Source organism: Gossypium arboreum, chromosome 7 (genome assembly GCF_025698485.1).
Source record: "Gossypium arboreum isolate Shixiya-1 chromosome 7, ASM2569848v2, whole genome shotgun sequence".
NCBI classification, from domain to species: domain Eukaryota; kingdom Viridiplantae; phylum Streptophyta; class Magnoliopsida; order Malvales; family Malvaceae; genus Gossypium; species Gossypium arboreum.
This window is the reverse complement of record NC_069076.1, coordinates 100,410,166-100,554,344: the sequence shown is the minus strand read 5'-3', so window position 1 is coordinate 100,554,344 and position 144,179 is coordinate 100,410,166. Positions and strand designations below refer to the sequence as shown.

The 144,179-nt window shown below is 31.1% G+C and overlaps 13 protein-coding genes across 17 annotated transcripts; 6 read left to right on the top strand and 7 right to left on the bottom strand.

The window, feature by feature from the left end:
- Positions 1-12,266: 12,266 nt before the first annotated feature.
- Positions 12,267-16,121, top strand: LOC108476246 (F-box protein At5g07610-like). The gene is made up of 2 exons (XM_017778401.1): positions 12,267-13,207; positions 15,818-16,121. The coding sequence occupies exons 1-2, from the start codon at positions 12,267-12,269 to the stop codon at positions 16,119-16,121; spliced, it is 1,245 nt and encodes a 414-aa protein (XP_017633890.1).
- Positions 16,122-16,379: 258 nt separating this feature from the next.
- Positions 16,380-17,068, top strand: LOC108476255 (F-box protein At5g07610-like). The gene is made up of 2 exons (XM_017778413.1): positions 16,380-16,753; positions 16,873-17,068. The coding sequence occupies exons 1-2, from the start codon at positions 16,380-16,382 to the stop codon at positions 17,066-17,068; spliced, it is 570 nt and encodes a 189-aa protein (XP_017633902.1).
- Positions 17,069-17,149: 81 nt separating this feature from the next.
- LOC108470728 (uncharacterized) lies at positions 17,150-19,373 on the bottom strand. The gene is made up of 7 exons (XM_017772171.2): positions 19,074-19,373; positions 18,747-18,960; positions 18,485-18,651; positions 18,282-18,406; positions 17,854-17,914; positions 17,596-17,644; positions 17,150-17,472 (listed from the first exon to the last, which is right to left on the bottom strand). Exons 1-7 carry the CDS (start codon positions 19,233-19,235, stop codon positions 17,396-17,398), a joined length of 855 nt encoding a protein of 284 aa, XP_017627660.1. The 5' UTR covers positions 19,236-19,373; the 3' UTR covers positions 17,150-17,395.
- Positions 19,374-20,327: 954 nt separating this feature from the next.
- Positions 20,328-36,317, bottom strand: LOC108451083 (uncharacterized protein At3g06530). Of its 2 annotated transcripts, none has more exons than XM_017748831.2 (39): positions 35,938-36,317; positions 35,632-35,845; positions 35,380-35,475; positions 35,169-35,286; positions 34,915-35,088; positions 34,603-34,773; positions 33,964-34,019; positions 33,767-33,856; positions 33,537-33,685; positions 33,248-33,330; positions 33,025-33,153; positions 32,873-32,947; positions 32,189-32,357; positions 31,529-31,668; positions 31,339-31,431; positions 30,625-30,868; positions 30,221-30,315; positions 29,985-30,128; positions 29,725-29,905; positions 29,460-29,593; positions 29,265-29,346; positions 29,017-29,179; positions 28,576-28,651; positions 28,271-28,444; positions 28,076-28,138; positions 27,892-27,996; positions 27,185-27,274; positions 26,446-26,651; positions 26,101-26,311; positions 25,805-25,987; positions 25,463-25,558; positions 25,315-25,382; positions 24,888-25,236; positions 23,739-23,954; positions 22,846-23,502; positions 22,313-22,722; positions 21,647-21,896; positions 21,110-21,280; positions 20,328-20,950 (listed from the first exon to the last, which is right to left on the bottom strand). In XM_017748831.2, exons 1-39 carry the CDS (start codon positions 36,095-36,097, stop codon positions 20,720-20,722), a joined length of 6,516 nt encoding a protein of 2,171 aa, XP_017604320.1. In that variant the 5' UTR covers positions 36,098-36,317; the 3' UTR covers positions 20,328-20,719. The 2 variants fall into 2 exon arrangements, with proteins under 2 accessions (XP_017604320.1, XP_052886648.1); XM_053030688.1 differs by having other exon boundaries at positions 30,625-30,862.
- A 3,380-nt stretch (positions 36,318-39,697) lies between these two features.
- On the top strand, positions 39,698-46,479 carry LOC108466449 (ATP-dependent 6-phosphofructokinase 4, chloroplastic). The gene is made up of 14 exons (XM_017767140.2): positions 39,698-40,284; positions 40,989-41,035; positions 41,127-41,166; positions 41,290-41,352; positions 41,425-41,562; positions 42,354-42,512; positions 42,589-42,642; positions 42,765-42,833; positions 43,356-43,485; positions 43,606-43,646; positions 43,891-44,115; positions 44,729-44,777; positions 45,400-45,554; positions 45,830-46,479. Exons 1-14 carry the CDS (start codon positions 40,036-40,038, stop codon positions 45,995-45,997), a joined length of 1,587 nt encoding a protein of 528 aa, XP_017622629.1. The 5' UTR covers positions 39,698-40,035; the 3' UTR covers positions 45,998-46,479.
- Positions 46,480-56,182: 9,703 nt separating this feature from the next.
- On the bottom strand, positions 56,183-57,090 carry LOC108484462 (ethylene-responsive transcription factor ERF106-like). The gene has a single exon (XM_017788257.2). It carries the CDS (start codon positions 56,882-56,884, stop codon positions 56,297-56,299), a length of 588 nt encoding a protein of 195 aa, XP_017643746.1. The 5' UTR covers positions 56,885-57,090; the 3' UTR covers positions 56,183-56,296.
- A 2,674-nt stretch (positions 57,091-59,764) lies between these two features.
- Positions 59,765-60,859, bottom strand: LOC108469112 (ethylene-responsive transcription factor 5-like). The gene has a single exon (XM_017770002.2). It carries the CDS (start codon positions 60,687-60,689, stop codon positions 60,030-60,032), a length of 660 nt encoding a protein of 219 aa, XP_017625491.1. The 5' UTR covers positions 60,690-60,859; the 3' UTR covers positions 59,765-60,029.
- Positions 60,860-79,905: 19,046 nt separating this feature from the next.
- LOC108482122 (ethylene-responsive transcription factor 2-like) lies at positions 79,906-80,842 on the top strand. Its single transcript, XM_017785232.2, has one exon. The coding sequence runs from the start codon at positions 80,020-80,022 to the stop codon at positions 80,668-80,670; it is 651 nt and encodes a 216-aa protein (XP_017640721.1). The 5' UTR covers positions 79,906-80,019; the 3' UTR covers positions 80,671-80,842.
- Positions 80,843-84,591: 3,749 nt separating this feature from the next.
- LOC108469872 (oleosin Cor a 13) lies at positions 84,592-85,878 on the top strand. The gene is made up of 2 exons (XM_017770958.2): positions 84,592-84,940; positions 85,458-85,878. The coding sequence occupies exons 1-2, from the start codon at positions 84,669-84,671 to the stop codon at positions 85,579-85,581; spliced, it is 396 nt and encodes a 131-aa protein (XP_017626447.1). The 5' UTR covers positions 84,592-84,668; the 3' UTR covers positions 85,582-85,878.
- A 6,453-nt stretch (positions 85,879-92,331) lies between these two features.
- On the top strand, positions 92,332-100,727 carry LOC108457810 (polycomb group protein EMBRYONIC FLOWER 2). 2 transcript variants are annotated; one of them, XM_017756981.2, is made up of 21 exons: positions 92,332-92,468; positions 92,784-92,874; positions 93,225-93,372; positions 93,620-93,675; positions 94,006-94,120; positions 94,251-94,410; positions 94,522-94,658; positions 95,458-95,520; positions 95,637-95,743; positions 96,204-96,268; positions 96,551-96,603; positions 96,716-96,769; positions 96,854-96,913; positions 97,293-97,339; positions 97,433-97,545; positions 97,694-97,907; positions 98,455-98,503; positions 98,887-98,970; positions 99,481-99,560; positions 99,846-99,935; positions 100,369-100,727. In XM_017756981.2, exons 2-21 carry the CDS (start codon positions 92,837-92,839, stop codon positions 100,490-100,492), a joined length of 1,857 nt encoding a protein of 618 aa, XP_017612470.1. In that variant the 5' UTR covers positions 92,332-92,468; positions 92,784-92,836; the 3' UTR covers positions 100,493-100,727. The 2 variants fall into 2 exon arrangements, with proteins under 2 accessions (XP_017612470.1, XP_017612453.1); XM_017756964.2 differs by having other exon boundaries at positions 95,622-95,743.
- A 1,086-nt stretch (positions 100,728-101,813) lies between these two features.
- LOC108465029 (uncharacterized) lies at positions 101,814-110,059 on the bottom strand. Of its 2 annotated transcripts, XM_017765645.2 has the most exons (9): positions 109,876-110,059; positions 107,734-107,769; positions 107,336-107,561; positions 107,115-107,249; positions 106,147-106,369; positions 104,894-105,080; positions 104,145-104,329; positions 103,186-103,323; positions 101,814-102,178 (listed from the first exon to the last, which is right to left on the bottom strand). In XM_017765645.2, the coding sequence occupies exons 1-9, from the start codon at positions 110,003-110,005 to the stop codon at positions 102,050-102,052; spliced, it is 1,389 nt and encodes a 462-aa protein (XP_017621134.1). In that variant the 5' UTR covers positions 110,006-110,059; the 3' UTR covers positions 101,814-102,049. The 2 variants fall into 2 exon arrangements, with proteins under 2 accessions (XP_017621134.1, XP_017621736.1); XM_017766247.2 differs by lacking the exon at positions 107,734-107,769.
- A 6,551-nt stretch (positions 110,060-116,610) lies between these two features.
- Positions 116,611-119,101, bottom strand: LOC108488399 (flavanone 3-dioxygenase 3). Its single transcript, XM_053031290.1, has 3 exons — positions 118,390-119,101; positions 117,751-117,998; positions 116,611-117,392 (listed from the first exon to the last, which is right to left on the bottom strand). The coding sequence occupies exons 1-3, from the start codon at positions 118,621-118,623 to the stop codon at positions 116,822-116,824; spliced, it is 1,053 nt and encodes a 350-aa protein (XP_052887250.1). The 5' UTR covers positions 118,624-119,101; the 3' UTR covers positions 116,611-116,821.
- A 1,185-nt stretch (positions 119,102-120,286) lies between these two features.
- On the bottom strand, positions 120,287-124,711 carry LOC108466271 (protein ORANGE-GREEN, chloroplastic-like). 2 transcript variants are annotated; one of them, XM_017766615.2, is made up of 9 exons: positions 124,353-124,711; positions 123,103-123,217; positions 122,847-122,963; positions 122,632-122,718; positions 122,287-122,363; positions 121,856-121,983; positions 121,064-121,200; positions 120,819-120,898; positions 120,287-120,554 (listed from the first exon to the last, which is right to left on the bottom strand). In XM_017766615.2, the coding sequence occupies exons 1-8, from the start codon at positions 124,553-124,555 to the stop codon at positions 120,821-120,823; spliced, it is 942 nt and encodes a 313-aa protein (XP_017622104.1). In that variant the 5' UTR covers positions 124,556-124,711; the 3' UTR covers positions 120,287-120,554; positions 120,819-120,820. The 2 variants fall into 2 exon arrangements, with proteins under 2 accessions (XP_017622104.1, XP_017622099.1); XM_017766610.2 differs by having other exon boundaries at positions 120,287-120,504.
- Between the last annotated feature and the right edge of the window lie 19,468 nt (positions 124,712-144,179).

Sequence of the window (144,179 nt, the reverse complement as noted above, 5' to 3'; positions counted from 1 at the left end):
TTTATGACCTTTCAAATTTATTATTAGTTTTATAATATTTTAAATGTATATTTTAGATATTTTTAATTTTATATATAATTTTTAATTATTTTTAAAATATTCAAACCTTTTTTAAAATCTATTTAAAATTTAAAAATAATATTTTATTTAAAAAGTGAAAATTAAATTAATTAAAAAATAAAAACTTTATTTGTTAAAAAAAGATTTATTTGTTAAAAATATGACTAATCACATCGTGTCAGTGACATCAACAATGTGACCAATTATTAACCTAATTATTAATTGAAAAAAAAAAAGATGAATGTATTATATAAGGTGGGTTTGATCCCTTTCAAATATTTGTAGAAGGAAGAAAAGAGAAAAAAAAGTTATTTATAATTTTATTTTTATTTTATATTTTATAGTTATTGTAATATAATAATTAATTATATTGTATTTATGTTTTTTTATATTATGCAGATATCAAAATGTCTTCTGGAGCAAATACGGATCACACTTCATTGAAGATCAACGAAATAGTAAAATTAATTATAAATTAAATAAAAAAATCGTTTTAGTTTCTTGTTTTTTCTTGCTAAGCGCTACTTTGCTCCACGTGTTTTGATTATGAAACTGATCTCTATTTAGTTGTTATTATACCTTTTAACTCTTTTCTTATATGAAATTCATCTCTACATGTTAGTTATAATTTTTTTAATTTAGTACATATTCATAAATTTATATATTAATTTTTTAATATGATGACCTTTTGCTTAATTTTACTGTTTCTGTGACGTGGTTCTATTTGTTGGGTACAAAAATTATATTTATCTTTAACGAGTGTATATTTTTTTATAAAAGTTTTCGTATGTAAGATAAATTTTCGAGTTTGAATATGCTTAGTTTATATTATATGTAAAAATCTATGTATTATCATAAATATAAATTCAATAAAAATAAGTCTTTATTTTTATATTTACCCATACCACCTATAGTTTTTAGGACGTTATTGTTTTTTTTATGTACTTTTGTAGTTATATAGTTGCTTTTAGTTTTAATGCTTAACTATGATTAGGACATAATAACCACAATTGATTTCTACGTGTTATTATTAATATTTTATGACAAATCTTCATTCTATTATTAATATTTTATTACTTATTTAATTTAACTTGAATAAAAAATACTTAGAATGGATACGTCGGTATAGTATAAGTGTGATGTTGTTGTTTTCTCAACCTTTCAATTTTACTCTTCAATATATAATTTTATGTTTAAAATAAATAGATAATTGATTTATCATATTTTTATAAAAAATTTACCATACAGGATGGGTATTTGGTTTGGAGGTCGTGGTTTCATTTTCCCAAGTATGATCCAGACGAGCGAATCATGCCATACTTACAGTTGGTGGGATTTGGAGACGTCGCATTGATCTGAAGGTTTGACCTGAAGGCGAACTTAAAATCTTCCTTGGTTGAGCGATAGTGTACGGAGACCCACACTTTCATTATGTCATGCGGGGAGTGCACTATCACATTTGAAGATGTCGCTATGCAACTTAGGTTACAAGTAGACGGTGCTGTGGTCATGGGTCAAAGCAAAATGTTGGAACCTTCAATAGTATGACACAAATTACTTGGACGGTCCCCTAATGATGGGGAATAGAATTTCACATGCTTCACATTGGCATGGTTGAGAGCAAATTTTAAGGAGTTATCGAGCACTGCCACAAAGCACAAGGTGATGTGTGCTGTTCAAGCCTATATTAGGGTACTTATACCGGACAACAGGTCTAATGGGGTCCACTTAAAGTACTTGCTTCTATTCGAGGATTTTTCTCGTGCCAGTAGTTATAGCTGAGGATCGACAATGTTGGCCGTATTGCACTATGAGCTTGCCGAGCAACAAAACATAGAGTAACATGGCTGGTTGTCTACTTTTACTGCAATCTTTGGCTCTATACAGGATGCCATTTCTAGCGGCTGTTAGGCACCAACCATATTCGTGGCCACTTATAAATAGGTAAAAACAAAATTATACTTAACATTTAACGACTTATAAGTGTGGATAATATTTTTCAAAGTTTAACTGCTAACATGTTTGTTTTGGTTTAAGATGGGCCATTGTTTTGGTTTAAGATGGGCCACGTCTCGAAAATTGGCGCAAGCTAAACATTAATCATTTACCGCCAAATGATAGAGACGTACGCCAGAGAGAAAGTAATATATATTAATATGGTTTAAGTAGCGTTGAATTAACATATCCACTTGCAGTATGTGATGTGACTTGACTCATTATGCTATATTATGCAGTTGTTGTAGATGTTGTATTCTGTACCGAACATTGCAACCCTTATTCCTTAACGAGTTCATGCTGAAACCCATATGTGGTGCATTAACATTCTGGTGCTCAACTTCTCAACCGTTGAGTGGTACAACGATGATCGAGTTATGCGACAATTTGGGTGTAGACAATTTGTGTTGGTTGAGCCACAACAATTTGCTGATGTCCACGGTAAGACCATGAGGAGGAAACATACAACAGATTGGAACGTGGAACATCAATGTTATGTAGCACTATGGAATGCCTGGTAAGGCAGGTAGCCTAAGATACACTCCTGCATGTTTGACTGAATACATGTAGTGGTACATGACTCAATAACGCATTTATTTATATGGTGGACAACTTATAATAGTACCAGGTCACGGCTACAGATGTGAAAATCAACCTATGGGGGAGCTAGAGGATCAACATATGATAAAGCCCAACTCTGAGGACCAACATTTGAACACATCGGACCAATGGGTTGGCGCTTTTTGTGATGAGTCGTAGAGCAGTTCATATCACCCGGACATGGGCGGTTCAAGTTCATCACTCGAAAATGGGCGGCTTGAGTTCATATCACTTGGACATGGGCGGTTCGAGTTCATATCACCCGGACATAGGCGATTCAAGTTCATTTCACCGATATCAACCACATATATCATTTGATATGTTTGGTAATAACATGTACTCCACCCCGCCTCAAGCCATGTTCGATCTAGCTGTCAATCCTCCTAATGTGTACAGCACACCCCAACGTCCACCTCGTCAACAAAGGCCTGTAAACCACTATACCCTGAACAATGATACCACTCTCTGTTCTTTCCAATTTTTAGTTATGTAAATTTCAAGTGTTATGTAATATTTTTTGTATTGGTTTAGGGTTCCATAGCTTATATATTAGTCTTTTTTTGTATAATTTATAATATCTTTTAAAGTATTAAAAGTTGAAACTGTTAATTTTAAATAAAAGCTTAACACTAAATAATACAAACTTTATTTTTAAAAGATCATAAAATGCAAACATTAGGTACAACATTTAATTTCTTTCAGACTGTGAAGATTGACCAGTCTAGACGTTTCCATGGGGACATTTGCTCTGATTGTGGCCAACTGTTCAACATATGGCGCAATGCTTTGGATCAACCTGTTCTCTTATATCCATGTTGCTCTGAATCCTCATTGTTGTCAGTCGACCTTTGACTCTTCTACGTAGTGACCGATCTGACAACTTCCTGAACGCAGGCAGTTGTACTTCCTATGTCAATACATCTCTTAATACGGGGAACTCGTTACCCCAAATACGTAATGTACTTTCAAGTATGTACACATCGTCTATATTTTGTTCGACATTCAAACTGTAGGTAGCACACGCTGCAACCACATGCGTACATAGGTACTGTAGTGTTTGGAATATCCCGCATTCACACCGTCTATTTCAAATATCAACTCCGTAAGACCGTGGCGGGATCCCCGACCGATGACCAATGTACTCTGTCACTCGAAAAGTTTTCAAGTTTCGGGAATATACTTTTGCATTCATTGACCTAGCCCTTTGAGCGTTCTCTTTCATGGCATCCCTAATTTTTTTCGACGTGCATATGCCCTGCCTCTAAATGTTTTGCTTGTTTCAACCGTATTTTTGGCATTAAAGTTGCTAGCCTGTAAAATATGCTAAAAAAACCGCTGAAATTGGCAAGTGACGCGTACGCTTCAAGACAGAGTTAATAGCCTCAACGAGATTAGTTGTCATATGACCATATTGGTACCCCTCGTCAAAACATTGAACCCATTGCCACTGCTCCATGCTACCCAACCATTGTCTGAGAGACTGTTTGAACCCCGCCATATCAATCTCTAACCTCGCCAACTTATGTCTGAATCGGTATGCTTCCAGCTCGTATCTTACGTATGCATTCTGATAAAATGCATTACAATCTCAATTAGGAAATGAACTCAAAACATTTACAAATACGAATTTAAATACGATGTTTTTACCCATGTTCACAATTCGTTTGCGCCAGTTTTTGTTCTTGTACTTATTATGGAAGTTGGCAACGATGTGACGAATACAATAGGCAGACCTCCACGGAACATCGGATTGTCGAATTGTGGCAACAAAACGCTTCGATCTGTCACAGATAATGCAAATATTGTCTTGCCTAACAGCATGCCTCTGCAAGTTCCGAATGAGATATGCCTACGATTCGAAGTTTTCTAACTTCATGATGGCAAAAGTGATTAATAGTAAATTTTCGTTACCGTCTTGTGAAACCGCAATCAGAAGTATTTGCGTTTATTTTCTATAAAGCCATGTTCCATCAGCTTGCACTAGCGATTTATAGTGGGAGAAAGCCCTAACACATGGATCGAAAGTCCAGAGCAGTCGATGGAAAACTATTCTCCCAAGTTCTAGTTGTCCATTCGAGCCTCTATAAGGCAATATTTGCAAGTCCACAACAGTTCTTAGGATATATTCCACCATTGCTAAAATCTAACCCTGAAGTTCATTGTATGACTCATTCCAGTCGCCATACAATTGTTGTATGGCCATTTGTTTCGCCCACTATGTTTTTCTGTACGACACTTTGTCCTGAAATCGAGCTTGCATATCCGCAATCAATGTCGACATAAGAATAATTGAGCTATCTTTCACTAGTGGCATGATGTAGTTACAAATACTTTTGGCATCCAATTTCCGGTAGTCTTAAGACATATGTGTGACAGTGCATGTATGACGTCCTTCTAATTTTCGTATTTTCCACTATTAAGTCATCTGTATAAATGCAGCTCGAACTCGCTAACCACACCCACATCGGCTCTCTAACATTCCCAAATATATAATGTCAATGTAGATTTGGCAACCATGTAATCAATCGACAACATCATGTTGTATTGTTTGATGGAAAACACGCAGTCCGCCTTATTCTCGAACTATTTCCCAACGAACAACTCCTCGAACTGTGAATTTGACGTGAATCTATGAGCAGGTACTATGTCGGTGTACTCAGGGAACTCAGATGCATGCACTGTATCTGGATCTACGTTCAACATGTCGCCCCCAGGTTCATTTTGCAAAATAACGCCACGACTCAGGTTACTGAATTAAGGGCTATGAACATCTTCAACCTCCTCTGGGCCTTTATCATCGATATCGTCCAGAACCTCATCAACATCGAGATCACTAAAATCTTCAACATCTTGATCAGAATTGGAGGCACTGCCTGAGTGAAAGTTCTTCAGCACCGAATATGAAATTGAGAAATCTAAGTGAAGACCACTTTTCCGGTAAGATTTTCGGGGACGAAAATCCCTAAAGGGGGGGAGAGTTGTAACGGCCCAAATTTCAGTGATATCGGAACAGTGATTTGAAATCGCTAAATCTGACATGTGAGTTTAGATATTAGTAAGTAAATGTTAAGTGTGGTTTTAGAAATAATTTTGAATTAAATGAAATTATGTAGTATAGGAAGTTGTAGATAAAACAGAATAAAAACGAGGTATCGAGACCTCGAATTCATAAACCGAGCCATAAATATTTTTAAAAATATTTATGGAGTGTAAATAAGTTAGTATTAAGTTTTCGTTAGAAAATTTTAACGTTTGGATAGTCAATTAATTAAAAATGACTAAATTGAAAAAGGTACAAAACTTGATAAAATGATTAAATGGCTCAAGTGTTAAATGAGGGAGGACTTAAAAGGCAAATTAGCCTAAAGGGAATGGATGAGGCGGCATAAGCAAGAAAAAAATCTAGAATCAGGTGAACTAAGGGTAAAATGGTAAATTTAACAAAATTAAACAAATAAATTGAAATTGAAAGAGATTTCTAGGCCATTCTTCTCATAATTTCGGCCAGACAGCCATGGGAGAGAGCTTTTAAGCTGGTTTTGCACAATTTCACTGCATGTGAGTTTATTTCTTGCCCTTTTCTTATTTTTTTATATTTTAAGACTTTTGCAATTAGGTCCAATCATCTAATTCATTAGTTTTTGATTTGGTGGGTGAAATTGGAAGTTACCCTGGCTGAGTAAGGGCAGTATATGATGAATTATTATGAAATTAAAGTTCTAATTTCATATTAAGGTTGTTTTATTAAGTCATTTGATAGAAAATGGTATTTAGGACCTAATTGTGAAAAAGTTGTGAATTAAATGTTAGTGTTGAAATTCAGAATATCAAAGGTTGTGAAATAATTTATAATGATAAAAGAAAATGTTAATTGAGAAAAAAATTAGTTCAATTGATGGGTGAAATGAGCAGGGACTAAATTGTAAAAACTATAAATTTAAGGGTAAAAGTGCAATTTCAAAATTTGAACAGCTTAAATTGTGGAGTGAAATAGAAGTCAAATAAATGCTAATGAGTAGAAATACTTTATATTATAGATCAAGAATCCAAAGAAGAACGAGAAAAAGAAAAAGTTACGGAATAGTCCCTAAATTTCAATATCTTCTACAAATCAGCCAGGTAAGTTCATATGTAAATGTTGGTAACATAGTTATTATTTTAAATATTTTTATGTTATTTAAATGATATGATAATTATTATGAAATATTATACTCGTGATAATTGTTTGATAATATGTCAAATTATGTGATATACTTGGAAAATGTGAAATACTACCGAGTATCGTTATCAGCATTCCGTAGGAGATGGTTGAGACACATGATTGGGAAAAAGGTCCCGTTGAACCTTAGGAATGGATTAGGATACAAGTGATATGTCACTAGGATATTTGGGCATCCGAACTCGTTGAGTTGAGTCCAAGTTCACTTATGGATGCGAATGTCCGAACTCGTTGAGTTGAGTCCGAGTTCGCTTATGGGCGGGTTACATGGTAGCTTGGCTACATATGTGGCACTTATGTGCAAACTTTCCATGTATCCGAATTATATTCCGATGTGTTCAACGGGTAAAATTCTACTCAAATGGAGGAATACTAGAGATGAAAGGGACGTATTGGTAAGTGTCGTGAAATGAATATTTTGAACAGGTTTGTACTTAACCCTCAGGTTGAAAACTCGACATAACAACAATATGGTAAGATTGTAAATGAAAATGTGATATGAATATCTCGGTGATGATTATGAAAATGATGTTTTATGTTTGCTTATATAGTTGTGTTACTTGCTATTTGTATGTGAACTTACTAAGCATTTATGCTTACTCCCTCCTTTTCATTCCTTGTAGTTTTGACAAGCCAGCTCGGAAATCAGGAACGGTCGGAGGCTCGCTCACACTATCCGTGTATCATCTTGGTATAACGGTTTGTATATTTTGAGCATGGCATGTATAGCATTATAATCATTTTGTGTATATAGTCTTATGATATGGTTATTGAGTGCTATGGAAATGCTTGATAATGATTAGCTGTTGGAATGGCTAATCAAGGACATATTTGGTGTTATGTATGCCTAAATGCTAGTTATTCCATGGAAATCATGAAATAGGTAAAATTTACCATAAAATAGATTAAGACAGCAGCAGTGACGTGAGTTTAAAAAATTATTAAAAATAGTAGAGATATAATTAGATGATGAATAAAATATGGAATTAAAGAATTATGAGTCTATTTTCATATGAATGGAACAAATCAGGTATATGAGTTATATTTTATGAGATGTTTAAATTTTTGTGAAACAGGGCCAGAGCAATTTCTGGATCCCCTATTCTGACTTTGGAAATTCACCATAAATTTTACAAAGATAATTAGAAGTCATACTTTATATGTACAGATTCCTTATTGAGTCTAGTTTTATTATAAATAAACGGCATAGTCATTGAAACTCTGTACAGGGTGATATCTGATTCATAATACACAGAGGTCAGAGCAGTCAAACCCTGAAATAGGGGATACTTTAACTAATAAACTGTAGTAATTGGCTTGACCAAAAATTCTAAAAAAAAATTAGTAAATATATATATGAGTCTAGTTTAAGAAAAAATTTACGGAATTGGATTTTGAGTTTCAGAACTCGAGATATGAATTTTAAGCAACTGTGACGCAGTTGGATAGCTTGTCCGAATTTGTTTAAGTGCTCAAATAAGTTTAGTAATGCCTCGTGCTCGACTTCGGCGACGGTCTCGGGTAAGGGGGCGTTACAAGAATCATTACTATTATTGGTCATTTCTCTGGCATCTGCCTATGTACTTATTATCACCTTCAGATGTATTTGTAGACGGGGACCAAGAGTAGGGTTATTATACGAACTCCCACCATAATTAGGATTTGTAGGTATCTGCGATCTCCCTTCACATTCTAATTGGTCTGTCTATCCAACATTAAGATCAAAGTCAAATTCCCAATGTTGACTTATTGGACTAACATTCTGAACAGACTCTAAGTCTACTAACTCAGCAAATAACTCAACTGATTAAGGGTTCTTACTCCTAGTCGACTACCATATTTCCATCATAGTGCCCAAGTCATTATCATCTAACAGCTGCATCTCACAAAATTTGAACCAATCTGTAGAGATTGGAAACGTGTAAAATAATTTGGACATTGCCCTTCCACAACGGATAGCTATTTTCGCACTGATATTCCTTCTTATTTCTGTCAACTTCACATTTTTTTTTGAATTGCAAACCTACTCTTTGCCTATTTCAAAATATACAACCAATATCACCTTCTACAGTTTCACCATAAAAAAGAACATACACCGAAAACACCTCATTATTCATATTCAACAAAATTTTTGAAATCTTCTACTGAACACAACAATTTCACCATTCTATATATGCTAGAGAATCAAGAGGTGGAGCCATATATAAAGAATGGCTCCACCAAAATAAAATACTAAATATTAAATTTTTATATTAGAAAATATTAAAAGTTACACTTGTAATAAAGTGATGGAGCCATTCTAAATGGCTCCACTAAATAAAATATTAATTTTAAAATTTTAAATTTAATTTTAAAAATCGTTTGAATATCTTTAAAATTAATTGAAAAATTAATAATTTATAAAAATTATATTTAAAATTAAAAAATATTTAAAATATACATTTAAAATATTATAAAACAAATAAGAAATTTGAAATGTCATATCTTTAAAATAATATATTTTAGAAAAATTAAAATTATTATAAAATAAATTTTAAAATTAATATTTAAAATATTATAAAACTAATAATAAATTTAAAAGGTCATATCTTTAAAATATTTAAATGTTTTATATTATTAAAAATATATTTAAAATTTTAAAATAATATTTAAATTTTTAAAAAATATATTTGAAAGATAAATAAAAAACTTAAAAAAGTAAATAAATAAAAACTTAAAAAGAAACAAAATGAAAAGGACAAATCATAAAATGTGACGTGAAGGAAAAAAATAAAAAATTACCTTTACCTGTTTTAATAGGAAATATGTGACAGACAATTATTTCCTTAAAATCTGGTGATGCCAATTTATTGGGCTCTACTAAAAAAATGTAAAATTATTTAAACCCCTTCTGCTTTCAAAAATTATAATATTGCTCTAATATTTATACAAGTGGTGCTATTCGATATGACTTCACTAAAAATTAATATTTTAATGTAAATTACTGACATAACATGTTAGTGACGCCAAACACTTTGGTTCTACTAATTTTTACTGTAAATTTTAGGTTATTTTCATATTTTGTCAAAAAATACTTAAGTAATTAATTAATTTTTTAAGATTATTTTTATAAAAAAGCCCAGCTTCCACATGCCAGACTGTACATATTAAAAGGGGGTTTTTTTTACTAATATAGTTTAAAAAATAAAAAAATACTGAAATGGTATAGGGCAAAAAATATTGACGAAAATGGTATGGAAGGTGGTGCCGCCTATGGCAGTGGCATGACCACCCTGGGTTCCACCATTTTCTGTTAAAAAGAAAAAAAAAAACAAAAAGCTGAAAAAAAAGGGATTGTGTGGGTCCCAGAGGCGGCACCGCCCCACTATAAAATCTAGATCCGAAAATTTTAAAAATACAAACAAATAGACAAAATTAGGGTTATTTACTAAATTAATATAAAAACAAAATAAAATAATACTTTTGAAACATTATGTACTAAAATATTGTAAAAGAATAAAATAGGAAAATAGTATATTTTAAAAATAAGATCCGAAAATTTTAAAAATACAAACAAAGGGACAAAATTAAGGTTATTTACTAAATTAATATAAAAAACTAAAATATACATTTGAAACATTATGTACTAAAATAATATAAAAATAAAATAGGAAAATAATATATTTTAAAAATAAAATTCGAAAATTTTAAAAATTTTAAAATACGAAATTTTTTATTTTTCAATGAATTTAATTAATTACATATTATAATATATTTTAAAATAATATTGAACAACTTATCATGTGTTTTTAATTATTATTGCATCACTGAAATTATTATTAAATAAAAATTAAATTAAATTAAAATATATTGAACTACATGCCGGTGTATTAAATATATTATATTTTAAACCAAAATATTTTACTTATTAAATATTTTAAATTATAATAAAAATATTTGTATTTGAGTTGGATATATTTATTATTTTAATGTAGTATAGCAAAAAATATGTTGTCGAAAAAATTACTTGCTATTTTTTGTAATTAAAAGTAATATATAAAATTTATTTTGTTAATAACCGAAATTTATTTTGAAATTGCAGGCATCTCAATGGCTATTTTAGTGCTTCTTGCTTCCCGAGTTGCTGCTTCTTCTTGCTTCCCGAGTTGTTGCTTCTTCTTGCTTCCAAAATTAGATTTTATAATGGGACGGTGCCGCCTCTGCCAGAGGCACAACCAGTGCCGTCTTTGGGACCCACACAATCCCATTTTTTTTCAACTTTTTATTTTTTTTCGTTTTTAATTATTTTTCTTTAACAAAAAATAATGAGACTCAGGGTAGTCATACCACTGCCATAGGCGGCACCACCTTGATCCATACCATTTTCGTCAATATTTTTTGTCATATACCATTTCAGTATTTTTTTTTATTTTTTTAAAACTATAATTGTAAAAAAACCCTATTAAAAGGTCACTAGCTTCAACGCCATCCTGGATGTTACCAAGTCCCCTGTAAGAAATTAAGCCTCCCCTAAATCTGATTCCATCTATATCCAAGTATATTCATCGAAAATTCGTCGCACTTTACTTTTATCTTTTCCATTCACACAGCTCTAATACCTTCTTTATCTAGCTCTGATTTGACTGGGAAAAGATTTCTTTCTTTTGGTACAACAGCTTATTCAACAACCCACTGTCACGTCAATATCAGATCCTATTAGTAGTTGTAAAAGTTGTCTGCTTAAAGAACTAGTTAATTAGTACGAGTAACTTTGAGAAACGGCTCCAAACCCCCGTCACAAAGATTACTAGACGTTGAAGTCTTGCATCATAATTTCATCGCCAGAATAAAAAGTTATAACCAAGCATGTCAATAATTAAACACTGCTTATCTTCCTACTCAGGCATGGAATTAATAGACATGTTACAAAGGAATCAAATATCATATTTTATTAATGGATTTTCTAGAATTTTAAATCAACAATCGACCCCTTTCTAGTTTGTTTATATAAACCTTGCAAGTCAATGATTCCAGGCGTACACAGAAATCTTCAAACTAAGCTTCTTTTCTCCATTGCTTTGAGAGGAGTACTGAGAAAGCAGCTTTGTCATATTTCTATTTATATATATAGCTTCAAAGTGATGATACATGAGACAATTCATTCTTTTCTTTCTTTCTTCCATTCGAATACCCTCCAAAACATGCTTTCCAAGAAAAGACCTCGCATACGAATTGTCCGAAGATCCGATAAATATTCTCAAAATGCTGAGGCCATTGCCAACAACTATGATCTTTTGATACTGATTCTAGTTCGTTTACCTGTTAAATCTCTTCTTCGATTCAAATCTGTTTCGAAAACCTGGCACTCTTATCATCTCCGATCCCGAATTCTCTCGACATATCAGGTCTCATCATGTGCAAATTAAGTTATCAAGTCAACAAACCTGAATATGGCTTCATCCCTCTTGGAAACAAATCATCAACTGATGATGCTCCCTCTAAGTATCTGGATTTCATTAACCACCCATCAGGTTTGAAAGTTGTGCAATCATGCAATGGATTGCTATTATGTAGTAGCTCCCGTTATTACAACAATTTCAATTATGATTATTACATTTATAATCCTACAACCAAACAATTTGTTACTATTCCTTTACCAAGTAACCTGCAGAATGCTAGAATTGTATGTCGTTTGAGCTTAGCATTTGATCCAACCAAGTCACTTCACTATAGAGTTGTATGTGTTCGAAACCCCGACCCATGGCTCAACATTTCGGATGATCCGGAATCGGACTATGTGAGCCAACAAATCGAAATATACTCCTCCCAAACTCGTTCCTTGAGACTCTCCGGTAAATCTTTCCTTGCCCATGTCAACACTGGGTTTGGTGGTGAGCTGTTTTGCAATGGTGCCATTCATTGGCTTGGTGCATGTAACAATACTTCTTTCTATTTCAACGCCGAAGAAGAGGAACTTCGAGATTTGCCAATGCCATCAATTCCCGATGATTGGGAATGCCTTAGGCGGGTTCTGTATTTCGGGGAATCTCCAAACCATTTGCATCTTATCGAAATATATCCACCTCCAACAAGTCGATTCAGTGTGTATGAGGTTGAGAGTGATTACTCTGGGTGGTTTGTGAAGTATAACATTGACCTTGATCCACTAATGGTAAGGACTTATCGGGATCCTTCGGATTTGAACTATTACGCGTTTTCCATTTTTTATATTGTTAGGGAAGCAAATGATGAAGAATCATACATGGTATTGCATATACCTGAGAAGGCTGTTCGGTATAGTCTAAAAGATGGCAGCTTCAAGAAAATATGTGATTTGGCTGCAAATGAAGCTGAGTATAGGAGCAGCCCTGCTTTGATTTTATTGGCCTATTCTTGTGTTGGTGAATTCATTCAAACTCTCATCTCCTGTATCACAACAATCTTGAGAATAAAATTTATTATTACTTTCCATCCTACCAAATTATATATGAATTTTATTGCACTATTTATTTCTAAGCTTGAATTTTCAAAGTGGGGTGTGTTTAGCATTTTCGGACAAATAAAAAAAAACAGATTTGACGTGACAATGAGGAGGAGCACGATGACGCGATGGATGAGCATTTGTAATCCTATTTAGAGAGTTGACGGAATATCTTTTGCATAATATTTGATGAAGAGTTTTTGGAATACATTTTGAGGGAGTTTTGTATTTGGGTTTTGAGTTTTGCTTATTTAGATTATTTTCTCCATCTTGTACTCTTTGTCCATGATTTTTTTACTCTTAACTGAGTTTTTTTCACGTAAAATTGATGTGTTCTATCTTCTTTCTTTTTTTTTTTCATTGTTTATACAGATCAATTCTTAATAAGTGATAAAATAAAATTTTAGGTTTAATCAAATTGGTTAATAGAGACTTCCTAAAAATGTTACATTCAGCAAATTCAGCCATGCTTACAATTGTCTCAATGCTATCCAAGTAAAAAATGAATTGATACTTTTTTTTTTTCCAAGATTGAATGGAATGTGTTATGGGTAAATTACAATAATAATCCCTAAACTCTTCTTAAGCTCAATTTTCGAAAATTGAGCATGTGGTCATAAAAATTCTAGCTCCAGGTTTGTTGGCTTGTTAATTCTGTCTCCTTCCTTGGACAGCAAACAGCATTGTCATTGTGATAGTTGACTAATTGCATTTTATCATATCATAGCAAATCCTTAATTGTATATTCAACCATAAATCCATACATACACCCAATGTGTTTTATGAAAAGGCACCCATGTGCCTCATTATCAATGTTTTTCATTGGCTATGTAATATCTGACTAAACTTCTTCTCTCCATTGTGTTTATGAATTGCTTGAAACTGTTGATTCGTGAAGCAATTCTTTTTTCAATCCTATTGGGTAATCGGATACTCTATAGTGTGCTCTCCACGAAGTGGCCTCGGATAGAATTGACGAGATCCGACAAACATTCCCCTAATGCGGAGGCTATTGCTAATAACTATGATCTTCTGATGCATATTTTTGCTTGTTTACCTATTAAATCTCTGTCACCTCCGATCCCAAATTCTCTTGTTGCCTTTTTGTCCACATATCAAGGCTTATCATGGAGAAATCGAGTTCTCCAATCATCAAACCTGAATATGGCCTCATCCCTTTTGGAAACATGTCATCAACCGATGATGCTACCTCTCTATGTATCTTGATTTCATTAACCACCCTTCAGGTTAAAAATTTAATGTTTTAGTTAGTATTTTCTTTTTTAAAAAATAAGTAATTTGATTATTTTTGAAAGGTTAATGATCAAATTGAGCTTAAAAAAAGAACAAATACTAAATTGACAAAAAAATATAAACGTTGAAGGCTAAATTTATCATTATGAGTTAGACTTGATTAAAATATGCCATAAGTCCATATACTCTTCACAAATTTGGAATTTAGTGTTTGTACTTTTATTTTCAGGAATTTAGTATTTCTACTTTTCAGATTTTAAAATTCAAGTCCAATTGTTAGCATTGTTAATTTTTTTATTAAATTTATTGGTGTGACATTTTAAAATAAATAAAATGCTCACTTAGTAGCTATATAACTACAAAAATGACATTGTAATGAACTTGAATTTAGCAAAATAATTTTAATATCGTTAATAATTGGACCTGAATTTTGAAATATGAAAGTAAATGTATTAAATTCCTAAAAATAAAAGTACAAAGACAAATTTTAAATTTTCAAAGAATACAAAAACTTATGGCATATTTTAACCCTAACATTTAAAAAAAAAGTGATATGTTCACTTAACATTCTAACTTAAACGCGTAGTATTGCATGTAATTAGTGAATAGGGTATGAAATCAAATAATTCGTGTTAAGCTACAAATGAGTATGTCATGTCATACAAGGACCTTTTTGTAAATAGTATATTGACTGCAGATAGCATATTAATTAATATGTATATATTTTTGAGGGCTGGAATTAATTTTTATATTTTTACGATAATAAAAGTGAAATTTTACTATTTTAATGGCCTATATCTTTATAATTTTAAAGGTTTAAATCAATTTTTCTCATTTTGAGGAGTTAATGTGTAATTTTACTATATATTAATTTAAAATTTTAAAATTATAATAAAACTAAAGGTGAAATTTTTCATTTTAGGCGGACTCCACCCAAGTATATATATAGGAAATTAAAACTTCAATAAAAAAAAATCATATATTATAAATGGATTTTCCAGAATTTTTAAATCAACAACTGACCAATTCCTAATTTGTTTATAATCCTTGCAAGTCAATGATTCTAGGCGTACCCAGAAATCTTCAAACTACTCCATTGCTTGAAGAGGAGTATTGAGAAAGCAACTTTATCATATTTCTACATATATAGCTTTAATGTGTTGACACATGACACAATTCCTTTTCAATCTTATTCAGTATTCGAATACTCTTTAAAATATGCTCTCTAGGAAGAGACCTCGGATGCGAATTATCCGAAGATCCACTAAACATTCTCAAAATGCTGAGACCATTGCCAATAACTATGATCTTCTCATACAGATTTTAGTTCGTTTACCTGTTAAATCTCTTCTCCGATTTAAATCTGTTTCGAAAACCTGGCACTCTATCATCTCCAATCCCGAATTCTCTTGCCATCTTTTTCCTGACATATCGGGCCTCGTCATGCGGAATTTGGGTTCTCCAGCCGACAAACCTGAATATGGCTTCATCCCTCTTGGAAACAAATCATCAGCTGATGATGGTCCCTTTTAAGTATCTGGATTTCATTAACCACCCATCAGGTTTGAAAGTTGTGCAATCATGCAATGGATTGCTATTATGTAGTAGGTCCCGTTGTGACAACAAATCCAATTATGATTATTACATTTATAATCCTACAACCAAACAATTTGTTATGATTCCTCTACCAGCTAACCCGCAGGATGCTAGAATTGTATATAGTTTGACCTTAGCATTTGATCATACCAAGTCGCCTAACTATAAAGTTGTATGCGCCCGAGACCCTGACCCATGCTCAACATTTCGGATGATCCAGACTCGAACTTCATGAGCCTACAAATCGAAATATACTCGTCCCAAACTCGTTCCTGGAGACTCTCCGGTAAGTCTTTCCTTGCCCATGTCAACACTGAGTTTGGTGGTGGGGTGTTTTGCAATGGTGCCATTCATTGGCTTGGTGCATGGAACAATACTTCTTTCTATTTCAACGTCCAAGACGAAGAACTTCGAGATTTGCCAATGCCTCCAATTCCCGATGATTGGGAAGACCTTAGGCAGTGTCGGTATTTCGGTGAATCTCAAAACCATTTGCATCTTATCGAAATATACCGACCTCCAACAACTCGATTCACTGTGTACGAGATTGAGAGTGATTACTCTGGATGGTTTGTCAAGTATACATTAATCTTGATCTACTAACAGCTGCATATCCAGGAATGGTACGGACATATTCCGTTCCTTCGGATTTGACTTATTATGTCTTTTCGGTTCTTTGTATTGTTAGGGAAGCAGATGATGAAGAATCATACATGGTGCTGCATATACCCGAGAAGGCTATACACTACAATCTAAAGGATGGCAGCTTCAAGAAGATTTGTGATTTAGATGCAGATGAAAATGGTTATAAGGGCAGCCCTGTTTTGATTTCCTTGACATATTTTTGGGCTCATCATTTCATCCAAACTCTCTCTCGTGTATGAAGGATTACTTATTACATAGTATATATATTTATATATGCATGTATGCACCTATATATACATATATGCAAAACAAACAGAATCTTAGATATTAAAGGCATTACATATCAAACTTAATTGCATAATTTGCAATTAATGCTACAAGAATGCATCCATATCTTTTTCCATCAATTCTATTGCTGTATGAAATAAACAAATGCTAGCAAACAGTTTTACTTTTAACTGTGATATAATGAAGCCTTTACAAGCATATTAGATTAGCACGAGCCACCATTATTCCTTTCTTTCAAATATTTTCCCTCTTTCCCCACATCAGCTTCTTCCCATTTTCTACCTTCTGACTGAATGAGCTGAGCTACTCTCCAATGGGGTGAACATGAAATTCCCAGAAAACATGGCTTCTTTATCTGCAAATTAAATCCCAAATTTTAGGTTAAGTTTGAAGACATTGGATTCAACATCATAAACTCAAAGTTCCCAATAAATAATCACCGTCAATTAGTAAGTTGGACTGATAAAAAATAGCCTACCAGTTAACGAGAGGCAACTGACTTCACGACGAACATACCTTGCCATCGCCTGCAGACAAAAACATAAATCAACTCAAAATAAACTTATGTTGTTCATACTGTATTTCATGTTATGAGCACAGTCGTTCTTCTCCAAGAGGTTAAAATATGGATGCATTGGCATTTCAAAAAGGAACTAAAGAAAATACCTAACGAACCAACACCACATCCTACATAACTGTTAATTACAATGGCATAAAAGAAGAGATCGGAACATGCCTGGACTGTACGTAACGCGGCAGCATCTGGCTTGGATGTACCATCATCAGAAAAGATATTCCTGCAAAATTCCAAACCAATGTTTGAAGCTGAGTAAATTCATTGCCAAAAATGTACACCAAATGGTGATGCAAGTAAGATCAGGTTTGATAAGCCTCAGAAGGACTGAGAGTGGCTACAACTTCATTGCACCACCCAAACTGAAAAAGGGGCCAAGTCTAATTCTTACATCATAATTTCATGGCTATCCACCGGGAATCACCAAGTTTCAGTATAACAAATTACACATCTAGTTACTGTAGTTCTAAATGGCAGGCATATAAATTATTAAACAAAACTAAGCTTCCTTGCATAGGCACAGAATTAAAAGAGAAGTTGCAATGAGGACAACCATAAATGACCGGAACAAGTTCCAATAAAGATCTTACCTCCATATAACCTCTGTTAGCTCCTCGTGTGTAGCCTCCGGAAGCAAGGCAGCATCATAAGCAACAATATTTCCATAGAATATCTTCTCCAATTCTTTCATCCATTTCGTCAAAAGTAAGTTAACCTGCCATTTCAAAGATAATAAAACTTGCTTCACAACAACTATTCAAGTCTCAAGCGATATAACAGCAGATCAACATACCCCAGCTTTAGATACTCTGAGCTCAACATCATGATTATAAATCTCATAGACGTATTGTCCTAATTCAACACCATCTTTTCCTTCAGCTTTCAACCGGCGTAAGCAGAGCCACATATGAAGTACAAGCAGTGAAAACGTCATCCTGAATGTCTTCTCCAAGTTAAATACTGCAGATAAAAAAGACCAATGTTACTGCCAACAAAAGGAAAATCCAAAAATTTAATAGAAGTTTTCATATATAAAAATAAAAGAGGATAGAGACCTTCATAAATAGCAGGTTTATCAACTTGGGAAAGGACACGCCTATATATAACATTAGCCCCTCGAATTGACTTGCTTTGTTTACTATAGAAAAGCATCATCTTGAGAACAATACGCCTAATGCCTTCATACTTTGGGTCTTCCACTCTAAGGGGAGAATCTGGGGCCAAAGCCAATGAACAAGGCTTAGACCAAAACATTTTATCCAAATTTACCTATTCAAAAATAAAAATCGAGATCATAAACAACCCAATAAAAGATCTTGAAGAGATGTATTGGTATAAATTCATATTGGGTATATTTTTTGAGAGAAAATAAAAGATGTTACCAATGATTTGGTAGGTGGGAAGGAATCAGCAGGAGCAGGTGCAGGTGCCACAGCTGCATAGCTTTGGCGATGAATCAAACTGAAATCTTTGCCTAAGTCAATGGAATTGAATGATCGTAGCTTTGAGAGATGGGTTAAAGCTCTGCTCCATCGAGGTAGCATTTTTCTTTTTGAGAAATGAAATCTGATTTCCTTTTACAATCCAAAGGGGGTATTGCTTCAGCTTTCAAAGCCCTAAACCCTCGCTCACTGTAACTGAGCCACACTCGAAAACGATAAAGAGGAAAAGTCAGTAAATCGTGCGGTGCATATTAACTGATCAAACAACCTCGATACTAACACCAGATTTATCCACGTCACCCAAAAATATAATAATATAAACGTATAAAATATATAAAATGTAATAATTCATAAAAAAAATCAGAATAAGAATTTTTTAAGGATTTTTTCGTTAAATTTGACAATAAAAGTCTACTTTGTTACTTAAATTTTTTTTGTGTTTATTTTGGTATTTAAATTTGACAATTAAATCTATTTTTATCTTTAAACATGAATTTCGTCATTTGTATTTTGTTACATGTGCTTTTTGTTCACTTAGATACTTGAACTTAGTAACTAAATCCATTTGAGTCTTTAAACATGATTTTCTCAAATTCTGATTATATGACCATCATTCTTGAAACATAATAAAATTAATCAATTAGACTAATTAGATTAAGAATTAACCTATATCTTGCTCCAAACAAGGCTAAACCGATTAAAATAAAAAACTAGTCAAAACCAATAAAAATAAAAATGAGACAAAATTAATTGTTAAACAAGTTGAACCAATTTAATAGGTTTCTATTTTCTTATTTTTATGAATTTTAATTATTTATTTAATTATTATTACTCTAAACAATTAAACCAATCAAACCTATCAATTCAAGAATTAATAATTTAATTGATTTAATTAGAATATTGTATATAACATTCACGTCATCAATTGAAAAGCACCGATATCAAATTTTCACATCATAAAATTTTTATATTTTTAAATTTAAAGACAAAAAAATCTAATTAGCAGATTAAAATACCGAAAAACAGATACTAAAATAAATTTAGAGGCTAAAAGTTGATATTAAATCAATACTTAAATTTTACAATTTAGCAAATATAAAAATTAAATCATATGATATTATAAAATTTCGTTAAAAAAAATTCAGATGATTTTGACACAAATCTCTAAATGCTAATATTCAACTATTACTGGTATCTCCATCATAATTTGTACCCTTTTATTCTTCACTCCCACCAAAAGATAATTAAAGACTGCATCTGGATTATGATGAATTATGCATCATAATTACTCTTGTTCATACGAAGTACAAACAAACAGCTGCAAAAGCTTCATAACAAAATTAAAAAATTAATTATATTACATTAACAAAACTGTCAAAACTGGTATAAAATAAATGAAGGATTGGCCAAGGCGTACAAAATTTGGCAGGTACTATTTAACCTTTAACTTAAGCTTCCTATAATAACTAGTTTTAAACTGAAAGTTGAGACTTGCTGTCTTGCATCATTCAACCCTTTTCTCATACAATGGTTTTTCCCCGGATAAATGAAAAATGGGGTAATGGTTTACCATATCCTGACCGTCATCAGAGGTATTCGCGAAGGTTTTCACCACTCATAGTCTCCATCTCCTTGAGGATATCTTGTGCCAATGATTTGACCGGTAACTCCACATCTTCCAGCAATTCACCTAGGAAGGGGATGGTTTCTGGTAGCAGTACCAAATATTCTTCTTTTAATTTCTCCAGAAATTCCCTAACTATTCTCAACCCCAACACTCGAGCACGCATCTTCTCACTCCGTGTTTGCATCAATACCTGTCGTATTTGAAATAACAATACAAGTCAACGTGGAAATGCACAAAAGGTTTGAAATGATCAGCTGTTGAACATATTAGATGATATGAGGGCTGTGCAACAAGGTATCAAAAAGACTGCAATCCCGAGCTCAAAAGGGCAAAAAGGATAGAAAACCACCTCGTGGTTCAGGGGCTTCCACAGCAGGTCAGTTCCAGCAGTAATAGCCATCTGACCTATGCAAACAACCAGCAAGTCATCTACTTCCTTCAGAGACGGTACATCGGTTTGCTCTTCAACGGAAGTTGGAGGCTCAATGACAAGCTGAGAAACAATGGGCTTCAATAAAACCTGCATACGAAATTCAAAATGTTCCATCAGTTAAAACAATTAGAATCAGGATAAGCAACCCTAACCAATTGAATTATCAAAGCCATTCAATTACCCATAGTTTCTAAATAAGATGATACACAAAGAATGCTCAGTAAATAGATGAAGGGCAACATATACAAGATAAAGGAATTGTAGGCATCTGAAAAGTGAAATCCTTAAGATTTCACAAGTCAATTACCCAAGGGTCACCTAGATATGAGATTGAATACATACATATATGTGTGTGTATAGTTTTAAGGAATAATTTAACATATACCTACACTTTAATTAGAACCAACTCCATGAACTATAAAAACTACAATTAAGAAAATAAGATTTGCTAACCTGAAAGTTTGATGAATTGAGAAACTTCTGCCTTCCAGTGTCATGGAGAAAACATTTGTGTAGTGATGATAAGATCAATGCCCTAAGATGCCAACTTTTAAGTGATACGCCGCCATTTACAATATTCCCATCCTCCTGAACCTTGGGTTTCTTTTTCTTCCGTACTAAATCAGAAGCTTTATCTGCAGAATCACTAAGCAGCTGTACACAACTCTTGACCAAGTACTTGAAGTAGGGGACAAACAAAGACCTGCATTTAGGAAGAACAGCATATAACTCTAAACCAACTGATTAATAAATAATAAGCACATATATAAAAGCGAGTTGTTCTAAGCAACAGAGAACTATTGCAGAATTTCTACGATAAAAGGAGTTCCATGTCTGATATGACCAAGTCCTGAATAGAACAGCACGTTATCAAATTTGTGTATCTGATATTTTCATGCATCAATTTTCATAACCAAAATGTACTCATCTAGGACCACAAACCTTCAATATACAAATGACAGAAAAAGTAGAGAACAGAAACGAATTTCGAAAGGAAAATCGTTGAGATCTGGAACTGATGAAGATAAAGGTGAACCACACCACTAAGAAGACATATTCAGAAATTAACCATAACTCCGCATCAAATATGAATCAGAAACTTGAGAAAAATTTAATTACCTATGATTCTCCACAAGTTTATTAACCAGGCTATAGAATGATATAGCCCTGTCAATATTCATGGTTCCACTACCAGCAACATCTTGAAACTCCGTCTCGGCCCACTCAATACTCTTGGCAAAAAGAGGTTTAAACATATTCTCTGTTAGTTTCATTGTAAGAGAAATTATCGCATTGATAACGCTTTTTTCTACAGCATCAATAGTTTGAACTGTAACAGGATGTTGCCGACGCAAATCAAGAGCAACCATGCATTGGTCAAAAATCTTTCCATAGGAGCCACTAACTGATGTCCTATCCATTTTACTAACTAGATCTGCTAACATTTGGAAAGCAATCACCAAGCTTGAATCTCCAGATTTAACAGCACCCGAGTATATCTTTAGCAAAGGCTGAAAAGTAAGTCGAACCTGGAAACAAAATCAGAAGAAATAGTAACAAGGATTAGCAGGCAGAATAAGTGGGAGTTTCCAGACGGAGAGAAAGAGGGGAAAACAGAAACTGAAAAAAATAATAACTAAATGAAGACTTACAGGTATCTTATCAGTCAAGAGCTTTCGCACTAAATCAGCTCTGGTTTTCAGCTTTAGATCTGAAGCTGACACATATGCAGGATGAAGTACCATTAGTTCTATGATATCTCCAAGATATGGGTTTAAAAATCCCCCAAGCTTCTCAACAACTGCTTCCAAAGTTATAAGAATAGACAGCAAAATGGAAGTAGATTCATCACTTCTGCTTTCTAAATTGGAACTCTCAGATATTCCACGAGACTTCCGAATAACATTTTCCATCATACAAGGAAGCTCAGCCAGAGCCTTTGGTCCAAGGACATTAACCAATGTGCCAGTTGTTTTAAGGCAGCTGGAAGAGACAGCCATGTTGTCTGAACTGATGCCTTTCGTAACTGATGCAAGGCACATGCCAAAGACTGAATGATTAGAAGAAAACCTCTGTGCCAGGATATCCAGTGTTGAAAGTGCAGCCAGTTTCAATGACACATTTGATTCATCAATAGAATCATCAACTATCTGAACAATTTCTGTACACATCTTCTGAAAATATTCAAGAGCAGTATCATCCAAATGGAGCTCATAGCTATTTGAATTTGGATCCAGATCTCTTTTTTCCTTGCACTTTGACTTAACAGAGACATGGTCCTTAAGTGTTTCACATAATATCTCGAGAGCCTGTTTGCAAGTACAGCTTATTGGTTAAATAATAAGCTCATTGTTAAGAATTTAGAACAGTATAAAAGTGACCAAAAACAACCAACATTTTGGGATACACTGTTACAGATTTGAATTGTGCAAAATTTTAGGCATAAAACACAAACTTGCACCTCGTAATGGAAGATATCTCAGTCCCAAAAATCCAAATCCCCAAATTTAATAGAAACAGAAAATTACTGAAGTAGCCACATTACCTTCTTTCTCACAGTGTTATCCGCATTGCCAAGTAATTTGGTGATGTATTCAAAGCATGTGGAAGGCATCATACTCATTGTAATTGTCTTCAATATAGCATGCACACATGCCTTAAATTCTTTCCAACTTCCAACTGGAATTCCTATTTGCTTTCTTCTTGCATCAACAACTTGTGAGAGAAAGACAACCTGCTCTACAAGTTCTCCAAGTTTTCTCTGTAATAAGCAAAACAATATTCATATCCAGATAATGCTTCTGACTACCATAAGAATAAAATGAGAATCAGAAAACACATACAGTCAGCTAATTGGTCAGGCAAACGAGTTAGAAAGATAATAGATTTTAATTTTCCAAGTATAAGAATTAAGAAATTTTACAAAATAAAAATAATAATAAAAGATCATGAAAGTTACAACCAAATTAATGAAATGAAGCATTCTAAATTAAATCATCCACCTAAAATAGGCTACTATCATGTTACATGGATTCCAAGTTGTGAATCGGAAAATACATGCAAGATCTAACCCACCATAATTGTGTAAAAGGAGTAATGCTGACAAGACTTTATCCTTTCACTGAATAGTTCAAAAGTGGCTTACAAAAACTAAAAGAAATGATCTTCACTCATGGATATAAAAAGCAAAAACCAACCAACTTCAGAGTTATTGACCTCAATTGGGTTAATAATTGGCTCAACTTGTTCATAATTGAGTAAACCTCGAGGTTAAGTAGCTCAATTAACAAGTATTCTAATACTCAACTTTTGAATATTAGTGAGACGCATGTATATTCTTAATTGAGTTCATTCTTCATGATAATCAAACTAACTAGTGCCCAGCTCGAAGGCAAGGAAAAAGCTTGGTTGACCTTGAGCCTTACATTCTATCACTTCGACTCGATATACCCCTATTCAATCTATCCACAACTTCTATTCAATTAGATACACAGATTTTTTGAACGAATAGCACATAGTGTCAAGTAATTTGTCAAAAATGAAAAATGAAAATATTTTTCCATGGTAAAAAATGAACAGGGTTAGTCATTATATATGCACATGCATGAAAATCTGGTGAAACACCAAGTTCGGTCTGCAATATATTGGCTAACTATAAAGGACGAGAAATTCTAAAAAGCATATGGGCTTATACCTGGATGCTATCTGAGTTCTCCCTAGATTCAAGCTTCAATACAAATTCTGGGTCTTGCAATTTGTATAAAACAAAATGCATGGCAAAGAAGAATTGCATAAACACTTCTTGAGTGAGATCATTCGGTCTCATTACTTGAAGAACCTTTAATATAGAAGGAAGCCAAACCCGGCACGAGTACTGCCCACATATTTGTATGGCAAAGGCATACTCCCAGTCTTGGTGTGCAGAATACAAGAAACTATCTGAAGAGTATGTATCTGTAAGGCAAGATAGTCCTTTTCTTGAAACTAATGAACGGAAAAGGAGGACAAACAATGAAGACAAACTATCAATCTCCCCCAAAATCCTGCAGAAAACGAAGTTAATTCAAGCAAACACTGAAAATAACCAACTGAAATAATCAAGTTCTAAATTTAGATGATACCTCAATAAGAAAGCAACAATCGACAGCCTTCTATGGTCAGCAATTTCAGGCAATATGTTTACGAAAATCTGACCAAAGCCAAACTGGAGTGTTAGAAACAACAAATCCAGATATAGATAAACAATGAAAATATTTAAGATACAATTACCTGAAGCAAGTTTTCTGTATTGTTGGCCTTAGACAGCCAGCATGGAACAACAGCAGATATAAGATCTTCAAACACATGTTGAGAATGGCTATCAATCTGTAGATAGATGTTCAGAACAGAATAATTTTTAAATAAAAATTCATTTAAGAATGCAAATAAGGTTTCGAAAACTTTGAAATAATTCATATTCCAAACAAGGTGAGTTTTAAATTGATGGGATAACAACGATTTGCATTCAAGACGTTGTCCAGGATTTCTTTAAAAGTTAGTAAAGTATAATGAGAAAATTGACTAATTGGATACAGTTCAAGACATATAAAGCCAAAAGATAGTTTGATAAACCTGTGAGACTGCAGATTCTCCAATAACCATAAGTATATCCAGTATGTGCTCCAATATCCTATTAGGAACTAACTTTGCAATAGTGGATAACAGGGTAAAGACATGATTGCGGGTTACTCCATCCTTCGTCAAACGAGCACAATCAACCAGCAGTTTGATATCAATTTTATCCATTATGCCATCCTGCCAATGACATAGGTGTTATCTAAAATCAATAAAGAAAAAAGGAAATGAAACAAAGGGAACTAGATGCAGTGTAATGTTCTACACTTTCAACTGCAGAACAGTAGGCATACCTTCAGGGAACTACTTTCATCCATGAATGAAGCAAAAATATCATCCAGAATTAACAATAATATTTTCTGTACATCAACAATTACAGTAGACTTCGACTGAGGAACACCAGAAGTTTGTATCCAACTTCCATCTTGAGCGAGAACACCATGTACCCATTCATCGGAGAATGCTTTCCTGATAAGCTTAAATAAGGGACCGACAAGGAACTGCCTAAAACATTTAACAAAATACAATTATTTTGTGGAGGAATTAGACTTGATTGGAAATGGCAAGGCTTCAATTTTAAACAAATATCACAAAAACAAATCGATGGAAGTAGAGAAATATCATTTGTAGAAGCAGACCTGTTTGATATGTCTTTCTTCAGAAGCAACACATCAAGAAGGGAGCTAAGAAAATAGAGAGTCTGTTCTCCTTTAAAAACTAAATCATAACCAGGCTTTGGATTAGCGGCTGATTTCTTTTTCTTCTTTCCATCAGCTGAAACAATTGCGACTGGATCCTCCTTACATACAAGATCAAGCATCTCACCTACTGTAGACGAAGCAATCTATAACATCCAGAAGAATGCAGCTGATTATCACAGTTGCCTTTATACAACAAAAAGAACTCCAAGAGGAACCTATTGTCTAATGTAAAAGCTACAGCATGGGGATAAAATTTATCACACCCTGATCTTGGTGTCATGAAAAGTTTCAAATTACATGATATTTTAACCAAAACATCTTTAAACAACTAAAAACACATTCAGGTTCATTTTGGTCCTTCATTACTGTACTACTGATATAAATCATGGTTGCCGTGCAAAACCAAGAACTTATTGCACGTACATTGCATCAAGCATAGGACAAACTGTAGAAAACTTCTAAAATCTTTTCCAAACATAAATCTGACAGATATGCAAAATTTAGAACTAGATCATCCTATATTTTTAAACAACTTCAAGATTAATAAAATATGAACTAAGAGCTTAGAAGAGCAAATACACTGGCACTAACTATACATACTATTCAAGAAATATTTATATGATTAATCAAAAGAGAAAGGAAAGTGCAATTGTAAAGGAGGGAGAGAGGAACAAACAGTTAAACGTAGCAACGCATCTCTGGTTGCACTATGAATATCACTATTACTGTTGCGAAACAAAAGCACTAGCTGTCGAAATATTTGACCCTGACAAAACAAATAAAAGAAAATTAATGAAAAACCATTCACCCAAGATGAACTTTGCAATTTAGTATTGTATTGAAATGATCAATAATAGCCATCAGCCATTACACAAACAGATTGATAATAAACATCTACCTCATGTAAATTATATAGATAACCATCCACTCTATAGAAATATATCAAGTATCAACCACAACCATCCGCCCTAAGTAGACACAATCAACCCAAAGAACAAACGAAGGGCAAGTATCATTTTCACATCAGGGACAAAGACCCAAAACCGTACAGGATTAGCTACAACTAATTGCACAAAGAGATCGATAATGATTGTGTATGAAAAACTTTTCAAGGATAAGCAAACAATCCAAGCTTTATCCATCAGTGATCAGAATGTACACACACAGCATTTCCCAAGTTCAGTTTAACAATCTAAAATCTGCAGGAACACTTCCACTGGACATATAATACAATCCCTCAGGCTTGTCTGGTCATGGCACAAGAACATATATATTTGTCCTTTTTCCCCCTTTCAACATCCTATTTCAATTCATTAACTAGGTAAAACATTGAAATTTAAAGTAACGCATCCCAGAAAAGTAATAGAAGTTGATAATAATAACCTGTGCCTCATTTGTCAAGCCACTGTAGAATTGACTGTTTAGCTTTTGTAAAACAGTAATACAGGGTTCTTTAATGGCAGGGTCTTCTGGAGACTTAGAATCCAACTGAAACAAGAAATATAAAAGCTTTGGATTAAGTCCTGAAATCCTAGTTCATAGATACAAGTTGAGAGGAGGTTCATACTTGCAATGCCTTGAACACATGTTCAGAAAACTGTCCACCAAGAGATGAGGGCATAATACACATCTAGGACAAACAGAGGACAAAATCATCATTGAACAGCTATGATCATAAAATCATACTAAAATTTAATGATAAAAAATACAGAGATGCATGCCTATCTTAAAGCCATATAAGACAAACCAACTAAAACCTTACCTCCAAAAGCAAGCACAGGATCATAATTTCAGTTTCTGACAACTTGAGGGATGAGTTTTCCAGTTCAAAATAGCATTGACTTCGTTTTCTCAGAAGCAGAGATAATAATGCCTCAATCTCTTTAACATGCAGAATAGCATTGCCTAATCCTTTGAGCAAAGATAAAACCTTTAGCTGCCAACAATATCAAACCAATAAAAAAATTTCAAGTCATTATCACTCGTCACACATGAAAATAACAATAATCCCTGAAATAATATCACTTAAACAGGAAGGAAAAATAGGGAACAGCTAAGAGGGCAAACCTTTCCAGATTCAGAGAGATTTAGAGCAGAACTTAATATGAAAGCCAGAATTTTCTCCTTTGTAGATTTATTAAATCTGAAATAGAATATTTAAAGAGAAAAATATATTATTAAAAACAGCATAGCCTGATTATACAATTTAACGCATGGAAACAATTATATGTTATGAATAGCGCAGAACAATTTAGCTAAAGACAACATAAAACTCAATTTCGTGTATCATGACATTATTCTACCAGATCTATTGAACACAATAGATGCAAGTACATGTAGCAATCGAAGATTACATTTACAATGCAAACTGTTCACTCCAATAAACTAAAGGAATATCATTTTTAGTGAATAAGTGAAGCCATTTCAAGTGGTACAATGACTAGGCTCTAATTATTGTAAATGCCCAGCAATAAATTATTTTAGAGAAGAAACAAAGCATGCAAGTACCTTTGCTCAATGTTTGGAGAAACCAAAATGCTCTCACAAGACGAGCCAAGCAAACATGTCAAGAAAGAAGGGAGAAAATTCTTGTCAGATAATATAAGCCTCTTTTGCTGAACCATCAAGCCCAAAAGTTCATCAAGAAAATGGCTCCAAATTGCAGTATTTCCTGTTAATAATCCAATTCCAGTTATAGTTTAAATAAAAAGGTGAATAAACATAACCATATGAAACAAAAATATCATCCATCATACCATTTTTCTTGCTGGAGAAGTCCACTTGACACCACAATTTATATAGCTTTTCAATACAGTCCATGGCAGCAATCCTAGTAGCCTGAAAACAGGATCTCACATATTTATACACAATGAAGAACTCAAAAGAAAAGGGAGACCATCATGAGCTCCTAAGACAAGCCAGCATTTAAAAATTTTGAAAACTGGTGAAACCTGATTGTCACTGGTGAGTGGAAGAAGAAGTGAGGGAAATTCAGCCAAAAGTTCAAATGGTAGTCTATCATTTAGCTGAGAACAGAGAAATGAGAAACAATGAAGGCTCTCTACTTGAACTGCAGCAGGAACTTCTGCAAAATCAATAACAGACATAAGCTTAAGCAACAGTCTCTTCAAATTCATTTTACATTGTAACTTTGCAAGGATAAATGCATGTCACCCTTGAAAACTGAAAAAGAACAAGGGGAAACCAGAAAAACACCTTCTGCTGTATAAAACCTAGACAGAAATCGAACAGGTGAAACTTTGCACTTTGTAAGGAAGCCATGTAGATGCTTCTCAACAAGCTCTTGAAGGTGTTTCTTGAATGCATCCTTCAAACTAGAACCAGCTACGAAGATGAAGAAATCCTGAACTCGGGTAATACCATTCTCATTGTCGTCCTAAAGAGAAAAGAAAAGGTCAGGGTGACGCAACAGAACCAGCAAATCAGCAACAGAAAGCAAGAAAAGTATCACCAACCAGAAAGAATTCAGCATTGACTGCTGAATCAAGTAACGTCCAGAATAGGCATATAAGAATATTCTTATTTACTGTATCAACATCAGCAACAAAAAGCTGATCTAGAAACTTTTTGCAATCCCAATCAAGCATCTCTTCATTGAACTGACAAAACAAAAGAAGAAAATTTGAATAATTTGAACAAAAAAGTAAAGAGCAATTTAACACCAAATAATAACAGAAAAATTGACTTCAACCTCATGTAGAGAGTTGCCAAGTGTAGACCCAAAAGCTTCCCACTGAGACTTCAGAACCGGAAAGCAAGCATCAAAAAGTACCAAAAATTTTCCATCTAATAGATAAAAACATACAGAACAAACACTTAGTATAGGTGCAAAAAGCAACAGCAAGGCAAAAGAAAACTTCAGGTAAATTATCATGAGATATATGAAGCAAAGAGTTTAACAAAATTACAAAGTTTCTTCACTAACAAATCAATTTTACATTAAATCACCCACCAAAAGCAAACATATTTATTAGGCTAAAGAAGTATCAAAAAGTTGCACATTAAGTTATCGATAATATGGTAAAACTGAAATGTTAGCATAAAAGCAGAAATCCCAAGACTCATGCATTCCACCAAAACAGTAAAGAAACATACTGTTTATCAACATAGAAAATGACTGCATCAGAACCAAAAAGAGAAGGGTCTTTGATGATTTAAAGTTGTCGCAACTTCTGGTAAGCCAAGGCATATACTCAGTAGGTTGCATCAAGAACTCTTCCGATAGACTTCTAACAATTTCCATATTAACTGTAGATACAGTGCCACGCTTCTGCATTTTCTTCTCAAATCTGCCAACAGCCTCCGCATCAACTGAGGATCCTGACAGTAATTTCTGCAACTTTTACAATTTCAAAGTTATTCAGCACACATAGAACCTAATAGGTGAACAAATATAATTAGTAACTGAAATTTAAAGTGAAAAACAAGTAGACTACAACCTTAGACTTTCATCTAAATCAAATGTTACTGCTACCTCTAAAATTTTGACAGCTATTGATCCCCCAAGGCCAAAATACATAGCAATTTGATATAGTATGAGGCCTTTGCAGGCCATTAGAGGGAGATTGTTCCAGTTCCGAAAATCAATATTAAGTCAAGGTATGACCAAATAAAACACAAATCCGAAACTCAATACCAATTCATCAGCCAAATTATATTCTTGTGATCTTATCACCAATGGGTTTTAGGATGGATGCTTAACATACAATTAAAAGTTGCAGACACAAAAATGGCAGCCAATAACACTCTTACAGCCAAAAGGCCCACGTTTCTTTATAAAAGGAAGAAGAAAAGAAAGGGAAGACTCACCACTTCCTCCCCAGATGCAGCTGCAAGTGTCTGGAAAAATGGCCATTTTATTGTCTTGGCCAAATCCAAAACCTTCAAGCTCAACCTATGAGTCTGCACACAGGTAAATTTATTACATATCAATTAAGAACAGAAGTATGGGTTAATAGGTCCCAATAGGGCACCTTAAGAAATTAAGTAATAAAAGTACCTCTGGCAAAATTAGTAGTAGTGAGAATATCATGGAAGCAACTTCTTTCAAATAATCTATCTGATCATGGAAGCTGAGCATGGCAATCTTTAGGAATGAAACAGGAACATCACAAGACAAAGTAGAGTTAACTGACGAACCTGAAAATGAAGAGCATAAATCATGAGAAACAAAGCCATTGCAACTCTGGTGTGCTAAACCCTCACTATTTCATAAATTCAACTGAACAAATCCTAGGCAGTAGACAGAAACTATTACCACTGCTTTTTATCTAACATGACCTCATTTAATTCACGAGCAAGAAAGATAAACCTAGGAGGAACTTCACTCAAGAACTTCTGTTACAAGAGTGTCCAATTTTTAAATGCCTGATAATCTCCTTAGGTCAACCATAGAGCATCCATCATATACCAATATCAGTCAACAAACTCACTCTCTAATCAAATAAAACAAAATCATTACACAATGCTAATCAAGCCCACTGCAGCATCAGAAGGAAAGTAAGCATTTTCTCAACTTGTTTATTTTCTTTTGTTTGGCAACAGATGTAAATTGGAATAATACAGAAAAACCAATGAAGAACCTATACTTCTCTGTTTCTCCAGGAAGTTTAGAGGCAGTAGTGGAGACAGTTAAGATTTCAAAATTCAACTTACTGACCTAATGTCAGAAAACTTAGACATTTCTTAAGCACATCACGTAATGCTTCAAGAAGATCTGAAGGACTAACTACTTCAGTCAATCCATCCACAGACAGAGCAGCTTGAACAACTGTTAAATCATCATCATGAAGCTGGCGCAATACAGCATCTTTAATGGCTACAAGCCTCTGCCAACAGAATCATGGAACAAACATCAGTTGAGAAATGAGATAACCTAATGCACCTAATTTATATAGTAAACATACACAAAAAAATATCTTCTTCCAAAAAGAGCCAATTTACTTGCCAACCGATCTTAATAAGACTGCTACACCAATGTCATACTAAAAGATAGAACGGGTACAAGGGAGAAAAGTGGGACACTACCATTTACTTAAGAAAAAGCACAAAAAGGAGAAGAAAATGTCATCTTTGAAAATAGAAAGAAGAAGGAAACACAAATAATGCAAAGAATGAAAGTCGTTTGCTGCAAGAAGGTATTAAAAAACACCATATCCAAAGAAATTCAGGAGAGTAAAGCAACAACGAAGTAACTTAAAAACATTAGAAGTATCGTCCTGAAAAGAAAGAGTGAATTATTCAAGCACCAGAGACAACATTATCAGATCAAACTAAAGGCTTGAAGCAGCAAATAAGTAACAATTCAGAAACCAAAACTACATGTATAATGCAAAGGAATTACCTGTGCATCAAGAGAATTCATTTTAAGAATAGCAGATCGGTTAAGCCCTGAAAATGTAGCACGTCGAACCTCGGGCTACGTCACAGCACCACAGCATAAGAAGCCTTGAACGTACATTCAAAAAGTCCTAATAATGTGATGCTAAATAATACCTTAGGATGGTGTGATGCAAACCAGATTTTGGACTCTGAGAAGGCTATTGATAAATCTAAATTCCCGTCCAATATTTTACTCAAAAACTCACACACAGTGTCTTCTTTCTTGGATTGTACTTTGGCATCCTATTAGAATAAGTAAAGACCAAAAAAAAACATAAGACCAAAAGCATGAAAAAGATAAAAACAAGCAAAGATATGGAGTCATAGTCAAACTAACCTCTAGGAACTTGTGAACAGCTCCATGAAATTGTGATGGATAATTCTTATTAATAGTAGCTAAAACATTCTTGGCCCAGGTTACTGAAAAATATTTCACAGATGATCAAGAAATATGACATAATTGGCATCAGTGGAAAAAGAAAAAAAGTATGCCTACAATAGACATTTAGCCAACGAAGACCAAAAGTAATAAAAATACAGATATCAAAGTAAATAACGAGTACCCTGAGCACCTGTGAAACAAAATTTAAAGTGAAAGAAAAATGTTGATAAAGTATAAGACACACCTGATTCAGAAGATACCAATTTGCCTTCCCTCTCAGATAATTTCATGCAGGTTAGTAGAATCTTCGAGACAATAGGATCCACTAAATTCCTCAGAGGAACTGAATCTATTACTGATATTAAAGCAAGATGATATGAGTCATCATAAGAACTGCAATAAACAAAAATCAGTTTAGAAGCAGCAAGTATGCAAAAAAGCAGGACAAGTAGCAAAAACTAATCAGCTTCACACCTTTGATCAACCAGAGCTTCCAACAGTATGGCAAGGAATCTATCGATGTTAAATTCCTTGGATAGTTCCAGAAGAACAGCACCAATATCCCTTTCAAAGCATGCAAAAAACCTAGTAAATTACAATTTAACCTGGTGACAAAAGACTTGCAGTACTGCATTAAATTTCTAAACAATGTTTAAAAAACAAGGAGTTACTTGATATCCCTCAAACTTTCCAAAGCCTTCTTTGGGAATACATCAACAGACTGTGACTGCAAAATTTACACAAACTAAATTAAGAAAAATAGAAACTGGACTGATAAAAAAAAAACCTAACATTTATTGCAGGATGACTAGATTCTCAATTTGAGTGACTCCAACTAGAACCATTTTGTAAGAAAGGCACATTGAGCACCTATTCAAAACGCCCCTTTAATCGTATAAAAGGATCCATTAAAAGAAAAAAGTAAGTAATAAGCATCATCTCAAGTTAGTAATTTAACAGAGATAGAATGGCTAAAACACCGACCGAATGAAAATATGGATCAAGCTAATATATTTTTTACATGTGCATCATGAGAAAATCAACATGAACTGTTCAAGGTATGATACAACAGTTGAAACTTGAAACATATAAATGGTTGAAACTGACACAAAGCTCCCTTGTCAAACATGTAAACATGGTAAAAATATGGAAATCAAATTCACAAATGATATGCATGTGAACCTTAAACGAAAAATGCCAAAACCACACCAACAGAAAATGATTGAAACTATTAACTCATAAAGAACAGGATTTCAGGATGAAATTGTTTTTTGCAAATTACATATTTGGCAGGAGCAGGATGCTGTTACCTGAACAAGATTTATCAAAGCCATAAGGGCCAACCGAAACCATTGCAAATCAGTTGACTCTTTTACATCTTCCCTAGCAACCTCAGCAACTGTTCGAATCAAACTATTTACAAGTTTAGGAGCCAATGCCACTTTATTTGCTAGAAATCCAACAATCATCAAAGCACCAGCCTACATAAAAATTGTATATAATTCAATCTAACTACATCTTCAAATCAGCAAACTAAATCTCGTGGGACAAAAACCATAAAACAAAATAGAAGGAATAGTAAAAACAATTTCCAAATAATCACACTTATGCCTTTAAAATACCTTGTGATCAGAACCTCCTTTTGCACCAAATTGAAGACCAGAAGCTACAAACGGATGGATTCTCTTCACAATGTCACTGTCAATTGTTGCAACACAACCCAAAACTTCAACAATAACTGCAGTGCAAAAGCTAACCACTGGTCTTGATGCCTGAAATTTCTTTGTCAGAGATGCCTACAGCAGATAGTAATTCATATGAGAATCACCAGGCTATAGCAACCAAATTACTATATTTTATACAAACAGTAACTTACATAGTTGCACAAGGCCTCCAAAACTCCCATATCTCGAATACATTGTTGCACTATAACAGACCTAGGAGGCGGTGCACCAGAGGCTTTAACACCATCCAAAAATTTCCATTTACTATTCCTGTACCAATCAAGAAAAACAACCCACCATTTACAAACAACTATTCGTGATAACCAAGGGATGATAAAAAGAGAAACTCCACATTTTCCTTACCCTGTGTTGATTAACTGAACTATTCGAACAAATGCATGCGTGTCATGGTATGGAAGCACACATAAAACCAAATCCTCAACATTGTAAACATGAATCCTGTAAATGCCAACGCCAATCAATTAAACATTATGTACAACAGAAAAAATATTATAATAATAACTAAAAATCAACATTTAAAAAACAAAACATTATCACAAAAGGTGAAAAACTAAAAACAGAACATTATCACAGAAGGTGAAAACTAATACTTACTTGTATCGACGTATCAAGTACTCAAGTGTTTTAAGAGAGGCAGAAAGTTGAAGATGTCCTGATAGTAACCGCAAATACGAACTTATCGAGGCATTAATTTGATTATTTTCATCCACTCCCATCAATTCTCTATCCAATTCTTTACTCTTGAGATTGAACAAATCAATCTTGCAGTTTCTAAACCTTTCGTCCACGCCTACTAGAATCTCTAGCCCTAAACACAGCATGAACCAATTTTTTTTAACAAAACATATCATATCAACAACCTTCGTTGAAAGAAATAAGAATTACAAAGCGGGAACTAACCTGACAGTGCAATGTCCAGAATAGTATCAATATCAATATCAGCAGCTTCTTTGGGGTTAAACAAAATGGAAGGGCGAGTTAAAGGACGCTTTTGAGGTTCATTCTCAACTTGAATAAACGTTTTGATAGCCTGTAGCTGAGAAGCTATAGAACTCGCCATTCCTTTCTTGTTTTCCTTTCTTTAACAATCGAAACGAAAGAGAGAACGATTTGGGATTTTTAAGAATCAAAAAAGAAAGAAAAAAAAATGAACTTTCAAACCAAAGAGAAGAAGTAGACTCAAAAACCCTAAGCGCGGCGCCGTTTTCAGGTATGCTCTGGGGTTTAACCGCCTTCCTGAAATTCTCTTCTAAATTTGTGAAGGTTAAATTCGTCATTTCAGAGCTGAAGAGATGCTTTTGGTTTTTCTATTTAGATTTAATTGTGTCCATATCCCTATACTCTTCACATATTTGAGATTTAGTCTAATTAAAATTGCAATTTAAAAAGATTTTATAAAATTATGGTGACTGTGTATTATTATTAAAATAAAAATATTTAAATCCAACTTATAAGGAAACTTTTTTTAAATTTATATTGTTTATTATTGTTAAAATAAATATATGACAATTTAGAAGGATTTTGTAAAAGTAGGGTGATTGAGAGCGAAATTAGCCCTATCTACAATTTTTTCTAAATCGGCTGAGAAGCTAATTGGGCCCAATTGAAAGATTTGAAGGCCATTTACTGAAAAGTCCATTAAACGTGAAAGGCTATTCAGGCCTACCTACTATAGAAATAAAAGACGGGCAAACGTAAACCCACCCAGAAAACCTAGCTATTTTGACTTTAAAATACCTTTAAAACTATTATAAAATTTATATCAATAAAATATATAAAAGCATACGAGTTTAGAATAACTTTTAAATCATTAAAGAATTTACGAAAAATATTACAATTGTCATAATTGCACATTTAGATAGTTAATTTTATCTTATTTTAATTTAAATACAATTCTAAGCATAAAATACGATAAATTAATTAATAATGTTTAATTAATAAATGTTTACATAAAATTTAGATTTAAACTGAATAGAATTCATATTAATTTATAATTATTAATTATAAAAAGCTTTACCTAATTACACATTTAAATAATTTAATTATTAATCATTAATTACAATCATTTTTAAATTAAATTTTAAGCTAGATAGAATTCTAACCATTAAATTCACAATGTAATAATTTAACGGGTAAACTATAAAATGTCACTAAACTTCAGAGAATTTTTCACTGAATTATGAGAAGTTATATTTTGATTACTAAAGTTATCAGCTTATTACGTTTTCGTCACTCATCCGTTAATTATCATTACAGCTTTAACGAAAAAGTGAGATGACACATTAATTGAAGGCTTAATAATATGTTAAATTTTCATTAACCATTTTTATACATCTAAAAAAATATATTATGTTAAATTATCGTTTAAGTTTATTTGATTTTTACTTTTTTGATAATTAGGGAATGGGATGAGGTTATTTGGGATCGAATCTAAACTCTCATACCTATAACATATTGTTCTTATCACTCGTGAAAATTTATTAACAATATAAAGATTAAATTTATTGTTTTAATTTTTATATGAATGCAACAACTTTAATCAAATTCACCTTTTTTTTTTCATAAAAGAAACCTCCTTACTCATTTCCTTTTCCTTCCCATAAATTTTTAAAGAATATGAGTGGTTTCACCACTAGTATTACAGAAATATATTATGACCTTTACTCTTATTACTTTTATATTAATTTATTAGTTTATGGTCAACCTTGAAATTTTAATCTCTTATAATTAATATAAAACAATTAATTGCAGAAAAAAAAACTTTAATGCCTATGCTTTTCTTTTATATTACATGTTTGATTATATTACTTAATACAATTTTATCCCTATCATTTAAATATAAAAGTAATAATATATCTAAATTTGGAAATTTTTAAGAGATGATAAATTATTTGATGCAGGATTTTTCACTCTTGCACAAAAGCAATGGAAGTGGTTGATGCGGGTATCAAACTTGCTAACTTCCTAAAATTTTGTATATGTTTAAAAATTTAATTATGTTTACTGTATTTTTTAGTGGAAACAAGCAGAAAGGATTTTTCAGTTGTAAAATAAATTACTTACTATTTTCTCACTTGATTTTTAATAAGAAATTAGACATTTCTTCGTTATTCGACTAATAGTTTAGTTATGATTCTAGTTACATGGTAAAAGGTAATTTTATTATACTGCTAATCCTAATTTTTATTTTTTAAAAAAATTAAATCTTCTGCATTCATAATCTCTAAAACTGAACAACTTTTATTTAAATAATTTTGTTAATGAATGCGAGGAATCTCTTTGAGTACATTGTTGTTGACAGCTTTAAATTTAAGAAAAATAAGATAATACCTGTGTCACGTACCGAGACTTTAGCTCTAATCACATTCGACCTTAGATTCGTTTTTTCCGCCAACAAGCCTAATTTAGCCTTTGAGTTTCGCATGGGAAAGGCTTGACACATGTGGAAGTGTTTATATTACTCAAAGCTAGCTTGAACATACAAAAAAAGTGAGGAGAGTCTCTACTTATATAGGCAAGTCCTGAATTATCCAATGATTACAATTAGTCCTAATGGATGGTCAATATCACATTCTAGAACCTTCACACCTAACCTTATTAAATGTTATACAATGGTGAAGAGTTCTAGAGCTTCTGAAACATTCTACATGAATCCGATCCTTCTTTGGATTTTTAAAGTGCTTTTTTCATGTTTGTTGAATTCATACTTGATGAGGTGTTACTCACATGCAATACGTGACACTTGTACATTGTATTTGCTTTTAAAGCAACCTAAAACTTTCATGTATAAGTTATAATGTAAAACCCAAGTCTCAACAAAAATACTTTAATTTGATCACGAAAATTTCATAAGCTTAGCCCCTACCAGGAATTGGCTTGCAACAATGGTCTCGATTGTCTAATGCTAGTTTTCTTGTAAACAGAACCACGTGCTAGATGTTCAATTTAATGGCAAAATTGTCATGGGAATCAAAGCTGCAGTCATGAAGTAATTAGGAATTGCTAGTAAAACTAATTTAGCAAGAGTGACTACCAACTAAGGAAAGTTTCCTAATATCCCAATCATTGAGCTTTCTACGCACTTTCTCTAATACGAACTGTAAAGTGTTTATTGTAGCACGCTCATGGAATAAATAGCTGCCTACCTACACCCTCAAATCACCCACTTTCATGAAACTTAGTGTATCACTGATTCTAATAGCTAACTACTCTTCGAAAAATAAACTTGAGTCTTGCGGCACTGACCTTATATCGAGTACATGACTAACTGTTTTAAGTTCACCTTGTAAATTAAATTGTGAAATCATTAGACACATGTAAACTAACTTCACTGGAGTATAATTTTCGGACCAAACTTCTTGATCAATTAAGTGTCCCAGTCCCTCCATGCATAGCACAAATAACATAGGGGTAATGGGTTCCCCTAATGGATGCCATGAATTAGCCGAAATGATTTTATAGTCTCACCATTGTACAGTACCTGAAAAGGATGCTGTAAGAATACAACACACGACCAAAACACAGTGAAAAGCATACATCAACCAAGGTGTTTTCTAGAAAGTCCCATCCTACGTTTTTACCAAATCCATTTTATTAACCATGTATTGACGTCCTGCCAGCTATAAAACTGGGTTGATTTGGTTGCACTAATTTCGACATATGAGGCCGCAATCGGCAATGGATTAACGATAATCTTGGTTATCACCTTGGTTCTTGTTGATCCATTCTAACAGTTGAGGAATTTCCTAAATTGTTTACCAAGAAAAAATATTATTAAAATAGTTAAAAAATTTCTATATAAAGAATCCAGATGTTTGTTAACTGACTAATGATCATAAGCCTATTTTGACTTAACCGCTTTCTTACATCACAGAAATAAACAGTCAAAGTTAACGACTCCACGGCACTCTCATTTCTTACTTTTTATTGTCACTACAAAAAAGAAATTTCCGCAAAAATCACAAATCTTTGAAAGGCTTTTGGATTTTAAATTTTCCAATGGATTTATCGATTTCCAGTCCATTCCGCGGTGCTTTTCCTGCACCAACTTCAACCTTCATCCTCAATCCGAAATCTCGATGTTCCCATTCCTTGAATTTCTTTAAGCATCAAAACTCTTACAGCAAAAATCCGCTTTTTTCCCGCCAAAAAATACCGATCAGAGCTCAGGTTTCAGATCCGGCGGTGGATGATGGGTTTGTCATTGACGATGTCCCTCACTTGACTGATTTCCTCCCTGATTTGCCGGTATTCACTTCACTTTTCAGCCTTCATATTTTATTTTATTTTATTTTTTGCTTTCGTGACTGTTGTTGATTCTTTTTCCGAGTTTGGAATTGTTTTAGTTGGATTAGTGTAGAGAAAATCATTCTTGTAATGATTAGAAATTTTGGCTTCTGTTATTTGGTGTTGATAAGAATAAACTGGAAGAGAAAATATGGAAAAGAAAAAAACAGTCTAAATGAACTCTCCTTATAAAAAATAAAAAAGAATTGAGAAGTACTTGAGTTTAAGTGATTTGGAGTAAAATTAGATGAATGTTAGAGTTATAAAATAATTGAGCTGCTTTGGAAACCATCAATGTAAGAACTTGGAAATTATTTAAATAAGAAAAGTATCAAAATGAAGAGTCTTTGATTTCTAAAAATCTCTCACATTTGTAGGGACTTAAGAAGTGCATTGCAAGAGATGTTGTCACCTTAAATCTCACTTTGTGATTCTTCTGACTTCATTTATTCAATTAGTTATCTCTCAATGTCACTTCTCTTCACTTCCATATGAACTTACAATTTATACTGTTGCCCAATCTGTTGATATCCATGCTGTATTTCTTCATCTGATTTTTTAGGTTTTTGACCGCATTCAAGTTCTTCCAACTTCTTGGTTTTGTATTCCTTTTATACATAAATCATATCTTTTAGTTGTTTTTTTTTATTTACTTTTTCTTTCAGTCGTATCCAAATCCCTTGCAAAATAGCCAAGCATATGCTATCGTCAAGTAAGTGCACTTATTTTTGGTATAATTTTCGTAATAGTTGTGGTCAATTTCAGTTTCATGGTCACTAAACTTTAATCTTCTGTCTTGCCAGGCAAACTTTTGTTCGTCCAGAAGATGTGGTTGCTCAGAAGGTAGGTAACCAAGACAGAAGAAGAAGAAAATGAAGAAAAACACATCCCCAAAGTTGTCCTGATAAACTTATTCTATTTGATTCAATCCTACAATGTCTTATCTGTTTCCTTTGTCTTGTTTAGATTGTTGTTCAGAAGGATAGCTCCCGAGGAGTACATTTCCGGCGTGCAGGGCCCCGTGAAAAGGTATGTTTCTTAAGATGTCATCATGCTCTTGACATGGGTTCATTAGCCCATTTAATGCTTTTTTTATTGCAGGTATATTTCAAATCAGAGGAAGTGCGTGCTTGTATAGTAACTTGTGGTGGTTTGTGCCCAGGGATCAATACAGTCATTCGGGAGATTGTCTGTGGATTAAACTATATGTATGGTGTTGATGATATACTTGGCATTCAGGTTAGATCATTTGATATTACATTTTCTTCGATCATGTGTGGATTGTTTTTCATGAACTCGTGTGGTTTTTGCTTATTCATTGAATATATCTACTGTTCATCTTTCTTATATTCGTTTAAAATTTGTGCATGAACGTAGTTTTTAAAATCTGAAATTGTGTTAGCCATTTTTCTCTTTCAGCAAGAAAGACAAGATGGTTTTCTATGGGTATAGTATCTCCATTTGAGCTTAGTTTAATAGTTTTCAAGTTCATATTTTAACTATTAATTCCAGATTGTCTAGGTTCTTACCCAGTTATTTCATATTCAATTGATATTTTACAAATTCATGCTATAGTATGGCAATATGCAACATGGCAACTATCATTCTGAGTTGTTGTTTACTGCTACGAGAAACTATTCATGCTAGCAGGACTGCTGCATGTTTTATGTTATTAATTGATACAAGGCCCTAAATACTGGCTCCATGTCAACTGGAAAAATAATTGACTAGTGCATCTATTTTCAGCACATGATTTTTTTATTTCACTTGAAAAATATTTTATGGTGGCTCCTTTAAATGTTCACATGTTTAATAGGACTGTTGCTGTGAAAAGAGTTTAAAGAGCTTCTAGTTTTTCTAGATTCCACAGTACATTGCGCAGTTCACTTTGTGATCATTCGTCTGTTTTTTTTCTTCTTTATGTATGTTTCTCGGTTCTCTTAAACTTAATTCACATTCTTTTACATTGATTGTATCAAATTTTAGTTGGTTGCAACATTGTTTCATCGTTATACTGTTGAAAATTCTAGGGAGGATATAGAGGCTTTTACTCTAAAAATACCTCGACATTAACACCCAAAGTTGTGAATGATATCCACAAACGTGGTGGCACCTTTCTTCTCACTTCACGAGGAGGTCATGATACTCAAAAGATTGTTGATAACATCCAGGACAGGGGAATCAATCAGGTAAGCAGTTGCTTTCTTGTCGATAACAAAGTTCCCTCACTGGTAGGTAGATTGTCAAAATCTCTATGGATTTCAGGTTTACATTATTGGAGGAGATGGAACCCAGCGAGGGGCATCTCGGATTTATGAGGTAATAGGTCTTCCAACATAAGATCATTCCTTTTACTTGGGTGTATCCATCTTGATCTCTTTGGATTTTATTTTTTCTATTTCTTACTTTCTGTTGTTTCCTATGGGCACATTTTCTTCAAGGAAGTTGAGAAACGTGGTCTTAAGGTAGCAGTTGCTGGCATACCCAAGACAATTGATAATGATATTGCAGTAAGTTCAACCACAATATTATAATGTTTGAGAGAGTAAAATAAGGTAGTATTTTGCAGTGGTCATATGACTACCAAAGTTGTTAACTCTACAAAGAATATAAAGCATGCTTTACTTTTAGTATTTAGACTAGACCCATGCACCTATCATTTGGGTTTTAGATAGTCCTATATCAAGTGAATTTTATAGCTTATAAATACTCCCAACTAAGAGGGTACTGTTCCTGGGTAAAAGCAAATAAAGTGGCCTTCTTTGTATCTGCAGTTTTTAGAATGATTGGAGTGTAAAACATCTTAATAATTATTCAATTACGGGGCCTCTTTTTCCAACTGTTGACTGCTAATTTTTACATATTTCTTCTATTTCTCTTACCATATTCTCTTTATTCTTTAAAGGCCCTTTGCAAGGCCACGATGGATTATATTTTTCTAATGCTCTTATAGAAATATGATTTTCATATACAACTTTGAAGGTTGCAATCTTCTGTTTAAACTGACTGGTTATAATTGTGCCTGCCTTAAGGTGATTGACAAATCTTTTGGTTTTGATACTGCTGTTGAAGAAGCTCAGAGGGCCATTAATGCTGCACATGTGGAGGTAGAAAGTGTGGAAAATGGCATTGGAATTGTCAAACTCATGGGAAGATACAGCGGTTAGTGTTTTGAACTTTATAGAAACTACATGATAATTATGGAGATAATGCATATTATGTGTGTGTGTGTGTGGTGTGGTGTGGTGTGGTTGGCATCCTCTTTAACTAATACTCATGCAGGTTTCATTGCTATGTTTGCAACCCTGGCAAGTCGCGATGTGGTAAGGTCTTGGTCCCATTTTCTATGCAACTAGCTTCATATGATAAATACCTCTGAATTACACTGAATATTAGATGACTATACCCTTTCTTGTCTTTTTTGTTATCATTGTTTATTTCCCCATACTTCAATTTCCCAAGAATTCATTCAACTTGAGTAAAGAGTAAAGTGTAATATTTTTGTTCAAATTCTTCATCTTTGTGTGGTTGATGTCTAACAATATCATAATATTTGACATGCAACAGGATTGCTGCTTGATTCCAGAATCACCATTCTATTTGGAAGGCAAAGGTGGACTCTTTGAGTTTATTGAAGAGCGACTAAAAGAGAATGGACATATAGTTATTGTTGCTGCTGAAGGAGCTGGTCAGGAATATCTTGCTCAAAGTATGCAAGGAATTGATGAGAAAGATGCATCTGGAAACAGGCTTCTCCTTGATGTTGGTCTCTGGTTAACCCAAAACATCAAGGTGGGGTGCATAATCTCTCTTATCAGCTTCAGATTTTTAATTCAGTAAATCATGGTATCACAGTCTCAACAATACCTTAAGGAAGAAACTAAGGCTTTTATTTCTCCTTCCCTTAAGCAACCTTTCTCCAGAAGGTTTTTTATTGAAACGAGCATTGAAGTGGGTGCTAGTTGTAATTAATATTCCTTTGTTGGATTCTGTGTTTAATTTCATTTTATATAATCATATATCAATGCAGGTTTAGAAATAGAAGCATCTATAATCTAGGAAACCAGAAAAGGAAAAGATGGTGTTCTTTCATGCATTCTGAACTATATACCGACAGGAAAATCTTAGTGCACCACTAGAATATTATGTTGCATGAAACATTTTTGTTTGAGTTTAAACTTTACTATGAACTGGTTCTTGATTTCTGGTTGTAGTAATTTTCCTTGAGCTCCATAACAGAAGGGTTTTAGTGTATTAACACAACAGCTCGTGGTGTATAATTATAAATTTTGGAGGAAATTGTAACTCTATTATGTTACCAACGGTCTTTGGTAATCAACCCTCTTTTTGTTCTTCTCACCTGTGCTTTTATCATTTCCCCTTAATTATTTACTACTTCATGCAGGATCATTTTACTAAGGAGCCGAAGATGGCAATAAATATGAAATACATTGGTAAGTTCAACATCATATCTTTTTTATCCCCACTCTTGTCCTTGTGGCTAGTGCAATTTTATTTGATCTGTCATTTTTATAGTTAAGATAATCCTGGTTAAGAGATTTGGGTGTTTTGTCATGCTAATTTTACTAAAACCGCAAGAAAATTCTTGGATATGCATAATCCATATTTTGCAAATAGTTAGGTAAATGATGGTTGGTGCTGCAATTACTTGATTTGTTATGCATTTGATCATGTGCTACCCTCCTGAAATAAGATGTTTCTGTCTGTTTCATTATGCTTGGTACTTTAAAGAAATCTTGTTCAAATATCATGACCAAACATGAAATCATGAGCCGCAGTTTTACTGCAAACCTCTTGGAAACTTGTTTTTCTCTCTGTGTCATCTACCAAAATTTTACTGAATTAACTGTTATAATAAAAGCAGCTGGTTTGAAATTATCTACTTGCATGGACACCAAATTTCATATGAGGCATCTTTTCATTTTAAGAACCTTTTCTTGAGTTTTTGATGTGGAAGTTGGTGGACAAAATTTGAACTCTCCTCTAGATCGGAACTGCTTGTTCTTATTATTTCATGTGATAAAACTAAAATTATTTTTATCTTTCATCCTCCAGATCCTACATACATGATACGAGCTATTCCGAGTAATGCATCAGACAATATTTACTGCACCCTTCTTGCACAAAGTGCTGTGCATGGGGCCATGGCTGGATATACAGGGTTCACAGTTGGACCTGTAAACAGCAGACACGCCTATATTCCAATTTCTGTAAGCTTTGAAGTTTTCAATGGTTTTAACTTTATTTTGAAATCTAATAATTTTGCTTGACATCTAATTGCATTTATTCTTTTGAAGTTAAAATGTTTCTCCATGAACTAACTTGTTCGAAATTCAACTAGTTTTTTCCTTACCTTACAAGCATCCATCCCCCAAAACTGAAGATAATTGGTTGTTGCCACCTCTTTGCAAATTAACCTAGTTTTTGTACTGTATTGGAGTTGACGTCTAACTTGGAATGTCGCTGTATGGTATTTCTGTTTCAGAACGTTACTGAAACTCAAAACACCGTGAAGTTGACTGATAGGATGTGGGCTAGACTTCTTGCTTCGACAAACCAACCGAGTTTCCTGAACTGTGATGAATCAACAGGTGGGAAAGTCTGTAAAGATACTATCGACTTGATCAACAACATGAAGATTACATCTATTTAGATTCGATTGATATATGCTCCGATGTAAACACATCATCATGGCTTCATTTCTTACCTCTAATAATTTGCAAAACACTTCAACTTCGACGCTTTGAAGTCACCAAGAAGTCACCATCTGCATTTAGCTCATATTTGGGTTGCTACATATTTGTTCTCACTTTGGATTGTCTCAAGAATTTGATATCATCATGACACATTGCCAACCTATATGTATATTATATTGAACCGGAAAATTTTGCTTCAAAGTGTATCAGCATTGATATTTCAGTTACTTCGATTCCGATGTTTATCCATTTTCTTGAATCCTTATGTGTATCTTTCGTTGCTCCTTTTTTTACTTTGAAAACTAAGTAGGCACATTTGCATATGCCAAGAAGACGTTCTTAAAGTGTATATTGTCAAATATATGTTGGAACACCATATGTATTTACATAACATGACATTGATCGTTAATTTATTATATTGATATGCTTGCTCGAACAACATGCATTTGGACCCTGAAACTCTGATCCTCCCTTGTGATATATTCTCTAAATAGTAGTGCTTGTTAACTTGTTGCTTATGTTTATTGGAAAAAGTATGTGACGGGTCTTGGACTTGCGTAAGTCCCTTTTATTTAATAGACATGTCTTTAAGGATGGAAGTTGTGTTGTTGGCTCATGATAAATGATATCTAGGTATCGTTTATGGCAAAATAATGCTAACCGAGTTGCGATCCAATCTAATTTTATAGGAGTAGTTTTGTCGGGTGGGTTTAATATTTAAATTTTACAATAAAATTTAAAATTATATATGAATTTTGATTCAATTTATATTTTAATACATCAATTTGGTTTAGTACTATTATATGCATGTTTTTATTCAGTTGCATATTTAAAATTTTAATTTTAATTAATAGTATATGTTCAGAAAAGAACAAATCACTTTTATTTATGTTCACATTAATTAACTATAATTATTTGTAAGTACAATGAGTAAACATAAAAAGTGTCATATCAATAACAGTGCTTGTGTTTTGTAAAAACTAAATCAAAATCAAAACATGCTCTAAATGTAATATCAAATCATGTAAAACTTAAAAAGTCAATCCCATTCCAATCAATAAACAAAAAAGAAAAAAAAGGAAAAGAAGAGTATATTTATTAAAAAAATTTGTCATGATTTAGCCGTTAAATTGTACACCTTTTTTCACATTGAAATCTAAATTCTATGGTGTAAAAAATTGGTACTTATAATATCTTATAGAATTTGGTCCAAAATTCAAATTGCAGTAAAAATAAAAAGAAATGACCCAAGATATTGCAACAAACATTGAAGGAGCAACAGCAAGAAAAATGTATCTATGCTACTGTCATTTGCAGATGTATCTATGCTACTTGGGGAAAGCAAGATAATGACAGAAAAAAACATAAAAAATACAATAAGCACAGAATAGAAAAATGCCCTCAATCAGTATCCAAAAAAGAGATAGGAAGAACAAAGCACAAGTTGGAACACCATACCACTCAATATTATGTAATCAATACCTAAATATATGATTAGAAGTCAAACAAGTAGTAATCACAATAAAGATGAGGGAGAAACCAGTAGCAATATCAGCGGCTGGCTTCCCAAACCTGATAACAAATAAGGTTAGGTATGAAATTATTTTAACTTTTAAGGATAAAAAGGAAAAATCATAGATAAAATATGGTTATATTTGTCAAAGGAAAAGGCTTCACGGTTCACTGTAGGTACACTGAAGGCTTTGGCTCTAGTCAAAGCAAAATAGCATTTTTGGAGTTTGTAACGCATCGAGGCTGCGTTGAGACTTCAGTGAAAATCTAGCCTAAATGTGCCTTTGTGGAGGCAATCAGTGATCCAAAGGAAGTCAAACTTAGAAAAAAAGTCTTCCCATTAAAGTTTGCCATGATTCTCTCACAAAGTGAAAGGGATCATATATGAATTATAAATTTTTAAAGGAATTAATGTGTAATTTTATCATTATATTAATTTATAGTTTATCATTATATCTGAATTTGAATTTAGTCTTCAAATATCAACAAAAAGCTTCAACTACTCTAAAATAAATATTATCTGATCCAATTCAAACAATATTGTTGTTCCTTTCTTCCTACTCAATTTAGCATATTAATTAATACATAATTTACTATTACCAATGTTTTCTTAAACCCGATGTCTCATATCAAATTTAAATTATCTTAAATAGTAACTCCGCATAAATCACTAGACATATCTTTAAATTTTGATAATAGGTAAAATAATATATATATATATACATAGATAAATTGAATTATAAAAAGATGCACATGGTTTTGACTTTTGAGTCTAGTAGTCCCCATCAAGCTATTCTATTATTACAATATGAGAGCAAGCTGGGAAATCTAAAGAATTGAAAATGGATACGGCAGGTTGAAATTTATGATAATGAGATCGTATGAATAAAGGATAATGAGATCATATGAATAAAGGGTTGATGATAATAATATTATCCCTCTTCTCTTATATCTTTATAAGTCGGCTATTTATTAGTCTGGTTTTTTGGTATTCTCTCTCTCTGCAAGTTGCTGTAATGTGGGCGTTTGTTAGTACATCTCCATCACTCGCAACTTGTTACACTATTATCTATTAATTATGTGTTTATATTTACACATTTCCATCCAAGAGTAGTAAGCAATATCAATTTTGCGATTATCTACACACGATGTTATGATGTAGCACCTAAAGTGGTGAAGTAATGGCTAACTTTGCACTTAGGTCACCAATAACTCAGTATAATAGTAGCTAACACCACTTTACATATAATAATAATTATTCTCAACAACCTTTTAATCCAATGATAAGAACAAAGCATTCTATTGTAAGTACGAGCGTTTGATTTTGTTAGAATTAAGTGACCCAAATTCTTATTTAAATAAAATACGATGGAAAATAAAATAAAAGTAAAATCCATATAGAACTAGACTTCTTTTATTTTATTTTAGAATAAGGTTTTTAAACCTTATTAAACTCCATCTATTTTATATTGATTAGATAAGGTGTTTCAATCCTACTAGAATATGGCTTTGCAAGCCTATAAATAGACATAGTCTATTCCTCTTGTATTTGAGTAAAAATTTTTCGACATAGTGAATTTTCTTCTCCTCTGCCGTGGTTTTTTTCGAAAGGGTTTCACGTAAAATTTATGTGTTCTTTATTTTTATTTATTTTATTCTATTTTATTTTTTCACAAATTGGTATCGAGCTTCGGGTTATTCATCTCGATCACGGTAATGGCGTCTTTGAAGTATGAAATTCATTGTTGGATCGCAACACCATTTGCGTTGTGGCAAATTAAGATGCAAGCGTTCTTGCAGATGGATCTAGAGGATGCCTGCTAGGATAGATAAGATGCCTTCGACATTAACGAGATGAAGAGAAGAAGCGTAAGGATCGAAAGGCATTAACACAATTACATCGCACTTGTCCAACGAAATTTTGCGAGGATGTGATGAAAGAGAAAGCTGCCATTGCATTATGGAAGAGGCTAGAACAAATATGTATGTCGAAAACTCTAACAAGCAAGTTGCATATGAAGCGGCGTCTTTATGCTCATCGTTTGGAGGAAGGTGCGTCGTATACGAACACTTAACGGTGTTTAAAGAAATTCTCTCAAACTTGGAGGCCATGGAGGTTCAGTATGATAAGGAAGATCTAGGGTTGATTCTACTTTGTTCGTTGCCCCCGTCTTATTCAACCTTTAGAGACACGATTTTATATAGCCGCGAGTCTCTCACAATTGATGAGGTTTATGATTCTTTAACCTCGTATGATAAGATGAAGCATCTTGTGGTTAAACCCAACTCTCAGGGAGAGGGTCTCATTGTTAAGTGGGAGACAAGACCGGAATGTTGATGATGATCGTGGTAGAACACGAACGGAATCCTCGTGGTAAATCTAAGGGTAGATCGAAATCTTCAAGCAGAGGTAAAACTTGCAACTTCTGCAAGAAGAAAGGGCACATTAAATCTGAGTGCTATAAGCTACAAAATAAGATTAAAAGGGAGGCTGCGAATCAAAAGGGAAAACAGCCAGAAAATTCCGGTGAAGCTGATGTTGTAGAAGACTACAGCGATGGTGAACTTCTAGTTGCTTCATCAATGATTCTAAAGTAAGCGCGAGTGGATACTTGATTCATTTGCACCTTCCACATGAGTCCCAATCGGGATTGGTTTACAACTTATGAAACGATGTCTGAAGGTGTTGTTTTGATCGGAAATAATGCTTCATGTAAAATCGCAGGTGTTGGAACAATTAAAGTTAAGATGTTTGATGGAGTTGTTAGAACACTTAGTGACGTGCGGCATGTTCGAATTGAAAAGAAATTTAATTTCGTTGAGTACTCTTGATTCAAAAGTGCAGATACACGGTGAAAGTGGGGTTTTAAAGATTTCAAAGGGTCCTTGTTGTGATGAAAGGGCAAAGAAAGATTGCCAAGTTATATGTTTCTGAGGTTCTCTATTCTTGGTGATCATTGTCGCTTCCTCTTCCTTGTCGATGATGATATTACTAAACTTTGGCATATCGCCTAGGGCATATGAGTGAGAATGGCATGGCGAATTAAGCAAAGAGGACTTCTTAATGGGCAAGGAATTTGCAAACTGAATTTCGTGAGCACTTGTGTTTTGGGAAGCAAAGAGAGTTCGATTCACTAGAGGAATCCATAACACGAAGGAAGCGTTGGAGTATATCCATTCGATCGTGGGGCCGTCCGAGTGCCTTCGAGAGGTGGAGCTAATTATATGCTAACCTTTATTGATGATTTTTCCAGAAAAGTTTGGGCGTTCTTCACGAAGCGAAAAGCAATGTGTTTTCCACATTTAAGTCTTGGAAAATTATGATTGAAAAGCAGACGGAAAAGCAGATAAAATACCTCCGATGAGACAATGGCTTAGAGTTACATTACGATGAGTTTAATAGATTGTGCAAGTCGAAGGATCATGAGACACTTGACGATTCGTCATACTCCTGACAAAAGCGGCGTTGCGAGCGAATGAACGAAGCGATCATGGAGAAGGTTCGATGTATGTTGTCAAATGCCAACTTACGAAGTCATTTTGGGCGAAGCGACCTCTCTTGCATGTTTTTGATCAACCGATCTCCATCCGTTGCCATTGAGAAAAAGACTCCACAAGAGGTATGGTCGGTAATCCCGCTAATTATTACGATTTAAAGATTTTTGGGTGTCCTGCGTATGCTCATGTTGATAATGGAAAATTGGAACCGAGATCCATTAAATGCATTTTCTTGGTTATAAAGCTGGTGTAAAAGGCTATAAGTTATGGTGTCTGAAAATAGAAAAGTTGTGATTAGCGAGATGTTGTTTTGATGAAAGCGCTATGCTACCTAACTTATCTCTTAAAGACTCTTCCAATAAAGAAAACCAAAAGCGGTGGAGCATCAGTTAATACTGAATCAACTCCTCAAGCCGTACAAAAATTGAGAATAGAGTTGCTTCTTCAACGCAATACTCTATCGCCAAAAACAGGACAATAAGAGAAATTAAACCTCCAAAGAAGTATGCCGAGGTTGATCTAGTTGCTTATGCTTTAAATGTGGTGAAGATATATATGCGAATCAAGAGCCATTTAATTATTACGAGGCGATTAGTGTGAAGACTCGAAAAGTGGATGTTTGCTATGCAAGAGGAGATGGAATCACTCCACAAAAGCGAACATGGGATCTTGTAAAACTTCCTAAAGGTAAAAAGGCATTCGTTGTAAATGGGTGTTTAAAAGAAAGAAGGACTCAGGAGTTGAAGAACCGGATATAAAGCAAGGCTTGTTGCAAAGGGTTCTGATCAAATTCGAGTGGACTTGCAGATGTGTTCTCTCCGGTTGTTAAGCATAGTTCGATTCGAGCTTTGCTTGGTATTGTGGCCATGCATGATTTGGAGCTTGAGCAGTTAGATGTAAAAGCGCATTTTGCATGGAGAACTTGAGGAAGATATTTACATGCAACAACCGGAGGGTTTTATAGTCTCGAAAAAGAGGACTATGTTTGCTTTGAAAAAAGTCCCTTTACGGTTTGAAACAGATCACCAAGACAGTGGTACAAGAGGTTTGATTCCTTTATGACTTCTCATGATTTCAAAAGAAGTAGTTTTGACAGTTGTGTCTACTTTAAGAAAAAAAGTGATGGTTCTTTTGTGTATCTACTTCTTTATGTTGATGACATGTTGATAGCGAGAAAAGATAAAGAGAGATAAGAAAGGTTAAAGCCCAACTAAGTGAAGAATTTGAGATGAAAGATTTAGGACTAGCAAAGAAGATACTTGGTATGGAGATTCTCGAGATAGAAAAGCAAGTAAATTGTACCTAAGTCGGAAGGGGTACATTGAGAAAGTTCTTGCTGAGTTCAATATGCAGAGTGCTAAGCTGTTAGTACTCCTTTAGCGACCATTTCGGACTTTCATCGGCCTTATCTCCTCAATCGATAATGAGATTGAGTACATGTCACATGTTCCATACTCTAGTGCGAGAGGATCTCTCATGTATGCTATGGTTTGTTCACGTCCGATTTATCATATGCGGTCGGTCAGATTAGCGGATACATGGCGAATCTGGTAAAGAACAACTGGAAAGCGATTCGGTGGATTTTAAGATACTTACGAGGCACTACTAATGTTTGCTTACAGTTTGGAAGAACTAAAGATGGAGTTATAGGGTATGTTGATGTTGATTTTCTTGGAGACCTTGATAGAAGAAGATCTCTCTGAGTTACGTCTTTACAATCGGAGGTTGTGCAATTAGTTGGAAAGCCACTTTGCAAACTACGATCGCTTTGTCTACCACGGGTTGAGTACATGGCGATTCTTGAGGCTTGTAAAGAAGCTATTTGGTTGAAGGACTATTTAGTGAACTCAATGAAGACCTTCAAATCAGCACGATATTTTGTGACGGTCAGTGCCATCTTTCTTACAAAAGATCAAATGTTTCATGAGAGAACAAAACACATTGATATTCGGTATCATTTTGTTCGTGATATTATTGCTCGTGGTGATATTGTTGTGAGCAAAATTAGCACTCATGAAAATCCTGCAGATATGATGACTAAGTCACTTCCTATAACCAAGTTTGAGCATTGCTTAGACTTGGTTGGTGTTCATTGTTGAAGTTAAACCCTTAAGGGGTTTTTGGAAGAGGTGAAGAACTTGTTTATTGAAAGTTCGCGATGAAGAACTTGTTCATTGAGAATTTGTGTCAAGGTGGAGATTGTTAGAATTAAGTGACCCAAATTCTTATTTAAATAAAATACGATGGAAAATAAAATAAAAGTAAAATCCATATAGAACTAGACTTCTTTTATTTTATTTTAGAATAAGGTTTTAAACCTTATTAAACTCCATCTATTTTATATTGATTAGGATAAGGTGTTTCAATCCTACTAGAATATGGCTTTGCAAGCCTATAAATAGACATAGTCTATTCCTCTTGTATTTGAGTAAAAAATTTTTCGACATAGTGAATTTTCTTCTCCTCTGCCCGTGGTTTTTTTCCCGAAAGGGTTTCCACGTAAAATTTATGTGTTCTTTATTTTTATTTATTTTATTCTATTTTATTTTTCACAGATTTTGATCTTAAACAATTTCATTCTCCTCCCCAATTATAAAATATATATATATTATAAAATACCAAAAAAACGACTTACGAGCCTTAATAAGAACTTACTTTATAACTCAATAGACTATTTATTAAAGAACTTCGTTTATTTAAACCCTTCAACTTATACATTTTTTAGCAAAATGAGATTAAATCCCAACTTTGCAAACTACTAACAAATAGAATATTAACCATTAAGTATTCACCATTCAAATTTATTTTATTTTTATAAATAACGAAATGTCTGTTATTCGAAACTATTAGGAAAAAAAATAGAAGTAGATAATAGATTTGGATATTCAAATTCAAATAGAGAGCCTCTGTGCATTGCCAATGGCTTCACGCTATCGGGTTGGCTCTCCTGCTCCCACTTCTCATAGGCGGTGGCACTTTCTCAAGTCCTTTTGGACTCCTCTACAATGACTTCTTTTGTCCCTCTTTGAACTCCAACGATCTTAGGATTTTTAAAAAAAAATCAAAATTAACTTAATTCAATTTGAATCAACTTAAAATTAATTCAATTTATTGTTTATTTAGTTGACAGGTTTGTGCGCGTAAGTATTTCTTTTGATCAATTGATATTAATATTATTATAATATAAAAAATATAAATTTAAGCATGCTAAAGTACATATATTTTTTATTTAAAATTTAAAAAATATTATTGATAATTTTAAACGTTATATAAGAAAAACCCACCTCTTCTATGAGAAAATTCGTACATGTGCAAAATATAGTCGAAATAATATCTAGACTTTAGCTAATCCCTTTTCCATTCGTTGAAAATAACATAAACTTAGAAAATGATTTTGCACTAAAATTTCTACTTATTCAAACCACAATTTTTACTCATTCATAGCACGCACTAACCAAAGAAAAATCAAAAGAGATATTTTAAAATTTTAGAATTAATAAATTAAATAAATTATTTTTAGAATTATATTTGATATATTTACAATTTATACTTTTATCTACAATAAAAAAATTGAAGAATAATATTACATCATAAAAATAAAGTGATAAAGATACGTTACATTTCTAATAAAAGAACGTGAGTTAAAATATTATAAGCAATATTGTTTGAAGCAACAACTATGAACTCCATAAATCATAAAAGCAGACACGAAAATTATATTTTTTAATATTTTTAATTTATCATCTATTTTAACTTCCATAACATATTTTATAGTTTAATTATCATGTATAAATCTCCATATGCTTGTAATTATATTATAATTATAGAAAACTGATGTAGAAAGTATCATAAATATCTTTGGGAAGCATATATGAGCCTTATTGTATAAAGAAAACATAGTCCAAATAATATCTAGACTCTAAGCATTACTCTTTTCCATTGTTGAAAATGAATTTGCACTCAAATTCCTACATATATCATCACACCTTTTTCTTTTCATTGATAGCACTTAAAAAGAAAAAAAAAAAAATAAAAGGAGATATTTTAAAATTAATGAATTTTTTTGTATATTCTATCAAAAATTGAATAATTATATATATCTTAAAATAATGTAGTCATTTAAATCCATTTTAATCATTTAGTATTTTTACTTTTATTTATAGAAATTTAGTGCCTTTACTTTTCAGATTTCAAAATTCAAGTCCAATTGTTAAGGGTACTAAACTCCTGTACTTGTATTTAACAATTAAACCTAGATTTTGAAATATGAAAAATAGTGGGACTAAATTTCAAGTTTGTGAAGAGTATAGGGACTTATGGCATACTTTAACCTTTTTCCTAATTCAATAAAATTAATGTATTATTTTTAAAAATATCTAAAATAAAATCTATGTAATTAATTCTTAAATGGGATAAATATTAAAATATACACAAATTTTGATGCAATGTGTAATGTTTTACATGAATTCTAATTTTCTGCGATTTTATACATAAATTTTAATTTGATTAAATTTTCACAAATCACTAACAACATTATCGAATTAGCACCATTTTACGTTGATACATTGCATACACAAATAATTATATTAATTCAATATGAAAATAAATGTATGCATTTGTTTTTATAAATGTGAATAATTAAATTAAAATCAAAGTTTTGTATATACATATGAATCACAATTCAAGTTTTATGCGTATAATTACACTAAATCAAAGTTAATATATCGAATTCTATAATATTAAACTAAAGTTCATATATGAATTTGATATTTATAAAAAAAACACACACAGACCAACATTGTGCCATTTTCCACTCCACAAAAACTTCAATTGGAACTTTATATACAAGTCATTGTACAATAAGTTGTTGAATTCTTACATTTTCTTCTAAAAAAGAAACATAACTCAATAGGTAAATTTTTTTATTTTTTATTTATTTATCAGGTTATTTACTAAAGTGAGCTGAATAATTAATTCTTCGCATTCTATAGGTTTTTTGCATTCTGTAAGTCCATTAAAGAGTAAATGTTGACCATGAATTTTAAAGTTATTTCATTTTTAAGGCGAAAATTAAACTCTCAATCACTGATTAAAGTAAAAGAGGCCCTTACCATCTCACTTAACTCCCGTGATTTCTATTAACTCCCGTGATTTCTATTTGGTAATATTGATTACTTACGTACATATTATTATAAAATACATTTAAATATGATGTGGTTTGGGCATTTAGTACATTATCTAACATGTCACCATAAATGTTTTCTAGTTAAGAGAGAGAGTCCATTCCGATCATCATCATCAAGCTCACCCTCTTCTTCCTTCACCTCCCATGCCATTTCGCTACTTCCCGGCGATGTGACGTCACTTTCCGGCAACCAAACTCTCTTCTCTCTCCTCCTTTTCCTCCCGGTAGTAACCGCCGGTGGCTGGCTTCCCTCTCCGGCTTCAAGTGGAAAATTCAATATTGCTTTCTGACCCCTCATTTTAAACGCAGCACAATCATAAGCCTTAGCAGCATCGACATCACTATCGTAAGTCCCTAACCATACCCGAATCCCTTTCCGGTTCGGGTCACGGATCTCCGCCGCAAACTTTCCCCATGGCCTTCTTCGTACACCTCTATAATGCCTTTTCTCTTCACAGAGTGGCCCCTTTGTTATCGGCCCTGGTTCTACACCATGGGTGAAGATTTCAGGGAGTTGATGGCTTTGGGGTTGAAGGTGAGAAAGGTCAAAATCGAGGGTGTTTATGAAAGCATCGGGGGTGGCAACGTCACCGAGAAGGTGTTGTCGAATGAACTCGAGAGTTGTTGATTCTTCAAAGGTAGCCGCCATTGTTAAAGTTTACAAGGAATTTGTATATGATGAAATTGGATATGAAGTTGATATGGGGGAGTGAGTGAGGATCTATTTATACAGTGAAGATCAAAATCTCCCTTTTCCATCGCCATGGAAATTGACAGCTTTTTCAAGTGTGGGACTCACCTTGGGGTGAAAAATATCCTTTGGATCCATGTATGCATACTACGATATGAGAGCACCTACATCATATTTATAAATAAATAATTTCAATTTATCTAAGTTTATTCATAGATAAGTATACATACGTAAAATTAGAGGTTAATGCAAGGGTAAAATTATATTTTGATATTTTAAAATTTAAAATTTAATTATGATTTCTTTAAAAATAAATATTTATATTTTAATCCTTAATAAATTATAAAATTTTACATTAATATAATGATAAAATTATATTTTTCGTTCTCTTAAATATAAAATTCAAATTCCACGTCTCCAAAAACAAATTCTGGCTTCCCACTTGTCGAAATCGAAACGTTGAAATATTAATTAAACAAAGTCAAGGAGGAGTTGGAGTATATACATAAATAAAAATCCCAACCCTGGCATTGCCCGTTGCTTTATCTCTCAGTGTTTTGGTTTGCCCACAGTAGCTTGGAACTATTTCTGCACACGGTTTTAACACTAAGTACTATGTGCTGGAAATTAAGGGATGATCTTATCCTTTGGCAATTAAAGCAGCCCACAAATGGGGTCCTTTTAATAGGGAGTTCTTCAAGTTGACTCTGGAGGCAGCAACAGAAGCTAAAAAGATTGTCCATGTTATATATATATGTCCTGAGGTTGCTGGGACCTCCCAAGTTGCTCAAGCCATATCCATATATATGTTTGGCAAAGAAGGAGCTATGGTGTAAATTGAGGGAGTGGACATGCAACATTTTAAGAGACAAATCACTTTGCAACTGGAGTGGCTACTTGGAGGGATCCACACCCCAATTAACCCTCTTGTCATTTTATTTGACAGCTTCATTATGAATTGTGTGTGTGTAAGATGACCGGATTCGAAGCTAGCTATTACAAGTTGTTTCTAATTTGCTAACTTACATCCCTAGGGAGAAAAAGTACTTGTTCTACCACTTGCTAAGTAGACCCCTACCCCATAATCAAATCCATGCATGCATCTCTTTGCCATGTTACTAGAAAACACTTTGTAAAATGTGTTGCATATGATTTTTGGAGAAAAGTAATAAGTTCGGTAATTGATTTAACAGGTTTCAAGTTACCAATATAATTTTTTTGTTTTTGAGGTGGCTTGATCAGATCGCTATAGTCTTTTCATATCTGTCTTTTAACCATGGTTGTTGGTTTAAAAAAGACTCCACGAGATTTCACTATCATAAAATTGCACCTTAGACATTAACGAAAATTTGAGATAGTTTCATGCAAGTAAAGTTATACTTTATTCTTAATAACCAAATAAAGTAGCTTGAGAGAAAATTCAAGTTCGAACCTAGAAATAATATTGTTGGGAAGAGATATCACAAATCTTAAAAAATTTAATCTTTATGGACTTAAAATGGGCATGAAAGATACCCTAATTATACCTAAAAAAAAAATCCCTCTCAAGTTGTAAACTATGAGCTTCCAATTGCTCAAAAACAACAAGAAATAAATTTAAATCTAAAATAAATTGTACTCAAAATATTTAAATTTGAAAACTAAAATAAATAGTCTATTGAATCATGGGTGGAATAGCAAACCACTTATGTTTAAGTATTTAGTTGACATCATTGGACAACACTTAGTTCTTATAAAAAAATTATTCGGTTCTTCCAATTCTAAATTAATATTCAAATAATTATGGGATAAATATCAAAATTATATACTAATTTTGATGTATAATTAATATGGACTTTAATTTTGTATAATTATACACATCAAACTTTGATTTCAGTTCAAATGTGTACATTCGATTTTGATTTAATTATACACATTATAAATATGAATACATGCAACTTATCTTTATATTAGATAAGTATAATTATTTATGCATATAATATGTGAACACAAAATGGTATTATATCAACAGTAATATTAATAATTTATGAAAATTAAATCAAATAAGAAAATAACAATATCAAAATTTACACATAACATTATATATCAAACCAAAATTAGCGTATAATTTTAAAGATTTATGTCAATAATTATATTAAAACTTTATTTAAGATGGAGACTTTTCTTCTATCAAGAGTTGGAGGCAAGTCTTCTAGCATCGGAATGTAAATAGATTGTAACAAATTCAATTTTAATTATATTTTAGACTAAACATCTTTATCTTATATTAACAAAATTATTACTCATCACGGAACAAATATTAATAGTAATAATCTCACCTATTTTCTTAAATTTTATTAAATGCAATTGCGTGATGTATTCGATAAACTTTCATATCCCAACTTGTAATTATAAAATATTATTTAAAATCTTCATTTGGGTTTATTTTAATATGAAAACTAAATTGATTTTTTATAAAATCCCATTCTTACGTTATCATATATAGATTATATTATAGTTGCTTTCAAATATAAATATAATTATAATTTGATTAAATTTTCATAAAATATTAATAAATTATTGAATTACATTAGTATATTGAATACACAAATAATTATATTAATTCAATATGAAAATAAAGATATATATTTATTTTTTATATGTGTATAATTGGATTAAAATCAAATATAAAAACCAAAATTCAAGTTTCATATATATATAATTACACCAGATCAAAATTTATATATCAAATTAGTAACCATGCAAAATTTATATTTAATTAATATATTTGGTTCAAATAATTAAAAATTATTAACAAAAACCCTTCCATAAATCTTAATTAATTAATCATAACAAAGATTTTGATTTTGATTTTCTGTAAAAATAAAAAATAATTTCATTAAATAAACAAATCAAGAAACAAATACAATTTTAATTAAATAAAAACCTTAGGCTTTGGCATTCTTTAGTTTATATACACTAATAATACTCATACTAATCCAAAACACACACCTCTTCATTAATCCATTTCTTGACGGCCGTTAACTTTTTTCCGTTTATAGTAGATGATTCAAGCCGTCACGTCAACCAACCTTTCCTTATTTAGTAAACGACACCACCATCTTTACATAACGGCGAGTCCTGAAATAGAATAACCGAACGGAGATAAAGGTGATAATGGAGGAATACTAAATATTCCCTTCATATCTTCACTATCCCAAAACCCTTTCCAATTTGACGGCGTTAAACATACTCCCGCCGTCGTCGTTACGTTTTCCGTTATCTCTTCCTTTTTCACTACTTTCCTCTCTTGTTCTTCTTCTTCTCTTTTTCTTTTATTCGAGGGTTGGGATTCAGTTGAGTTCGAGTTTCCGATTTCGAGAGGGAAATTCAAAATTGCTTTACTTCCACGTAGCTTAAAAGCAGCTCTATCATAAGCTTTAGCGGCTTCGATAGCGGTTTCGAAAGTTCCGAGCCAAATTCTAGAACCTTTTCGATTAGGGTCTCTAATTTCGGCTGCGAACTTACCCCATGGTCGTCTTCTTACACCCCTGTAATGCCTTTTCTCGTCATGTTCCTCGATGGCTTTCGTGGCGGTGGAGGTTATTTCAACTTTCGATGGTGGAATTGTGACGTTAATAGAAGGACGACGTTGGCTTAGGGTGGATTGTTTATGAAACTGGGGTGTTGGAGGAGGTGAAAGAAAGGTTTCCATTGAAGCAAAATCATTAAGGTGTTGATTTATGAGTTCTAAAGCAGATGATGTTTCTCCGAAAGAAGCCATTCTTGGGAAGCTAAAATTAATAAAATGGAAGTGAAGTTGGAGGAGAAGGTGATGGATTTGAGTGGAAAAGAGAGTGTGTGGTGGGTTTGTATATAAAGGGGAAGAAGACACATGGAGATGGAAATTAAGAGATTTTCATAGGAGGTTTCCAGGATAGACACAGGAAGTATCCTATACTTTTAGCCATGGGTCCAAACTGGAGGTTCAATAACATCATCCAATTTGGCATTTTCCTCTACACTCACTATTTTAGTAATTTCCACCACCCCTCGCACGTCATTTTTAGATAGAGATTCAATTTTATTATTTTTAAAAATCTAAAAATTATTTATTTTGTTTTTAATTTAATAGATTAGCATGTTGAACTAATCGAATTAACGAAATTTTTAATACTTTAATAATTAATTAAATTAATTTTTTTAAAATTAATTAAATTAAAATATTTTAATTAATTCAATGAATTAACGAATTTATATATATTGTTAAAATAAGTATAAAATATATAAAAATAAATAAATTGATAATATTCATTTGATCAAATTAACGAATTAAAATTACATATAATTTGTATTATTAAATATTAAATTTGGTTATTTACTCAATTTTAAACCAAATTAATCAACCTCTGACTGAATTAGATCGATTCGGTCAGTTAATTCGATTTTAACCAAAATTTGTACACCCAACCAATAGTTGACAATTCTACTTTTTCTTTTTAAATTATCATTATGTAAATTAACAAAAACGAATTATTATAATTCTATTGACATCGATATTTTTATTAATCTTTATATTTAAGGATAAAAGAATTAAAATTTATTATAAATTTAAAAATAAAATTAAATTCATCAGGGTTTTACTTGGATTAGAATAAGATTAAACTAGAAAACAAGAAATAAGGATAAAATCTTGGTAATGATCGCAAAACTTTTACAAAACATAAAGAGTCTTTGGGAATAATCAAAAGTAAGTGTATAATGAAACCATATGTCATGTTTTACCGATAGTGACATACTGTTTTTATTTTATAAAATTTAAATTTATTTATTATTAGTAAAGTAATTTAATTATATTATCTGGCGGCTGACATCTGAGTTTAGAAATTTTAAAAATTAAAATAAGTATTGTATTCGTATTCATATATATATATATATATATATGAGTTAATTAAATATTAAAATTTACTAAATATATTAATTTAATAATTTTAAAAATATATAAAATATATTATATGCATAAAAGTAAAACGAAAATTGAGATGTTGTGAGCAAGAATGTTTTATCTTTAGCTATCAAGTAGAAACGTGAGGATTTCAAATACTTGGATTGAGTGTTACCACGTGCCGTGGACTTTCAAAAGCTGTCGGAATGGTTGCAAAATTATAACTTTGCCAAAGCAATGTTGAGAGTTTTGCCTACGCAAACTTTTTGACCATTCCAAAACCAAAGCTATTACCATTTTCAATGTTTGTAGAATTTTAATTACCACGTTTCTAAATGTAATAATAATAATTTATAAACCACTTGTAAGGGTTTAGAATGATGGATAAAAAACATTTATGAGACAAAGACAATCACTTCCTATGCATAGATGGACACTTGATACAAATCATCTTGTGTCCCCTACAATGTATCATGTGTAAAGGAGGGGAACCACAATGCAACTCTTGCTTGACTTTTAATGCATATTAATTTTTATAAAAGGTTCAGAATTCTTGTTGACTTAAGTATTGAAGAACATCTCGAAGTTTATACTCTAGTACTTCGTAACTTATCCTCTTCTAAAACTTCTTTTTAACATTAAGATTTTAAGAACTTTTTCCCTTAAGTAAAACTCTCTCAAGCATTCTCTCAACAACCAAGCCTTTCTTCCTTGTAAAATTACAGGCAAAGATCACCTTCATCACAACCTTTGTAGAGAAGATCAATGGAGAAAGTTGAACAAGCAACATCTTTTATTTCTCAAGAAGCAATTGAAATCCATTCTATTTAATAACATTATATATACCTAATTTTGGCTATTAACATTTTATCTCTTCTTAAAAATAAATAATCTTAATATTTTGATTAATAATTATTGTATTGTGTTTCAAGAGATGTTCCGGAAAAAATATTTCACATTATACCATTTCAAGAACAATCATAATGCCATTTGAAAGTACATAATTAAGACAATTTTAAGGAGCTTTACTCGATCATACTAGTGAAAGATTCAAAAGTCTTACACTGCCTAAAGACTTGTTTCATTGCTTTGGCAACCAGTTGAGAAAAGCACTATTTGCTCATTATAAGAACTTGTCAAGGGAAGATATTTTGTAAACAAATTATTTTTTTATTTAGTTTATAAATAAGATTTAAAGGGGAAAACCTAAGTGGAAGAGTGAATCTAATTGAATGTGTAAAAATAAGATTGTAACTTGATAAGTGAGCTGAACTTAATGACATCTTGTACTATTCATTCATAGTGGATTACTCTGTGAGTAAGGCTTGATAGACATATAAAGGGATTTCCAACCGTGTAACCAAATCCCATGGGCATTGTTGTTACTCTCTTTTCACAATTGTTTCTTTAATCTTGATTCACAACACAATTGACAAACAACTCAACACCATCAAATAACATATGACTCTAGATTTTCGTGGGTACACTACTAATGAAAGATTTGTTAGTTAATAAATTGTTAACCAAAACCGAAATTTAAAAAAATATATTTTTTATGTCATAGAATTTAACTTTTATGTTACGTTTAGTTAGAGTATTATTTTTTATGTATGTTTTAGTATCTGAGTTAGCACAAAACTAATTCAATTGATAATATTTAGCCACTCCCATGACTTTTTTTAGCGGAGAGAAAGAAAAAATTTCACTTATTTTAAAGATGTCTTATTTTTACAATACTTTTTACTCATATTTCTAATTTCATGTTTAAATTCACACCAACTATTTTTATTTTATTTTATGTCTAACTATTGTAATACACAAGTAATAAAAACTTTTCCTTCTATTATTATAATAATAATCAAACAAGTAATTACTCTCATACTTTTACATTAAAAGTCGTACTATAGTGAAATGTCTATTGTAATTAATTAATCATTATTTTCAGTACAAATTTAATATTCTTTTGACACAATGCTTAAAACTTATTATAGTCTCTCCCTGAATCGTAAATAAGAGAATAATGCGTATCAACGCACTTGAACATAATTAACTATACAAATTTAATTTAACTTTTGAAGATAAAACTTTTTTAACTCAGAATTATTATTGTTTTAAATTGTTTAATCATATTTGAAAAACTTTGGATGTAATCATTTTAAATATATTTTATAACATCTAATTAATTAATATATTTAACATAATAGAAACTTAAAGGCTTAAATTTAGTACTTAAATTGAATTTTTTAATTCAATATATGGATTTGACATTTTTTCTAATTTAATATTTAATATTTTTATCCGATTTGGTGCTTGAACTTATTTAATATCATACAAATTACTCCAAATTGCTAATCATGCTAATTTTTATATGAGGTAGCAAAAAAATCAATGCATGCTTGTCATGTGGCAAATGATATTGTGTTTCTTTTTATGCATTTTAAATGTTCAATTACATTTAATTTAATTAATATATTTTATTTTTATTTTGGGTTTTAAAATTTATTTTATTCAATATTAATTTCTTGAGTATGGCCCAAATGCATAACTTTTTAACAAGAATTTTCTTTAATACTAGATATATTTTTATAGTATAATAAAAAATTTTAACACCGTCAATTTTTGAAGTAATTTGTATATCATTTAATAAATTTGGGTATCAAATTAAAAAGAATATCAAATCTAAATACCAAATTAAAAAAATTAAATACTAAATTAGAAAAATATCAAATATCATTTAAGGAATCTTAAAATGTTTGGGGAAAAAACTCACAGTATATAAATGCGAAATTATGAAGGAGTCGCATTGAAGATTGTGGGTCAATTGACCCCAAAATAACTATAAAAAGAGGATTGTTATTTTGTTTGGAATAAATTTAAATTTCTATATAAGATTATTTTTTTTCATCAGATAATTTAAGAATATTGATTTTGATTAATATAAATTGTTAAATACATTATGATTGATTGTTTTATAATTTTAAATTTTAAATATTGAAAAATATATTTTTAATATTGACAAAGATAAAATAATTCAACAGGAAAATATTATGAATAATTGTAAAAGTTATAATTATTGAAATTCATTTAAAGGATATTTTATTTTAATTACTATTCTAATAGTTTGTAATAATTTTAAATTTAATCATTTTATACATTAACTTATCATATGTTAATATTATGTAGTAATTTGAATGATTTTCTAAAACGTTTGGGTTGAAGACTTGACTATTAAATGAACATTTTGTACCATGCATTGAATCCCCATATTATTAGTTAATAGTCTAGTCATCGTCAACTAGTCAACTCATTGACATTTACTTATAGCTCTCCATTGAAGCAACATCCCATTAATTCTTTTATAATTGATTAAATTTTACTATTATGCATAAATTATATTAATTTATTTAAAAAAATAAAATTTTAAAAAATTCAAGAAAGGAAAGGAATTTTATTGAAAAGGGTAACTATAAAATTCAAAAGATCACGGCGTTGGCCTACCCCTCCCTACGCCCCAACAACTAGTTAGGAATATTCTTTTTACAAGGGATTAATTTTATGTTAAATTGTAAAATATCTGAATTAAAAATATTATGTCATCGTTTATAACTAGAAGTATTCATACGTTAGGTCGGTCCAAATATGAATCTAAGGATGTTGATAAGAGTTTGGTCTCTTAAAATAGAAAATTATTATTTAGGCCATTAGATTTTTTAAAAAATTTACATTAGTAAAAATAAAATTACACTTTAATTTCCTTAAAATTATAAAAAATTAATTTAATTATTTAAAACTTATAAAAATATAGACTATAAAAATTAAAATTTCAATCACCCCTCAAAAATTGTTCTGGCTTCGCCTTTAGGTGGGTTGATTCAAGTCAGATTTATATATGGTATTGACATAATTTTTGTTTGCCCAAAACCTTACTAGACTTGAAATATGAGTCTCGAATTTTGGCCAAATTTCATTTTTATAAATAATTAACTTAAACTCGTTTTAAGCTCACCTATATTATTTTTTTAAATTATATTTTTAATTAAATATTCAATAACTTTATATGTTTATTATATTAATGTTTACCTAGTATTACATATTATTACAAATTTAATTTTCAAGTGATATAAATTACCTAATATATTAGAATAAAAAAATATGTTACAATATGAAAAAGGATTAGAATATTCGAGATTAAATCTATATTTTAATTCAATTTATTTTTCGTATATAAGATTTTTATTTAAATCTTCTCGAATAACTAAACTTTAAATAATTAGATTCTTGGATAACTTAATGTATAATAATTTAATAGAAAACAAAAACCATACCATAAATAGTACCATTATTAGCATACTCTTTTTTTAATATTACAATAATATATGATAATTTCCAAAAGAAAAAAGAAATTAAAATTGCGGTGTGGGAACTGACATAAGGAAAGCCACGCGGGGGATCGTCGAAGGTACGTAAGGCACGCAAAGGCATGGTCATTGGGCACTACCGCACGCCACTTTTAACCAACAAACAATTGACCACTATGTATTCACTATTTTCAACGCTTGAATTCTGACCTATAATAATTAAGCTTCTAAAAGAAATAATACTTTTTTGGGGAATTTCCTAAAAAAAATCATTTTATATTATTATTTATTGAAATAGTCGATTTTTTTATTATTTACTAAAAATAATCATTTTTCCCGAAAGTGCGTCCACGTCAGCACGAAGTCAGGGGACGTGTCAGCAAAACACTCCTCCAGAGAAGCGTTTTGCCCCCAACGGTCACATGACCGTTTGAACTCCAACCGCAAAAAAAAAAACTATAAAATGCCTATCCCCCCTTTCATTTTTTCACACAATAGTCCTCTCACAATTCTCTCTAAATTCTCTCAAATTTCTCTCAATTTTTGTCAAAGCTCTATCTAATTTTTGCAAAAAACCTCTGTTTAATTTTTTTTGAATTAGTTTTATTTTTATATTACAAAAATATTCGATCCTGTTAGAAATGGCCAGAGAATTAGTTCGTCTCGATACGAAACATATCTCCGTCGATCAAATGACAATGGTAAGTGATAAGTTTAATTAATTTTTGAATAGTTTTAAATTTTTTTTCATTTATGCAATTTTAATTAATATTTATTTTATAAATTTTTATAACAATCTGTAGATCGGGTGTTACAATACTAAATTCGTAATATGTCTGGTCCTCCATCGCCGTTGATAGAGAATTACCTACGGGAAGTGGGTTTTTGGCACGTGGCCACGATAGGTCGGGGGTGCAAGTTGGACCCGAAACTAATTGATAGAGAAGTGGAGACCCGAGACGCACACTTTCCATCTTCCATGCGGAGAGTGCATTGATAAAAGTTGTTTTAATATTTTAATTATACTTTACTTTTTTTTAATTTTATTAAAATAAATGTTCTTTTAAATTAGGCAATATTTTTATTTTTTATATTTGATAAAATAAAAGTTCTTTTAATATTTTAATTGTATTTTACTTTTTAAATTTTATTAAAATAAATATTCTTTTAAATTAGCCAATATTTTTATTATTTTTATATTTATTTTATATAGTTTTAATTAATAAAATAAAATTGTTTTTAATATTTTAATTGTACTTTATTTTTTAAATTTTAATACAATGAATGTTCTTTTAAATTAGTCAATAATTTTATTAAAATAAATGTTATTTTGAATACGACTATATTTTAAATATTTTTATATTTTTAATAAAATATAAATAATGTAACATAATTTTATTACAACAACTATCAGCTATATTGATTTGGACATGATTGAGTTATATGGCCTAGGTTCCTACACTATCCGCACAACCTCTGTTGGTTTGTTGTTTTTCGGATATCCATATTGTTACGTATTCTGGTCGAGTAAGGTTGACCCTTTGGTTTACGACGCAATTCTCTATCCGGTAACAGCTTAAACGGAGCAAGCGATACAGACAGACACTTACGTTCATCTGGGATCAGTGGGAATACGTGTCTCCACACGTTGTACATGTATTCTATTTTTTACATTTGGTCGACATATGTCATGGGATCCAGACGGAGATTCTAACAAGCTGCAATTACATGAGCGCATGGATAACGTAGTGCGTCAAACACCCCACAGTCGCATGTCCTATTTCTCAAGTGTACATGATATTGCCCACCAATAATATATTGGTTCGGTCTGTCAAACTCCATCACACAAAACCATAGGTTGTTGCGATAGTGACACACTTTGTGCATGGTGTTGGTTCGTGCCTTCGCCTTGTTAATCTCTTGCAATACCTTCGCGCACCATACATGGCCTCCCTGCATTTGACCTTTATAACTCACTGCTTGCTTTGGAAATAGTGCCGCTAAACGAAAATATGTCTCTCGTAAAACGGCTGTTATCGGTAAATGACGCTTTCCTTTTAGAACAGAATTTATGCATTCAGCCAGGTTTGAGGTCATATGACCATATCGTAGGCCGCCGTCGTATGCTTGTGTCCACTGTTTGAAAGGTATGTTACAAAGGTAGTCTGCGTCTTCTTTGTTAACTGAACGCAAAATCACTAACATCTCATGAAAACGGTTCTTACTTATCTTATACTCTGCCAATATAAGTTGATAATGAAAATTACATACCACTCTTCCATTTAGAATAAACTGAATATTACAAACGAAATTATATTAATAGAGATTAAATACTCATGTTGGTCACTTGCTGTCGTTCAGTTGTAGATTGTGAATTGAATTGAGACATGAGATTTGAAGCATGAACTTAAGGTTCATAAATTTGTTAAAATATCGAAATAAGAGGTGAAAATAGAATGAATTGGAAATAATGAAATAGTGTATGAGTTAATTGAATATAATCATATGAATTAATTATAATTATTTTTATTGAAAAATGTTGGTTTAAATAATTATTGAAAGACTAACGTTGTAAGGTTTTAGATATGAAATAGAATAAGTTATTGAATTGAGATATAGAAATGAAATATCTGAAATAATGATTTTATGAAATGGTTATTGATGAAATGCATGAAATGAATATTGATACAGAAGAAGATATATAAATTAAAATGAAGAAAAGCTATTTAAGATACATATTACTAAGAAAATTTAAAGTTTTAAATGCATGAATGATTTATTGAAAGTAAAATAGTGGTAAGATTAATTGTGCATATTTATTGTTTTTACTTTAAGTATTTGAATTATAGTAATATCATTGGGTGTATACTCAATGTACGGTTTGTTTCTAAAACATAAAAATTAAGTAAAAAGGGCTAAATTAACTTACCTATTTAAGCTTCAAGCATCAAACCCCCGATTTTCCTTTTTTTTTTTTTTTTCCTTCTTTCCTTCTCTTATTTCTTCCGTGCTCTCTATTCTTTTCCTTTCTTTTCTTTTTGTTTCTTTTTTCGTTTACTTTACTATATATATTATAATAATATAATATAATAATAATTCTTATATTATAAGTAACTATATAATTGTATTACACATGTATGTATTTAGTTCATTATACATGTATATTTTATTACCGTACATTTGTCAACTTGTAATTTATTTCATAATAAATATCAATTTAATAAAAATAACATTAATAAATATTAAATGTAAAAACCATAATAAATAATAATAATAATAATTTAATATAAATATTTATGCATAAAAATCAAAGATTTTTATGCATTTGTCAGATCACTTAGGACAAATGGCATAATTTCCATTTTGGTCCTCTTTATTTTCTTTTAATCTACAATTAAACTTTCCCACTTTATTCAATTTGGTCTTTTATTTAATTACTCTTAATTAAATTAAATTCACTTAATTAAACTCTAATTAACCACTTATTTTACTTCGTAAATATTTTTAATAAATATTTATGAATCCGTTTTTTAGAAACGGAGACTCGAAAATACACTTTTCCGGTAATAGTAAAATTTGGGTCGTTACAATGTTCCTACTAGTAGTAAGGACTAAATTATAAATTATTTAAATTTATTATTTTTCCGTTTTTATGTTCTAATATATTACTGATTAGCCAAGAATTACTTTGGCACCAAATGTAATATTCTATATTAGGTTCCTTGAGTCGAACATGGTATAGGGGTGTTACAGGCGACCATGACCCACTTGGATTGTGTATTTACAATAGTCCAACCAAACAAATTACTATGAGATTACTACAAGAAAGAGTTGGTGAACTTTGTAAGGATTATTATGGCTAATTGTATTTAGCTTCTTCTTCCTACAAAAAAAAAATGTGTAAAAGTAATAATACATACGCATGTTATGTGTCTTTTAATTTTGTTGATTTAATTCCCACATTCTTTCATTTTTGAACATAATTCTCATTTTCTTTATTTGATGGAAATTCACGATATGAATTCTATGATCAGTTTACAACAATTATCTCTCTATAACAGGCAAAATTTGGGTAGACAAACGTGGTTGTTATTGAGAGGGTTGATTGTATTTATATTCATTCTTTGACTTTTTTTTTTTGTCATCTGGTAATTTATTTTGAATCTCAATTAAATTCAAAATTGAGTTGAGCCAAATCTTTAAAAGGGAGAGTAGCTCTTTCAATGCTATTTTTTTTTCCAATTCTACTTAAATATTGTTGTTTAAATTGGATCAAGATCGAAGTTGAATCACGAATCATGAATCGGGTGAACTAATTTATTTATGTTTTTAGCCCAAATTAATGACTCAAATCGAAAAAAAAAAAACACCAACTCATCCAACTTGAATAATTAAACCAACCAACAAAATCCACCTAAATACTTAAAAAGATGAAAATAAAAACTAACTTAAGTCAGAGTAAATAATTTATGTTTACATCATTATTAATATTTATTTATACTTGTAATTTTTAAAAAATTCTAATTTTATTTTACTTACTTTTTAAAATTTTAAATTTATAAATTCATTCAACCAATTGAAACTAATTTCAAAACCATTGACTTAGTAACATCAAACTTTAAACAATTGTAGTTTTTCTTTTAACAATTTTATTATAAGTTTTAATTATATTTATTTTTTATACAAAATTATTTATAGCTCCTCCTCAATCAATAAATAAGAGGATAGTGTATTTTAACGCACTCGAATCCGCATCCTCTTACATTAACAATAATTATAAAATTACAAATATAATATAAAAGTCTTACCTCCTAAATCAATTTTTGTTGTTTTATGAAGTTATCAACAATTCGTCCAAATTTCCTATAAAAAAGAAAATCAAATTCGACGAAATTAATTAACGTAACGTGAATCACGCACTTTATATTAGTTAATAGAAGAAAAAATAATAACAATTGTTGTGAAAAGGAACTACAATTAATTTTATAAAAAATATATTAATATTTAACATTATTTAGTGTAGAATTTGTTTAGTATTAATATACCATTAAAATTTATTTACTTTTTAAAAATTTAACTATACATATTTGTCTTTAAAACTTTTAATAGAATAACAACAAATAATTTATTGTTAGTAAATAAATTTACACATAAATATCATATTAAATACAAATTAAAAAAAATTATAGAACTAATGAGGCCTTGACACGATTAATAAAAATGGAGCTACGAGTCTTTGAGTATTTATATTTGAGATCTGTCATATACAATTGTCATGTGCGATTAGTCCCATCATATATTGTTATTGTGTTTAAATTTTAATCCTGTAGGTTAGTTTTAATTCTAATTATTCCGATTTTTAGTCCATTGATATTGATGTTAGTTTAACTTTATTTTGTAATTTACGAAACATACATTTCTCTAAAAAAACGAAGGTTAAAAAAGTAATTGGTATTTGTACTATTAACATATTTGGAATTTAATTTTATATATTTTTATTTTAAGAAATTAAAAGAAAACAATTAATATATAGATTAAAAATAGGGGAAAAAAAAACAAACAAATAAGACAGAGTTCGGTCGGCAAATAATATGAAGTAATGGAAGGAAGAGTGAAGACAATGGGGGCATGCCCTATCATAATCGTAAAATTAATTAATTAAATTAAATTAAAGCCGCTACACCTTTTTATTTAAATTTCCTTTTGACAAATTGCATTTTATAACGTACAAGGAAGAAAAGCGTGAAAATCACTTCCATCTATTTAAATTTTAAAGGGCCTACACCTATGTCACAAATTCAATACACACAAATAATATATTTGTAGTAATTTATTTTTCTTTCATATTTCAATTATATTTTTTATTCTCTATTTAGTTATATACATCAAGTAAGTTTATTGAAATTCTATAAAATATAAATCTTTTACTAGAATCTCGATAATGATCATCTCTTAATGTTTAAATAAACAAAACCTATAAGTTTAATCTATCTTCAAAAAGAAGGCAAGTAACTTAAGAATTAGCGGAACTCTTCCAAACTATTTTCGCAACTCTTTAAACACTCTCAAACCCCAATTACTGATTCTTGACTCTCCGTGTGAACTATTTCTAGTTTCCTAACACTAAACCTTGTATCAACAACCGGCATTGTTCGTGGGAAACAAAGCAAAAACCATGTCTCTACCATATGAAAACAACCCCAACTTGTCATACCAAAGCATTCCAACCGACTTTCAACAACAATAGACTTCCTGCTAGGGGTGTAAATGAGTCGAGCGGAAATAGATAGCGGCAAGCTGAAGCTCGATTGGGAATTCAAGGCTTGATACAAGGCTCGAGCTTGATGAACATCAATATCTAAGCTTGAACTCAACTTGAGACATAATTGAGCTACTCAAGCTTAAGCTTCATTAGACTCGTTTTTTCAATTTTTGAACTCAAGCTCAACTAAGCTCATTCATACTTAAGCTTTTTTCTATATAATAAGGATAATGATATAATTTCATAATATAAAAATACATTAAAAAGAATAGCTCGATTAGGCTTGTGAGTTGTTAGAATTGAGTATTATCATGTTCAAATTCAACTTAAACAATAGCTTGAGCTACTTGAGCTCGATAATTACTAAATCAAATTTGAATTTTGTAAATTAAACTCAAATATCATATGAGCATCGATGTCTCATTTACACTACAACTCCCTCTTATATTTCTTTCAACTTTGCCTCAAAGGCTTCCACTACCTTCATCAGGTGAGCAACCTTCCTTTGCAATGTCATAGATATAGAGAGAGAAACCTAAGCTACCTGAAAAAAAAAAAAAAAAACCACCCTTCGTTTGTTTTCAAATAAGCGCTGTCATCCTTTTGCTTGGTCATAATCTTATTCTTTGAGCTAAACTAATCGTAATTGTTATGTCATGGTGATGTCATACTGATATTAATTAATGAAGTTACATGCTCCTTGTTTAGGAAGCAGTCCCCCTATAAATAATAAGACAACTAAAAAAAAAAATCAACAATAATAAATTAAACACCTATTTTAACCCTTTAACAATACTAAGGCTAATCTCAAACCTCATGTGATGGCTTGATAGCCAAAGGTGTTCACCACCTTAAGTATAGTCTAGGTTTGAGTCACAATAGTCATGTTTATTGTTCAAACTTTACCCTGTTATTGTAATTCACCAAATACTAAGGTAAATCTCTATGTATTATTTTTTCTTATCAATATGCATGGTATAATGAGTTTCAATATTCAAAATTTTTTTGGTATAATCACAGGAGTACTCTTTTGTCTTACAGTCTAATAGTGTTATACTTCTCCACCACTCGGACACATGTCAATACTAGAAGTATTGTTGACTTCAGTGTTGACTTCATGAAATTTTGTACACATGAAATTTTGATTATGATTCAAATAGATATATGAAAATTTAATAAGACAACTAAAATAATAATAATTCAACAATAATAAATTAAACACCTAATTTAACCCATTACCAATACTAAGGCTAATTTCGAACCCCATGTGATGGCTTGATGGTCAAAGGTGTTCACCACCCAAGGTATGGCCTGGATTTGAGTCACACTAGTCGTATTTATTATTCGGCTTTCCCTATTATTGTGATTCATCAAAAAAAATACTAAGGCTAATCTCTATGTATTATTTTTTGTTATCCACATACATGGTATAATGAGTTTCAATGTTCAAATTTTTTTTGGTATAATCATAGGTGTACTCATCTGTTTTATGGTCTAAGAGTGTTACACTTCTCCGCCACTCGAACACGTGCCAACACTAGAAGTATTGTTGACTTCCTCGTTGACTCCATCTGAAACTATGCATTACCTGACCATCTTTTCGCAACACTCTTTGGTGAGACCATCCGTCCCTTCCTCAAAGGAGCTAGCCACCCACTTTTTAAGTATGAATGCTCTTCAGGTGTGAACACTCTTTTAAGGCTATAAGGGATCCAGTTGAGTGTAACAATCTTATAAATTGAATGAATAATGAAATGGGCTCCACAATACACGTCTTTCACGCAAGAATAATTTTATTCATGGCAATTTGTCACATCACACTAATGGAAAAGGGAGCTTCTATAAATACCCTAATCAACGATGAAGAAGAGATTAATTTTCAGCACCCTAAAATTACTTTGAGCAATTGCCCTCTTAGTCTGTCATTTTGTCCTTAATCTGGCTCTTGGCCTTCTTAGGTGAAATAGCCTTCACGGCCCCGGCTTGACCCTCCTCCCTTGTTGTACACTGTATCAACAAAGAGTAATCATATTCAGGTTAGGATGGTATTAAGGTAAAGTCCTTCCAATAATGACAAGTCCAAAATTAGAACTTGGTTGAAATACCTAAAGAAATCTACTACTATTTTTTTCTAGTCACTTATTGATAAGATTGAACCTAATTAATCCATCAATGAAAGCTTGCACAAATTCTTAAATTGGTATCTATCTCCTTAGCTTTGGATCTTATGATTGAATCACTTAAAAACTTTTAAGTCTTGAGTGCATCTACTCCATTTCCATAAGCTTAGTTGGGTTCTTGAATATCTTGCTTGCCTTCCATACTATTATTAGATAATCAAACTAAAAATATTGTAACAATATCTAGCACTAAATTAATATGAAAATATTTTTCAAATATTACAACCCAATTAATTAGTTTTCGAAAAATACATATTAAACAAATGAAGTAATTGTGGATAGCAGCTTCTAGCCAAACTTTGTCTCTATATAATCAAGCTGACGAAAGCATATATAATATTAAAAGGATAAAGGCATACAATATTAATCACATGAATTATATAAACTCTTCATCAAATACCAAAAAATTGCTTCTTCTCATTTGGACCATTTTGCTAAACCTTTCATTTTATTTTTTATTTCCAAAGTCAGAATTGTTAAATTATATTGTAAGATGCCTTAATTTATTCAATGTGATATATATATATATATATATATATATAATAAATAATGTATTAAACAAAATTCCAAACAGATATTGATAATTTTAATAGTTTATTATCTTTAATTTGTTAAAGTTGTATGACTTAAATTCATGTTAAAGGAAAAATCAGTGGTAAAATAGGAGGATCTGTGGCAAAACAGGCTGTACAATGAAATCCATATAGAAATAGACTTATTCTATTTGATATTGATTGGAATAAGGTGTTTCTACCTTATTACACTGTTTCTATTTGACATTGATTAGAATAAGATTTTTTTCAACCTATAAATAGATTTAGTCTAAACTCTTCTTGTACCATTCGAATTCGACATTAGTGATTTTTTTCTCCTCTACTAGTGATTTTTTTTCCAAAAGAGTTTCCACGTAAAATATGAGTGTTATTATTATTATTTTTCTTTCTTTTTGCTTTGAGATCGTTCTATAGTGTCCTTGTCAACGTTCAACTTTTACAAACTCCATACTAATGAGGGAAAAATAACAAAAAAAAAAAAAGAAGTGAAGTAAACAAACACATTTTTATAAAATTTTCTAATATTAATGTTTTAGTAATCCAACATCATATTTCATATTTTATTCATACTGATCGTACATGTCAAGTTTGGAGTAAATTATTATTTTTAGATATTTATTTTTTGTAAAAAATTTCAACTATCGTATATACATATATATATTTTTAAAATTTGGAAATATCATTAACTTTTTCAGCCTTTTTTAAAGGAGAGTTTTTTATTTTAGCCTTGAAAGCTTACGGAAAGGATTGTATGAAACTGTGATTCCACATCATCCCTATCCCTTCCCAATAGGAGAATGACAAATCAGAAAAAGTTGAAAATTAGGAGGAAAAATCTAATTTGTCATTCTCCTATTAGAAAGGGATAAGAATGACGTGGAATCACAATTTCATATAATTCATTCTCTGAAGACTTAAGTGGTTATATCTTGGCCTTGAAAAATTAAAGATTGTAATTTTTATTAAAATGACCCTAAATTTTTAATAATTTTTAAAAAGAAGAACAACCTTACCATCCTAATGACTTTTAAATAAAAACTTCAAAATAATTCAGTAAATTAAATGAAAACTTTTGAATAATTCAGTGATTATTTTATAATTTTTTAAAATTAAATGACCAAAATATAAACTTACAAATATTCAGATATTGGATATAGTTTTTTTTTTTAATACAAAAAGGAGGCTCAGCAATAGCAACAAAAGGACTAACAATACTTGCTCCTTCCTTGGTTCCTAAAGCCTTTATGCCTTGATGGATTCATTTGTTCCCATGGCTTGTAGCACCGTGCACTGCCCAATACTCCTTCCATATCCCAGGAGCCAATTATTACAGGGGCAAATGCAAGGGGCAGGTACACATCTTGCCCCAAATTAGTAAAATTGCATTTAAGATCCCTTAAAATTTTATATAAAATTATAAATTAATGTAACATTAAAATTATCGATTATATTTTGTTTAATGCCAAAATATATGCTCATTTCCTTGTTTGAATATAAAGCCATTTGTAATTATAATTTTCTATTCCTAATTATAAATTGCAAATGAGAATTTTATTCATCTTTACATTTGCTTTTCAACATTAAGCATAAACTAGTGGAATCCATGTGAATCTCATAAAAATTTTCCCATTTAACACATGTTTTAGAAAATTGGAATTTAGATCCACTTTTTGAATAAAAAAATACATTTTTCATTGATCCAAATAGTTGAATGTATCCCATAAAAAAGGGGTTGAATCTAAATTTGTCAAAACAAAACCCATTCATATTAATTATTTTATTTCATAGTTATATTCTGCTATTAATTTTTGTACTTCACAAAATTCTTATTTTTTTCAAATTTTCAAATTTCAGTTGTCACCAAACGATAACTGTTAAATTCATCAAGTTAAGTTTAGTTATTTCTAAAACCCAATGTGCCAAACATATGATCATATGTGTAAGCTTGTTATTTCCACACATTACTCACTAAAAATTCAGTTAATGGGTTAACGATTACCATTCAAGTCAAGATTGAAATTTCAAAATTCGAAAAAATACAAGGACTTAAAATGATTAAATTGTAGAATATGGACCAAATTTTACAATTGTATGCATCGCACGAGATTGATAATTGAATTCAACCAAATTGATTTAACTTTTACTGTTTGGGTCAAGACTAATATTTTAAAATTCAAAATATACAAGGACTAAAATTGACAATTTAAAAGTACAATGACTAAAATTAATCAAATTAAAAGTATAGAAACTAGATGACACAACTTTTATAAAGTATAGGGACTAATAGCATAATTTAACCTAACTCTTAATAAGTAAATGAATTATGTAGTTGATAAAGAAAATTTGTCAAATGAGTAAATTAATATGGATTAATATCACCATGAATATAAATAAGAAATATTAAAAATCAAATTAATAAACCTTATCCACTTTGCGTCCTCTGCCATTAGACTTCATCTACAGGCTAAATTAATGCTATTAATATGTGGTAGAGGACATCAATTGGTTGAATCAATTGATTTAGTAGGTTTTTTCGAATTAATTTAATCTATTTTAATATGAAAAAATTGATCATAGATTATTGAGTTGAGTTTATATGATTATGTAAGAAAATATAATATTGAATGTAGTATTAATATGTCAATAACAATAATAATGCAATACAATGCAATAGCAGTAACACAACAGATCATACTTATAATTAAGCAGAGTTGAAAATTAGAAGAAGAATTTTGTTGAGACCTGTATGAACAGTTTCTTTAAGACAGATTCAACCTCTCCTCGGTGCTTTGAGTAACGTTGGACGTCTATCTTCCAGGATACATCAACAAATGATAACAGTCAGTAGTAGCACAACAATATTTATCAATCAAACACAATTTTGCCTTTCTTTATCTCCAGGAGGAATGAATTTAGAAGGAATTTTTTATATTGATGGTTTTTAATTATGTGTTTTAGAAGTCTCCTAACTTGACTTTATATAGAGGAAAGGAAATAAATGAAGAGATTTAGACCGATTCATGAAGAGTTTTGTTGAAAAGTTAATAGATATAAGTGAACAGACACAATGAATGATGAGATGTAATATTAAACCAAAAACAATAAATCTATTCATGATCAAAAGATACAATTGTTCAAAAGATACAACTGTTCATCAAGAGGTAAAACTATTTTTTAATTTAAGTATCAATTTATCATTCTTCGCTCAACAATTTTAAACATATTATATAGAATATAAATTCATAATTTATTATTCAAGCCTTTAATTTTATCAATAAAATAATATACTTCAAAACTCTAACATATCCATTATTTTCTAACAATTTATATTTTTATTATATATTACATATTTTAAATAATTTTAAAATAATAAACAAGTTAATTTTTAAATTAAATTTAAATATTATTAAACTCAAATTTGAATCAATGAATAATTTAAATTCATCTCAATAATTACTAAATCGGATTTGAATAATTTTCAAACATTTATTCTGATTTTCGCCCACAGATGTACGTGTAAACCATTGAGGATTACCGAAACCACCCGTAGGCAAAATAGAACTTGTCTTGTCGTGTAATAGACTTGTAGACATTGGGTGGTTTAAGAACTTTATATCAACCCATCCATATCCTTCACGTGCCCCACATTTCCTTCCAATTTGCCCACTTGCATTTTAGAAGTTTCATCCACTTCCCAAAAGACAAACATACAATTCATACAACCCAAACTTTTTAATTTATTAATTTATTTTAATTCAAATTTTAGTTTGTGTCAATTTAGGAATTGAGTTAGATAAATTAATTCATATGTATTAGATTAAATAATAAATTTATATTTTATTAAATTTTTCATCTATTTTTAAATAATTAGGATAAAATGTAATTAAACTTTTAGCATAATGGCTCATAATTACGTAATTGATATTTGTTACTATTTTAATGTTATGTTTTAGTTAAAATGTCAAACATCATAAAAAATTCTGAGCTTATTCGAGTTTATTTTAAAAAGAAAATTGAGGGAAGAATCAAATTATATTAAATTAAAATTTAGAGATCAAATCTCCGTATTAAATATAGTATAAGGATGAAAATCTGAAATTTAACATTTATTTTTGGTAAAAATATCTCTCTATTCTCTCTTAATTTTGATATTTAGTAAATTGGTTTTTCTTAAAAACATTAGAACCAATGAAAACCAGAAGTTGACATTTATTTTTGGAAAAAAATCTCTCCAATCCCTTTCAATTTTGATATTGAGGAAAATTGTCCTCTAAAAAAAGAGTAATTTAATCCCATCAATTGCGAAATGGAGCAACTAAAGATAATTAATTAAAATGTTAATATTTTTCATCAATTGTACATAATTTTTATTGGTATAATAACAAATTTAACTCTCAAAATTTGTCAATTTAATATTACTTTAACAAATTTAATCCACAACATTTACACAAAATATATAAACATCAATTGCTAAGTTCATTATAATACCAATCAAGATTATATATAATTAACAAAAATACGTAAATATCATGATTAATTGTCTTTAATTACTCAATTTTAAAACTAAATTACTTTAATTTTTTAGAGGGACCAATTTGCTCAATATCAAAAATTAAAAAAATTACAAAAGTGTTTTTACTTTTATTTTATTCTTACGTAATTTTAATTTTCTTTTCTCATCTATAAATACCCTCTATCTCTTTTTAACTTGTGTCCATTAACAATCTCTTTGTCCTCCATTTTTTTTCTCTTTGATTTTTCATTGCTTTACACTATTTGATCAATCAGAAGCTCAACCCTAAAAGTTTCATTAGAATGAACAGTGTTAACCTTTCTCATCAATATCCTCGAACATCAAGCTTTACTTGTCTTAACTCTTGCTTGACAGAACACTGGGGTGATTTGCCCTTAAAAGTCGATGACTCTGAGGACATGATCATCTACAATTCCCTTCATGAAGCTCTTAACTTCGGTTGGTCACCGACGACGACGGGTTCAACGGCGGCAACGACAATTAAACCTGAGCCCAAAGATGAATCAGCAGAGATCATGGAAAACGCGAAGCCAATGGAGTTGACTCAAAAAGTGGTGAAAGGGAGACATTACCGTGGAGTTAGGCAAAGGCCGTGGGGGAAATTTGCGGCGGAGATTAGGGACTCAGCTAGGAATGGAGCAAGAGTGTGGTTAGGTACGTACGAGACAGCTGAGGAAGCTGCTTTGGCTTATGATCGAGCAGCTTATAAGATGCGTGGTTCAAGGGCTTTGCTTAATTTCCCGCATCGGATCGGTGACAATGAGCCTGAACCTGTTAGAGTTAAGGCTAAACGTGGGGCAACAAATGACTCGGTTTCGTCCAATGGTTCATTTCCTAAGAGAACGAGAAGCTTGGAAGCTAACAAGGCTGAGTTGACCACTGTGTTTCAACTGGGTCTATTTCAGGTTGGGGAACAGTTATTGGTGAATTAAAAATTATCAGAAATTTAAAAATGATGTTGATGAGAGAGACGGATGCGAACCTCGTAAAAGATAATCTCCATGAACTATAATCTTAAAAAATATTTTGTTTATTTTTGTTGGTTTATTGTAAAGCAAATTGAAGTTCTGTGAATAGAAAAATGCAATAGTTTTTTTCCTTTAATTTTGCAATGAGAATATAAACATAAAGCTCTGAAAAGTAGGATTTGTTTCTTTTCTAATACTATTTGATATAATTTTAATTATTATTAAGTATTATTTTCACAATTTACGCGTATATCTTATACAATTAAACGGTGATTATTAATTTATTAAAAATTAATGAACGAAAAAATAATGAACTGAATTTGAATTTAGATGTACTAGAACTTGAACATAAGCTAACATTAACCTGTCATAAGTAGAGGGTATCACCAAAAGACCTAGCAGAGTCCAGTCTCCTTAAAATGAAAAAATAGCATTGTCACCTAAAAATGATATAAATTTAATTTAATTTTTTATTATAATAATAAAATTATATTTTAACTCTTATAAAATATATAACTTAATTTCAATTTCCAAAATAATTTCTAACTTCGTTTTTATTCATTAATATAAAAACATATTAGTTTAAAGCTTGTAATCAAACACAATTGTTAACTTTGTAATAAAAAAGGGAGAGGGCTCACTTATTGGCAAAGATGATTTAATATATTGGAGCAACTTTGAACTTACTTTCTACTGTATCAATGTTATGGATAAACTTGATTTAATTATTCATACAAAGACTTCTTAAAGGAAATTGACATCCGAGTATATCCTTTCGATTATCATATCAATTTATTTAATTGTTTTAAGGATACAATTTTTGGTCATAGGAGAGTATTTTAAATAATTTTTGCTGATTCAGTCTTAATTTAATTAGTGTCAGTATTGTTGCTAATACATAGGACTTAGGTTCAAATGTGTTGAAACACATTATGTTGTGGGGAGGCTATGGTTAGTTCTAAGCATTATATCAAAAAGAACAAATATAATGAAAACTTATAATGAGATTAATGTTAAAAAATATGTATGCTTTTCAAATTTTAAATTTGTATATTTTCATTGCTAAAATCTAAATTATCACTAACAATGTATCTCAACTAATTAACGATGACAAATAACACGATAATTTGAGTTTTTTTTATGTAGGAATAAATCTTAAAATTATTTACTTAATTTTGGTGAGATGTGCAATTTGATACTTTAATTTTGATTTGGTATAATTATACAAATAAAATTTTGATTATAATTCAAATGAATATATGAAAATTTAATTTTACTCGATTGTACACATTTAAAGAAATAAATATATTAATTTATTTATATTTTGAATAAATATAATTACTATCGTATGCAATATATAAAACTTAAAATAGTATTCTATCGATAGTTTTGTTAGTAGTTTATGAAAATTATATTAAATCAAAATTTTATGCTTAAAATTATATAAAATAAAAATTATGCTTAATTTTGAGATTTATCCTCTATATAATGATAGTAAAATTTTAAAATTTTAAAATTTTACTTATAAAATGCAATTATCTTTGTACTAATAAATATAATATTTTTCGTGAAATATAAAAATTTAAGAAATTGAGGTTACCCAATATTTCTTCATTGCTGTTGAAAATGTGGAGATATCGAAAACAGTATGACTTTTCAAATAAAGAAATTGCAGTGAGTTGGGAAATTAGGCATCCGTAAGGAATTATTTGTCAATTTCCAAATATCAATTACTTGTCAATTTATTGACATATTTCAAAATTATTTAAGAAAATTCTTTTGAGATATTTTATTAGGGTGAAATCAAATTATTTTTAAGGTGGAAGAATTAAATTATAAAATTTTTAAATTTTAAAATTTTAAAATATAATTTTATTATTTTTGAAGGATTAAATAAAATTTTTCATATTTTGAGGGTAAAATGTAATCTTATCATAAATTTACTTATAATTTTATTATTTTTAAGGAGAAGACATGCCAACTCCCATAATGCCACTTTTAACTTCTAATATTCAATAGATATATTACATTCGGTTAAATTTAAAATCGACTTAATTAAAATTATTTTTATTCATAAAATTTGAAATTAATTTTTTTAAGAAGATCGAGCTACATACAAATCGACTTTTTAAATATGAATAAAATTTGTTTAATTTTAAGTTTAGATTATTAAAAGAAAAAGAAAAACATTATTGAGGGTCGTTAGTCGCTATGATTAATTAGTTGAATTTCCAAGTAGATGTTCTTTTCATATAAAAGCCCAAAATATTTTGATATATTTGGGCTAAATAATAATTATGAATGAATGATTATTCTTCATTATTATTTTGGAATCTTTCCTCTAATTATTTCTATTTTTCTGGTAGATGAGACAAATGATTAGGTTAATTAGTTGTTAACAAATGTTTTCATGTTGGTTATCTTACTCGGTATTCAATTTTAATAAATTTTCATTTTTAGAGAAAAATTTTGATAAGTACAATAATGCATAAGCCTAACTGAATCTAATCATAGAGATTTTTATTTGCAATGGCTTTTTTAAGGAGTTTATGCTCGATCAACTATAATTAAGATAATGTAATATAAAGCATAATAGGCTGAAAATTGAAATGTATCTGAAATAATTGGAGAAAAACGCACATATAGCAATATGAGACTCTAGACCTCAACCTTGCAATACTTCTTATCTAATAATTTTATAGTGTTCTCGTTATTTTGTTAAAAAGTAAACAAGATTATAAAGTAAAGAGAAATATAGAATAATCAAGAAAGGAGAATAGAAGATGAAATGATTATTCAACTTTCACATTGACCTCTAATAAGTTCGTACATACCCTCTATTTTTAAGGCTTTAAAAATCATAAGTTACAGAGCATTTAGGACCAATGTTAATGATTTAGGGATTATGAAAATTCATTCTTTAGGATTTATAATAAAGGATTATGGATATCTATTTATCAATGGATTTACAACAAATAACAATATTGTTGTGAATTGAATGAAATTACTTGGTTATAGGTTTAATAAAATGGAGTTGAAAATTGGGTTATGCTTGGATTATAAGCCCAATTCATACTTGACCCAACACTACACAAGCTTATGACCCATGCTTGGTGTGGTCCATAATTGTAACAACTTAATTTTATTTTATGTTGATGAAAATCCAAAAATATTACAAAGAAATTCAATTTTACTTTATTTTTGAAGTGAGGAATCGATTGTGAGTTCTACAACCTATGGATGAATCAGCCCTACCGTGTCGAACCCCGCTGTGGTGGCAGTCGCGCAGCAATGTCTTAAGACATTGACAATAATATGAATCAACACGATTAAATTACAATATGTGACGTAATAGTAGTTTATTTTATTTTTCAATTATGTAGTTGGGGTTTAATTTTTATCTATAAGAATAAAATATATTCGTAAATATTATTTATCTTTATATTAAATTTTATTATTAATTTTATATTTTATTAAAATTAAAATTTAAAAATTTTAAAAATATATATTTAAAATAATTTAATTAAAGAATATAAATTAAATCTATAAATTTAACTACTATTATTTAGATTAGATTTGGACTAAAATTTAAAAACAAAGACAAAATAGAATAATAATAATAATAATAATAATAAAATTTAACCTTACCTGTTCGAATAGCTTCCACGAGAACCCTTTAATTCTTACAATACAAGCATTGGACGTCGTCTTGTTCAAAGAACCTAAAAAAATCAAACCCGACAAAAATCAACGTGTCCTTAAACCAAGCCATTTTTTACATGCAACCCCTGCATGAAAGCATCCTCACCACGTGCCTTTCTTTCTTCTTACACGTGCCCCCTCTTTCCCTTCTATATAACCCACCTCTCTCCTCTCTCTCTCTCCAATATCATACATACCTACATACTTAATTTCCATTTACTAGCAATTTCTTCAAGTTCTTTTCTTTGTTTTTTTAATCAATGGCTGACCATTACCTCCAAAACACTCAACCAATGACTCACCAAATGGTGAAAGCCGCTACTGCCGCAACAGCCGGTGGTTCCCTCCTCATTCTCTCCGGTTTAATCCTAGCTGGCACCGTTATTGCACTCACCATAGCCACTCCACTCTTCGTTATTTTCAGTCCAGTTCTTGTCCCTGCTCTCATTGCAACAGCTCTCCTAGCAACGGGTTTCGTTGCCTCCGGCGGTTTCGGTGTTGCAGCTGTCACGGTCCTGTCCTGGATTTACAGGTCCTTTATCTTTTCTTCTTTTTTAATGATCTCCAAAAATACCATGAAATTTCCTGTACTGTTTTTACTATTTTTATTTAAAAAATAGTAAATTAGTCTTCATATTTTATCAAAGATTAAAGAGAGTAAATTTTATCAAAGATCAAAAGAAATATATTTTCATTAAAATTTCATAAATTAGTATGAGATACACTTTAATCCATTACATGTTAAAGTAATGTCAATTTTTTAGCAGTCCGTCGGGTCAGTCAAATTTTAATGTAATTTTCTTTAAAATGAACAAAATAATTAATTTATTCCTTTAACACGAAATGATAAATGTACTTTTTTACATGATTAATTTTTTAATATTTTTATTAGAAAGTAAAATTCAACCTAATCATATTAAATTTTTAAGAAAATTAATTTATATTTTTTATTTAAATTTTTATTAGAAAAGTAAAATTCAATCCAACTGTTTGGGCTTTCGTGGCCCTCTTAGTAGCTTTTTCTTATTGTTAAATGACTATATATACAGGTATGTGACGGGGAGGCACCCACCGGCGGCGGATCAGTTGGATAGTGCAGGGATGAAATTGGCTAGCAAGGCACGGGAGATGAAAGATAGGGCGGCACAACTCACCGGTGCGGCGGCTTCTTAAATTAGTTCTCTACTGCATGCTTTTGTAAAGGAGCTGTGCAAAAGTTCAGGATCAAGTGGCCATTAAACCGATCCTTAATGATGTTGTTGTTATGTTGTTGATGATGAAAAGATGTTTTTTTCTAAATTTAAAAGCAGCATTAGAAACTTAACTTTGGGGGGATGATGTGGCTGTCTGTTTATGTTTAAAACTCCCGAGTAATTGACTGTAATAAGCACTACTTGTTTTTGTTGTTAGTTTGTGTGTTTGTTGGTTCCACTTCAATTACAATAAGTAAAATTGGATATTTAAATTAAACATTATACAACATTAATAATTTTTATTTTTATTTTTAAAATATTTAAAATTAATAAAATATTAATGTAGAATATTATAATTTTCAATTTGATTAAACTGACATATTTAATTATTTAATCATATAATAAATTATTTAATATTTTAATTTTATTTAAATAATAAAAGTAATTTTAATAATATCCTTCTTTAAAAATATTTAATATTAATATTTTAATAATAAACTATATATTAATAATAAATGCTTATTAAAATATGCTATATATATATATATATATTTTTTTTAAGAACTTAGTTTTCTAATTTTTAGAATAATGATATCATTTTTAAAATAAAATATTTAATATTTTAATTAAAAATTAACATTATAATGAAGGCTAATTTAATGAGACAAATTTATGACATATTTTAACTTTTAATTATGATTCTATTTAAATAATGCTTAACTTTATTTATCTCTCACACTTTCTACTTACATATTTGTAATATATATAATTTAAATTAAATTATTATTTATTATTAAATTTATATATAACATTAATTATTACAAAATATTTTAATTTTATTGTTAAAAAAGCGCACTATAATATTTGTTATATATTTATGTCATGTTCATTTTACAAATATCAACAAATATCAATATAAAATATAAATTTATAGATAAAATAAACTTAAGATTTGTTTCATTTAAAATAATTTTTATGAAATATTTTCAAGAAATCTATCAAATAATAAAAAAATTTTACACATATTCGTGCAAAAGTGTATTTTGCTTTAGAAATAATAAATATAAATTTGATTTTCCAAGGCGATAGAAAGAATAGCTACAAAACTTGGAATATGAATAACAAAATAAAAATTATCCATTTTTAATTAAAAACTCATGAAATAATTTTAATTATTTTGAGAAGAAAAATTGCTATCTCGTCACTAAAATAAATACTTATAATATTTTATATTGACAAAATGACAGATGAGCATACCATGTAACTAGGGATGATTATAGACTGGGTTGAGTTTAGGTTGGGCTCAGATAAAATGCTAAAACTCGAGCTTGACTTGACTCGCTCATATTAGTTTTTTATATTATATTACTTTTACATAATTTTTAAATATATATAATACATCAAAAATACTGAAAATATTAAAATAAATACTTAAATAATACTAAGATAGATGCAACTTAACAAGAAAATATCTTTAAAATAATGACAAAATTAACAACGATATCCAAACAATAACAACAAAATAGTAGTAATATGATAGTGAAATGGTATTAAAATAGGGAGAAAATAATAATAAAAAAATCATTAAAATAACAAAAATGCAGCTCTTTCTTGGCATTTAGCAAATTCGAGTCGAGCTGGGTTGGGGTCGGGCCAAAACTATATTACTTGAGGTCCGGCCCATTTTTCAAATGGGCTTTATTTTTTTACCTAAACTTTCTCATTTTTCAGGCAGGCTACATCTACATATAACTCATGTTAGTCTTTTTTCTACTGCAGAACATATTTAAGAACATCACGAATCTGTCATGTACTCATGTTATTATACAAATTCTGTCTTAAAACATAGTCTTTTGTTTAATTTGACTGGATTTAACAACTTTGACCTCTCCTGAATTAATTATTATAGTGGTGAGATTAAAATTGAAATGATATATTAAAATAAATATTATTTGGATTCAAATTTAGACGAGAGGTTAGATTAAAAACAATCATTAAAGAAACAATGTGCTATTATACTATAATAAAATTTATATTTATATAAGATTATAGACTTAAATTAAAATTATATTTTTTAAATAATAACTAATATTTATTAAAATCATATTTATGGTAAATTTTAAATTAAATAATAAGATATATTTAAATTATTTTATATTAATAAAAATAAGAATATATATTTAAGATAATAAATAATTTATAACTTATTAGATTATACTATATAAAATCATGTAACTGTTATATAATAAGATTTATAATATATATACTATTTTTTTTTCTGTTAGACACCCTATCTTTTAATGAGAAATTAGAAGTTAGTGTGTTGAAAATTTCCCTAAAGAAGTGTGTCAATGGTCCATGAAGAAGTATTTGCAATTTGATAGCTACAATTAAGAAAATCTAACATTTAAGACTAGAAAAAATTGATAACTGAGTCTTTACTTAATTGGTATCAATATTTTACTTATTGTATAAAAAGGACAAAATAAAAATTAAGTTTAAGAAAATGCAAAATCAAAGACATAATAAAAATTGAAAATTAAAAACTCAAGTTAAGTAAACCAATATTCAAAGAAAGCAACCTTACAGTATAAAATTTCATAAAATTTTATTATGATTAAGAATTTAATAACCTAAAATTGAATTTATTAATAGAAATATTCTTATCATCAAGATTTTAAAAATTGAACTAAATATTTGATGGATGATGCTTTCGATTTTGGGTTTAACTAATTGAATTAACAGGGAAGAAAATATTCTACAACCGGTTACACTTTATAGCGCATTGTTGTATCTCACAATTTTAAATCTCACAAATGAGTCTGACGTTACATTTGACTCTTCCAGTATCTCACCCATAAATTCCATCTTTTAATGTTTCCCTTTTTTTCAGCCAATGTCTCTCACTCATAAATTAGCCTCAAATTGCACCTTGTAGTATTTTTTTCATCGATTAAGTCTTCAATTCAATTGGAATCGGAATTGTTGTTGGTGCAAGAGAATGTGAGTTTGAGTGTGTTAAAGTATATTTGAGTGTGTTAAAGCACATTATCTTCTTATTTAAGGGTTGAGAGGAGTTATGAATCAAAAGTAGGAATCATGGTGCTACACTCATATGAAAAGAAAGTAATCACATAGAAACCATGCCAAAATTTTAAATTTTTATAAAAATTTTTAACATATTGTTAAAAATTTTAATATATTTTTAAAGCATTTGCAAACCCTTCCCTCAAGGCTTTTTAGTTTCTATCTTTTTCTTCCCCCCTAAAGTTCAAAACTCTAACAGTTAATAAACATTTCTACTTGTTTTCTTTAAAGTTTAAAGCTAAAAAAATCCTACAATTTTAAATATCAATATCTTTGATGACTACTACCCAACAAACTTAAATTTTCTCTTTCTATTCTTTAAAATCCAAAATTTAGAGTAAAAACAAAATTAGAAAGATGAGAAATTGAAATGATAGAAAAATAAATAAAATTAAAAATATATTTTTTTCTTTTCATAAGTTTACTTGGTAGGAAAGATGAGAGAATTAAAAGAAAAATAACTTAAGATTAAAAAATTTGATGACTAAGTTTTTACTGGTTGGTGATGTATTGTTGTTGTATAGAAATATATGAGTTTAAACTCACTAAAACGTATTTATCCTCTTATTTTAAAGGTTGGAATTGAAGAGTAGTTATAGATTATTCTACTCATTGTATAAAAAAACAGAAATAAAAATCAAACTTAAGAAAATGCAGGATCAAAGACCTAATAAAAATTGAAAACTCATGTTAAGTAAACCGACATTCAAGAATGCAGCCTTGATGTTTTGAAAATAGAATGGAATAAAATTAAGCAAAATGAAAACAACGATTCACTTATAATTGTGTCAATTTTCACAAATTTTTTATGATTAATACTTTAATAATTTAAAATTTAAAATTTTAATAGAATCATTCTTATCATCAATATTTTAAAAATTTAACTAAACATTCAATAGATGATACCTCCAATTTTCGATTTAACCAATTGAATCAATGGGGAAGAAAATATTCAACATCCAGTTACACTTTACAGTTCAGGCATTGTTGTATCCCACAATTTTAAATCTCATAAATGAGTCTGATGTTACATTTGACTCTTCTACATCTCACCCAAAAATTACACCTTTTAATATTTCAATTTTTTTACCCAACGTCTCTCACTTGTAAATTAGTCTTAAATTGCACATTTTAAGATTTTTTTTTGTCGATTGAGTCTTAACTCAATTGGTATCTGTATTGTTGCTAGTGTAAGAAGACGTGAATTTGAGTGTGCTGAAACATATTATCCTCTTATTTAAGGGTTGGAGAGGAACTATAAATTAAACCTAAGAATCATGATGCTTATCTTTTACATTTTATACTTACTATGTGTTTGTTAAAATGCATGTGAGGAATTCAAGTTTAATCATGTGCTGAATTATTTTATTGGTTGATTGATAGGTGGATTGCTTGTTAAGTTATTATCTATGCTTTGATTGGTTGCTTATTCAAGTGTATTAAATTGCATATTACACTAGAATTGACATATTTAGTGGAAGATTTAGATAGACGAGACCAAGAGAAGACTCTATTGAGTAGGACATTGATACATTTGTGCCGAAAAGTGAGATTGAGATGAGAGCTTAGGTGTTATTTTTAGTTTAGGATGGGACCTAGAGGAGATTCTTAGTTAGGAATGACAAACAATATAATCATCTTAGGTTTATCAGCTTAGTCCGTAATCCATGAATTAAACAACCATCATTTCAATCCATTTGGATTAATTCTAGCAAAAAAGGAAAAAAGTTAATTTAGTATTTTTATTTGTTAATTTAGTTATAGCTTAAGTATTAATTTATTTGAATTTGCACTAACAATTTCTGACTCAATTAAATTAATAATTGTTAAACTTGTAATTATTTGCCAGCAATTTCTTGGAATGCTATAGTGTTTCATTGACATTACAAATATTCTACTCATTGTATAAAAAGGGCAAAAATAAAAATTAAATTTAAGAAAATACAGAATCAAAGGCCAAATAAAATTGAAAAATTAAGAACTCAAGTTAAGTAAACCAACATTCAAAGAAAGCAACCTTGATGTTTTGAAAATAGAATGGAATAACATTAAGTAAAATGAAAAGAGAGTTTAACTGTGTAAAATTTCATAATTTTTTATGATTAATATTTTAATAATTTAAAATTTGAATTTATTAATAGAATTGTTCTTATGATCAATGTTTTAAAAATTAAATTAGATATTTAATGAATGATATCTCTAATTTTCGATTTAACCAATTGAATCAACGGGGAAAAAATATTCAACAACCAGTTACACTTTACAGCCTAGACATTGTTGTATCTCACAAATTTAAATATCATAAATGAGTCTGACGTTACATTTGACTCTTCTAACATCTCACCCCTAAATTGCACCTTTTAATATTTCCCTTTTTTTCACTCAACGTCTCTCACTCATAAATTAGCCTTAAATTGCACATTTTAATATTTTTTTTTGGCCGATTGTTATCAATTGTTATCAGCATTGTTATCAGCATTGTTGCTAGTGCAAAAGAATGTAAATTTGAGTGAGCTGAAATATATTATCCTCTTAATTTTAGAATAAAAAGAAAATTAAAAAGATGAAAAATTGAAGGGATAGAAAAATAATAAAAAAAGATTAATGCAAATATATCATTTCAATCCATTTTCATTAAAATAAATTGGGGTAGATTGAAACAAAAACAAAAGTATAAGTATCAAATTGAACTTTTCTCTTTTTTCTTTTGCAAGGGTATCATATTGCACATTCAAGAAAAATTCTGAGGCTAACTGTGACATTTAACTCTAAAAATAAACAAAGAGAAAAAAAAAAGGGAAAAGAAAAGAAAAAGCACAACCAAAACAAAGATGCTTAATATCTCTTTTGGCCTCGTATTATAATTAAATTATCACTTTGATACCTATACAATTTTTTATCAGTTTGATCCTGTACTTTCATTATATAATCCCCATTACCCCTAACTCAAATTTCTGTAAAAAAATTAAGCCAACCACTGACATGCTGCCAAGTGTCACGAAAATTAAAAATTAAAAATATAACAAAACTAAAAATAATTTAAAATAAAAATCTTAAAACTCAAAAATTATTTAAAAACTAAAAAAATCATAATCCATTGTTGAATATTATAAAAAAACTAAAATTAAAGTATGCAAAACTTCAAAACAAATTAGAAAAATAATATATTTTTTTAAAAATTGTTTGTTTGAAATTTTAAAATTAAGGTATTTTTACTAAAAAACTCAAATTTCCTTAAAAATCCAAAATTCTAAAATTTACAAAATACCATAAAATTCTTAAAAAAAATCATAAAGATCTAAAATTTTCCAAAAACCTAATATTCCAAACAAACAATTTTTAAAAATTTATGAGATTTTTATTTTTTTAGTGTTTCGCATGCTTATAATTTTTAATTTTATGATTTTTTGGTAATTTTAATTTTTTAATTTTTAAGTATTTTTATAGTTGTTTTGACACATAAATCAGGTCATTAGCTGATTTAAAACCTTTAAAGAGAAATTTGGGTTGGGGGGTAATGAGTTATATAGAATGCAAGTATAAAAGTCAAGTTAAAAAAAAAAAAAGTAAAAGTATCAAAGTGAGAATTTAACAATAGTATAGGGACCAAAAAGTGGTATTAAGCCTAAAAACTATTATCTATAAGCAGAGGAACTTACAGATTACTGTTTGCCTATTTCCCATTTACTCGTTCAAGAAAACTTCAAATTGGATTCCAAAATTAAATTTTCGCTTCCGATTTCGAAGCTATTAATTAGTGATCTTTTTTTTTTCTCAAAGGTCAGTTCATCTTTATTCTTTCAATCAATTCCCTCTCATCTCCATTTCTTTTTTAGGCTCTATTTTATATGTTGTTTCTATTTCAGGTCTTGTAATTTACTACACTTCTCCATTCACTCTCATAATTTAAAAAAAAAAAAAAATCCTTTGGAGAGATTGGCGAATGCATTTTAAAAGAAAATTTATTCGAATTTTAAATCGTTAATAGAAATAATTTAAGCCGATTTATATTTGATGAATTATTATTATTTTTTAAATATGAACTTAAATTTTAAAATTAATTAGAGCTTTTAATCTTGGTTTTCTTCTTTGCAGGTTTGAGGTGAGAGAAAAGCTATGATACTAAAATTAAGCATTATCTAATAAGAATGCCGGGCATTCCTTTAGTGGCTCGTGAAACCTCCTCGTATGTTCTCTGGGATTTTAAACTCATAATTTGAGGGTTTTATTTTTTTCTTCTTTTAATTTTTAATATTATTATGGCAATATGTTATGCTCATAGGTATCTTGGTTTTGGGTTTCGCGTATTTTCTAACAATGTCAAGCTAAAAGTATGTGATCATGCAAACATTGTTTTTCTCAAGGTCATTGTGAGTGATATCTTGTTCTAGAGCCTTTATGTTTGATTACTGTTGATTTATTGTAGAGTTTATGTTTGTTTGTTTGTTTTTGTGTTGTAATGAAGTGTGATTTTGGAGTATGTCTATTTGGATAAGTTCATGAGTTGAGGGGTTCTCATGTTATCTTTCTTTCCAGCTATTCAAGAAGCACAGATCAAATGTGCCAAGAAGATTCTGGCCTGAATTTATCTGCTGAAGAGGAAATTGCGGCTGAAGAGAGTCTATCGGTTTATTGCAAGCCTGTAGAACTCTATAACATTCTTCAAAGGCGCGCTATAAGAAATGTAATATTTCTGCTTCTTGTTGCATCCGACATTTTATTTTTTTTCATGTAGATTGATTTTCATGTTTGTTCAAGATGTGGTGTCATTCGGCGTTGCGGACAGTTAAAAAGTACATGCTGCTTTGAACCATCTTAGTTTTATTTTCATTGGAAGAGATTTTTCTTTAATCTTTAACTAGGATATTTTTTTATATTAATCTACTTCTTAGTTGAGGTCATCTTTAAATGATTTTTCTTTTAATTTGCAGCCATTATTTCTTCAAAGATGTTTGCGTTACAAACTTCAGGCAAAACACAAAAGGAGGTAATGTTCCAATGTGGTTGCAACTTGAAAGTGCTTATGGTTGCAACTTTTAGGATAGGCAAATCTGTTGTATAGATTCTTATGTTTGACTGTACATATGGTTGTTGGAATTGCATCAGTTAGGTAGCAATGACAAGTTTCTTTATGATAGGAGTTAATTCTTATTTTGTTGTGTGATTATCAATGAATTTTTTAATTAAATTTTCATGATGATTAGTTTTTGGTTATTATTTTCTAATAATCGTGTGTTGTCTTGTTTGACTTGATCAAAATTTGCTATATACAGGTAAATTTGAGTTATTAACTGCATTTTATTTGGTTGATATGTAGAATACAAATGACAGTGTCTGTACCAGGGATTGTCAATGAAGGTGTACTGACACAAACTGTTTTTCCTTTATACATCTTGTTGGCAAGGCTAGTTTCTGATGTTGCGGTTGCAGAGGTAGGGTGTATCATGTCTGTACATTCAAAACTAAATCCATTAGTCTATGTATCTTCTTTTCTGGTATTGTTGTACTCCTTTTTTTGTACTTCATTTATGATATATTTACTTTTTGAATCCCACAATGAAGTATTCTGCAGTTTATCGTTTTCGTCGGGCTTGTATCTTGACTAGCTTCACTGGCATTGATGACAGTAATCAAGCCCAAGTAAATTTTATTCTCCCTGAGATTAATAAGCTAGCTATGGAGGCCAAATCTGGCTCGCTTGCCATTTTGCTTGTAAGCTTTGGTATGTATTTCATAAATCCCGTACATTATAATAGTTCAATTTAGTATGAATTTTAGCTATTGAATGTCACTTTTTCTTTCTGTTTCATTCACATTCTACTTATTCTCACAGCAAATGGAGGATGCTGCCTTTGGGGTAGGATACCATTAGAATCACTATATTTGTCTTGGGAAAAATCCCCAAACTTGAGTTCGGGACAAAGGTCTGAGATGGTTTTACCTGTTGACTTGCAGTCTTGCTTATTGAAGGTGTGCCATCATAGCTTTTTGGTTATCTTTTAAAGAAAAAAAATCTGGGGGACTGTTCTACTAACTGCTTAGCTATTATTTTAGTCAATATCATAGCAAAAAAGAATTGTTTAAGATTCAGAGAAAGCTTTCTTGATTGTTTTTGTACTATGGCCAAGTCATAAAGTATCACTTCTAGGGCAGTGCTCCATTTTCTATATCCTTCTCAAATATAAAATAATATTCTTAAGGAATGACTCTGCAGTCCTTAGACTCTGATTCTCTCCTTGCTATTTTTATTGGGTATATACTTGTGATGTTGTTCAACCATGCCATTCTAAGCTTGAAAATTCATCCTAAACTCAGGTTTAGCTGAAGGATATCTTGAACTCCACCTGTCTATGTCTAAGAGTTTTTCAATGAAAATTCCTACCGCAGTTTAGAAGTTGGTAGAAACCAAAAAATATTTGTACAACTGTATCAAAGGGATATAGTGGTTGATAGAAATGCTATGCCAGTAGTATAGAGCTCTATGTATTTGGAATGTTGATGGTGTTGCTATACCATTCGATGGTTAATTAGGTTTCCCTGTACTTATCTGGTTTTCTCTTAAGTGATCACTTTGTCTCAAGCAGTTTTGCTTATTGTCGATGACTGCTTGTGTGAATGATACTTTAACCATGGTACAACTTCTTTACATGGCTCACTGTAACCAGTATAGAAAATTGAGATGCATGTTCAAGCACTGATGATTAAAGCTTAGATAAGTATCTGAATTGCGGTTACTTCTATATTTTATTTTTATCCTCTCCTGCTGCAGTTGAAATGTTCGAATGAGGACAAATTCATATCAATTCAAAGTTCCAGCAATTCTTCCTCAGCGGTATGTCTCTGCTTCTTCTTTTTCTTTTGAAATTGACTTCTGACTTGTCTTCTAGAAATATTTACTTATGGCATTTGATTTGACTTTTTTCACTCCAAAAGAATCAACCACTGCAGCTTCAGGTCATCATTTCTGCTAAGGAGGTTGGGGTAAAGGAAAAATCTCCCTATAATTCATACACATGCAGTGGTGTTTCCTCTTCATCGCTGCCTCATATTATTGGGTAATCCTTGTTATAATAACCATTAAAAGTAGTTTTGCTCTCTGATCAAATATATTCCCCTTTCTATGCCCTGAAAATTTGATATTACCTGCTCTTTCCTGGTTGTTAATGTGTTTGGAAATAACCTTGTAATTTCTTTAACATGCTCCACAGTGCTCTAAATGAGGCACATCTTACTTAGGAAAAAGCGGAGGATGGGCATTAGTGATTCTTTTGGGTACTTTCATGTTTAATTCGATTTACTTCCAAATGCCAATCTACAGATAGTCACATTAGGTGCTTTAGACTAACTTTTTTGTTTCAAACATAGTGTCCTCCCCCAAAAAAAAAAAAAAACACACACAGACACACAAAAATCATACAATTGAAAGAAGTAAGGAATGTGCATTTGCTTGATGTGATTTAACCTTGGTCTCTATGTCTATCTCTAAGACTGACATTATGCTGCTTTTGGTTTTAGGTTGAGAGCAGGAAATGTCATCTTTAATTACAGATATTATAACAATAAGTTACAGAGGACTGAAGGTATTATTTCTTAGTTCTTACATCTTTTTCTTTGGGATAGGGGTTAAATCTTATACACATTCTGGTTTTCTTGAGGTTGCATCTTTTTCTTTAGCTGCCTGTACCCTCAAGCTAAGGATTATTTTCTAGAATTTTTTTGATTCTTCTCTCCTAGTCCTTGTTTGGTGGGCAAGACACTATGATTAACTAGTTAATCATTAGGATTTTGTTTGGAATTTTTATATAATTTTTGCATTGTACTTTGCTTATTGATTTAATGTCATAAGTTCCATTTATTTGCAGTAACTGAAGACTTCTCTTGCCCTTTCTGCTTAGTAAAATGTGCTAGCTTTAAGGTTGTTCCTCTTGGTTCTATTTTTTCTTCTATTTCATTTTGATTCAAATGAAATTGTATCCGTATTACTTGGACATTTATAGTTGATGCATAAATTTTTTTCTTATATATAGGGTCTGAGGCATCACTTGCCTGCAAACCATGATCTCTTCAATTTTGAATTTTGGGTTCGTAAAACTTCAGGATCCGTGGTGGTATTCTGATAGTTGATGCATGCATACCAAAAATTCTAATTCGTAGGTACTTTGTAGGTAACTGAAGAGTATCAAGCTGTTAATGTTTCAGTCAAAACTGATAGTTGGAGATCTGAGGTCAGAGTATTTTCTTGACAAGACTTGCAATTCTGTATTGGTTTCTGATTTTTTCTTCTTGGCTAAATGAACTGATTTGGGCTAATGTTAATGCATCTGGCCCCACCCTTTTTAAAATTGTTTCTTCAAATTCACAGGGAAAAGCTTACTGTAATACTTAAAAGTTCAAGTTTTATTTTTTGCCGTGATTAAGGTGAAATTTGCTAGTATGGTGTGACTTAATATTGAATCTGCCACTGTACTTTTATTTAGTTATATGGTGAATAAAGGTGTTAGCTTCATCTTCAGATAGGAGAACTGTAACCATGTAAATGTGCCTATTTCCGTGCATCTTGTCCATGTCACTGTTCTAGTTTACATGTGTATGTTTTCTATTCAGCTTGTTGCAGATGGTGTCGATCCTAAACAACAGACATTTATCTATTAGTAAGTTATTTAATTTGCCATTTACATGCTAGTGAGTTTCTTTCCTCATCTTATTTCCACGAACCGAAGTTGGTAGCTCATATGTATGCACAGCTCAAGGCGTAGACGACAGAAGGGCCTAGTTCAAAATGCAAGGCATGTACATCCTGTTTTCTTAGAGTCAAATCTGCCAGCAGGAGGCTGTGAGCTTCTTGACAAGGCTCATGGTATTACATTTTATATACGACCATTTACTTGTTACTTTTTCTTTTATAAAAAATTATTAACTTTCAGCGAAATTTACTATATACTTTAGAAATGGAAGGTTGTCTAGGCCATCTGATTCTAATACTGATGAAAGGGCTCTTGTCTCAGGTGGTAACATTATACAAAATGGTATAATGGGTGCTCTGGAGTGTGCCGAACATCTTCCATCCAGTTCCAATGTTGCAGGGGTTTCAGGCACTGCAGGACAATCATATTCTGATTCTGAACATGTTCAATCAGTGTCCGGAAACAATCTTGGCCCCCCTGCCTTGCAATTTGCAAAGACAAGAAAAATATCTATGGAACGTTCTGATCCCAGAAAGTATGTCCTGAAATTTTTTTTTAATCTATGTATTCAGTGTGTTCTAATTCATTCCATATGGTTAAATGCGTTTCTTTTTTTTTCATCGGAGCATTGTTTATGGAATTTGTTCTGTGAATTTAAAGGCATTGCTTGTCAATTTTTTGTACATTTCTACACTAGGTATTTTTTGGTGCTAATGTAGTAGCTACTGTTGAATGATTGTTTTTCTAGAGAGTGTTGGTCTCAGAACTGTTGGGGTGGAAAGTACTTTATCTACTGCCCAAAGTGTCTAGTGGCCACTGCCATTCCTGATTCAGGCATAAATGTTCTAAATCCTGTATCCATCATCTCCCTCCCAGTTGAGTAATAGAACTTACAAATAACAGTTGTGACCCACTAGTTAAAAGATGGAAGTGTGTTATAAAATTGATGTGCTCATTTGGACTGGTCTTGTTTAGATAATATGCTTCCCTCTCCATCCTTGCCCTATTTTCTGCTATGACAAAGGGTTTATTGTTGAACCATGAATATGGGTTTGATTTTATTATTTTCTGTGTGTTTTCAGCCGTACTTTCCTTCGGAAGCGACAGTTTTTTCACTCACACAGAGCACAGGTGATTGAAAACTTTGTAATTGGTGTTTGTAATTTGGTTCTGGGAAAGGCGATGATATCCATAATGCAGTGTGAAAAGAAGAGAGAAAGAGGAAAAAAGAAAAAAAGAAAAGTTGCTTGCTGCTGCTTACACTTATCACACACATACACACATTAGCAACTAATAAGAGAGTGGGTCTAGTTGTGGCTTAGCTAGCATGTGAAATGGACTGAGGACTGTAGTTTTGGTTTGCTCCTTGAGTTATGTTGTGTGGTACAGCTCAATATGCCTTTGCATTAGTTTTTGTCAAGAGATGTTAAGAAGCTTAGTAATAGTTGACTATGAAATCCATTACTGACAATGTATACATCAAAATCTGTGAAACTCTACATCTCTGCTTGAAGCCAATGGCGATAGATCAAGTGACGTCTGACAGAGACAGTGAGGATGAGGTCGATGACGATGTTGCAGATTTTGAAGATCGAAGGGTATGTATATTTTATTTGTTTTCTCTTCCGTAGTCTTTCAACGTTGATACTTTTGTAGAAGGACATATTGTGTTGGATTTTTGTCAGTGGACAGCTAAGAATTGAAGGGTGATGTAGTTATCAACAAGTTAGGAGTATTTACACCAACTTACATGACAATCAGAAGTAAAGTAACCATTTTGACATTAGTAGATCCCTTTCCAAGGAATATATAAATGGTATTTGATGAAAAGATATGTATAGATTTTAATCTCATTAAAATTCGTTTTGGTACATTATTGAACTGCGTGACTCAATATCTGCGATGTAGACAAGCTAGGAACAGAAGTCAGTGAACGAACAACTAATAATATGATATAATGCAGTAGTTACTAATCTTTACAGCCCATTACAAAAATGACTCCGAGTGTCTGAAGTGCCAGGGTTGGTCATTAGGGCTAATGAATTGAATCTTGGTGAAATTGTTTTTGCATTTACAAGATTGCATTAAGATGCTCTAGCATGTTGCAGATGCTTGATGATTTTGTTGATGTAACCAAAGATGAGAAGCAAATAATGCATTTGTGGAACTCATTTGTGAGAAAGCAAAGGTAATCTTGTCTTTCTGTTTTACTTCGGGTTTTTGCTTCCGTTTCTTTTATTCTCACTTGGAACTAGTTGAAATCAAATCATAATTGTCATTATAAGTTCTTCCCGCCTCTGTCTGTAATTATGACAGTTTGTTTTAACACGTTTAAACCGCCCTATATGATGCCCAGGATGTTGGTCTTTTTTGTGTTCCTTTGGCAGTTTCTTCATTTCACTCATAGTTGAATCAAGTGACTCTCTAATATCTTCATTTGTTTCTCCTGGTGTTACTGTTTCAACGATGTCAGGGTGTTAGCAGATGGTCATATTCCATGGGCATGTGAAGCATTTTCAAAATTACATGGGCAAGACCTTGTCAAAGCCCCGGCTCTCATCTGGTACGTCGTCTCTCTTTTGTTTCTGATTAAAACTTATGTCATTTAAGCCTAGCACTTCAGCTTGTCTATTTTCCTTGAATTGTAGTTTCTTTCTCGTCTGATTGTACATACTCGTCTTCCTAGTGTTTCTGATCGGCTGATGTAATAAAAAACGATCCCACATTGACTAGCCAAGGATTTGATTCAGGCTTTAGAAATCAAGGGCCATCCTTCCCTATCGATACCCGTTTTCTCAAAAGACAAAAACCTAGTGGGCGATCTTTAGACCTCAAAAAACAAACAATACCTCATAACGGTCGCGGTTTAACTATTCTTACATTAATAATGTTTATGAGATTGCATTTTTGTTGTCCCGTTTTCAACATAACATCGAATGTATGCTTAAATTCGAAGATCATAATAAACGTATTGCCTACCTATGTTGAATTGGCAGGTGTTGGAGGTTATTCATGACCAAGTTGTGGAATCACGGTCTCCTCGATGCACGAACCATGAATAATTGTAATATCATTCTACAACAGTACAAGAAGAATGATTTGGATTCGATAAAAGGCTAAAGAGACCATTGGTAAACAATCATGATGCTGAAATGGTGCTCTCAGCAATCACCCCACCCCAACACTTTTGTATAACAGTGGTCGACTCTAAAGCTCTTTACATGTCATTAAGTCAAGTAATTGCTTTACTTATTTTGTACAATCAGCAGGTATAATTCATGATACTTTTTATACTTTTATTTTCTTAATGTTCTTATAATTATTTATTTGATATTTAAAAAAATTAGGTATCAAATATCTATAATTTAAACATATATATACACTTTGGAGATATAAAAATCATACTACTACCATCGCATCTAGATTCTTGTGTACTTATACTTCTGGGTTGCTGGTTATTACCCCCGCAGAAGCAAAGGCAATGAAGAAGTGCGGTCGAAAAATGTTTTTACATCTAAACACAAAAGCTGAGATTTAAGTGTTTTTGGTTTTTACATTTGAAAGTAAATTATTAAAATATTTTTATTTATATTAACAAACTATATCTTTTCATGGTACTTTTTTGTCTCACTTTTAAAGCATTTTTGCAAAACTGGCCCTTGACCAGATAATCTTTTTATTTATATCAACAAATAACAGAGTTTCACTGTATGGTACCTATAAATATCCTCTGCCTTTTCATAGTCTTTCTCTCTTCTTTTTAATTGACGAGTTCTTGGACAGTGCTAGCCATTACAGCAAATATTCTTTCATTTATAGCAATAAAAATCCAATCTAATATAAAGCTCATCATTGATGGCTAAATTGGTACACTAATGCTAAAATGACAATGAAATGAACATAGTTCAATATATTAATAGGAGTTAGGTTTAGGAATGCTTATGTGCAAGTGTGGTATGTCATTGTTACCCCATCAAAATGACTAATTTGGACTACTCATTAAATGCAAGCAATGGAAGGTTTTGTATGTTCAATTAATGATTTATTAGATAAAAATTTTCATATAATATTTATATCTTAGAGAAAATCAAATGAGGAAAACAAATCTTATTGCTATAAGAAAAACATTATTTGCAGCATGGCTTAACCTGCCATCCAGTAATTCAAAACATACACGATTTTTAGATTTCAACTCATTGAAATAAAATGACAAATAATGCGATGAAAAGACTAGTTATTACAAACAAAATGTTAAGAACAACTTTGATAATTCATTAATAACCGGTAACACAGATGAAGCTGCAATGTATGTTTCGGATTCGAAGGCTTCCAAGAAGGATTGTACAAAGATCAAAATATGGAGTCCACCCGTGGAACGTTCGTTGAAATTCAGTGTTGATGGTGCATTTAAGGGTGATGTGTCATGGAGGGTGAGAAGGTGTTTTAACGGACTCGAATTAAATACTAGTGTGCATGTGTGTACTGAAATGACTAATTCATATAGTAAAACATTCTAATTTGAAGCCTGGGATAGCTAGCTTCTATCAGTAAATTCTATGTATAATTTCAGCAACATCTCAATACACAGTAATAGAATTTTTAATTAACAAACAGCACAAAATCATCACCACCATGATCATCATCATCATGACGCAATGCTTTTGAAAGAATGAAATGTCAAAGTACTCGAAGCAGGATATTCGAAAGGTATGCACCCTCTGGGTAGGATGGGTCAATGGGATGATCACAGCCGGCTCCGCTCTGCCTTAGGACTGTGATTTTTCTCTCGGCCATCGAGGCGGCGCCCTGGTATAAAGAACAAACGGAATTTAGGAGCTCTTCATCCATATTCCTACTTCTCTAAAGCAAGCTACGTATTTCTCAACTTTTGTGTTTCTAGATTGATCATTGTTTATATAAAAATGAAGGCTATCAAAAGCTAGTTCTTGCTTCATTGCTTCCGAGAACAACTGTTAGATGATAATAAATTTCTTACCAACTATCAACTATCTAGTCTTGTAACCTGCTTTGATCTGGCTCTTAATTGGATTAAATTCATATGTAGGGGTGTAATCGTGTAAAGCCAAGCTGAGCCTGAATACTAGCAAGCTCGAGCTTCACTCAAAGCTCGAAACTTGATGTTCCAATTGGACTCGACCAAACATCTATTTTTAAGCTCGAATTTGGCTCGAGATATAATCAAGCTACTCAAGCTTATTTATCAATTTTCGTACTCAAGCTTGAACTTGAGCTCAATTAAGATCATGTGTTTGAGCTCGGCTCAATAATAATGCTTACGGTTAATAATATACTAAGGGCAATAATGTAATTTAATAATATTTAAAACAAATGTTAAAAATGAGAAGATAGTAAGGCTTACAAGCCGAGTATTACTAAGCTTGAAGTCAACTCGATTGATAGCTAGCGCTCGAGATCAAGATCGAGCTCCACCCGATAATTACCAAATCGAGTCGAATTCTTTTCAAATCAAACTCAAATAGTTTGTGAGCACCAATATCTCATTTTTCAGTTTAACAAATAAAATTTTTATTTATAAAGATCTTGTGTTATGGAAGGTATATAAAATCTCGCTATGTTCAAAAGGGAAACAAAAATAGTAAAAAGATAAAGCAGAAAACTTCCAATACCTATCCTCACTAAAATAGTAACAAGGCAATGTGAATGGTAACAAATCAAACCAATTTCTTTTCTTGTAACAATGCAAATTTTGTAGAGTTACGCATACAATATATATTCAAGGCATCGCCAGATGGTTTCTAGTGCTCAAGAAAGTACACAGAAAAATCATTTACCTGAAGAGTGCGCAAGAACGTCCCACTTTGAGTCATTGCTCCCGAACAAGAACAGCTCATGAGAAGGCCACCTCTTCTAGTTATTTTCATTGCTAGTGAGTTTAAGTTTCTATACATGCCTGAAGCACTTTGGAGAACCTGGGATATTATTAGCATTCAAGAGAAACATGAAAAGCATATATGATGTATTATTAGACTTATAGTCACAGCTTATTATTCATATATGAGAGATGCCGGAATCGGGATGCATGAGAGGTTTTACATGTTCATTTGTGTGACAGTATAAGTGAAAGTGTAGCATATTCTTGTTTATTAATTAATTTGGAAAAACAGCAAAGAAAAATTTATTTGATTTCCTCCCAAAACAAAGAATAAGAAATTAATTTCGACTAAACATAAGCTGCCTTGAGCTACTCGTGCACTTGATGATATTTGTATAATATTTCAAACATGAATTACTAGATAGTAGATTAATGGTTAAAATATACTCTAAATCCCTATACTCTTCCTACATTTGGAATTTAGTCCCTCAACATTTTAGATTTCAAAATTCAGGTCCAATTATTAGCAGAGTTAAAATTTTCTATTAAATTTACCAGTGTGACATTTTGAAATTTAAACAAAAAAAGCCCTCACTTGATGGCCATGTAAAAAATGAAGTTATAATGAACTTAAATTTAACGATGTTAACAATTGGACTTGTATTTTTAAATCTGAAAAGTAGAGGAATTAAATTCCTAAAATAAAAATAAAGGGACTAAATTCCAAATTTAGAAAGAGTGAAGGGAACTGTAACATATTTCAACCTAGATTAATCAGCAAAAACAGTAAGGCATACAGATTAGTCTGTCTGCATGAATATGGCCGAACTTGTAAACCAGAACTCTGATCACCTTCCAATGTTATCCAAAGGGATATTAGATAGTGCTAAATAATATAAATATATATATTAGTAATACCTTTCTTCTTGGTGCAAGTTTTGGAGGATCAAGAATAACTATATCCCATGAGTCATTTCTAGAAAGAGCACCCTTCATAAATACAGTTGCATCTTCTCTCAAAAAAAATGTCTTTTCAGGGTCCAGATTGTTGAGAGCAATATTTTCTCTGGCTAGCTCTAGTGCAGGCAATGATGTATCAACACCTAAAAGAATATCAGACAGAATCACATTAACAGTCCCTGAAAATATCTGCAATCATTGAGAAAGAGTTTTGAAGTATCTACGTAGATGTACCTTATGACAAGGAATATCGAGATGGTTAAAATGGAAGCAACTTAAGGTCAAAAACTAACTCAATTCAACTTAGCTATACTTCGATTCCGTACCAGTTGGATTCTACTAGAAGGATTTTCGTGGCCATCTTCTTGAAATTTTAAGAAATTCAGCTATTTGGCAAAGAAAAGTGGCAAATCCAAAATCTAGAAGATAGACTATGACTGGATTTTGGCACTACTGGATCAAATACATAATTTTGAGCAGATAGTGAAAATGACCAAATTTGAGTAAGAAATTACATTACCATAATACTAGGTTATGATAGTTCTACTTTACAAATTTCTAAATAAATTGGCCTTGCACTATTATTAGTTGGCTGCAATCTCTAAATAATCATGCCAGGCATCCTTGACAACTCTTAATTAAGCAAAAACATTCAGTACAAGTAGGCATTTAGCAAATAATTAATAAAAATCTTGACAGTCACGAACCGGTAATACTCATAGCACCTCCTTTTGCAGCATTTAGGGCAAAACCACCACTATAGCAGCAAACATCTAGAACTCTCTGACCATGGGAAATCGTTGACAAGAACATTCGATTTTCCCGCTGATCAGCATAAAATCCTGTCTTTTGACCCTCCAATGAGATTGCATAAGAAATTCCATTTTCTATAACCTAATATATAAATGTAACAGACACCTTATAAGACTCATGTTAAACTATGGCACTAAACAAAAACTGAAGGACAAAGAGCAATAGCTGTATGAAGCATTTCAGAAATCCAAATCAAAAAGGGTGACCACAGTCACTTATCTAGAAAAATGACATTTCAACAAATAATAAAGACTGAAGTCTAATGATTGTCTTCATTTTATAAATGAGAGATGCAATCCTGGATGGAGAATCCTCAAATGAGAACGTTCAGAAAATCTACAAGTGCAGATTTATGCCAATAAGAAGCTTTATAATTTGAAATTTCATGAGGTGACATAGTATTAATAAAAAAACAAAGAATTAATGTTGCAGTTATCTAGCATGAATAAATAATTCAATAAACAATATCCTCATATTGACTCCAGCTCCGGCTATCACAATTATGGCATGGGACTTCCAGAAGTTGGTAGCTTCTTTCAGATAAAGTATATAACAACAGCAAAGGCATAAAAGAGCCAACTCAATGGCATAACAAACCACAGTTTGTGCTTGCAATCTATGTATGATGGTAGCAGTCAATTGGAATATGTACAAAGGGAATAATTCTTCTTATGCATGTTGTCAGTCATAGCTAAATCTTAAATGAAGTACATATATTTTATTCGCAAGAAGACAAGTACATGGAGAACTTTCATGGTAAGCGTGACTTCAAACTCAAATTTTACAGTTTTTCAATCACTATGGATGAAGATGTGCATAGGAAACATATTAAAATGTGCAGTGTGCAATATTTCAAGGGATTTCTACCTTTGTTCTCTGGGGACAAGTGGATGGATGCAATTCTTTCAGATCTGCTGCTTCTACCCCTACTTTTAAATTTTCAACAGAAGGTCTCCAATGCATATGATTAATCTCATCAATTCTTATATATATTTTTATTAGCAAGGACACAAGTATATGAACTTTCATGATATGAAAGCGTAACTTCAAGCTCAGACTTTATAGCTTTTCAATCACCATGGATGAAGAATGTGCATCACAAACTTATTATTAATGTGCAGTGTGCAATATTTCAAGAGATTTCTACCTTAGTTCTCTGGGGACAAGTGGATGGATGCAATTCTTTCAGATCTGCTGCATCCATTCCTTCTTCTTTTAAAATTTCAACAGAAGGTCTCCAATGTATATGATTAATCTCATCAATGCTACTGATGCATGCTTTAACTTTTGATTTGTATGTCTCAACCCAAGCAGCAGATGATGCTACCACTGCTAAATCTCCAAAGACATCGACAATTAATCCTGACAATCTACAGTGAAGCAGTAACATCCAATTTGCAAATGAGATGTTAAGCCTCCAGAAACAGTTTGGTAGGAATCAGAAATGAATATGAGAAATAGCGGTTGGTATCTAAGTTACTTTGACCCTTCTGTTCTCCTTTTCTCTATTTCTTTTTCTTTTCTTTCTTCCTCTGTTTTTTCTCACTGCTGAAACAGCCTCTTGACAGTGTCTTCTCTCTTTCTTCCCTTCTATCTCTTCTCAATTTTCACAAACTAATGAAAAAGAGCTTGTAGCCTTAGGATTCATTAGAGAGACACCCATATCTCTTTTTAGGTTTTGATAAAATTCAGCTCGCCTTTATTTTATTCATCATCTCTTTAAATACAAAATGCTTATCACAGTAATTAAAGGAAGTCATATCAATCTACACAAAGTCCTACCAAAAACTTCTTCCATTCAAAGATTACTACCAAATAACTTCTACTAAACATCCACAACAAAGATTCTATAGGATGTTGGTTAAGTTGGGTTTTCCAACAAAATAACTAACTACACACCCCTATAGAAAAGAGTACACACTTCGAATTTATACCTATATTCAACACTCACTGCTATGCCATGGTAACATGGAGCCGTTTTTTATATCCAAACTCAAAGAGAAAAATTATATACACAACTGTCGAGCATGCATATGTTGTTACCAACAGCATTTTATTAAATGTCATTGCCCTTTAAATCTTGAATCAAAAAGTATAATTCAAAGTTACAGTTACCTGTCTCCTTCACTATTGACAAGACGATATGCATCCGTAGTTGCTGAAGGAAGCCCTAATCCACGACGTAACTCTACAGCTGCATTGATTCTTGTTTCAAGAAGTTTCTCCATGTCAAGTGCACAAAAAGGATCTCTATATGACATAATTTAAGGAAGTTAATCGCCTTTGGGTGTAAGTAAAACTTAACTACAAAACCCTGCGCTTTTTTGATTAACTACCTTGTTGCTTCCTCTTCTAGTTGCATGAGCCGAACACAGAACATGGAAACCGAATTATACAAACCCCATCCAATAGGTTTCTCTGTCCCATCTGCTACCAACACAATATCTCCAGTCTTAGGTGGTGGTCTACCAATTATTCTATCAATTGCTCCACTGTAAACCATTGGGCTTCCATCCTTGAATAGTTGTGTCTTACCCTTCTTTAGAATAACCTTTGCAACACCTATTAAAGCCAAACAAAATACGATAAGAGTAGGAAATTTGAATCAATTAACAAGCCCTTACTACAAGTTCTGTACACGTCAGGTTTCTCAAGGACTAAGGAAGAGCATAAACAATGAGACAACAATCCAACACACGGCTCATGAAATCACTTGAGTATCAGTTTTTATTACATAGCTCCATTTTGGTTTCTGTTCCCTGCCATTGTCCTACAATGATTGATTCATAATGAAAATGATATTAGTGATGAAAAATTGACACAATCTAATCTAACCACCTTCATCGCATAGGAAGAATCACAAAGGAAGATAATATTATCAACATTGGACAACTTCTTACCATACTTCACTGTTGTCTAGTAAATTAAGTATTTCGCTGAATCTGACAAACAAGGTGATGTCTAAATGCTCAAGTTTTATTTTTTATTTTTATTTACTATTTTCAATGCATATATCCATGCTATTTAATTATTTACATTATTTTTTTTATAAATCCTTACTTTTTAATTTGGATATCCAATAGTCATATTCTTGATGTATTTTACATTATTTATTTACATTGATGATGGCGTAGTCTCATATTCAGTAGTCATTTTGTAATCCTATTGTGACTTCAGCTAAACACAGTTTTTTAGGATTGAGATGTATTTTACAACTTTTTTGCAGCACAAGTTGCCTTCCTTTTTCTTCGCTGAACTATATTGATTTATAATGATATTTCCTATTTCATGCAAACAGTTTTTGTTACTATTTTTTATTGGATTCTTATCCTATACACTGCCAGTGGAGTAAAAAAACTCCACAAGCGGGTATAGGATGATGCCATTTGTTTTTAGGATGTAATAAAATAATAATTAAAAAGGACACTTGGCATCATCCTAAACCCGCTTATGAAGTTTTTTTTAATTAGCCTTTTTTATTTACTACTTCATGCAAACCTAGAAACATATACATTATTTTAGTTTTCTTTCCTTCAAGCTTAAGATAAAAAGAAAAAGGACAAAAAAATTGAAAAGTTCTATATATTTTGTTCGGGCAGCAGACTTTGTTTATGCTACCATTGTTAATGATCCTTGGAGATTCTTAATCAATTTTATATTGACTTAGGAAATAAGATAAGGAAAAGAATGCCTGACGAACTTATAGTCTGCTTTACCCTTTTTTATGTGGCATTTATCTCTTACATGCAATTAGAACCAGACTGAAGAAACATCAGAGAACCTCCTTATATTGTCAAAAGAAATGCATGATTGCAAAATGGACATTCCCCACAATAGACCCTAATAAATACGATGGTCCATGGATTTCATAAAAAGATAAGGCAAAAAAGCACGAATGAGGCAAGTTGTTTTCTACATTATATCGAAACTTCCAAACATGGATTTGGACTTGCACTTGCTCCTTTCTTTCTTCAAGAAAGAAAGTTAAAGGTACAAAAATGCTGACATGCAACCAAGCGCACTGATTTTTCTTAAGCCAGTCAAAGAAATGTAATTTTCAATAAGAAAAAGAATACAAGAAAAAGTTAAAAGGAAATGTTCAAAGCAAGTGAAAGACAAAGTAAATCAATCAATTCATATTGCAAATTTGGATTTAATACTATGTTACTCGGATTCGGGTATGAGTGCGGATACAGATATCAATATGTATCCAACACGGGTGTGGTTAGATTTTTCTAAGTTTCTCCATGTTTTTGAAGATCCTTGGAGGTCACATCCCCATATCCAAGTGTCAATTGGAAGACTCCACTAAAAAATAAGAGTCCAAGCAACATAAATTTAATACCTCACTGCAAATTTTCTCGTTTTGTTTGCTACTCAACCTGCCCCCCATCCCCTTCAAATGTGTTAAAACAAAAAAGTGTAAACAGTAAAAAATCAAAATTGTAGAGGGTATTTGATTAATACCAGGAAATTGGTCAAAATCTAAGACATTCGAACATAATAGATCCATAACAAGCTAAAATTACTATTCGTTTAATCTTTACCATCCAAAGTCTTTTTTTTTCTTTTACATCAGAAAAAATAGAAAAAAAAGAAGGAAGAACAAATGCACCGAGAATTTAATCAATCTCCTCTAAGTCAATCAAAACAGCTAGACCAATCCAAACCTGATAGCTTTACAAATAGTCGAAGAACAAAGAAAGCACTGATAAAAACGAAACGGAAACATCAGCAAACAGAAAATAAGGGAAGAATGAAGAACCTGCCTCTCAAGAAAATGAAATGCCTAAAAGATGAAAGCATTGTAGCTTGAAATTAATCAGAAACAAGAAATTGGTCGCAGAAAGTTTGGCTTTGGAAGAAACCGACGTACCTTTGGGTTGAGAAGAAGCAAAACGCTGAAGGGAATAGAACGGCGGTGGCCGTGGTGGTGGTAGTGGGAGGTGAGAGTGAGAACAGGAGAGACACTTCATAAGGCGGGCATGAAGCTGCTGCTGCTGCATGCTTCTTTCCGCAATATTTTCGAGTCAGGATTTGGTCCGGGTATCGGATATAGTTTTGTTATATAATTATATTTTAATAAATTTATTTAAGATATGAAATTTAAATTTAGTAATAAAACAAAAAATATTTTTTTTATTTTTTATATTTGAGTCAGGTATTTTAATTTAGGTGTTGTTTGTTTAAAAATTAAGGACGCTTTTGATAAATTAAAAAAATTAAGTATTGAATTTTTAGTATTAATTATTTAAACTCCAAATAGAGATCTCGAACGATTAGAGGTGTTCAAATAGATAACAGATCGGTTAATTGAACTGAATTAGTATTAATTGAATCAATCGAACTTTTTAATCCTTTAACTGTTAACCGAACCAAAATATTTCGATTACTTTGATCAGTTAACCGAATTAACTGAAATTTATATTTTTTTTGTTAAAACAAGTATAAAACATATAAAAATAAATTTATAAAGTTCATTTGACTGGATTAACCGAATTAATCCAACAACTAATAGCCTAATACATATTATATATAATATTATTTACTAAGTTCAGTTAATTCAATTAATTACCTGATTTCGAATCGAATTAACTGTTAACTGAAATTTCAAAAAACTTTTAACTGACCTCCGACCGAACTAGATCGATTAACCTACCGGTTAATCGATTAGATCGCTTCAGTCGATTAATTCAGTTTTAACTGAAATTTAAACACCCCTACCAATGACGGATTTTGAACAAGAGATTTAGAGTTTTTCAAGTCTCTCTGGCAGCTAGTTGCTTAGTCATTGAACAATTAGTCGTCACCCATCTTTGCTACTCCTGCTTCGACCATGATACCAATCATCAGTTATTTTTTCGAAATAATAAAGTTTTTTCATCCCAATTAATCGTCACCCGTCTTTGCTATCCTGCTTCGGCCATGATACCAATCATCAGTTGTTTTTTCGAAATAATAAAGTTTTTTCGTCCAAGTGTTAGACCATGCTTGGACTTTACTTAGTGATATCTATGGAGCTCAAGTCTTACGATGATTTGATTTTTGTAACACCCCCTACCCGTATCTATTGCCGGAATAGGGTACGAGGCATTACCGGAGTTTACTGAACATTTTTAGATAATTCTGAGTCATTTATTATTCATATTTTGAAAATAATCATAACGTCTCTCTATTGGGCCCTCGAAGCCCCAAACATACATTAGAAACCAACCGGAATTAAATTGGGATCATAAAAAAAAAAATTCGCAAAATCTTAAATTTTATTTTCATATAAGTACTTACTATTTCAATGCTCCTTATAATTAAACATGTTACCATTCAATCAATAGCTTGGCACTTGTCTAAGCGTCAAACAACATCATTGTTAGTATACTTGAACATATTTCATCTAAATTCAACATTGATATACTTATTTTCTCGACATATCGCACTTGGGTTTAATAATAGTCTCAACTTACAAAATTTCCTTGTATCAACATATCAAAAATAATCATTTATGTACATGTCATGAAACATATCATGCTCTTACCGTTTCTTCATAAGCATATATCATTCATTTCATTATATCAATATTTCATGCTCCATCATTTCCACATATTTTATGTATATTTATTCCGGTAATAGTTTATATCAAACTTAACATAAATTATATTCCGTGTACTTATACTTATTTCGTTTATCTATCTTCATAATTATTTCATACAACTATTTTGTACATATATTTCCAATGACTAGTTCTTGTAAACATTTCACACAACCATTTCATATAACCATTCGTCATCTGATACTTATTACCTGAATATCAATTGTTCAATAGATGTCACAGTGTTTCCCATCCACGGTCTTATTTATCTTTGACATGATGCCATAGTGTCTTTAAACTATGGTCTTACTCATTTTCTGTCATGTTGCCATGGTATCTTTCAACCATGGTCTTATTCTTTTCATGTCACGTTGCCATGGTATCTTTCAACCATGGTCTTATTCATTTCATGTCACGTTGCCATGGTATCTTTCAACCATGGTCTTATTCATTTCATATCACGTTGCCATGGTATCTTTCAACCATGGTCTTACACATTTCATATCAGGTTGCCTTGGTATCTTTCAATCATGGTCTTATACATTTCATATCAGGCTGCCATGGTATCTTTCAACCATGGTCTTACATATTTCATATCAGAGAGCACACTCCCGCGAACCTCATCCTTACAGTGGGATTACCAGTCCAGGCTAAATCCCCTGCAACGACAATTACTCTAATGAGCTTGGACTGAATTACCAGTCCAGGCTAAATTCAGACCCTAATTCGGATTACCCGTCCGAGCTAAATCCATTTTACACGTATTCTTCGGGAGGGCTATATCAGAATAGGATCACCCGTCTGAGCTAGATCCTTTTTACCGTCAATTCCTTTTTAGAGATCCATCGAATTTTCCTTTCATTCAACCGGGATTTATTTTCAATTTATATCGAGTATTAACAATATTTCATCAATTATCATGAATTGAACATTCAAATCATATTTTCATCACATAACCACATAGTTCAAGTATTTAAAATACAATTCAAGTTACACAAACTTACCTCATTGCTTGTTTATGTTTATAATTTCATTAATCCGATATCTTTTCTTTTCCACGATCAAGTCTCATATTTGACTCGTCCGGATCTTTATAAATAAATTTGATCATTATTTTCATTCATTTCATATTCTAATGCATTTAATTAATTCTCTAGGAAAAATTACCATTTTGCCCCTAAACTTTTAATTAATGACGATTTCATCCTTAGGGTCAGGAAAATAAAATTCTTGCAATTTAATCCTTATTTCCAGATATTATTCTCATACATATTGATAAAAATCCATGAATTCTATAAAATATTAGAATTTTCCATAATTTCAACACTTTTCAATTTAATCCCTAAAACATGTTTTCCCCTATCTTGAACTAAATTGATAATTTCATTCAATTTTGTACTTTAAATAATAAAATTAATCCATTTCATGCAAATTGGTCATTTATGATATTTTTACAAAATTACCCATAAAGTTTTACTTTTATTCAATTTAGTCCCTGAGCCTAAAATATGCAAATTAGCCATGCTAAATGAATATTCATATATTTTTTCCTCCTCCTCCTCTCCATTCCACATCCTTAATGTATATAACACACTTGTAAGTAACATTATCTATATTTTTATTATTATTTACTTTTATGAATATTCAAGCTGTCCATCTGTGTCATAGTCACTAAATTATTCATATCTGGATCTATAGAACTCCAAATTAAGATCTGCTAATTTTTCCTGAAACTACACTCATATATCTTCTTACCATAAAATTTTCAGAATTTTTGGTTTAGCCAATAAGTATAGTTTATTCTTTAAAGTTACCCCTGTTCTGCTGTCTGACAGTTCTGACCCTTCTTCACTAAAAATTAATTATCTCCTCGTACAGAATTCAAATGATGTTCTTGTTTGTTTCTATTAAAAATATACTCATTCAGGATTCTAAACATATAAATTTAAGCTCATAATTATTTTTATCCAATTTTTGATGATTTTCCAAAGTCAGAACAGGGGAACCCGAAATCATTCTGACCTTGTCTCACAAAATTTATTATATCTCATGATTTACAATTCCATTGCTTACATAATTTATTCTATAAGAAACTAGACTCAATAAGTTTTAATTTCATATTTTATTCATCCTATAATTCGATTTATACAATTTTTATGATTTTTCAAAATTAGACTACTGCTGCTATCCAAAACTATTTTAGTGCAAGATATTATTTACGATATTTATAACACCCTTATTTTCTTTCTCTACACTATTTCTCATCACTTTCTCTTGTTTTCTCTTCACTAACATATCAAGAACATAGGACCATATGTAAGAAAACTCTACATTAACATTAATCCCATGCTTTTTCAATAATATCAAACTTAAAAAAAAAAATTGAAATCATGATGTTCTTACCTTGTTCTATTGATTTCAATCTTCATCTTAATTTTCTCTCTCCTTCAGCTTCCATTTCTTGAATCCAACTTGATGTTCTAACTTCCCATAGTCTCCTTAACATTTTTCTCTCTTGGTAGCTATGGAAATTCTTTTTATTTTTGGGTGGAAATGGTGAATTTTTGGGAAAAGGACCAAATTGTAAAGAAAGTAAAATTTTCTTTCTTTCTCTCTTTCTCTCACGTTAGTGCATGGGAAATATGGATGAGAATTTCTCATCTTTCTTTCTTTATATACTAATAAAATAATAATAAAATATCTTATTAAAATATTAATAAAATAATATTTATCTAATTATATAATTGTAAAATATCAAAATATCTCTAGCATCATTATTACTTTCTAGATTTCTCTCTCTTCCAATTGACCATTTTGCCATTTATTATCTTTTAAAATTTCATCCTTGAGTCATCATTTAATTTGATAAATTGCAATTTAGTCCCTCAGAGTTCTTCATCTATTCAATTTGGTCCTAATTCATCCATTTTCCTTAGTTTCTAGATCATTCCACCCTTAAAATATTTACACTATTGCTCCTTCAACTTTTTCATATTTACACTTTAACCCCTCAAAGTTTGAGTATTTACTCTTGTGCAACAAAACTTTTCTCACTTTTACAATTTAGTTCTTTCTTGAATTAATATATCATAATATACTTCCCAATATTGACATAACTCAAAATTTCCCTTTTTGTCACTTTATTTCCTTATTTAACTATATCATGGATAATATTTTACTGTAAAAATTTTCGGGATATTACAATTTTCTAGTCTTTAATTTTTTGGTTTGATTGAATTTTCATAAGAAATATTTGGGTTTTCATTACACATGTTTGATTTAAGTCACCCACAATGATAAAGATCTATGTTTAGTTGTATTAAGGTTTTTTTTCTCTTAAAGGTCGAGAGTGTCATATAGTGAGAATTGAAAATACATGTCACCCAACATGACTTTCTAAACCTCAATGATGTTGAATTGATATAATTTACAAATGATACATGGTTGGGTTCTTATCATTTGTTAGATAATGAAAATTGACGAGATAGAACTGTCTATTGAAGTGATATGAAACAAATAAGAGCAGAGTATATATCAAAACTCTATTAGCTTATTAATTAAAATAGGAAATAATATTGAAGCAATCGTAAAATTAAACAAAACTTTCCAATAATATAAAAGACATCAATATGCATGATAAAGAAATCTTTTAGTCCTTCTACCAATGCAATCAATAAAGAGAGCTCTATAAATAATACTAATATAAAATTTTTAAAAATTTGGATAGGTAAGCTGAAAAAAATTAAGTCATAAATTTATTCAAAATTTATTTTCTACACCTAGAACTATTTATAGTCTCTTCCGAACTTTTAAATAAGAGAATAATACATTTCGACACACTCAAACCTACATTTTCTGTTCATATAAATGAAACTAAACCTCAATCAACTATATATATTCTTGTAATAAAGCTTGATTTATAAAATTTTTGAAGGTCAAAAGAGGTGAGAGAGAGAAAATGGTGAAAGAAACAACAAGAAAGTGTTAACCTTGTGAACATAATGGCCATAATTCAAGAACATGAAATGGAAAAGGAAGTGGTGTTAAGCTATTTGGTGTGAACATAGCTGTTGTTGTTGCCATGGATGAAAATTTGATGAAGAAAGGCTTGAATGCCGAATTTACGGTCCCATAATATTGGAGAAAATTAAAACAACAATGGTGGTGGTTGAGGAAGATGATGATGGGTTTTTGTCTAATGGATAGATTCATGAAAACAGCCCATGTAAGGAAAACACGTAATCTAATTGCACTCTTCTTCTTATATATTGCTTGTTTAGAAATTTGATTTATTTCGTGATTTAGGGTTAAATTTGTTGGGTTTTATTGTTTTTAAGCTTTTTCTTAAAAAAATTATTTATTTATTGAAAAAAAAATTCACACTGGTTCGCAAGGAGCTCAATCCTTAATATAGAAAATTTATAATTTAGATTTTTAAAATTTTAAATTAATAAAGTAAAATTATTTTCTTTTTAATATTGAGTAAAACAATAAATTTTAAATATGACAACTCACACGATAATATACGTGTCATTCTCACTATTTTTTTAATTGACATGTAACATAATGTACACATAGATTATCATATAGTATCATTAAAAATTAATATTTTAGTCGATATCTCTGCTAATTTTTTTAAATGTTAATGATCAAATTTAACTTTATGATAATTAAATTGACAAAAGATACATATTATTATTCTATACACTGTTAATGAAGTAAAAAGACTCTACAAGCGAGACTGAATTGATATTTTTTAAATACATTTATGAAGTTTTTTATTCCATTAACAGTAATTACCAAAATTAAATCAAATAGTTCCAATGTAAAAGCTCTGATTTTGTTCTTTGTTGTTGTTGACAGAGGGGAGAACATTTTTTGTTTGTTATATATTTTGGATCTGAAGTTAAGACAAAGACACAGAAAATCTTGTCTTGCCGACAGGACACCACCAAAATGTTTGGAATATTACGATAACATCCCAAAAATTCCGAAGACAAACTCAAATCCATACAAAAAAGATGACTAAAAAAAAGTTATTCATTAATAAATATCAAATTACAGAGAAACAGGGGATCCCCAAAAAGAACAGAGTGACAATAAAAGTTTCCCCAAAAAACTAAAACTTTTCCCACGAAACAAACGGACCTCGTAATATCATAAAAACCCATAAACTAAACAGTAAACCCATTTTTCCCAATACAAAAAAAAAAAAAAAAAACATTTTTTTATATTTTTAAATTTTAAGTGTATCAATGAAGTGTTTGCCATCAGCAATATCATTATTTGCGAGGAAATCCAAGAAATCCCTAAAACTACTTTCTTTATACCTCTTTGGATTTTGTTCATCGATAAGCTCATTAGCGGTTTCCATTTTATCATCCATCCCCAAACTATGTAAACTTGCAATGGAAACCCTAGTTTTTTCGCTGTTCAATGTAGCCCTATGAACCACACTTTTGTATACCCCATTGCTCATCACTTCAAAATGGTCACCTATATGAACCTGTAATACACCGTGAAGTTCAGGGACCATTTTCCAATTTCCATCATCAGTGTCCAATATTTCAAGACCTGTTGAGCTTTGTAAGATAATGGTTAAACAAGTGTAGTCTGAATGTGGTGGTAACCCTAATGGCATTTCTGGTTTAGGACATGGTGGGTAACAGTTTACTGCCATGACTTGCATGCCACGATCTATTTGCGGGGTTAGTCGATTCGGGGATATCCCGAGACTTTCGATGATCATTCCCATTAGTTCGAGGGCGATGTTTCGAACTTGTTCACAATATTTACCCATTTTCTCCCTGAAAACACATCACAAATTTAAATAAGCATGATGAGTTAGAAATATTGCGTATATCTATATTACATGTCAATAGTATTTTATCATTTTATTCAAAAATGATAATTTAGTTCTTATACTATTAAAATTTTATCTATTTTATTATTAAAAATAACATAGTTAACGTGTACTTTATTCTGACATGCAATTATCAGTTTTTAATAGAAGTAGATGGTGTTTTTAACCCGACTAGTTTACACTTTGATCATTATATAATGATTATTTTACCTATTTTTTAAATAAAAGAGACAAAATATAATCAAACTCTTAATATAAAGACTTCCACATACTTTTTACCATAGACATAACTGGGAACCTACCTGTATTGAGGAGGGTTATGGGGCCATGAATCAATCCAGGCATCCAAGGGATGTGCATAATGCTTGAGGAAAACTCTCCAAAATTGGACCTTGTCAGCCCCGTCTTTCAAGCTTGTGCCGTACCGTACCGGGTTGTAAACGTCATTTGACTTGAATTTAAGCTTCTCTTCACTTGGCAGATCGAAGAAACCGAACGCCACTGCGAGTGCTTCATCGAGAATAGATTGGCTAATCCCATGGTTCACAACCTAATGCAAAAATAAATAAATAAATAAAATGAACATACCTACTTTCTTAATATACACAGGTGTATTCAATTTAAACCTAAAAAAATATTCGAATTCAATTCGATAATTATCGAGTCAACCAAATTTAAGCATCTTTATATTAAAAATAGAGGCATAAATTTATATTAAAAATTCGGATTAAAATTATAAATATTTGGGAATCAAAACTAACAATAACTATCACTTTTAGTGATACTTAATTAGCTTAATGGAGTTCAAATATAAATTGAAGTAATTCGATTATATTTTTAAGTTGAACTCGAATTTAAAAAACAATACTTAATTAAGCTCGAACTAAATATCGAAACCAGAAATTAGAGTCAAAGAAAAACCAAGGGAAAAAAATACTCACTTGAAAGAAGCCCCTGTGGCGACAAGCTTCACTAAGTTCTTCAATGGCGATTGAGCGTTTATTGCCATTCATTCGTAACCGAGACATATCGATGGTCGGAATTCGAGCTTTCTCTGTACCCGAACTTGAAGATTTCGAAGGCGAAACGACGTAACATTCCGGAACATAATCCAAACCCTTCTCTTGTGCTGTGTTTCCAATAGTAAACGAACTCGGATTTTTGTCTCCAGACATTCTGTTTGGACTTCAAGGAAAAAAAAACCCAGAAAACAGAGCAAGAAAATGAAAAGAAATACACGTTGTGGGATGCTAAAATCATGCAAATATATATAGTGAGAAAAAGTTGGGTCAGCTATGACGATTTAAACTCAAATCATAAATGCTTGAAATGCTGATCATTACAAGTTGATTTAAAGCACAACATTCCAAAATATAACTTTTATGACATATTGACATTCATTCATACATGTATGTATATTTAAATGTTTAAGGTATGGGTTTGTGGATATAAACTATGGATGACAAGAGGTGGATATAATTATATGTTTTTAAATTTGAGATTTTGCAATGTTTGCGATCATCATGTTTATCCAGGTTAATAAATTGTGGCTGAAAAACAAAACAGCACTTTACGGCTAAACGACATTCAACATATTGGGTGTAACTTGTATGCCACCGCGTTTTATGTTGCAATGAACCGGTTCCAATTTTTTCAGACTTTTCATGAATTTAAGATTTATATAACTTTGGAATTGAAATCGAGTCTAAATTAATCCAATTTTATCCAAAAATTCAAGTACCTTGAATAGTAAATTCGAAAAATGAAAAATTTAGATAACTTTAATTTAGTAATTGAGTTTGAAATTAATTTGAATGTATCAATTTAAGTTTTAATATTTTCGAGTCGATTATTAATTTAGATTATTTCAAGTTTAAATTATGATCGTTTAAGTTTGTTACAAATCGGGTCATTTTGGGTTTTGTCATTCTTGTTTGACATTCAGCTTTGGTCAATCCGAATTATTTGCTGAGATCATTTTATATCTGATGTCATCTTAAGTTCAAGTTATTTTTAAGATTGTTAGCTTTTTATTACCAACAATCAAGCATAAATATGATAATACTCATGTATTTCTTACTACCAACCTGATTATTGTTTTTGTTAACAAAATTCTAAGAAAAAAATTGTTTTAATTAAAATTCACATTTCAAGTCTCTATTAGTTGATGCCGATTAAATCTTAGCTCGATTAGCATGAGTTTCATTCCCAATGTAAGAGTACGCGGGTTTAAATGCACTGAAGTATATTATCCTCCTATTTATGGGTTAGAAATGGACTTAAATAAGTATATGCTTTGTCTCAAAAAGAACAGATATAATCATAATTAAAATTCTTTTGACACTCCAATAATTTAATATCTTACTTCTTCACTCAGATATCAACCAATAAAAATAATAATACAACAAACTTATGATATCTCAATTCAAGATTTGAAGGCAAGAGTTGAATACGAGTATACTCATTTCTTTTCAATATTTGAACACTGTATATTCATATGGATCTTAGGATAGGAAATATATGTTATCCGCAATCGAGAAACATGAAACCAACATTATTGCTCTTTAACCTATTAATGACTGTTGGAAGCACTGTCTTAATTCTACCTAATCAATCTTCAATCTCATCTTTACAATTTTTTTATATAAATTTTAAATTATCTATAACTCTCGTCAAACTCTTAAATTGAAAAATACTATGCACTAGAACCCACACCTACCAAGTTGTTGCAACAATGAGGCCAACTAAGTTAAGATAAAATTGAACTTTACAAAAATCTTTTATCTATATTAGATTTTTTCACACGTGATTTGGGTGAAAAAAAATTTAATATTAAAATTATATTTATAAAAAAACTTATTCAATAATTCAATCATAAACAAAGTGGTAAAGTATTTACAAATAATCAAGAGTTGGGTGCAATTATGAGGCACATTGCATTCCCAATGGAAGACACAAGTTTAAATTTAGAAAACGACATTGTTGAGAGGAGCAGCTAGAAGCCCCGAAATAGTTTAAGTAATTTTCCTACGAGACGCCTAGATCCAGCTGCATACCTGTATGTATGATATGATTTTACCAAATCCAGGTTTCCTTTTTATATGAACTACAAGTTTCGGTACAAATCATGTTACTAACCTTGTTTGTCAAGTCTAAAAACTTATCAAAGTATAATGATTGGAAGAAGTGAAAGGAGGATTGAAGTTTTTCATTTCAAAAACAGGATTGTTTTGGAAAATAGTACAAATACAAATACGATTTTTGTTGCAGCAAGGGAAGACTATTAGGATGTTTGTATATATACAAAGGATTGGTTATCTTGTTTGTATCTACATTTGAAAACCAATAATAAAGAGAATGAGAATGTCACCTCTAATCAAATGGATCAATTCGTGGGTCGTGTTCGCTTGCCATTGCCATTCCGGTGCAAAGACAAGTAGGGCACATCACCTGCCGAAGTTATCAAAAAAGGGTCACGAGTGAACAAATGAATGATGCGAAATAATGCTATATCTGGAAAAGAAAGGTAAATAACGAAAGCCATCAAATTTCCCGGTCGATATATGCACAAGTAAACAACACACCAATGAGACCATATATTTTTAGATGACAAACCTTTCCGGATCCCAAACAGTTTGAACATCTTTCCGTTCTGGGGGTTGATAAAGGACGGTCTCCACCATTTAGTGTCGAGACTGGTTCAGTAAGAACAAGTGATCCGGTACTTGAGCAGCGAGCACAAGCAAGATATCCTGCATTTACCGGAGGATAAAATACAGTATCTTCTTTTTGAAACTTTACAAGTACATGTCTGAGCTTACCAGAAAGTGTAGACTGTAGAATCAAACTATTACTAGCACTGAACAAGAAAAACTGATCCGAACAGAGGTGTTTGGACGGTTTATGGAATACAAGTTTAAAAAACGCGGTTATCCAAAACTGAATCAAATTTTATTTTTTATTTAATATATAATTGATTTTAATTTTTTTATAATATAAAAATAAATATTTTATATTTAAAATAATTTAAAAGTTATTAAAATTTTATTGTTTTTTAGAAATATTTATAAAAAAGGCTTTGAAATTTTGTCAAATATATTCAAAAGCTATAAAGCAAAGTTTATTTTGTTAAAATAAGTCTAAAAATCCAAAACAAAAAACTAATATATAAAAATTGAGAACTGAGCCGACCCGAATTATGACGGACGGTTCAAAAAATCTAAAATACCTAACGGAACTAAATTGAACTGATATCACCCTTAACTATTACAGTATAGATGAACTAAAACCTGAAACAATCCAAACTAATATTGACTAACCGAACTAAAACCTATGCATATAATTGCACTTGGGTCTAGAACCTGGGTACTTGGAACCCTAGGAAAACAGAATGTTTCAGGAATATACCTGTTCCAAGACAATACTTGCACCGTTTATGCTCTTGCTGTTTAACATTGTTTATTTCGACTACCATCAAGGCTGAGATAACCCCTACTGCTCCTCCAGAGAAGGATGCCACTATAGGATCAACCTGACTGCATTTACCACCAATGGAACCACGTTACATAATACCACAATGAAACAAAATTGCATGCGCAGTTTAAGATTTGGTAACAAAGACAGATGCCACTTCTTTCTAGAAGCCAAACTTGTCTAAGAAATTAATTTCCCACTAATATTTCTAAGTATATATAAGCTGGCTTGCAGCAATTGCGATAAGTGTTACACTGAAACCAAAAGGACATCAACTTCTTCGTGGTTAAAAAGGTAGCATTCAAGCGAGCTTAAGCTATACCTAATAATAAACATCCACTACAAACCAAGAGGATCAATCATACCTCAACTGCATTGGCAGATGTACACTACGGATGAAATCTGCATATGATGTGCCCCCCAGTCCTAGCTTAAGCTCCAGCTAGGGTACGGGAAGAAGAAATAAGACATGTAAGGAAATAGAATATGATTCCAAAAACAATATCTAATTCTATCATGTGTATTTTCATGTTAAAATCAGATGTTTATTAAAAGTGATCATCTCCTTTCTAATTTTCGTATATATAATGGATTATTTCCCTCCAAATGATTTATCCTCTCGGGAACACGTTCCATTCATTCTCTTCTTAAAAGAACAAACCAACTAGAGAGAGACTAGATTCCAAATGTAGAGAGCATGAATGACTTACAGTGGGTGCTAGAAGTCCACCAAAAATAATAATTCCAGCAATAAGAGAATAACAAGTCACATAATAAACCTTGAGATTTGCTGAGGTCTGCAAGTGAAATACCCGGTCAAAGATATATGATTGTACATAGATCAACTTGGATTTAATTTCATTTATTAACAAGTAAAAACAATAGGCTGATGGAATAAAAACAAATCATTTAAAGAAAATCTCACCAATGGAGGCAGGAATGGGATGAATGATGGAAAATTAGGAAGTTCACTTTCTTGCTCTTCCTTGGAAATACCTAGTTCAGCACTTTTAATTCTCTGTTGTATCCTTAGCCTCCGAACCTACAAGAATATTATTTGAGGGGTGTATCATTTGATTAAGCAATCATATGGTTTTCTCAGTATAAATGCCAATGCAGAAACTTCCCCTGTTGACATCGAAAACTCAAAAATCTAATTAAAAGAAAAGCAGTGGATTCACCTCTTCCATTTGGAGAAAGATTTTGTTACGCCGACTTCGAATATTATCCTCAATTTCTTGCAGTTCCATCTTAGCAAAATCCTGGACTGTTTCAGGCCCTTCTATGATGCAAAATCTGCACATTTTGTAATCATAAATTCCCAAGATTTTGAAATTCATGTTTTTCTATACATTTCAAATACATAATCAAAGTTCAACCATAACTAATTTGTCTTTTCATAGCTCATAGTTAATATAACAAATAAAAAATCCAAATTCAGCTTTTCATAGCTTATAAAATCATAAATTCTTAAGATTTTGAAATATATGTTTTTCTTAATGCATTTCAAATACATAATCAAAGTTCAACCTTCACTAATTTGGCCTTTTCATAGCTCAAAATTAATAAACAAATCAAAAATCCAAATTCAGCTTTTCATAGCTTATAAAATCATAAATTCCTAAGATTTCGAAATTCTTGTTTTCTTATGCATTTCAAATACATGATCAAAGTTCAACCTTAACCAATTTGGCTTTTTCAAGCTCAAAATCAATATAACAAATGAAATATCCAAATTTAACTTCTCATACCTTATAAAATCATAAATTTCTAAGATTTTGAAATTCATGTTTTTTTAATATATTTCAAATACATAGTCAAAGTTCAACCTTAACTAAATTTGGCTTTTTCAGAGCTCAAAATCATAAATTTCAAAATTCCTAAGCTTTCGAAATTTGTGTTTTCTAATACATTTCAAAATTCATAATCAAAGTTCAACCTTAACAAATTTGCTTTTCATAGCTCAAAATTAATATAACAAATGAAAAATCCAAATTTAGCTTCTCATACCTTATAAAATCCTAAATTCCTAATATTTTGACATTCATGTTTTCTTCTACAATTCAAATACAGAATCAAAGTTCAACCTTAACTAAATTTGGCTTTTTCAGAGCTCAAAATCATAAATTTCAAAATTCCTAAGCTTTCGAAATTTGTGTTTTCTAATACATTTCAAAATTCATAATCAAAGTTCAACCTTAACAAATTTGCTTTTCATAGCTCAAAATTAATATAACAAATGAAAAATCCAAATCTAGCTTCTCATACCTTATAAAATCATAAATTCCTAAGCTTTCGAAATTTATTTATTTTATACTTTTTCAAATACATAATCAAAATTCAAACTTAACTAAATTAAACTTTAGTTCTCACAATTCATATAACAAATGAAATTCGAAAATTTCAAATTCATGAGCAACAGAGAAATAACCCGGCGGCAGTTTTATCGGCGGGAGAATCGGATTCAACAGACGGCGCGGAGGAAGATGAATCCGGCTCGGTAGCCATAGATCGCCATCTCGATTTCAATTCGCATTTCTTATGAACAAATCTAGAGCTCAAAGAAGGAGGCTTGTATGGAGGCGAAGGCTTTACCGTACAAGAAATCGTCAACACTCGACTCAAACAAACCATCCTCAAGAAGAACAAAATTCTTCAATCTCAATAATTCTCTCTTCTTTTTCTCAATAAAATTTCATTTCAGCGTTGTTTTTCAAAAAAGGAAAGAAAAAAATCTAAGTTCATTGCTGTGATTTTATTGTTCGATGCTAAAACAAATTAATCAACCGACGATTCTATTGGTCTAATTTTGCCTCAGGTTCTTATATTCTTGGGACATTTAAAATTTAGTCCTCTACATTTAATTTAGTGAGTTTAATCACCTTAGTTATTAAAATTCAATTGATACCCTTATTACTCACTTTCGCTAAATTTGATCCTATTATTAATTTCACTTTAATATAAAGTTTAAAAAATATAAATATATATTTATAAAAGGTTTATCTAAAACTTTGGTTAAATGGTTAATTTAAAGTTTTAATAAACACAATGTTTTAGTTTTAATATCATCATAGTAATATTTTATAAAATTATTTTATATACAACTATAAAAATAAAAATAATAATAAATTTTAGTTATTTTATAATTGAGTTAGTGTTTGGTTAATTTTCGAGTTATGACATCAACTCAATTAGTGTTGATGCTTGAATCAGGCAAGATAGAGATATCGATGATGCGGGATGGTTCACCTTACTTAAGGCAAGGGGAAGAGCCGTCATATACGGTGATCAAAGTTCAAGGGTATGCAATTGTTGAGGTCCAAAGGATGGCTGAGAGAGAGAGCAATCATGCACAAGGCTAAGGGATTATATATCCTTAACCATAATCCCAATGTGCCACATGCCACTCTTTCATTGGCAATCTTAAGGCAAGCTTGTAAAGTAACCTACCATTGTTGACCTAAGTAGGGTGGTTAGGGTGACTATTGAACTTGTTATCAATCACTTCATATGAAACACATCAGTTAGCATCATAAATGGTGATTATTGTGTGGGTCTCATGTGAATTCGTACTTAAGAAGTTGTTTTAAAAAGATTACTCTCAGTGGTAGTTTGAAAAAGAAAGTATTTGAAGAATTATTAAATAATAGTATAAATAAAATGTCGAATATTTTTTTTATTAGGTTACAAAAAAATTAGAATTAATCATTACAAACATAGTTGCACTAAAAATTGGAATATATCTAGACTTTAACTAAAATAAATTTAGACAGGACTAATGAAATTCAAAATTAGAATAAAATTTAAAGAAAATTTACACATGACTTACATAGAATGAGATTTGAACCTGGTCACTCAAGGTGACATATTCTAAGTTAAATAAAATTTTTGAAATTAAAAGCAGAGAGACAAATTTTAAAATTTGAGAAACGACAGGGACTGGGGTCAAAATTAAACCATCCCAATTTGATTGTGGAACAGAGGAGGTGAGTGAGTGGGGCTTAGATTGACGAAGACAAAGCGGAAGCATTAAGTAATGATGCAAACTTGAATGGCGAAGATCTTTTGAAGGGCGCTAATGCTGCCAAGTAAATGGAATAATAAGTAATAATTTTACCTGCTTTTTCATTTTTGGATATTTTTATTTTCCCGGAAAATGACTTCCATTTTTGTAACTTTGTTCAATTTAATCCTATGATTTTCCGTCTAGGATAAGAAAATAAAATAACAAAAACAAAGCATTATCCAATCTGTTTCTCTTATTTTTATTATTATTTGGGGATACATCAAGAAAATGAAATTTATGATTTTCTTTTATGCCATTGGAGAGTGGGTTTTGTTTATTTAATAAGCCCAATGAAAACTTTTGGGCCAGAACAACGGCCTGAGTTTATTAAAAAATAGGATAAACTATCAAAATAGTCACTTTTGTTTCTCTTAGGTTACATTTTAGTCACTTATGTTTGAAATGTTACGTTTTAACCACTTACGTTAACGTGTTGTAACATTTTAGTCATTCAGCCGTAAATTTTCGTTAACGGTGTAATGGTAAGCTAATGTGGCACGTTAAATCATCATTTCAAACAAAAATTTCAAGTTAAATTATACAATTGGTCCCCATATTTATTCGTTTTGAGCAGTTCTTTTTCTTTTATGTTCTTTCAACTTTTCCTTTTTTTTCCTTCATTTTCCATTCTTTTATGCTTCTTCCTCTATTTTCCTCCATTCTCTATCTCTTTTAAAGTAAAAGAAAAAAATTTAAATTGCTCAAAATGAAAAAAAAAATATAGGGACCAATTGTACAATTTAACCTAAATTTTTTGTTTGAAATGATGATTTAACGTTCATTATCAGCTTACTGTTACATCGTTAACAGCAATTAACGGCTCAATGCCTAAAATGTTACAACACGTTAACATAAGTGACTAAAACGTAACATTTCAAATATAAGTGACTAAAATATAACCCGAAGGAAACAAAAGTAACTATTTTGGTAGTTTACTCAAAAAAATATGATAATTTTTTTTAGTAAAAGTACCATAAAAGCCCCTGTATTAGAAGTCTATTTACATTTTGCCTCACCTAGTAAAAAATAGACAAACTAGTCATTGTATATTAGATTGAAGAGCAAACTAGTCTTTTTTGTTTAAAATTCATTTATTTGTACTGTTGAAAACCAGTATGGTTGACAGAATAACCAGATAGTGACACGTAGCATGCCACTTATACCTCATGCTGGCGTCCAATCTATAACAATAGAAATTGATGAAATTTTTAATAGAATGACCAGTTTTCTCTTTGATCTAACATACAGGGACTAATTTGCCCATTTTTTAGTAAATGGGGCAAAATACAATCTGACTCTTAGTACAAGGGTCTCTAGGATACTTTTACCCCTTTTTATTATAAACTTTTTAATTAACACTAGATTTTTTCACACCCATGATGTGGTTGAAAGAAAATATTTTATTAAATTTTTTAATTATGAAGATAGATAGAATTAATTTTATATTTAATACTATTGAACAAGTGTCCGATCCTTAGATTTGTAATTTGTAATTGTTTTGTTTAAAGGTGATGTAAAAGTATAAAAATCAAAAGTGTCACTATAAAATATTAATTATAATTTGTTTAAAAAGGATATTTCTATAATTTTATAATTGTGTTGGTAACTCGATTAAGAGTGATACCAACTTAATAAAATGCTTAAACAATATTATAGATAGATAGATAACCTTTTCTTTTATAAAAAATTTGTTGTCATGGTTGTTAATAGCACCTAGCTCAATTATTATCATGTCGACTTGGTAATTCACTTGTAAACGATTGTTGACGTGATAGTAACACATATAAGAAATTTTAAGCATGTAAAATTATAAAATTTTAAAAAGTAGTAAAATATTAAAATTCTCAAAAGAAACTTAAAAATTATAAAAAGTGTTTTTAAAGTATTTATTAGAAAAACCTAAATTAGTTCATATGACTAGCCTTTTTGTAGTTTTACTATGGTCATGCCAATGATATTAGTGGCATTATTCAATTTGATTGAGAAAACAATGCATGGGTTGATGCTAAGTATGTTTCCACTGTCTGCCTTTTAACTTGTTTCCACCAATTATCCCATTTGATCGAGGAAGAGTCAATGCTATTGCTTGCCCTTTGTTTTCGTCCCTCGATTTGTTCAATTGATTGTGTAATCTCGATTTTGATTGTAATTGAAAATTGAAATAAGTTTAAAGAAAGTAGATTGAGTTTATTGTTGGTACAGATGCTAGTAATGTTCACGCTTTGGGAAGTTCGAGTAAAGATCACCTGGCATATTTTTTTTTTTTAGGAAGTCAGTTTTTTCAAATAAAAATAAAAAATTAAGTATTGTCTGTCGAGTAGTCGATGGAACCCTCAACAATAATAAGTATTATCTCGTATTGAGTTTTTGTCTTTCTCTTTCATCGAGAGCCTTAAAGGGTTTTCGAAAAAGAAACGATTCAGTTAATAAAGATACAACTAATAAAACTTTCAAGAAAAATGTCATTATAGTGCGTAACATTGAATCACCTGCATTTGAAGGAACTCAAAGAATGCTTTTGATAGTTGATGCTAATAATCCAAAATTTGCATTTTTTTTTTATAAGTATCATTTATCTTTGACTATCTAATTGCAGTTAGTATGTGTTGCAAATGTTTCCTTTGTTGGCTCATTTTGTTAGTTTGGTGTTTTGGGATTTGTCTTTAAAATTTACATATATTTTTGGTACTGAGATTTTTGCTATTGCCTCCTCTTTATAGTTACTATTATTGCCTAAGATCTTGAAATTACTCTTATAAACCTTAGAAAAATAGAGTAAAGTAACTCTAAATATTAGAATTGTCATTAAGGTTGGTTTAAAACCATCACTTTTAATGTAAAATAACCAACAGTCTTATCAATTTAAATCTACATTTAATATTGTAAAAATTGAGACACTAAATTACGTAAATTAAAAATATTAAATTCTAATTTGCATTATACAGGGAGGGGAACCATAATTAGATTAGACCTTAAATATTTTGGTCTTGGTAGGCCCATCAACACAACTGATCACCAACAATAGATTAAGTCATGAAACCAATAAGATCATCCAATTCCATCTATATAAACAATCTCTTTTGAGATTGATCGACAGTTGAACCTCAACATAAAACCAATTAGTCAAGGGTGTTTATTCCTTCCCCAAGTTTTTGGAATGATGTGTAAGTTTAACATGTGTGATAGCGTAAGTGTATAGGCATATGGGTGTGTGAGTTGTACTTAATGATATTAAGTGAGAATTGTTTATACTTATTATTCAAAAAATAGATAAATTAGTCACTATACGTTAAATCAAATGATAAATTGTTTCTTTCTGTTAGAAATTGGCATGGTTGATGGAATAACAAAAAAGTTATGCCACATATACCTTATACTGATGTACAAGGACCAGTTTTTACAGTAGAACTGGATGAATTTTTTTATAGAACGACCAATTTGCTCTTTGATCTAACGTACATGTATTAATTTATCTATTTTTTGAGTAGAGAAAACAAATTGAAAGTCGGCATCTGATATAAACAACTTTATAATACTTTTACCTATATCCCTTTGCTTTACTCCATTTCTTTCATTTATTATATTAACCTTGCACATAAGAAACGTCATGAAGATCTAAATCCTACACCATCTAGTATTATTTTTCCCTCCATGGAACCACTCTCATTAGTGTAAATATTGTCCAACACTATATAATCATGTAAATTGTAAACATATATAAATCACATCAACACTATATTTATGTAAAAATTACTGCCTAACACTACATGATCTTTTAAAGATATTATTTTCTATTTGTAGATAACGTTCACAGCGTCACACACTCACTGAAATTTGCTCTCCACGTCTGAGTAGGGAAGGGTGGGGGAGCTAAGTGGTATCATAAATCATCAAAAGATAGCCAAATTTGGATGAAAATATCTTGCAAGTGTTTTCAGCCTTCTAAATCGTTAGCAAATCCAACCAAATATATGTATATAAATTATTATGGGACTGTTTTAGTGATGGGTCAATTCCTTCACTGCACCATTCACTATTGAGAATTGACATTATTGTATATAAATAAATTAAATATAGTTGAAAGTTGGGCCAAAAGGGGTACTCAAGTTTCAGCGTTGAAGTAATGGGAAATTGGGTCCAATTTTATGAGGCAACTTGGATTGGGGAAATGGAGGGGTGTCGCATCGCATTGCATGTGAGGTGGTCCGAGCATTGGGGTGGCCGAAATTTTCGAATCTGCAAGGTTTCTAACTCATTTCAATTTTGAATATTGTAATTATTGGTAAAAAAATAGTAGATACTTTTATAATAAGAGTAGGATTGTATTTTTTTTTTTGCTTTAAAATTGAGTAAATTATCTATTTGCATTAAATCAAAGAGTAGATTAGGCACTCTGTTAAAAATTTTATCAATTTTTATTGTTAAAAACTAGCTCTTGTATTTAATATGAGGTACATGTTGCACACTACATGTCACTGTCTAATTATTTCACCAGCCACACTAATTTTTAACGGTATAAGTAGATGAAATTTATAATAGAAATGATCAATTTATTTTTTGATCTTATGCAAAATGACTAATTTTTTCATTTTTTAGTAGAGGAGGCAAATACAATTTAACTTCTGATATATGAGCTTCCATGATACTTTTACCCATACATGTTCTATAGGTCAAAGGTGTTCATTTCACAACCCACATTATGGGTTCAAGTCATAGGAATTACCAGGGGCAACGTCAGAGAGCTAGCAAAGGCCTCAACTTCCAGAATAAAATTTTTTAATTTTGGTAATTCTCTTAAAAATATACAACTAGAATCCAACCTATCAAAAAAAATTTTGACTTCACTTTTAGAGATTATGGGCTTGTGGCATGTGCATAGGAATGATTTACTTCTACATGAGTGAGTTATACAAAAAAAAAAAAAAATTTAATATTTAGAAAAGGGTTTTCGTACACTATATTCTAATTTATAGTATTAAAAAAAGGAAAAGAAAAGAGAAGAAGATTAATGAAAGGACACTGGAAAAGAAAAATAATCTTAACCATCTTTGCCAATAAGTGAAAAGGAAACGAAATAGTTGATTACAATGATTTTGTAAGATTGTTGTTTTTTATAAAATAATTATGTAAAAATAAGGACGGAAAATTTTAATAAATTAATTTATTTATTTTTCTTAACATTAGTATTTTTTAAAAGAAAATATTATTATTGATAAAAATAATGAACAATAATAATACAAAGACATAGCATATTGTACAAACAATAAACAAATCCTTACAAGTTAAAGCACAATCATCATATCTGTAAAATAATTTCAACTAAGAAAAATTCAGAAAACTATCAATAATCTCAAAAATTCATTTTATCAATGATACACAAAAAACTAAATCTCATATGGACTATTTTCCTTCTCATAATCTTGAATCTATCACTATTATTATAATCTATCATGAAAAAAACCTTCAAAAATTATTCCTAATACATCTGAGTACCCCTTTTGTTCCACCCTACTGCTATCCCTATCATAGCATTTTAGGCAAACAGTCCCACACGAGTTGAGCCAATTGAAGGTGAAGTTTTCAAGTTGAGCTTATAGATTTGGTGTGCTCCATTGAAAATGGGGGCTCTTTATCCTAATATTAAACATGAATTTTCGTGGGTGAATGGCCCAGTAAATTGGAAAATATTCTAGTTGTGGAACCACCTATGTACCCTAGATTCTAGACATGTTGAAATTAAGCTAGGTCCTTGTCCAATTACTTCCACTACTAAAGGGTTTTTCCAATCTCTACTTCAATCTATATACCTGTAATTATGCCTTTCCTTCCGCTCTCAACAATCATAATTCATAACTGGATAACTAATTACCTGTAAAAATACTTTTCCGTGAATGATTAAAAGTTTGATATCTTTTATTCGAGATTTCAAGGTCGAGTTAAATAAATGAAGAAAAATAATTTTGGAGTTTTGCTCTTTGTTTAAGAGTTTAACCTAATTTGATTTTAAATTTAATTTGAGTCTATTATGATTATCAAATATAAAAAATCCAAAAAAAGTGAATGAATCTAATAAAAGTTGGCACATTTCACAATCATAACTAAAATTTTGATAAATCAACTAACTTAAAACTTCAATCAATTTGACAATTTAATTAAACTGCGTATCAACTCAACTAATAAAAATATTTAAAAGTATGAAAATATCTAATCAATTTATATTTGATAGACTATCGTAGAAATGACATAGTAGGTCAAATATTTGCGGATTTTGAACTATTTCATTCAAAATGTATAAAATTGTCTAAATATATGAATATATTTTCTATCCAAAAATTATATGAGTATTACCATCCAAATTAAAATCTATTATTCATTAGATATCTGAATCCAAAAGAAAATGATAATTTCAAATTTTTATTTTTATTTTTGGATATCCAAATCTACAAAAAATTTAATTCAAATATGTTAAACTTCTTTTCATATATATAAATTCAAAACAATAAGCATTTTTATAACTAGTAGATTTAGATATTAGGAATATCTATTTGCACCCATAGTGGATAATAATTTTAAAATCTAAATTCAAATATTATCTTAATCCACAATCTGAGTTACTATCCTAAAACATTTATGCATACATAAAATAAAAATATAATTAAATAAATTTATTAGCAAATGACATCGTGCGATTTACTTATACTATAGAAATTTTAATGAGGTTAAAGTATTTGAAAGGTCCCTGTACGTACTATAGAGATCAAAAATCAAATTGGTCCCTCTATTATTAAATGGATCAATTTAGTCCCTATACTATTAAAATAATTAAATAAGTCTAAATTAGCACAACAACGATAGAACCAAGATTTTTATCCCCCCCTTAGTTGTCAAATAAAAGTTTTGACGGGTAATATAAGGAGAATGGAGATTTCTCTCTCTGAAAAATTTGGTTCTAACAAATCCATTGTGGAAGAGTTGATCCCTAAAAAGGTTAGATTCAGAGACAATGATGGTGAATCGAATGATGACATGAAGGTGGACTCATCTGCTCATCCCATCTCTTGGAAAGATATGCTCATTGGCCCTGTGGTAGAGGATGCTTCTAAAAGATCGGAAGAGAAGGAAGACATTGATTTTTTAGAAGGCGACATTAAGAAGACTTTTGTGAATTGAGTGCCTTCTATTACCTTTTCTGTCAGGATCCATCAAATTCTCTTTTAGGGTATGGAAAACACTGTGGTCTTAAAATTATTTGGTTGTAACATAGGTTTTTCGGTGTTGCAAAATAAAATTTACAGTATGTGGAAACCTTCAACACCTATACACATGATGGACATCGAGAATGGCTATTTCTTAGTCAAATTTCAGAATAAACAATATTGCGAAAAGGCTCTTTCTGAAGGGCCATAGATCATTTTTGGTCAGTACTTGACTGTTCAGCCTTGGACGATGGCTTTCGACCCTGCCCAGGCCTACCTAGGTGTTGTCATGGTGTGGATCAGATTCCTTGCTCTCCGTAGTTATTTATATAATAACAAAATCATCACAGAAACTAGGGAGTTGGTCGAAAAAGTGGTCAAATTAGACATGAATACAGATAGTAGGGCACAGGGTCACTTTGCCAGAATGACGATTTACGTCAATTTGGATAAACCATTGGTTTCTCAAATACTGATCAATGGTTGAACGCAGAAGGTGGAAATCGAATCCTTATTTACCATTTGATTCCATTGTGAGAGATATGGTCATGTATATAATATTTGTCCCTTTAGAAATGTTGAGCCATCGATTGAGAAGGATAATAAGTCGCTGGAGATGATTTCGAAAAATTCAAATTCGGTCAGGGAAGAATCAGATAAGAAAGACGAGAGTTACGGGCCGTGGATGATTGTGGAAAAGAAATTAAGGCAGAGAGCAAGGGATAACAGTCAGAAGGCTACTGGATTTCATGGGAAAGATAAGGAAGTTTCCCGTATTAATGGGAAAAATAATAGGAATTTCAATAAATAAATTACTGATGGAGATTTTGTTGCTATTCGGAGCTTAAAAGGGAAAGAAATCATTAATGGGAAACAGCATGGTCATAAATCTGGGGTTAATCCCAATGGTCAGTTTAAATCAATAGGAACCAAGTTTAACTCAGGCAAAATCATGGGGGTAGGTTCAAGTATTGGTTTTTGGCTGTTTAATAATAATAATAATAATAGGCCAGTACTGAGACCGAGTCCGGTCCAAAGTAATTACTTACAATTTTCAAAAGAATCCAACACGGGCTTGGACCTACTTGATTTAATGACCTATGAGCAGATAGAGCAGACCAGCCTGGAAGAGTGGTCCAGCCAAGCCTTGCTGCTACTGAAATCTACAGTCGAACCCTTACAGCGGAAGCTGCTTCTAGCACTTCCATCGACAGAAATTCCCATAAAGAACCAGGCAAGTCCTCGAATCCTCTCCTCCCTACTGTGATTTCGAAAGGAAATGAACCCAAAGCGGTGACAATGGCTGTGGGTCATCTAGACTCCGACAGACATTCGGCGGTAACATTCTTAGAGAACAAAAGTGTAACTAGCCGAAAAAGTGTTTCTCCTACAAACAGTCCCTTAGTATTGCCTCAGGAGGGGGTTACTGACTTGGGGAAAAAAAACAAAATGAAAAGAACTTACAACATCAACAAACATAGCAAACACCTTCACGGCAGCAACACTCGTTTCAAGAACTCCGGCTCTCGAAAGGTATCGTTAAAAAAGTCCATAGAGCAGCTTGCAGAAAATATTACAACATTTTCGAAAGAAAACTTGGATTCTGGGGTTTCCACCAGAACTGATAATAACCTTGGGGGTGTTAGTAACCCCAAACAACAAGAGGTTCTTTGTTTTGCTTGTGTTTTTTTTTTTTGAAGTTGTTTTTGGGTTTTATCTTTTTTTTTTTAATTTTCATTATTTAATAGATTTAAACCTTAAAATTTTCTCATGGAATTGTCAAGGGTGTGTGAGCAGGAATTTTATTCGGGCCTTTCGGGAGTATAAAGCCGAGCATAATCCAGATGTTGTTTTTTTGGTTGAACCTAGAGTGAGCGGTAAAAAAGCTAATCTTATTATTAAGCAGTTAGGTTTTAATTTTTTTCATCGGGTGGATTCTGTTGGTTTTTCAGATGGTATTTGCTTTCTTTAGAAGGATTCGATTAGAATTCATATTATTAGAAATCATCCGCAATTTATTTCTGTATGTGTTGATAAATTTATTCCTAATAAATCATTTCTCATATCTTTTGTGTATGCAAGCCCAAACAGATCAAAACGAAAACTTTTTTGGGAATGGTTAAAAGCTTTATCCCCAACTCAATATATTTATTGGCTAATTATGGGAGACTTCAATGCCATCTTGTCTCCTGAGGATAAGAAGAGTCCTTATACTATTGGTAAGTGATGTGATTTTTTTGAAAATTTTATTGACTCTTGTGATTTGTAGGACATAGGGTTTTGTGAACCCCCATTCACCTGGCAACGAGGGGATACTTTTGTCAGATTGGATCGAGCATTAGCTAATGATGAATGGATGTCATGGTTCCCACAGTACTTAGTTCATCATCTCACTAGCATTAAGTTTGATAATCGACCTCTCTTATTGTCTACTAAACCTAATTTTGATGTGGCTATTGGAAGACCTTTCAGATTCCTTACAGGGTGGACGCTACATAGCACTTTTCCCAAAAGTGGAACTTTTCAAGTAATATGGTTGATTCTTTGAGTAAGTTTACTTCCTCTATTAAAATTTAGAACAGGAATGTGTATGGTTTTTTTGGTACTCGCAAGTGGCTTCTCAAGAGAGCTCTGAGCAACACTCAAAAGGCCTTTGAGCACTTTCCCTCTAGTCATTTAGCTAAAAAAGATATGGATATTCAAGATGAGTTGGAAAATGTGCTGGAACATGAAGATTTGCTTTGGAAGCAAATTGCTCACTGCGACTGGCTTCAATTGGGGGATCGTAACACAAAGTTTTATCACAGTCGTTCAATCAGGAGAAGGAAATTCAATCATATTACTACTCTTCGTCTTGATAGTGGGGATTAGTGTTTCGACCAATATATTTTACAATCAAAGGTTGTTGAATTTTTTGAATTACTTTATGGTGAGACCTCTCCTATCTTGAGTAGTAGTTTTAATTTTGAGTTTCTTAGCCTCACTTCTACAGAGATTAATTTTTTAGAAGAGGCAGTTACGAATGAGAAAATAAAAAAAAACGTTATTTGACATGGTGCCTTTGAAAGCTTCTAGTAGCGATGGGTTTCATGCTCATTTTTTCCAAAGTCAGTGGGATACCCTTGGGGAAGATGTGTGTATATGGGTTAAAGGTGTCTTTGCTGGGCATCCGATTGAGTAGGAGTTAAATAACACTTTGCTTGTTCTTATTCCTAAAAAAGAAAACCCAGAAGATTTCAGCCAGTTTCGGCCTATCAGCTTGTGTTCTGTCCTTTATAAATTGGTGATGAAAATGATAGCTAACCGTTTTAAGGTGATTTTTCCTAAGCTGATATATTAAGAACAAGCTGGTTTTATAGCGGGCTGGAATATTTTAGGCAATATTATTCTCGCACAAGAAGCCATTCATTCTATGCGTAGCAAACGGGTGGGGAGAAATTGGATGGCCATTAAGTTGGACCTGGAGAAAGCTTACGACAGAGTGAGTTGGGATTATATTCATGATACTTTTATTGCAGTGGGGATTTCTTTTTTTTTAAGAAGAGTTATCATGTTAGTCATAACATACTTTTCTATGCAAATTCTTTGGAATGGAGTGCCTACTCGGAAGTTCAAACCGGTTAGAGGAATTCGCCAAGGATGCCCTTTATTAACTTATCTCTTTGTTCTTTGCATAGAGTGCTTGGGTCGTAACATTCGGGCTAATAGGGACAATGGCATGTAGAAATCAATTCGGTTGTCCTGCTCCGGTCCAGAGATCTCGCATTTATTTTTTGCTGACAACTTGGTGATCTTTTTGCAAAATGCAAATGGAACAAGCTAGATCGTTAGATTCTATTCTTAAACAATTTTGTGCTAGTTCGGAGCATAGAATAAATGGTAAGAAGAGCAATGTTTATTTTTCCAAGTCTACTGAAAGAGGTGTCCGTAATCAAATTTCTCAAATGTTCAGATTTCAGGAAGTTCAAAATCTTGGCACTTATTTAGGAGTACCTCTCTTTCATGAAAGGATTACTAGTAGTATGTTGAGCTTTATTATGGAGAAGGTAAGGCGAAAATTGCAGAATTGGGATGCGATGAACTTATCTATCGCAAGGAGGATTACTTTTGTAACAGCCTAATTTTCAGTGGTGTCGAAACAGTGATTCGAGATCACTAAATCCGAAAAATGAGTAGGAAATATTATTAATTTAGTGAGTATAAGTTAAATGTGAGTTAGGAAAAATTTTGAAATAGTGAAATGTACAATATATATATATTAAAATAATTAGAATTGAAAACGAGGTATCGAGACCTTGGGAATTTTAAATCGAGCCATAAATATTTTTATAAATATTTATGGAGTGTTAATAAGTTAGTATTAAAGTTTCGTAAAGAAATTTAAAAGTACTGATAGCTAATTAAACAAAAAGGACTAAATTGTATCAAATGCAAAATTGTGGGAAATGATTAAATAGCTTAAATGATAAAAGAAAGAGGGTTTAAAAGGCAAATAGACCCAAGGTCTATTTGGGCTGGATGGCAAGAGCATGAAATCACCAAGAAAATAAGGGCAAAATTGGAAAATTGCAAAATTTACTTAATAAAGCTAGGACTAAAGTGGAATTATCTAGATTTCTCTTTATTTTTCTGCATTCTCATCAGAAAAAACACCATGGAAGAGTTCCCTTAAGCTGTTTTTTCATATTTTTACTGCAAGTAAGTTCAATTCTTGATTATTTCTTGAAATTTTTGTGTTTTTGTGACTTTTACAACTAGGTCCATTTGTTGAATTCATTAGTTCTTGATTCTATGAAAGAAATTGAAAGTTTCTATGAATATGTGCTGGAAGTATATGATGATTTGATATAGTATTAGAGCTTTAAATTGTTTATATGCTGATTTTATTGAAAGAATTGAATAGAAAGTGAATGTTTGAGACCTAAATTGTAAAAGCGTTTGAAGTTAGAGTTTTATATGGAAATTCTGAATTTCAATAGTTATGAAATAACTTATAATGTCTAGGAAAAGTATTAATTGAGAAAATTAGTTTAATTTAGGGGTTAATTAAGTAAGGACTGAATTGTATGAACTGTGAAATTTGGGGCAAAATGAAAATCAACATTTTGCACTAAAACAGTTTTGGACAGCAGCAATTGTCTAACTTTGAAAAATCTCCAAAAATTGAATAAATCTAATTAGATGATGAATAAAATATGAAATTAAATCTTATTGAGTCTAGTTTCTTATAGAAGAAACGGTGTAAGTAATGAAATTGTAAATCATGAGATATAATAAGTTTTGTGAGACAATGTCAGAATGATTTCGAGTTCCCTTGTTCTGACTTTGGAAAATCATCAAAAATTGGAGAAAAATAATTAAGGGATTAAATTTATATATTTAAAATCCTTAAAGAGTCTATTTTCAATAGAAATAAGCGGGAACATCATCCGAATCTCGTATGATGAGATGATTAATTCTTAGTGAAGAAGGGTCAGAACTGTCAGACAGCAGAACAGGGGCAAATTTAAAGAATAAAATGTACTTATTGGCTAAACCAAAAATTCTGAAAATTTTATGGTAATAAGATAAGTAAGTCTAGTTTTAGGGAAAATTAGCGGATCTTAATTTCGAGTTTTGTAGCTTAAGATATAAATAATTTAGTGACTATGACGCAAATGGACAGTTTTGAATATACATAAGTAAATAGTGAAATTATTGATAATGTTACTTGTTGCATGTTATATAAATTAAGGATGTGCAATGGAGAGGAGGAGGAGGAAAATATGTATGAATATTCAGCTAGCATGGCTAATTTGTATGTTTTAGGCTCATGGACTAAATTGAATAAAAGTAAAATTTTATGGGCAATTTTGTAAAAAAAATGTTAGAAATGACCAATTTGCATGAAATGGATTATTTTATTATTTAAATTACAAAATTGAATGAAATTATTAATTTAGCTCAAGATCAGGGAAAAACATGTTTTAAGGATTAAATTGAAAAGTGTTGAAATTATGGAAAATTCTGACATTTTATAGAATTCATAGGTTGTTATCAATATGTGTGAGAATAACGGCTGGAAATAAGGATTAAATTGCAATAATTTTATTTTATTTTAACCTAAGGATGAAATCGTCATTAATTAAAACTTTAGGGGTAAAATTATAATTTTGTTTAGAGCATTAGTTGAATGTATTATAACATGAAATAAATGAAAACGACGATCAAATTTCTTTATAAAGATCCGGATGACTTGAATACGAGACTTGAACGTGGAAAAGAAAAGATATCAGATTAATGAAATATCTGATAAATGAATCGGTAACTCCGGTAATGCTCCGTAACTCTATTCCGGTGACGGATTCGGGTTAGGGGCGTTACAACTTTGGCTCAATCAATGCTCTTATCCATCCCCAATTATTTTATACAATCTTTGATGATCCCGAAAGGTGTCTGCTTTAATATTGAGAAACTGGTTAGAAAATTTATTTGGGGAAGCACAGAAAGACACACTAAAATATCCTTAGTGGGATGGGATTCAATCTGCCAGCCACGGGCTCAGGGCGGCCTGGGTTTTTGGCATTTGAGTTATCAAAATTCTTCTTTTTTAATGAAGATTGGGTTTAGCCTTGCTTCTAAAAGTAATGCGCTCTAGGTGCGTGTTCTTTGGTTTAAGTATGGATGGAAAGATCATCTTCCAGACTCTATTAGCAAGAACCAATGTTCACACTTATGGAGGTCCCTTTCTAAAATATGGCCTACTCACCAGGAGAATTTAATTTGGTCCATTGGAGATTGTGCTTCTGTTCGCTGTTGGAAAGATCATTGGATTCCAAGTATGGGTTCTTTAATCTAAAAAATTCCATATTTTTCTAACCTTTACTTGGACTGTTGTGTTAAGAAGTTTGTCAACTCAAATGGAAGTTGGAATTTGGATTTATTCTGTGTCTAGATTTTGAAGGACGTTATTTGTAGGATTACAAGTATCCCTCCTCTACACCCAGACTCAGGTCAGGATAGGGTGATCTGGACTCGATCTTCTTCCGAAAACTTCTCTGTTCGTAGTGCTTATTGGACTTTAAAATAAGATACATGGAATTCTAAAGATGAGCATTGGAAGCTTATTTGGAAGCATTTAAGACCACAAAGGGCAAGGGTCTTTCTTTGGTTGGTTTTCAAGAATAGACTCCTTACTAATACAGAACGTGTAAGAAGAGGAATGGGAAACAATAGTTCTTGTTCCTTGTGTGGCTACGAGTTTAAGGACTTGGCTCATGTTCTTCATGACTGCCTTTTCGCGAAGGATGTGTGGTTACTTGCTCTTCCACAACATCTTAAACAAAGGTTCTTCTCTACCTCTTTTTCAAATTGGTTGTTACTTAACACTTGTTGTCATGAAAGAATGTAGGATAGCGGCCTCATTTGGTCGTCTTTATTTGGATTAATTGTTTGGCGCTTATGGAAGAATAGAAATCTTTTTATTTTTCAGAATATCTCCTGGACAGCTACTGAAGTGATCAAAGTCTCCAGCTGCTGAGCTCGTCAATATGAATCAAATATTTGCGGCAGCAGAAGGAATAATCCCATTTCGATTTCTGTTAACAACTCAGATAATACATGGATCTTTTTATCCATTGATGGGGCCGTAGACAGAGGTTCAAGGCACGCTGCTACTAGGGGTGATCAAGGATCAAGACGTAAATTGGATACTAGGATATACTCGCTTTTTAGGAGTCTGGTCTCTGTTTGAGGCTGAAGTTTGGAGTATTCTTGATGGAGTTCTTATCTTGCTTAACAAAGGCTACAGACGAGCTATTATTCAAACCGATAATCTTGAAGTTGCCCAGAACTTGATGGACTTGAGTTTAGAAGATTCTAGGATTACAGTAGTTCAAATGACTTAGTGCATCTTGAAGGCAGAAGGAAATTGGAAGATTAAACACATTCTAAGGTCTCAAATTTTGGCTGCGGATCGTTTTGCTAAACTCAGCTTGAGTTGGAAAACAAGCCTTCAAATCCTCAATAAGGCTCCAAATGAATTAAGTGTTTTGTTACAAGAAGAAAAAGACAATAGGTGGTTTTTGTAGTTGATGCAGTTCATTTTCTCTTACTAAAAAAAAAAAGAAGTCTAAATTGTAATAGAGTTGACATTAACCAAGTAAAAAAGATTTTGTAAAATATTTTTTCAATTACGATTCAATTTCAAACAAAATATTTCATTTACGAACAATTTTTTAATTATTAACTTTGTTAAATAGTAAATGAATTTTTTATACAATAAATGTTAATTCTATTCTAATTTGACCTTATTTGATTCTTCTAAATTGTAGGACTAAATTGATTCATTTAATAATAACGAGACTAATTTAATTTGATCCCTATAATACAACTACATTTAAAACTCCATTTAGCCTTTTAATGACAATTACGTTTTTTCGAGTTTAAAGAAAACACTATTAAATTGACAATTTTGTTTAAAACTTTGATTTTTTACAAAACAGTTATGTTTTGACAATAATTGATGAAATGTATGGTTTGAAACTAATTAATAATAACACAATATTAAAATGAAAAAAATTGTGAGTAAAACGAAATTTAAATACATCTAATTAAAAATATTAAATGTACTACATGTTGGAACATTTTCAAATATTTATAGTGTTCCAATAACTATAAATGAATGGGTGTAATTAATCAATAGATTATATTATTTTATTTTTGAAAAAATTATAACTGTTTAAATAATATTATTTGAATAGTTATAATTAAATGAATAATTATGTGTTTATTTTAAAGACATTATTATTCAGAAAGACACCTATTGATGAAAGATGTCTCTATGAAAAGACATGAAAATTCCTATAAATAGGAATGAGATTTCATTTGGAAATCATACCAACAAATTCTAATATTCTTTCTTTCCTTCCTTCGTTTTTTAATATTATTAGATTATTCTATAAAGTATTACTGTAGAAATCCTTTATAGAAATTGAGTTTCTTGTCATACAATACTCAATGTGCAGTGGGTAATTATCGTCAGTGCAAAACGCAAATAATCATTGGCTTCATTGTATTCTCGAGGTTAATTTGCTTGGAACTAGTTTGCACATCGAAGATAATATAACCTTAAAGAAAGTGACTTGATACACCCCTTGAAGCCTTATCCTATTTCTTATTCTGTTCGAGTTTCGTTCGTGTGTTCGAGATTTTCCTTACCGGAGATTTGTCCTAACAATTTTAAGGTTATTTTTCATGATGACTACCACAACTCATGAAAGTGGAACACTAAGGGAGTTGGCTTCCAATTTTATCAAACTTGATTGGTTTGATGGTGGCAGCTTTCGACGATGGCAGAAAAAGATGCACTTCTTATTATCAACGTTGAAGATTGCTTATGTTTTGGATACTCCAAGACCTGACGAGACTTAAAACGAATCTGTTGCTGCAACCCGAGAAAGACAAAAATTGGACAATGCTGATTACATGTGCATGGGCCACATATTAAATGGTTTATCTGATGGTTTGTTCGACACCTACCAAAACGAGGTCACCACTAAAGAATTATGGGACAAATTGGAGATAAGATACATGACCGAATATGTTAGAAGTAAGAAATTTCTTGTCAGTCATTTCAATAATTATCAAATGGTTGATGGTTGTTTTGTTATGGAATAATTCCGTGATATTGAAAAGATGTTGAATCAATTCAAGCAATATAATATGAAAATGGATCAAATGATTGTTGTATCCTCTATAATAGACAAACTTCCTCCTTCTTGGAAAGACTTTAAAAGAAGTCTAAAACATTAGAAAGAGAAAATATATCTTGAGGCTTTGGCAAATCATCTTCGTATTGAAGAAAAATGTTGAAAGCAAGATCAAAATCTAAATTTTGAAAATGCCAAAGTGCATGTTACGGAGGAAGTACAGACTACTAAACCATTCAAGAGAAAGTTAAAACAGATTGATAAAGCACCTAAGTTCAAAAAGAAACAAAAGGGCTCATTTTATCATTGTGTTAAGCCAGGACATTTCAAGAATGAATGTCGAATTTTAAAGAAGAAATCATCTTCTAAGGCTGATAATAACGAAAAGCTCGTTGCAATGATATCTGAAATTAATATGGCACAAAATGATAATACATGGTGGATTGATACTGGAGCAACCAAACATGTGTGCAAAGACAAAAGCATGTTCACAAAGTTCACACAATGTGAAAATAACAATGTCTTGTACATGGAAAATTCTTCCACCGCAGCAATCAAAGGCAAAGGGTCTGTTGAACTACAATTCACTTCTGGAAAGGTTTTAACCTTAAATGATGTATATTATGTACCAGAAGCTAGAAAGAATTTAGTGTCTGGAAGTTTGTTAAATAAGTTTGGTTTTAAACTTGTTTTTGAGACAGATAAGTTTATTTTGTCCAAATGAGGAATTTTTGTAGGGAAAGGGTATATGTATGAGAGTATGTTCAAACTGAATATTATTAATAAGAATAAAAAATATTATTTCTACTTATATGGTTGAATCTTTTTGTTTATGGCATTATAGATTAGGTCATTTGAATTATAGGAAATTGAAGAACATGTATAAGTTAGATTTAATTCCTATTTTTAAGTTAGATTTAATTCCTATTTTTAATAATAATATTGGAAAATGCAATACATATATGTTGACTAAAATTATAAGAAATCCTCTTCTAAAGGTTAAAAGAAAAACAAAATTGCTTGATTTGATACATAGTGATTTATGTGACATGCGTAATACTCCTACATTAGGTGGAAAAAAAATATTTTGTTACTTTTATTGATGATTGTTCTAGATATTGTTATGTATATTTATTGCATTCAAAAGATGAAGCACTTGATAAATTTAAAGTTTATAAATCTGAAGTTAAACTTCAGTGTGAATCATTTATCAAGTGCTTAAAATCGGATAGAGGTGGAGAATACTATAATCCAAGTTATTTTGAATCCACTGGGATTTGTCCATCAAGTTTCAGTCCCTTACACAC

Bases quoted from the DNA above. Each gene is read 5' to 3' on its own strand.
- LOC108469112 (XM_017770002.2), bottom strand. From the start codon at position 60,689: ATGGCTTCTTTCGGAGAAACATCATCTGCTTTAGAACTCATAAATCAA.
- LOC108488399 (XM_053031290.1), bottom strand. From the start codon at position 118,623: ATGTCTGGAGACAAAAATCCGAGTTCGTTTACTATTGGAAACACAGCA. The intron at 117,999-118,389 runs GTGAGTATTTTT...TTTTTGCATTAG, and splicing joins GCCACAGGGGCTTCTTTCAA to GTTGTGAACCATGGGATTAG. The intron at 117,393-117,750 runs GTAGGTTCCCAG...ATGTGTTTTCAG, and splicing joins CATAACCCTCCTCAATACAG to GGAGAAAATGGGTAAATATT.
- LOC108451083 (XM_017748831.2), bottom strand. From the start codon at position 36,097: ATGGCGAGTTCTATAGCTTCTCAGCTACAGGCTATCAAAACGTTTATT. The intron at 29,180-29,264 runs GTATGATGGATG...GATTATTAACAG, and splicing joins CTTCTCCAGCAAGAAAAATG to GAAATACTGCAATTTGGAGC. The intron at 22,723-22,845 runs GTAAGTCTTCAT...TTTTGTTTCCAG, and splicing joins TCTTGACTGATAAGATACCT to GTTCGACTTACTTTTCAGCC.
- LOC108482122 (XM_017785232.2), top strand. From the start codon at position 80,020: ATGAACAGTGTTAACCTTTCTCATCAATATCCTCGAACATCAAGCTTT.
- LOC108466271 (XM_017766615.2), bottom strand. From the start codon at position 124,555: ATGGTTTGTTTGAGTCGAGTGTTGACGATTTCTTGTACGGTAAAGCCT. The intron at 121,984-122,286 runs GTATGATTGATC...TGGTAAATGCAG, and splicing joins CATCTGCCAATGCAGTTGAG to TCAGGTTGATCCTATAGTGG. The intron at 120,899-121,063 runs GTTTGTCATCTA...TAACTTCGGCAG, and splicing joins ACTGTTTGGGATCCGGAAAG to GTGATGTGCCCTACTTGTCT.
- LOC108484462 (XM_017788257.2), bottom strand. From the start codon at position 56,884: ATGGCGGCTACCTTTGAAGAATCAACAACTCTCGAGTTCATTCGACAA.
- LOC108470728 (XM_017772171.2), bottom strand. From the start codon at position 19,235: ATGCTACCTCGATGGAGCAGAGCTTTAACCCATCTCTCAAAGCTACGA. The intron at 18,652-18,746 runs GTCTCTATCCTC...TTTTATCTGCAG, and splicing joins TAAACCTGCTATTTATGAAG to TATTTAACTTGGAGAAGACA. The intron at 17,915-18,281 runs GTAAGATCTTTA...GGAATTTTGCAG, and splicing joins CTAACAGAGGTTATATGGAG to GAATATCTTTTCTGATGATG.
- LOC108476246 (XM_017778401.1), top strand. From the start codon at position 12,267: ATGTGCAAATTAAGTTATCAAGTCAACAAACCTGAATATGGCTTCATC. The intron at 13,208-15,817 runs GTATAGGAGCAG...TATGCTCTCTAG, and splicing joins TTGGCTGCAAATGAAGCTGA to GAAGAGACCTCGGATGCGAA.
- LOC108465029 (XM_017765645.2), bottom strand. From the start codon at position 110,005: ATGCAGCAGCAGCAGCTTCATGCCCGCCTTATGAAGTGTCTCTCCTGT. The intron at 107,770-109,875 runs GTACGTCGGTTT...CAATCATTGTAG, and splicing joins TGCTTCTTCTCAACCCAAAG to GACAATGGCAGGGAACAGAA. The intron at 107,250-107,335 runs GTAGTTAATCAA...TATGTCATATAG, and splicing joins CTAGAAGAGGAAGCAACAAG to AGATCCTTTTTGTGCACTTG.
- LOC108476255 (XM_017778413.1), top strand. From the start codon at position 16,380: ATGCTCAACATTTCGGATGATCCAGACTCGAACTTCATGAGCCTACAA. The intron at 16,754-16,872 runs GTTTGTCAAGTA...TTGTATTGTTAG, and splicing joins GAGAGTGATTACTCTGGATG to GGAAGCAGATGATGAAGAAT.
- LOC108466449 (XM_017767140.2), top strand. From the start codon at position 40,036: ATGGATTTATCGATTTCCAGTCCATTCCGCGGTGCTTTTCCTGCACCA. The intron at 42,834-43,355 runs GTAAGTTCAACC...GCCTGCCTTAAG, and splicing joins CAATTGATAATGATATTGCA to GTGATTGACAAATCTTTTGG. The intron at 44,116-44,728 runs GTGGGGTGCATA...TACTTCATGCAG, and splicing joins GGTTAACCCAAAACATCAAG to GATCATTTTACTAAGGAGCC.
- LOC108469872 (XM_017770958.2), top strand. From the start codon at position 84,669: ATGGCTGACCATTACCTCCAAAACACTCAACCAATGACTCACCAAATG. The intron at 84,941-85,457 runs GTCCTTTATCTT...CTATATATACAG, and splicing joins GTCCTGTCCTGGATTTACAG to GTATGTGACGGGGAGGCACC.
- LOC108457810 (XM_017756964.2), top strand. From the start codon at position 92,837: ATGCCGGGCATTCCTTTAGTGGCTCGTGAAACCTCCTC. The intron at 96,914-97,292 runs GTCAGAGTATTT...TTTTCTATTCAG, and splicing joins CTGATAGTTGGAGATCTGAG to CTTGTTGCAGATGGTGTCGA. The intron at 98,971-99,480 runs GTATGTATATTT...AGCATGTTGCAG, and splicing joins CAGATTTTGAAGATCGAAGG to ATGCTTGATGATTTTGTTGA.